At 47.0% G+C, this 123,691-nt stretch overlaps 3 protein-coding genes across 4 annotated transcripts in view; 2 read left to right on the top strand and 1 right to left on the bottom strand.

Annotated features, from left to right (window-relative positions):
* Window positions 1–5,332, top strand: part of LOC144152304 (uncharacterized) — a gene marked incomplete in the record, with an annotated part of 411,486 nt that extends 406,154 nt beyond the window's left edge. Inside the window, 1 exon segment of the mRNA XM_077683551.1 lies at window positions 3,847–5,332. Within this exon segment, the coding sequence (XP_077539677.1) occupies window positions 3,847–4,324 (478 nt within the window).
* Window positions 5,333–20,101: 14,769 nt separating this feature from the next.
* On the top strand, window positions 20,102–42,164 carry LOC144152119 (enoyl-[acyl-carrier-protein] reductase, mitochondrial). The gene is made up of 4 exons (XM_077683331.1): window positions 20,102–20,470; window positions 24,742–24,852; window positions 27,006–27,280; window positions 36,428–42,164. Exons 1-4 carry the CDS (start codon window positions 20,135–20,137, stop codon window positions 36,837–36,839), a joined length of 1,134 nt encoding a protein of 377 aa, XP_077539457.1. The 5' UTR covers window positions 20,102–20,134; the 3' UTR covers window positions 36,840–42,164.
* A 7,164-nt stretch (window positions 42,165–49,328) lies between these two features.
* Window positions 49,329–106,184, bottom strand: LOC144152118 (solute carrier organic anion transporter family member 74D-like). 2 transcript variants are annotated; one of them, XM_077683330.1, is made up of 13 exons: window positions 105,701–106,184; window positions 77,372–77,644; window positions 66,081–66,262; window positions 64,503–64,755; window positions 62,537–62,773; window positions 60,306–60,392; window positions 59,210–59,437; window positions 57,726–57,890; window positions 56,545–56,746; window positions 55,459–55,606; window positions 54,550–54,725; window positions 53,151–53,215; window positions 49,329–51,628 (listed from the first exon to the last, which is right to left on the bottom strand). In XM_077683330.1, the coding sequence occupies exons 2-13, from the start codon at window positions 77,382–77,384 to the stop codon at window positions 51,282–51,284; spliced, it is 2,103 nt and encodes a 700-aa protein (XP_077539456.1). In that variant the 5' UTR covers window positions 77,385–77,644; window positions 105,701–106,184; the 3' UTR covers window positions 49,329–51,281. The 2 variants fall into 2 exon arrangements, with proteins under 2 accessions (XP_077539456.1, XP_077539455.1); XM_077683329.1 differs by lacking the exons at window positions 77,372–77,644; window positions 105,701–106,184 and adding an exon at window positions 70,910–71,072.
* Between the last annotated feature and the right edge of the window lie 17,507 nt (window positions 106,185–123,691).

Below are 123,691 nucleotides of genomic sequence, written 5' to 3'. Positions count from 1 at the left end.
CCCGCACGCCCGAGTATGTTGGTCGATTATGATTAAGTTTTTCAGGTGTTGGTTCTCTTATTTCTTGTTCACGCAGGATTTTTTGTTTTTATGCAACTCCTGTGAGCCGTAGGGTTGTAAATGTGGGCTCATATAAGACGGTACTCAGGATCTAAAATTAGTGTACAATCATGGCCTTTTTCGTTTTGGGCTGGTTAGTGCTCGCGCCCAACAGTATCATCATCGTCATCCAAGAGAAGACAGCCCTACGTTCCGCCCAGCCGGTGGTTAGGGTTACCCCGTTAGCGGATTAAAAAAAACCTCTGTGGCTTCTAAACGAGGTAGCTGTGAGGTTAGAATGTTTTCAAAGCTCTTTGTTTGAAAAGCAAGAGACCGATAGAAGGTGAGTCGCGCTACTTGTTCGTTAATTGATATACCCTTGCAGGTAGTCAGCGCTGAGTGCTAGGTGCACTTGAACTCCAAACAAGGGCTAACAGTACAGACGTGTAGGCCTTGGGCCTAAGAAGTACTCGCGCGGCTTTAGTTATTCAAAGGCAGCCGCTGTAACCGCGACGGCCGCCGTAAAGACTAGGCCTAACTCCACTGGACTCGCTTCAACCGATGCTCGTCTGTACCATTTCTCATCATTACATGGCATCCAATCCAGGAATTCTTTTCACATGACAACCTATGTCCACTTGGGAAGAAACGCGGGTGAAATAGAGCGAACCCCGTTTTCGCTGCCAACTTCGCCGGCAAACCACCCGTCCACGCGTTTCAGCGGGCGGTCCGCGCTGGTGCAGTGCGTGGATACATGGTGCGCACACACTTCGGCGCAACAGGCGCGTAGCGATCCATTCACCGTACGCCGGAATACGCACATTTACGCGCTTTTTACGCCTAGCTACGTCGATGCGCGGGGTACGGCGATATTACGCGCCCATATGCATGGATGGGCTTTACCCATGACGCCACGTGTCTTCCTGCCGTTGTTTAGTGGACCACATTATTTTTAAAAACGATTCTTTCTTGAGCTAACGCGAAAAATTTTGGTCTGTCTATGTCTTGAAAGGATAAATTTATTTTCAAAGAATCCTGGTATCAATGATACAACGTAACAAACAGAAACAATTAAACAAGTGCAGCGCCGGTTGCTACAAAACTAACAGAGCGCGAAGGCTGCAGGTAACAGACACTTACAGAAACATATAAACAGCTTCAAGTTGATTGTAGACAAAAAATTAACATACAAACAATTTAGAGTTGCTTACAACCAAAAGATTAACATGCGAGGTAAACAATGATACAAAAACATTCGCTTCAAGAATGCAGTAATATACAGAACAGGTTTGGTTTTACGTCACAACGGGTACTGTACCGCACTAACACACAATTCTAACACCAAAATCACTTGTTACAACGACAGTCCCTAAGGACACAGGTCTGGAAAACTGGCATGAATAATAACCCTTTTGTTCGAAACGTCTAACTCGATTCAGCCACCCGGCCAAGGTGAAACTGAATCTGCGCATTTCTCTTGTGTGTCCACAGCCAAACCTAAACGACTAAGTCCGGTGGCAATCTTCATAATTGTCAACATTGTTGAACAAGAACAGGACATTACGCTAATCTGACGCAGAAAATCGATTCATAAGTGATATTTGCAGTGTTCCTTTATTAAAAAATTCATGGATGCTTGTTTCTTGCGATATCAAATGAAAAATGGCAGCATCTCCACTCCGTGGATGATGGCGAAGGTGCGGAGTACGGGGACTCGAAATGACATCCGATTTGCGCCCCGACCGTCATTCGATTTGAGCCGTGAGTTGCACCTTGATTATTCCCTAAATGAAACTGCAACTCACGGCTCAAATCAAACTTCGCTTGATTTTCGCTTGATTGTGGCGTGCGCACGGATGGACGCGGACGGATATGCGGTCCTAAGCTACTCCGCACCTAATACTACATCAACTGCAGAAAATCGTCGCCTGCTGTTGCCCGCGCCACTATAGCTCCTGGCGGAAGTTTAAGAAAACAAACGTCAACAGTAACGAAAGGTTCCACTAGATAGGTTCCACGTTCCGCTTGAAATGTACGTGGAGCAGGGCAACGTGGTTCTATAAACGTAGTAGTAGGGTGCCTCGAATCACGCGCGTCTCCGCCGTACGGCAGTGCTGGCATCTGGGCACCCGGCCTGGAGCTGTAGAAAGCGGTAAATTTAAATTGACTTGAGCAAACCTCTAGCGTTTTATCTTGGGAGGAACGAGACAGGAGAGCAATGGCATGAGAGGTGAGCGAGAAAGAGAAGGGAGGCGTTTACATGGCAGGAGCGCCAGTCGGCTATCGTCTTTTGTCGGCATTCGCAAAGAAAGGGGCAGATACGCAGCCAATGTTTTGGTATAACCCATGTACCAACAAGACTAACATGAACATTTTGCAGGAAGAGCACAATTGAGGTTTTCTGAGCCATGGCTGTCGTTTTATTTGACCTTTGCTCAGAATTACCGGCACTGCCTTTGCCTCAAAGTACGTGTGAATTTTCAAGGAGGGTTAACTTTATACGAAAAACTGCATGCTTGTATTTTCCCGCCCAGGCAGGGCAATAGCTTTAGACAAGTGAAACATACAAGAATGTGAAAAAAGACACTCGTCAACCTTTAAGGGGGTCCTCGCACATTGGTTAGCCACACTCAGCTTCCTCCTAATACGTAAGCGGCACCAAAAGAGAGAGAGAAGGGGATAGCGAGGGCGATAGAATAAACATTTGTTACTTAATAGTGGGGAAGGGGAAATGAGGGGTTAGAGGAGAACTGACACGAAATTTTAAAGCTGAGATAACTATAGGTAAAAGGCTCCCTTCGCATGTGAATATATCTCCCAGTAGGTTTACTTCAACCGTAAGGGTTCACTAAAACATATTTTAAATCAATTTTAATATTTACAGGCACTAGAGAGCTAAAAACAAATACCCTTTCAGCATCGGCATCAGCAGGACGCGTTCAACACCTCGCCCCAAACTGCCGACGTCAGGGCTCCGTGACGTAGTTAACGCGGTGGCTGTCGACGCACGCTGCTCCGCCTTGGGCTTCCGTCACAGTTTTGGGATTGACGTCAGGCTGCTTGGGGGCTTGCAACCATTGTCGGTCTGGACGCGCGCGCGCGCGCGTACATACCGGCAGTGTTGTGACAAAAACAATGAGGTTATGAGCATCCTCCTGTCATGGCGGCCACCTCGGGGTCGTAAGATCGAAACCGAAAGTGACACAAATGAACGAGGCTGTAAATAATTACTTGCGCTGCGGCCGACAATCTAATATGCCATTTTATGATTACTGGGCTGATAAGCACCCATAGCTGCGAAACCAACGTAACACGTAAATTTCGAGTCAGTACTCCTTTATAGAAAGAGGGCAAGGGCGGCCATCGTATTCCGGTAGGCCACCTGCCACGGCCGTGGACTTAGCCAAGCCCGTTGGACCGGTGCAGCCTGGCCACTGTGAAGCACACACTCCCACTCTCCGAAGGTTGGAGGGGGTAAGGTGGAGGGGGGGGGGGGGGGGGGGGGTTGGAGGCTAGTTGGGCACTGCCATACCAAACGGAGTGTTTTAATGAGGAGTTGCACTGTTTGCAGGTTAGGGAGTATAGGTGGTCGGAGATATGTATTGTAATGGTTTGTAGGAAGAGTTGGCATTACTGGCTCGTTTTCTTTTCCAGAAATACTTGTTCCTTATTCCCAATACTGGCATTTTACCCCCGCCCCCCTACCACCCATGGAAACCATTGTTTCGCTTTCTACTTGTTTGAGTGACAAAGCTGAACATTTATGATAACTACAGCATGCGCACTTTCTTCGCTTCCCGTGCGCAGCAGTCCCTTCGACGCACTCAAGTGGGATACGCTTGCCAAGCTGGACGAGGGCTTCGACTCGCTGAAGTTCCTCCAGAGGCTGGACCAAGTGCAGATGGGCGAGTCTCATTTCAGCGCGCTCATGCACGTGTGCAACGACTACCTGTGGACGAAGACCCCGATCGAGGGGCCCTTCCACAAGTACCCACGCAGCCGCGCCTTCAACGTGGACAAGAAGGCGTTCCGTAACAAGTACATCACCCGCAGCCTCATGCTGCACACGCAGGTCGGCATCGGCTGTCCCCAGAACGCCGCGTCCGAGCTGGGCGGCGTGCAGGAACTGCTGCTCCGGAGCGTCCAGTGCATAGCGCACCACGACAGCCTGCAGGCGAGCAGGTTCGTCGTCATGAAGGTGCGCCTGCTGCCTACAAGGCCCAAGGAACCGGACGCCGAGTTCGTCACCGTCGTGAAGGTCAAAATGGACGAGCTGGGCGACTAGCGCGAAAACACCATCAAGGCCAGCGCCTGCGCTTTCCGCCCTACTCCTGTCCCACACTGCGTTTTGTGGACTCGCGTATATGCGGCGGGCGGCACGAAATTTTGCATTTTTTTATATACTTACACCTTATCATGTTTTGAACTTCAGCGCCAGCCTTGTGCGTGGCTTGTAATAATAACCAGTCTTCTCCCATATCTCTCCGCACACGTTTGTGCTAAACTAAAGCGTTGGAAACAAGACTTTTCCGACGCAGTGCATTGCAGCGATTATTCCGCCGCCTGGCCGTAAATTATGGTCAGAAGGCCCTCCATCATGTTCCGTACTGGGCAGAAAAATTCTCATCTCAAGGTCCAGCAATTCCCTATTTCTAGCATATTTTCCCCGCAGGTTTCCCAAGAATTCTCTGCAAATTTTCCTGCCTTCTCTTTTTGCAGGTGATAGATCTTTACACGTGGATTCTTGTTCCGTTTTGGGCCAGCGCCACCTATGTCTACTTTACGTAGCCGTATAGTCGCAGATGCCGTTCCGAGGGTCAGAGTTTCAGCGTGAACTAAATTCCACTATATTTGCCGCTCAGCAGCGTTTGACTGCTCATTTTACGTTTTGCACCAAACGGTGTGCTTACTTAGCATGCTAAAGCTTCAAGAACTGCCCGCAAAAAAGAAGAGACTTGTTGGGTAATTGAGGCAATTTTATTTCAGTTCTGGGACTGCTGGTGCCATCTCTTGTTGACCGCTTACGGGCCACGGCGCAACCGAAATACTTTTTTGTGTATTGCGCAGGAACACATGCGAACAGGTGTCAGCGCTTCAGCGGCCACCTCTTCACGCTTTACTAGCTCTTTCTCATGGAGTATTCTTTCCTCTATAGCCACCATATCCTCGTGTTGTATGAAGTAGATAGGAAGTGGTCTAGGATGCTTTTGGCTTGCGGGAACATGTGTGCGGATTTTTGAGCTTAAATCCGACGAAGTGTTAAAGGAACTTTTGAAAAGAAAACAAAGTAATAAATGATGTGAGTCCTGGTTTACTGACATTATTTTTTTTCCTTTTTACTTCATGACTCCTAAAATTTACCGCATCTATTAAAGATACCCTTTTTTTCTTCTGGCCAAAATTACAGCAGAAAATTCCCCGGAAAATGGAGAATTTTTCGGCTGGAACATCGCTGCATGCCTATGAAATTTGGGAAAGGTATAGCGCTATCGTGATTGAATGATTAAATACCTCGCATCAGAAGTTTAGCCCACCTGTTTTTTTACATTTACTCTTCAACCTTGCGTATTACCACGGTCTCGCGCATTTCGTGTATTATAGCCCAACAATACCAGCGAATCTGCAGCACATCACATAGTGTTAGACAAGGGCAAATGCATATTTGACCTATTTGGCTATTTGGTTATTTGGCTGCGTCTATTCTGACGGCAGTTTCCATAGAAGCTGGCTGACCTAAAATTCGCTGAATAATATTACGTCCCAGCGTAACCTAACATAATATAACATCACAGAACCTAACGTAACCTAACCTAACCGAACGCATCATAACCTACCCAAACCCAGCCCAACTGCAACAAACCTAGTCTAACCCAGCCCAGCGACACAAACACATTCTAGAACTCCTGTGCGTCGATCTCTTGATATAGTAAAAACCAGAGTAAAAAAAAGCATTAACAAAATTACGATGATCAAAGACCAAAAAATTCCTTAGAACGGGGAGCAAGTGGGCTGCAGTGGTGCTTGTTTAAAAATGCAAGAAACAGTGCAAAGGACAGGACGTAGAGTGGAAGACAAACAGCGCCGCGTGTTTGTCTTCTACTCTACGTCCCGTCCTTTGCGCTGTTTCTTGCATTTTTAAAAAATTCCGGAATAAAAAAAAAAAAAAAAACCTCGCATTGTTGGGCTCGAACCTGGGCCTTCTCGTTTATAAGCCAGTACTATACAGCGCTACAGGGGCAGCTAGAAACACGGCATTTTAGGCTATGTTTATCCCAGAGAATCTCCAGGTATCGTGCTTAGCCAATAAGATGCGACTGCCGTGAGAAATTTCTGACGGTAATTCTCACGGTTGCCGTGATAATACACATTACTTAATTATTTTTTTATTTGGTAATAGTATTGATGATACCTTTGCATTTATTTTGATATACATTGATTGGCTCAGCTTCAATCCTGGACAGGTTCTTGACCGGAGATAAATATGTACACAGTTGTCTTAGAAGAAAGTGAGCAAACCCTCTCTTGTCTGGTTTCCAAATGTCCACATTGAAGTCTCCTATGATAATCACAGTGGCAAAGTCACGACGTGTAAAGTGCGAGGTCATAAATTAATGTCACAGTTGAGTGTGCCTGGAGATATATACACAAAAAAATTTACATTTCCATCTTTGCTTTTTGCGGCACAGACATATCCACCGTCGATGTCCTCGTCTTTTTTCGAGTCAACTGGTGTATGGGTATTTTGGAAAGTTACGTCAAGATCTATGTGCATAGGTTGCTTGGTCGGAATCAGCAACGTATACATCCAAAGTATTTCAAAATATACTGGACCTAGCAGTTATTGACTGTTTTGGAAACATCAGTATTTCAGCTCGAGAGGGATGATATGTGCGTGGCCTGGAACAGTGGTTGATCGATGGAAATCATTAAGCTATAGTTTAAGCTCTTCTAACTGTAACTGGATGAACCACTTATTGTTTGAAAAAAAAAAGCGCACGAATTACTGGGACAAAATAGGAGACAAACACAGCTCTGCACTCACAACTGTTGTTTTTTTTTAATTGAGAAACACGCATTGAAAAAAAAAAAACCGCCCATGCCAAATGAGTTCAACTCCAGAAGAGAACATTGCGCATGTCGGCATCTCGTCAAGTTACACGCTGTGCAAGAAACTTCACTTTTGCACAACATCCAGGAAGGTTGGGTGACGCAATATATTCACAATATTTTGACGTGTAAAATGCCTCTCACACTTCTCTTCTATGCTTATCAGTATGTTTGAACAAAACAGGCAGGTTTGATTGTGTACAAACTCGCCCAGCCTGCCATTTTGGTGAACCCCTTATTATCTGGCTTGCGGACATCCTCAGTGCAGTCACCGGGTACAATCTCCGGACTGCAAAATATGTTTCTCGATTCTCTGGCCCCATTTTGGAAAGTATCTTGTCGATCACATTGCCTTCCTTGTTTCTTTCGCAGCACACATCTGTTCACTCAGTACCCTGCTACATGTAAGCTCTGCCCTCACCGACGAAGCCTGTAGCCCGTATGATTTTCGAGTGCGCATATGGCCGAGCCCTCCAACCTATATCCACCCCCCTTCCCATCCCTAAGCTCTGGGAGAACCTGATGACCAGAGCGGACGTGAATACCCGAAACCACCTGGTCTGCAGCGAGGAAAAAGCCCAGCATATGTATTCACTTGGTCCTCTGGAATGATGGACCACTCCCACAATACTAGGCTCAAATAACTGAAGTTTTTCAACAACTTCGTAGGTGCTACCTATACGACGACTTCCTAAAGCATCACTAGAATACCAATGCAATGTCCCACGCAGCTTTATTTCTGGGATCTAGGTCAACCTTCCGTGACTCTTTCGTAAGTCGGTATGGGCCAGGATCGAGGGTATTTTGCGTACACAAAAAAATACTGCTATCTATACAGATTTACTATAACATGTAATGTACGCTGTGTATAGCTGTACAATGCAGAACTTTATGCTTACATTGCGTGATTCTACAGCGCCGAGTGAACTTTTGAGTCGCGTCTTATGCTCGACACCGTAATAAATTCAACAACTGCCGGCACCATCCAACATGTGATTCCTGAAATGCACACACAACACAGCCAGTAAAGTTAGGTTCGTTGTTGAGGTTGGGTGGTGTTGTCGTGGAGGGTGGTGAAGGACCCGATGACGAGACGAGGCAAGTAGGTGATGAAGAAAAAGAAGTCTATTTACACTTATTTACACAGACGATGAAGCAAACATAAGACAAAACGAAAACTGGGTTACAATTAAAAGGCGCCGCATCGCCCAAAGGGGGATATCGCGGCACGATCCCTGGTGGGGGCGCGAAGGGCAAAAAGGTGCCAAACCGCGGCACGGTTGGCTTAAAGGTGCGTGGGGTCCTGGCGCCCAGAAACCGCCACGGGAGCGAGTCTTCGTGCGACCGCTCGCAGTCGCAGCTCTCGACAAACTCATTGAGGCATGCGCGAGCAGGGCGCAAGCAAAGCTGCCTCCCCACAGCACCGCACATGCCAGTTAGGGTTTTGACCTCCGCTCCCCGCCTGTCCGTCCCCGAAGGTCAGGAGGACAGGAAAGCATTCCCCGACGCCGCGCGAAAAGCCGCCGGCGAGGCCCATACAAAGGGTTGCGACTCGCTGGCGTCTGCGGAGGCCGCCCATCGCCTCCGCCCAAGGAGGGGGACACAACAAGGCCACAAGAAGGGAGGGGGTTCACCGTCACGACGGGGCTCATCGGCGCTGTTATCATTACACAGCCAGTTCCTTAGCTGTGGGGAGTTTTTTGACTAGCTGTTGATTGGAGGACCAGACCCTTTTGGAGAATCTGGCGAACACGGCTAGGGCGACACATGATTCTCCTACTAGGTTCCACTCCCACCATCTCTCTCTCTCTCTCTCTCTCTCTCTCTCTCTCTCTCTCTCTCTCTCTCTCTCTCTCTCTCTCTCTCTCTCTCTCTCTCTCTCTCTCTCTCTCTCTCTCTCGCATAAATGTAATTGTGGCGACATCGATTTCTCAATCGAGTGCAATGTGGCTGAGCTGAACCACAGGATTATGTTCAAGTGAGCCTTGCATGAGTTGGTTGGTCCATATATCATGACGATGTTTCTTAATGGGCTGGTTGTCTTCTTTCTTGCCCTTGGAGAATTCCTCTTTGTCCGTCCGTGAATCGCTCCTTATAAGTAGATTCTTATATATGATCTTTTTAGACAGATCTAACGATCCATACACTTGTGATTATTGGCACGTATTCAAGAACGTTTGGTGTTTAAAAATGGACAAAATCTATACGATCCACAATATACGTGACCATGGTCATTTCCTATTATACTGATTAGTGCTCGCGGCTATCATGTCATCATCACGTAACCATTAAGTCAAAGTCATTCTTCGTTCTGCCATACGCAGAGGTTAGGATTATCAAGATCAAAATGACCCGCCTTGGTTTCAAGAAGAAAGATCTGTGAGTCGGAGACGTTTTTACGGATAAACATATAAAGGCTGGGTGCAGAAAGGTGAGTCGTAATACTTGTTATTTAGCATCATTGATGTCCCCATTCCTGGTAATAAACAGCGTTACGCTGACGGTTAGCAGCATTTCTCCCAAGGAGGAGGAAGGTGAACTGGAAACGCTAGCGAGCAATCCTGCCTTTGTGTACACGTCTAGCATTTTGTAGATTTGAAGCCTAAAACTCGGTTTATAATCTAAAACTAGCCTAATTTTTCTGCATAATTACGTTTTCTTTCACTCAGTTTTACTGAGAGCTTGCAAGCACCTGGCGATTTTTTAAACGCTCGGTTATAGGCTTACGGAAGGACGGCATTGGAGGGAAACCTGCATTACGCGTTATTTTCAAATTCAGATTGGTTAATGGCTATGGAGAAAAAATACATTAACAAGCAAAGCCCCACGAAAGTGAAAAAAATAAACCATAGTTCCAACGCCATAATCAAGATGTCGCACTAGGCTTCCAACCGGTCTCCTTTTATTATACCTATACTGTCATCAAGCGTTCTTTGTGCCAGTACTTAATGACAGAAGTTCCGCCGTATCTTTTTGACATACTTGTTTATCAATTAACTTTGACATTTTACCTCGGTCCCCTTAATTGTAGTCATGTGGCTTGTAGTCATGTAGTCCTGTCCAGTGTGGTCCAGTGGTTGCTTTAGTGACTTAAATGAGCATTTGTGGTGAGTAAAGCACGCGTCCTTCCTTCGCCCCCGTTTCCTGTAGTTCCTTCGACGCGCTCGCAACAGGAACACTGGCCATACCCCGCGAGGGATTCTACTCCCTCAAGTTCATCCAAAGGCATGGCCTGGCCCAAATGATCGAGTCGCACATCAGCGGGCTCATGCGCGTGTGCAACGAGGACCTGTGGACCAAGGCCACCATCAAGCGCGCCACCCGCGTGTGTTCGCCCAGCACCGCCTCCAACGGGGGCAAGAAGATGTTCCGCGACGTGCTCATTCAACTCTACAACCTCGTGAACTTGTTTGTGAGCATTTTTGTGGTGACTGTAGCACAAGCCTTTTCTTCGCTTCGCGTGCGCAGCAGTTCCTTCGACGCACTCAAGCGGGAGACGCTGGCCAAGCTGGACGAGGGCTTCGACTCACCGAAGTTCCTCCAGCGGCTGGGCCTAGCGCAGATGATCGAGTCTCATTTCAGCGCGCTCATGCACGTGGGCAACGGCTACCTGCGGACGAAGACCGCCATCGAGCGGGCCGTCCGAAAGTACCCTCGCCGCAGCGCCTCCAACGAGGACAAGAAGGCGTTCCGCGACGTGCTAATTCGTCTGTACAACATTGTCGCCAGTTTAGAGCCCCATCACGCTCCTCGCGCAAGTCGGAATTGGGCAACCTGAGAACACCGGAGCAGAGCTGGGCCGCATGCTGGGACTCTTGCTCCAGAGTTGTCCAGGGCATATCGGACACTTTTCCACACTGTTCGCGTTGTGGTACTCGTAAATTAGCAAGGACGCTTAACCGTCAATTGCGCTGTAGTAGTTGCTTGAACAAGTTCTGTTGTTCTATATAATCTTTCATAACGCTGACGCAGTGCCGTCACAGACGTTGGGAAAGGATTCAATACATTTATGACACATTGATCTCCTGTGAGATTTGCTGCGTGGTTTGGCCTAATCACAAATTTGTATGAAGCATTACATCCCACCACTCCAGAGCAATGCAGGAATTTTACAGCGGAGCTGTATGTGATTAATTCCTCGGACTGCTTCCTATCATGGCCGTAAGCAGAATACGCTTTGCGGTAAAGCCAACTTTCTCGCGAGTGCTCTGCAGCTTTCGGCCTGAAGTGTCCAGATATAGCAGTAAAAATCACAGTGCCATTGGCCGTTAATACGGCTCTATAATTTTACGAGTTTCATTCACTTTTCATTAGGTCACCGCGGAGTTGTGAACACTTCAGAACTACCGTCTGCTGTGAATACGTGGGCCTCTACTGGAGGAGTATGGTCCGAGATTAGTGCTGCATACTAGTGTTGTATGGGGAATGTGCCGAAACAAATAATAAAGTGTCGAACTTCCCTAACGGCTGCCCTATGTCATGAGAAGATCTGATGAAAAAGTTACCATTCCTTCATAAAGAAAGTTGAAAGAAGCGGAAAACCTTTCGATATCAATACTGCGTCAAAAGGGCGTAAAACCCTTCGCTAACTGCGTTTAATTAATTAAACCTTCAAAGACCCAAATCGCAATCGAAGAACGAACTCGTGCGAAGATTTTTCGCGCACTAAGCAAATGCACCTACGAACGATCGGAATGTATATCCAAACGTGGTTTATAAGATAAACGTAGACTGTTGTAGTCCTCCTTCATGATCGATGCGTGTATTGCCTTGTGAATGTTGAAGACCAGGAGGCAGACGCGGTTAAAGGAGCACCAATTTATTGGCGACCTTCCAACGGGTGATTCTGTCCAATTCTTAGGATGATGATGATGATGTCACGAGCTTCGCTGCCCGTGCTGCTGCTGCTGGGCTCAATTCTTCTGCTTCGTCTTCTTTTCAACCAGATCACATTTTGTAACAGTGAAGAACCGTTCCTTTTTCACTATTTGCAAGTAACCGTGCTGGCACAATGGAAGCCCTGTTTTAGCGTGCGCCGTGTGCTCAGAAATTGTATCACAACTTTTCGGTCGACCAAAGGGTTTTAAAGGAATGCGGTATCTTTTTGACAGGACGCCATCGGTCCCACTAATAAAGCTTTCGCTTAAAAACTATCAGTCGCCTAAGCATCATACCAGTAACATAAGCAAAATAAACCCACAAACAGCCCAATGCTTGACTGCTGGTATAAAGCTGTAGCCCTCCCTAGTTTCATTGGTTGTATTCAGACGAGGGCTAAATCGTTAATTCGAAGCAATTCCCGGTTTTTGTTTTTGCAACCGTGGCGACTGCACCTGGTTTAGAATGCTCATGAAGTATTGTCAAAGTTTAATTCCAACCGCATTGTCATTCATTTTGTAATAGCATTTTAAATAGTAAATTAACACCTTTACTGTCAAATCATGCGAGCTGAACTGAGTCAGTCATGTTTAGTTAGTCTGTCAAAAAAATTTAAGTTTGTTCTCACGACCCTTCTGGAATGCGAAAGAATGAATAACCGACTATCGTGTAGAAGGACACGGGGAAAAAAAATATTTCGGGGAACTGAGATCTTCATGCGTGCTTTGAAGACGAAAGCCTCGGATACTTATTATTACCTTATTTACTGCTACATCGCTATGGCTTCCCTTTCTTCTTTTTTGTTTGCGCAACGTACTTTGTGGTGTAGGTCAGTGGCGCCCTCCTCCTTAGAGTGTGTGCACTGAGTGCGCCTCTGTGGTGGAAAGTGTTTGATAAATGTCGTTGTCGAACGACACACGTGATTGGAATTAGCCAATCATCTGTGTATGCGTGTCGTCGTGGGTCGTTGGCAATAAACGGCCCCTTGGCACCCTTGGCTCAGTCGTTTGGTTGGGCTCCAGCGGGTCCGGAGTCACACTCCTTGCTCGTTCCGCGGTCTGGTGTGCCGGCGCCCCGGTCGTGCTCCGCCTCGCTGCAGTCGCCGGGCCCTTGTCATCGGCGAGCAGGCTGGCACATTTTATAGCTCCCCTATTGAATCAGTGCTCTCTCCGGCTGGTGTGCACCTGTTCTCTTACGTGCTACCCGCTCATGTTTCACGCGGCACGCACTGTTCTACAACTTTTGCGTTTCGAATTTCTAGTTTTGTGAATTCTGTAAAGCGGACATATCGGCCCGTTAAAGCCGCCGGCTCCTGGCCAATCCCCCAAGTGGGTATGTGTCTAGAAGAAAGGAACAAGAACAGTGGCAATTGCTCATGCACCGTTGTCAGTGTGCCGAGAAAGCTCAGTGGTAGCGCTTTGGGCTGGTAACGTGGACACATGGGTTGAAATCTCATCGGATCACTGATGTGTTTAGGGCCGAAGCACCTTAGGGGTTCGGGCTGTCGGCGTCTCATGTAGTCACGGTACAAAAACACCGGAACACTCGTTTTCCAACGCCTCGCGCTAGAACCTAGCACGTACTAAAAGAACACACCGAGACACTCTTTTTCCCAAGCCTCGCGCTAGACCGTTTCATTTCCGTGGGAAAAAACGCCTAGAGAACACACCGGGACACTCGCTATCCAACGCCTCGCGCTAGAAGGCTTCGTGCTTCAAAGACACGATACTTATACAGCAAAGATGTATGCCTCTACACCTTGACGGTTTCGTCTCCGTGAGCAAAAACACCAAGTCCTAAGGCGTCGAGCGCTCAGAATCGAAACCACATTAAACACTTCATCATAACTTCTAAACCGCATCATCGAAACCACATCATACACTAATGCACTGCATGCTTCGCCCCTGCCCAGGTTCCACGTTAGTGGAGATGGCCCGGTATTTTTTTTTTTATCTACTGTTCACAGTGGTGGCCATTTTCTTAACCAGAACACATACTAATACTACAACGACCGTTTTTTCAGCTTTCAGCTTAATAATGAAACATGCTGGTGCTATCGATTTTTAAAAGAGTATTTATTTATTATTTATTTATTTTCGATACTGCCAGTCTCATCATATGAGATCAAAGCAAAAGGGCATCAGTTCGTGGATACAGAATACACCGTTATGGTTTCACATTTTTACAGCGGCATATTTTTTCAGACAATGTCTAAGATTAAAGTATTAAAGTAAAGTATTAAAACTATTAGTGGGAAATTAAACCTACCGTGAGGCCTTCAACAAAAAAGACAATCGGCCATGTCCTTATTAGGCACCCGTTAAAAAATTCGAGAACACCTAAGCACTCTTTACGACGTAGGGATGGTGTAAGAATTAGTGTCCGAGTTCTCAAAATGACCGTTCATCATTATTATTGTCCTTCTCCTTTCCCGTATTTTTTTTTATTTCTAGTGGTTATTGTGACTCGACACATACCCGTTCTCGTACCGCAAAGCAAATAGGATATTGGCTGGGACGAGGTTTGCTACTCACGTAACAGCTTCTTGCATGGTTAGCCTGCAGCCTCAGCACATGTTTCTAACAAGTGTTTTTATTTCGAGGGCCACAACTCGTTTACTGTAGGTTCACCTTTAGGCTTGAGGTCCATGTTTGGACTAGTCTCGCATTCTGAAGGTCGCCGGTTCGAGTTCAGCCCAGGCTAAATTTTGAACTCTTTAAAAGTTCAGCTGCTTCAAGTAACTTGCGCTACAACGGCACAGAGTTACTCGTTCAGGCTTGCACAAGCGTCAGAGACCGCCTTAGTCTCCACGACCTCGTGGCAATCAGGCAATCATCAGCATCATTTTCAAACCGAAAAGCACCCTTCGTTCCGCCACGGTCGGTCATTGGGGTAATCTTTTTATCACCAGCAAAGGAAACCTCCCTGTTTACAACCATGTTTTCGAAGCTCAACGTCGTAGAGCAACGTTCCAAGAGGTGAGTGGTGATATCTGTAGTTAGGCCTCATTGATATCTCCTTCGTATTTATAAACTCCGCAACACTGGGGGGCTTTCTGCAAAGGCCGAGTGGTACAAGCGCGGAAGCCCACCTGGTAAGGCAGGGTACATCACCGTGTTCCTGCCATGGTGTACCCGTGGGTATGGCTTCATACACACTTAAAAATGCTAGTAAAAAGGTAGTAACGGATTGTATTTCCTAACTCCTTACGAACTGTATCACCCCCAGAACGATACATAGGTCCGGCCACTAAGTATGCAACCTGAATGCTATCGTTACTAATCTAGACCATGCACTTAGTAACTGCTGCTTGTTTGAGACTAACAATTCTATGAATTGTTGAACATAAAAACTACAGCACTTTTCCCACTCTAGATCACGACTAAAACGTTTTCGTAGATCATGCTCACATTAAAATGCGTGATTCTAAAATTATCTCTAAAATATTTTATTTTTGAGGCAAGCCCACTGACTCTATCGGAGGACTTTCCGCTGCTATAGCTATAAAAGCAAGAGCTCTCCTCGTGCATCCCGTTGGTTTTCTTGCTCAATCCATTTGTTGTAAAGTGTGATATGTGCGTGCTGAATGTGTATATACAGTCTATGTCGAACTGCGTGCTCGGCCGATCCACATTCTCATGCGTAGTTTATTTAAAACTAGGTTACGCATGGCCAGTCAGTAAAAGCACTAAGTACCTTGCCTACCACGTCCCCTTTCACAATTTGCTGCGCTCCGAACTCCAGCGCCTCAACACTGCCTTACGGACGGGAATCAAAGCAGCCCTGGGACTTCCCCCCTACACTTGTACACAGCGTCTCCTTCAATTGGGTGTCCACAACACGATAGAGGAAATTATTGAGGCACAACGAGCTGGTCAGCTTATCCGCCTTAGCACCACCCGCACCGGTCGTCACGTGCTCGCCAGCCTGGGATACCCCGAGCCGTCGTCACCTCTCCCACCAAACCCTGTGGCTCTCGCCCCTGTCCTTCGTGCACGTTTACAAGTTGCCCCGCTCCCCAAAAACATGCACATGGAAACCAACCAGGGCCGACGCCGCGCCAGAGTCGAAGCGCTAGCCCGCCGGTGCGGTCAGGACCCACATGTGATTTACACCGACGCAGCCAGTTATCCAGCCAACCCCAACGCTAAAGTGGCAGTGGCCTCTACAGTTGCTGGCAATGCGCAAACAACTTGCTCTCTACGCACCGATTCCATCAGGGTGGCCGAGGAAACAGCCATAGCATTGGCTGTGTCCCACATCACCACCGCTCGACCCGCGGAAGCTGACGACGACGAAACCTGGGCAATTATAACGGACTCGCAAGCCGCCTGCCGGGCATATTCTTCTAGAATCCTCTCCATCCAAGCAAACAACATTCTTCGACACTCCGATCCATCCAAGCTTCCCTTCATTCGTATCGTCTGGACCCCTGGCCATGCCTCCCTTCCTGGAAATGAGCACGCACACGCGCTCGCCCGAGAAATGACCCACCGGGCGTCAGAGGAAGCGGACAGACAGATCCAGGGTGGCTCCAAGACATCAGCTTCCATCATCCCATCCCACGAACCTCTCAACTATACACTCACACTCGCCTACTACCGCACACAAAGAAAAACACTACCTCCACCCCACCACTCCCTGTCCCGCGCCGACGCCACGTCATGGCGGCAGCTCCAGACACACACGTTCCCAAACTTACACCACAAACACCTCTTCTACCCCACCCAATACGCTGGCAACTGCCCGGCTTGCCAGAGCCCCACTCCCACCCTCTACCACTCTGTATGGGAGTGTCCGCGTCCACCAGACGGGCTCACCCCTATACGCATCCCCACCCTCTCCTCTTGGGAGGCTGCTCTGTCCAGCACTGCCCCGCAAGACCAACAACGGCTGATCGAGCGGGCCCGCCGGATAGCGTCCGCCATTGGAGTCCTGGACTGAGGACCCCACTCATAGAGGCTGCTCTTCGGCTAACAAATGATCAATAAATGTTTTCACCACCACCTACCTAGTTTATACTGGGACAAGTAACTGGTTAGTGTTCTGTTAGTAAGTATGCCACGACCCTTTTTTTAAGAGTGTATGTTAACAGCGGAGCTGTTGTAGGCCGAGCCTTTTCCTCCGTCTGCTGAAGTTTGGGCGTCACGCACGGGTCGGAGAAGGTTCTCAGGCTGACAGATAGAGGGTTCAGCGGTCTCGTAGGGGCTGGTTCCTCCCCCTCCCGTCACTGATATTCCTTTCCCCGAACCGTAGGATTTGCACGGTGACGGCGCTGGCGCTCACGGGCGAGTGAGCGCCCGTTTACGTTCGATCAGACACAAGAAGACCACAACTTCGCTAAACCGGAAGACTTCACAGTTGATGGAACTAGGCTTATTTTTTTTGTGCTTACGTCCCGAGCCGAAAACTGGACCACTTTACGATAGGTTTGATGCAATATGAATTTTCGGGCGGGATGCTGGATGCTTTTTGAATGCTTTATTCAATGTTTTCAAGCCGAAGGATTTCTATAAGTCACTATCGAATCCTAACGAATGGCGGGCATTGCATTGAAGCCTTCACGTAGACCGTTGAAACATGCAAGAATTTGTTTAACTCTGACATACTGATAACGTCAGCTAAGAACAAAATCGCAATATGGTGTGCGAAATAAAGTGGCGCCTAAAATGGGAATAGGCACAGGGCTACCCAAAACATTTCACATTTGAAGACGTCTGCTCACTCCGCCAGGCTTGTATGTCACCCAGGATGTCTTCTGTGCCTTGTTTGAATATTAGCTGAACTGAGAAGTTTCCGATTTTAAAAGCTTATTTCTGAAAGTGCAATGGAAAGTGTTGAACAGTGCAGGTATACAAGAGGAGGTCCCGAGATTGGAAACTTCAAGCGGCACCTCCGGACTTTGTAGTGATACGCGTAGTGATGCATGCCGTTTCTTCCTGTGCGTAGCGAGCCCTTTGAGGAGCTCAAGGTGGAAACGCTGGCCAGGCTGGACGAGGGCTTCGACTCGCTCAAGTTCCTCCAGCGGATCGGCAAGGCGCACATGGTCGAGTCGGACTACAGCGCCTTCATGCAGGTCTGCGGCGACTTCGTGTGGGCCAAAACCGCCGTGGAGCGGGCCTTCCGCCTGTACCCGCGCACGAGCGTCTTCAACAGGGACAAGAAGCTGCTCCGTGGCGTGCTCGTCGACCTGTTCCAATACGTCATCAAAAGCGTCACAAGGCTCCTCACTAAGGACTGCATGAAGTGCCCGAAGAACGCCGCGGCCGAACTGAGCGGCGTGCTGAATCTTCTGCTCCTGGGCGCCCAGCGCATAGCCTACCACGAATGCCTGCTGGCGAGCCCGTTCGCCGTGGTCAAGGTCCGTCTGCACCTGGCGGTACGGCCTAAGCAGGCTGACGCGGATTTCGCTATGATCGCGAAGACTATCGAGAACGAGCTAGAGCTGCGCAAGAACATCTACTCTGCCTAATAAAAGTCGCTGTGTTCTTGCGAGCGTCCTCTCTTCTCCCCGCTTAAAGTAGGCTGGATGTAAGGTTAAGTCTAAAAAAATGGGCCTATCTCCCCGCGAGGGGGACTCGAGTAAATGCGTCGCATAGGGGGTGGGTGTATTGCGTTAACGTTTAGTGTTTGGGGGGTTGGTGCTATCACGCGTACACCACGTACGCAGCTATCACGCCGCTAGCACGCCGCTGAGTGGCCAACGCACGCCGCTGACGACGTAGTTTGAATGAGTCAAGGATATAAGGCGCGTTCGTAGCCTTTGATTCTGTGTCGGTTTTGTGGCGCAGTGGGAAGAGCACCATGTACCTCGCGTTCCGCCCACAGGTAGTGAATGCGTTGTATCAGCAGCTTCTTGACGTAGTTTGAATGAGTCAAGGATATAAGGCGCGTTCGTAGCCCTCCATTCTGTGTCGGCTTTGTGGCGCAGTGGGTAGAGCACCTGTACCTTGCGTTCCGCCCGCAGGGTCGTGGGATCGAAACCAGGCGCCGGTAACTGTTATTTCTTTTTATAATGTAGGGGGAGGCTGGCTGCTGCGGACGCCGACGCACGGGTGACATCGTGAGTTATTCAAATGCTCTGCATTTAAAAAATTAGCAGTGGCTTAGTTCGGCTATGCCAGGATATGCGTAGCGTGAGCTAAGGTTCAGCTGGTTATTCTTAGCTTTCCTGGTTGTCTAGGATTAGCTTGATTATCATGCTTACTGCTGCTTCAATGACACACACACACGGTGTACGCATTATGTGATATATGTATATTTATCAAGCGGCTTCGGCACAGCATCACCAATCGACCCAGAGCTAAGCTGGTTCCACAGGCGCACGCCGGTGTTGCTGCGACGCTCCATCTGTTCCACACCCGGCCACCCCTCGCATGATCAAGTGGACCGGGCCACCACTTGCGGAACGGAGGTCGGCGAAGACGCTGGGCGCGTGGGGTGTGTGAGATACGCCGGGCGGCGAGCAACGTTCTGTGCGCCGTGTAACGTCACTGTTCCTCGCGCATTCGCAGCACGGCTCTCCAGGAGCCATGCGAAACTGCTCAACCTCGGCCAGTGTAGCTCGCACTATAAAATGCCTTTCTTTTTCGCATGTAGTGGCCTCCATGCATGTCCTGGCGGTTTTCACAAGTACCATCGTTTCCTGTTGTTACGTAGGCGGGCTATTCAAACACGAGTGTGATTCTCGACATGCTTCCACCGAATTTCAACATGTGCACTCTTGGTTTATTTCGATCACATGATTAACCGGTAAAAAATTCATCGCAAATAAAGCATTAATCTATTATTCCAAGTAAATTTATGAATCGCCCTCCCCTATTTAATCGAATCAATATAGTTGTACAAAACGGATATGAAAAATGGAACGGTGTCTTTTCTTATGGTATGGTGGCGTCATCTAGCAGGCAATGCAAAAACCACTCATAAGCACCATCCTTCAAAAACGCACTAATCACTCTCATTTATGTGTAAAAAGCCTTTGAAAATGTTCAGATTCAAGATAGGAATTATTTGCAGTGATATAGAATAAAGCTTTGTGTTGTTTGTTTTGGCATTTGGCACAGTGCGTTAACCTCGTCTGGCTACAGACTACAGCATCAAAACAATCATGGCAGCCTCGTTGCGGTTCGCTCGTGCTTTCGGAGTCGTATCTAAGTCGCGGACCCTGCTTTGCTCGTCTTCTAATCAGTGTCATGCAGTGAGTGTTACATGGTTAAGAAGAAAAAGCCATGCCGTGCAATTCAAGGAGTTCGGCGATCCGTGCAAAGTTTTGGAGCTTGTCGAGGACCCCGTCCCCGACGCTCTAGGCGCAGAGGAAGTCCTCGTCAAGATTTTGGCGGCGCCGGTAAACCCGTCGGACATAAATACTATCCAGGGCACATACGGAATCAAACCGCAGCTTCCTGCGAAGGCAGGGTTGGAAGGCGTTGGAGAGGTTTTGAAGGTATGCTATGTTTGCCGTGTCATCAGTGTCCAAAAACGTGCGGCTGTGCATTCGGGCGTAACACGTACTGCTTGTTACATGTAATCGTGGCTCCAGCGACGCAGTCACTGCATGCAAGCATTGCTCAGGTGCTTAAGTCTGCCATTGTTTCTTGAAGGCTATAATGATCAGACTGCATCGTGTTGCTGCATCGTGTTGGCGTGACCAACATCGGAAACTTTGTGGCCTGTAATCATCCAGAACTTCTGCAAGGGCTGAAAGCATTTAGTTCTGTGTCTGTTTTAAGGTGGGCAACTGCAATGTGTTTAGAGCAAAATTAATTCCTCTCAGCAATAAATTAGGCGCTGCGATCTTCGTGGAGCATTCCTGGGACTTAACCAGCTCTGAATACGGCATCTTTTACAGCAAAAAGATGATAAACCAGTATGTTGCAATCATTATATGTGTTGCTGGTCGGAGCCTATATCAAACAGAGAACATACTTAGGAAGCAAACTACCAGCAAAGCATACATGGGGCGAATACATATGCAAAAAAAAAATAAAATCATACATTCCTTTAGTTCTGCAGCTTAGAAACACGCTGAGCGGGTGTATGAGAGCAGTCTTAAAACAATAATATTTGAGTTGTTTAAAAATTACAAAACGAGATTCTTTAGAAAAGCTTTTTTACCCCCCTCCCCTGCCCTTGTTTCTGATATTTTAAAGAGTATTGTTATTGGGAGCAAAAGTGGACGCTGGAACATAGCAAACATACATCAAGGGGACCTATGCCGATGACGATAAGGCACCGGGTGGCACAAACTCAGTTTGAGCTGTCATGGCCCCGTTGCGAATACGTTCATTCTTTTTGTGAATAGACTGCTTCACCACCAACCATCAGTCGTCTTATTAGTCCTGTCACCACATAACATCTTTGGTGGAGGATGCGGTCTTCATCCCCATAGTGGTTCCCCAGCTTCACCCCGTCTCGGCTCTTGAAGAGATTGCCTTGAAGCTCTTGGATTGCTTTGGCCGCCCCAGCCCCACTCAGCCATGGGCGCGCCCACTCCTCAGCCAATGACTCTCCAAGTCCAGAGGAGAAGAGATCAGCCGCAACCTGAAGACAATGATGCCGTTTCCCTGCCCCGTTTTCCGGCGTACCTCCGGAAGCTTCGGATGTTCGTTCATTGTGTCGGCAGGCACAGCTGTTCCGGGGCCAATGTTCATGAAGCTCACCATCATCTGTGGCGGCAAGACTTCACTGTATATTCCCATCTCAGCCCATCATCGTTGCACCCATCCAAGTACTGTGATCTCAAATCGGGATGGTCACCTTCGACGAGGGGGAAATGTTTCGGGAAGCAGAAGTGGACACTGGAACATAGCTCAAGGGGACCTACACTGACAACTATAAAGCACTGGGTGGCACAGACTCAGCTCGAGCTGTCATGGCCACATTGTAGATTCATTCTTTTTGTAAATAAATCGCTTCACCATTGGACAACCATAACAGGACTAATAAGACAACCATTGGTTGTCTTATTAGTCCTGTTGCCACGTAACAGTATTAAAAAATTGCAAAATAATCTAGGAGCTGACATAAAGAAGTCACAAATTACTACATCAACAAATTTTCTGATATCCTGTACGATCAACAAAAGCACGGCGTACACTTAAGAATTTATTAGTGAAGTGGCAAACTGTTTTACCGTATGCAGTGGCAGTTTCCGGGCAAACTTTGCGGCAAGGCTCGGGCTGATGAATTTAAAAGGCATTTTCTGCTTTCCGGGGCTCCACCTTTACAGAGCACTGGAAGCTCTAAAAATTGTTTTTTACAACCTTTTTAATTCTTTGTTCCTTTATCCTGCTTCTCCCTAAGAAATAGTGGCGCTAATTAAGAGTACTAAAACAAACTTGTGTGGGTTTGGCAACATTAGTGCAAAGCCGATAAAGCTGTCTCTGACCTTATTGCCAACGGAGTATGTCATATAAGCAATTTATTTCTTTCCACTGCTATCTTCCGTGATAAGGTGAAAATTGCAAAAGTATGTGTTTTGCATCAAGGAGGATCTGTTGACTGCTTCAGAAATTACTGGCTAGTATCCATTCTCTCGCATAGTTTACAGAAATAGTGACAAAAGTAATTAATGACTGAATAACAGAGCATCTAAACAAACATGAATTATTATCTCCACATCAATACAGATTCCAAAAAGGCAAATCTACAGAGACCGGATTACCTAATATTACAGATGAAATGGCTAAAAACCTAAAAAACCACCCCTACACGCTGGGGATCTGAGATTTCAGTAAAGCATTTGATTCTCTTAACGGCATACTTTTGACGAACTTACCGCATTATAGCATACAAGGTATCTCACTTCAGCGGCTACAGAATTACTTATCAACCCATTCTCAATATGTTATTATTAACAATGACCAATCTGATTTTTAAATAAAACATTCTTCAGTGTACTACAAGGTTCAATTTTAGGAATTTTATTTTACCTCTATGCTAATGATATTACAGCTTTTGCTGGCACCCAAGACATTGTTCTGTATGCCGACGGTACAGCTGTATTCTTTTCAGCGGATGATATACCGTCTCTTATATGGACAGCTAACATGTGGCTTCAAAACTTGTCGAATTGGCTTTATCCGAACCAGCTTAAATTGAGTACCAATAAAACGAAATATATACTGTTTTCCTCCATTAACAGTGCAATTTCATGAAAATCCTGAGATGTATATCATGTAAGTAATGTTGGCATAAGATCACATATTCTATAGGTCTATTAAGCACACTTTGTACGCTGCCACCTGCACATCTAAGGCACCAACTTCATTTCACCACCGTTCAATCGTGCATCGACTACTGTCTGTTAGCGCAGGGCAACTCCTTGATATACAACCATAACAGTCTTCACATCATGCAGAAAAAAGGAGTTAGTTTCATCTCAACCCTAACCAGGTATGAACACACGTCTTCTGATGTCAGACAGCCTTGGATCCTCCCAATTCATGACTTGTATAAATTGAAACTCTCGGAAATTGTTTTCACAAATAAAAAGAGACCATGATTCATTCTCAATGTATGCTGACCATGAACGTCACTACAACTTAAGGCACAATAGTGTTGAAAAACCTAGAACGAGAACTAAATATGGTGAACAGATTTCAGCTTGGCAGATTCTTAATGTTCTTAACCAACATAGGAATGTAATTGATGTTATTAATAAATTGCCGTGCATGCATATACTTATGTTTCTGCAGTGCGTATAATATTTCCTCCTCTTGTCTTTAACTGTCTTTGTGTCTGTCAGGTTGTATGGGAGTTACGTATGTACAAGTAAATGGACCCTTTATTTGTGCTGTTTCAGTTGGCTATTTTTGGCCCATTTTGCTCTTTTTTTTTTCCTTTGAAATCATGTACTAGAAATGGTACTGTACCTGCTTTTTGTTGTTTTATACCATGACTACCCTTTTTGCATTGGATGATAGCCCTTTTTTGTAGTATCTGAGTTGTTATATCTGTATATTATTTGTATGACTCTGAACTGCGGTGATATTGCTGTGTGTCTTGTCAGGCAATTTTATGTGTCGCCTTTCACCCGTGAGCCACTGCATAGTACTGCACTGTTAAATAAATAAATAAAATGAACAGTTCTCGCTTGATTAGGCAGTAATCATTGCTTTCATAAATTATCACTTTATTTATGCCCACAGCAGGATGAAGGCCTTTTCCATAGATTTTCAATGGCTCTGCCCTTGAATGTCTTTATTTCTTCCCATGATCGAGTTAATTGTCTCTCCCTCCTTCTAGTCCTCTTGCTTGGCAGTGTTATGACCCATACTACTCAAGATATCATGTTGTGACCTAGGCCTACACAAGCGACATTTTTGGAGTGGCCGATGACCTCGTGTCAGTACGTCCTGGACGCTTTCCAGATATGAGACGGCAGGGTGAAAAGTGCAGCTGGTCTAACAGCACTTTGGCCCCAGCGCGAACATTCCAAGCAATACAGGTTGCTGACACACAATTCAGCGACTTCAAATGCAACGGCTACACGTGGGGGCATCAGGTGTGAAAGTTACCCATAACTAACTTTCACAGCTTCGACAAATGCTGTTGGTGAGCTTCCAGTCCAAGCTTTGTACCACAGTACCACCCTTTAAATACGGGGAGGTTTCGTTGGCCTGAAGGCTAATGAAGGAACTTGTTAATGTGCAGTTTGTAGCCACCGAGTGAGCCTTGGCTGTTGTCCTCTGGTCTGTCCGTCTTTCTTCTCAGGTTGGACAGAATGTCAAGGACCTGGAGCTGGGGAACTGGGTGCTTCTGCCAGGGGACTCGTGGGGCACCTGGAGGAACTTTGGAAAAGGGGACCACAAGAGGTTTCGCAAGGTGAGACAGAGGACCTGCCCACAGGAGGGACGATCTCTGACAAAATCAGCTCATGTGAAACATTTTATGGCAAACAATAACTGTGGAAGTAGACGGCAAAACTTTCGTACAAACTAATAATAAGAAAACATGTCCCAAATGCCAAACTGTATAGCAGAGTGAAGCGGTATGCAGCGTGGAGTGCACTAAAAGTATGAGCTATTTATTATGCTTGAACTGTTAAGTAAGTTCTCACACGATTTAAACGTCAGTGCTGTCAATAGTAGTGCAGTCAACTCTCAACAATTCAAAGTTGCCTAATTGGAATTTTCGGTTAATTGGAAGTGATGTGGCTGGTCCCGGCAATTTCAGATTCAATCCAATGGAATAAATTGCTACATAATTCAAAGCTAAAAGCCTGATTAGTTAATTGTAAGTTCATATAAAAAGCATTGAGGTGACTGTCCTTTCTCGATAGAATTCAAAATTTTCTGGCGCAAGAAAACCGCTGTGTTCTGCACTGATGTCTGTGCCATCGCAACTGAAACAGTGCACAGTTGATAATGTGGCAGGCCAGTTCAGACTCGCACCAGTATATGCATCTCTCTCTTTTAAGATTCTCAACTTTTATTTTTTTTCCTTCTTTGTGCACAGCACTAGTGAACAGTTTCTGGGGTAGACACTTCAGGCTTTTATTTTAGGGATAGGTCTCAACTGTCATGGCAACCCAGGTCACTTGCTCGACTTGGGGACAAAAGTTGCGATTCTAAGCGGAGTCCAGAGGGAGCAGCGTTACGGACCAATAAAAGCAATGCTGTTATTGTGCCTTTTGTTTAATTGGAAGTTTGGTTAATTTTAAAGGAGCACTGACACGAAACTTTTTTGTTACACTTTTATTGCTTTTATCGATGCTTAATGGTCTGGCAAACCTGAAACAGCACTTCAAATACTTCAGCGCGCGATAGTTAATTACATTGAACAGCCTGAAAATTGTTTGTTTCAAATTCCTGCGCTTTCATCCCGAACGGCGCATATGACAGAATCCCGGCCTGACCTCACCGCTTTGTGCGGGCGTCACCGGCGCCCGCTTGAGAGGGTGTTGCGCGGGTGTTGAGAGGGTGCGCGTGAAGTGACGTCACGAGTTTTTGACAAGCGCTTTTGCGTCACTTCTTTTGGCTTCACGGGGTGATGTCACGCTGATGTCCATTTGCTGAGTGCCGCTTCGCGTCGCAGGCCGCTCATATTTCAGCCAGGGTATTCTGTTGAGTGAAGGAAGCGAACTGTGCAATAATATTAACGCCGAAAATTGGTGTCAGTGCTCCTTTAAGCTTTTCACAGTCCCTGTGGACTTCATATTAATGGGAGTGGACTGCAGTTATAACGAAAGCATAATGAATTAACAATGTTTATTGATATGTTTTTTTGGTTGGCATGTGCACGAAGGTCCAAGGATCACCATATTCCTTATGTAGCATGCTACAAAAACGTGTGGCCCAGTTGCTGTGAGGACACAAGGAGCATCGGAATGGCCTGATCTCTATAGCTGACACGAAAAAATTGCACCGATGTGCAGAGTTGCTGTTGTTTTTGTGTTACTCCACAGAATAAAAATATTTATGCCCATAAACGTTTCAGAGTTAGTAGCTTGTGCAGTAGCCACGGTTAGTAGTGTACCATCTGCGGTAAGTGAAGTGCAAACCACACACAAACAGCTGTTCTTGGCATGACACTGAGGTGAGGGCTTTACTAAGACTCATTTTCATAGCATTGTTGTTGCAGCAGAAGAAGGAAATGGCGTAATGGCCAATAATTTCTAATTTGGCGTGCCACAGTTGTCTGGGTGTCTTTCGCTGTTGATAGTGCAGGTTCAAGTTTCAACTTTATTTGACACCACACACTTGCAGAGAAAGAGTGATGCGAGGGTGAAAGTAAAAAGTCTTTTTTTTTTTAACTTGGAAATGGCCTGTACCCCTGGTACATTGGCCGAGCGAAAACAGCGAGTGGCGTCTTCTTACGTCTTATTATAAAAAAAAAGTGGCGTCTTAATATAAAAAAAAAACACTAATTAGAATGTTGGTACGTTCTAATAATTAGATGTGCAGTGTGCTGCTTTGTTGGCTTAGCGAATTGCTTTTCTTTTTGTGTGTTCACGTGGTGCTTGTGAAACGTTACAGATATCCAACAAGCTGGACATAGTGACAGCGGCCACAATGACTGTGAACACACCGACGGCCTTCCGAATGCTTTCGGACTTTGAGACCATGATGCCGGGGGACACGTTCATCCAGAACGGGGCCAACAGTGGGGTCGGCCAGGCGGCCATACAGATTGGCAAGAGCATGGGCCTCAACTCCATCAACATCGTGCGTGACCGGCCCAACCTGCAGGCCCTCAAGGACAAGCTCAAGTCACTGGGAGCAGACTACGTGGTTACCGAGGAGGAGCTCAGGTCTGGAACGCATTGTACTGCCCTGTTTCTCGACACTCGTACGCACCTGTGTTTTGCATGGGGCGATTCAGGCGATGTTTGAGGACGTCTCATAGTGCTCATTGGCTATTCAGAAGGATGGGAAAGCAGTCTGGCTGTGGTAAACACCTTCCTTGTGGTTGGTTTTGCCAGTATTCCGAGGCACTAGTGAATTTGATAATAGGTAGGGGGAGGTTTTCTTTATGACAACTGCTCCTTTAATAGATTTCTCACCAGGCTTAAAGGAGCCATGAAGAGAAAACAAAAGTTTGTTTTATTCGAAAGATTAGGTGTTTCATAGTACCCCAAGTGCTTTCCCGGAAGCAAATGATGCTTTATTCACTGAGAAATAAGGCAATTTAAGCCAAAATTTTAAATCTCCCGCTAAAATTGCACATTTGGTGACGTGAGCAATGGTGTCACACGGGCCGGTCCATGAAACAGATACTTAGTATGTCGACTCCATATAGCACCCACACGCGGGAGTCGACCGAGACGGCGGCCATTTTAAAAATGCTAGTAAAACCTAGTGCACCCGCAGCCCTAGTCATGGAATCGCCTGATCCGGAGAACAAAACTCTCGCCGAGGAGCTCGGGCTTGCATTTAACAACCTCACACCACTTGAACGCTCAACGCTTCTAAGTGCACGAGCGGCAAGAGTTGTGGGATACGCGGTGGACGGGAAAGCGACCATTCCGCGATAGCCACAACAGACGAACGCCCTGCCGTCGGCACCGCTGCCTCGTCAGCGCCGTCGCCACGGACGAATACAGACTGGTACGTATGTGCCGTATTTTTATTACGGTTAATAATAGTTCAACTTCAGTAGCAGTATCGCTTATGCCAGTTGGCCGGTGTCGTGTATGGAAAGCCGTTCGCGCGAGCTCTCTGCTTCGACCAGAAAGATACGAGCGTCAATGCGCGGTGTTTACGGCATTTTTCCTCCAAGGTCAGAGCGCCTCGAACCCGAAAATTCGTCTGCGCGACGGCGAGATGTCGAGCTCGGCCAGGCGGTTGTTTCGTACGCATTGGCGCACACGCTTGCGTGTTCGTTCGGAACTTCAACCGTTTACTCCACCGTTCTTTGTCATAAAAAGAATGTGCAGTATGTTTCACGGGCATTTAGCTCGTTATGCAAACTGTAAGCCCTGCCTAACATGCGTTTGCTTTTGCCGGCCTCCGCCAATCGCAGAGCTTAGCCCATGTGACGGCATAGGTTCTGTTGCGGGAAATGAGCTGGTGGGTCGCATGACCATTCCCGTTTTTCCTAATTATGTAGCTTATTTGAGCGAAGTTTGCGTTATAAGGGGTGTCGTTATGGTTCTAACGAGGCAATCTTTCGAATGAACCAAACTTGTGTTTTCTCTTCATGGCTCCTTTAAAGTTTGGCCTGTTAACTGAAATATGTAGCATCTTCTCTGACCTTTGAATTTAATTTTGGCTGTGTACAAGGACACTTTGGGAAGGATGCCACTAATCAGTGAAGTGATAAAAGCATGCATTGTGCTGCACGGCCATCTTTTAGTTTAGGGTACTGTCCATAGATTTGAAATTATACTGGATCGTGTTCTCCTAAAAAGCACATTTCCAGTAGCTGTAATGCTATGATGTTGTCAGCGGAGATGATGATGTCCCACGAAAAAATGCTCTGCAGCAAGGCAAACCTCGCTGCAGAGCTAGCAGTGCCTGCCAATGCAGATGAATCAGAATCAGCTATTTCTCTTTCCCTCTAGTGTGCTAAGCAGCACCTGTGGGAGAGATGTGCGGGAGGCAAAGCTGAAACAGTTCAAACGTTTCAGAAATCACCTGAACACAGAGTTGCGGCGTTCAAAAATACAATACTATCAACATATCTTTGAAAACATTACTCAGCGACGCCCTGATGTGGCTTGGAAGACGATAAACGATGTTCTCGGTCGGAATAGTAATAGGTCTGCTGTGGAAATGTTAACTGTGGGCAACCGTGAACTTAAAGGAAAAGAACTTGCCAACTACTTAAATAATCACTTTGTTAACACACATGTAACAGATAATTGCCCACCAGATATCAGCAGTCACAATAGCAGTTATATTGATAGTATACTTCTTAAACCAACAGACGAGCATGAAATCCACAATGCGTTTATGACTTTGCGAAATAACAAGTCACTGGATATTGATAACATTCAAATTCGACCTGTTAAATATGTCTTGCCGTTTATCACTTCCCCACTTGCTCACATCTTCAACTTAGCAATTGAGTCTGGCATTTTTCCCGGTGCCATGAAAAGGGCCAGAGTATCAGTTATATACAAAGGGGGAGACAGGAACAATGCCGTCAATTACAGACCAATCTCTGTTCTACCTGTTTTTTCTAAAGGGCTTGAAAAAATTATAGGTTCCCGATTAACAAACTTTTTCGATGCAAAAAAAGTGCTGAGTCTCAATTTGGCTTTTGGGCAGGGAAATCCACAGAGTTGGCTTTATTGACCCTAAAAGAAAACATCATAAGAAACATTGAACAAAACTTGTATACAGTAGGTCTTTTTCTGGACTTCAGTAAGGCTTTCGACTTAAGGGGGGACGTGGCTTTCAAAATCAACTTTTTTATTTCTGAGTGGATTTTGATGAAAATTGGCACAGCAACTGGAAATGCTTCTGTGATAACACCATAAAAATTTCAAGATAATATCTTGATAACCTTTTTATTTATTAAATTTTCTTTCTTTTCCACTTGTACCGAGCTTGAGCGACTTATAAAACACGATAGAAAACTTGTTCGAAGTGCTTTGCATTCCCAAATGAATGGGCGAGGTCGTGACAGTTTTAAAATTTTTTTTTACAAAACAATATTTTTTAGTTTTCCTTTTTTTAGAGGTTAATGTGCAACAGGCATGTCGACTGTGAGCGACTATTTGAATAAAAAAGTCGCAAAAAACAAATCTGGAAAACCAAAAGTGTCACTACCTGAACTGTTCATCAAGGAATGTAATGCAAGAAACGGAATCAAAATAGACCCAGTGGTCACGAAGAAATCCCTGGAACAAGCGACATAGGTGGCAAAAAAAACTGTTTTGAGAGAACGGCTTCCGAAGTTGCAACATAGGTTTCACTTATCAGAAGTCACCCGCCGCGGTGGCTCAGTGGCTAAGGCGTTGCGCTGCTGAGCACGAGGTCGTGGGTTCGATTCCCGGCCGCGGCGGCCGCTTTTCTGATGGAGGCGAAAAGTAAAAACGCCCGTGTGTACGAGATTTCGGCGCACGTTAAAGATCCCCAGGTGGTCAAAATTAATCCGGAGCCCTCCACTACGGCACGCCTCATCGCCTGCGTTGCGTCGGCGCGTTAAACCCTACAATCAATCAATCAACTTATCAGAAGTCGCCACGGTTGCAGCCTTTCATGTCCTTTTGAACATGGGGCTTCTGGAAGGCCTTGCCTTGAAATTTGAGTGCCTTTTACAGCCTTTCTCTTTCCAGAAAACATCATTTTCAGCTCCTCCGTGAAGAGTACATACCCCCTTTGCAAACCAAACGGAGGGAAAGTTGGGTTTCAATGGGCTTTCAATGCAAAGTAGGTTAGCTGGTTGGCTGTATCGCACTGGACAACCTCCTTTTGCAGTGTTGTCACCATGGAAACACGTTAAGCATTTTTTTTACTTAAATTTCAACATTTTTTGCTTTTTTATGTTTTATCTTGCCTGGCACAGCAACTTAGTACTCATACGTGCAGGTGTTCATTTCCAAAAGTTTGCATACCACAAGGATGAAAATGAGCTACTTTGAAGCTTGGTAGAGTATTCTGCATAACTCCCAACTTCAATGCAAGAGCATATTTTTTTACTACTTTTGACATTCAAGGCATCCAATATTTCTCGCAGCACAGCCAGTATGCCCTAAGCAATGGTATCAATAATTTCCCTAAAAAAATCACTGTTAAATGCTGCCACAGTAACGTACATTTTTAACGCAGAGAGCATATTTTTATTCCTATATTACTAATTCAAACCTGTTTGCATGAAAATTAAAAGTGCACGGGAAACATAGCGCAAGAAAGGCGATATGGCTCGCGTGCATCGCAGCGCACGCTTACCGCGACATATCGAACTTTGATTATACCTGATATGGCTGGTAAGGTCGCTTTTAAGATTAAATCTAACGTCGCAGGCATTAATTACAACTACTGGCGTTCAATCGTAACCGGTTGCCCAGTCATGTGATGCTCCAATGCGCGTCGGCTATGCCGTGCGCGCCGCAGCGTTTGACGCGTCGACCGTTTCTTTCTCAAGGCTAGCGAGCCCACAGTCAAAACACAGCAATAACTAAGCGTGTAAACATCGCAAATCCGACTAAAAGTTCACTTCACGAACCGCTATCGCAAGCGCGCACACCGCGTCACCCTCCAAGGTCTGGCGATGGTAGAGTCACGCGCACCACGAAGCGTTCGATGACCTCCGCCTTTCGAGCCACACAACTTCCCGTAATCTGGCTCGTTATCTCTGGCATTCCCATCGCGATAACGTGCGTGTTGAATACCACAGATTGAACAGAAACTCGGCCGAGCGAAGCGGCGAAAATGGACTCAATCTGCTCGCTACGCAGCTCAGGCGGCCGCCATCTTGCGTTGCGCCCGCGACAGCGACATCCAATCAGGAGGGTCGTTGTTCTGCGCCCCGACCGGAGGACCAATAGCGCTTCAGCATCTATTTCTAGCTTCGTTTGTGCGTCGTTTCTTTTCTGCCGTTTGTACGTTTGTGAATGAACGAAGATACAAGAGACGAGCAGAACCGGAAAGACGATCGCTCGGCCGATCTAACCATATCAAAATGGCCGCGCTCGGTGGCACCGTTGCGGAGATAGAGCGCTCCGAAAATTGCCGTTTTTTTCGCCCTTTTGCGCTGATAGTTTGTCACCGCGCCTGACAAAAGTATTTTTTTATGCCACTTTGCGACGCTTTTCAGAGTAAAAACTTTGCAGACGCACAGAATAGGAAACATAGAAGCCGAATATGTGGGTTTCAAAAAAACGATGTTTTGGTCATTTTTCCGAAGTTGAAAGCCGCGTCCCCCCTTAATTGACCATGACGTTCTTACTGCTAAGCTTGCGCAATACGGTATCCGCGGAAAACCTTTGGCCTTGCTTGACTCTTACCTGCACGGCCGACAGCAATGCGTTTTTATTAATAACCACAAGTCATCTCTTTCACCTGTCTTGCAGGGAGTACCTATGGGTAGTGTGTTGGGTCCCCTTTTATTTATTACTTACATAAACGACATTGTCCAGATTGATGGCGAAGTTAAATTTATGATCTACGCTGACGATACCACTTTCACTGTTTCGGGTTCTAATCTAGATAACATAATTGTAAAATGCAATGACGTCCTTAACAAGGTATCTTTATGGTGCAAAATGAATAGGCTCAGAATTAATCCAACGAAAACGAAGGCCATCATCTTCCATGCTAAAAACAAACAACTATCTTTTTCTCATCAGCTAAGTTATGAACACGAGCCTGTTTCCATTGTCAGTGACCACAAAATTCTAGGAGTATATTTTTCTTCAAACTTAAAGTGGGACACTCAAATCGACTTTCTTAGCAAAAAGTTGTCGGCAGTTACAGGACTACTATCGCGTTGCCGTAGTATACTTCCGCTAGAAGCAAAGCTTCAAATCTACTACGCCCTATTTTATTCATACTTAAATTACTGTAGTTTGGTCTGGGCTACAACAACTAAAACTAACATGAATAGGCTTATTACCATACAGAAAAGAATTGTTCGACAAATATCAAATCTAAATCGCACAGACACAGCCCGAGAAGCCTTTGAAGAGCATAATTTGCTACGAGCCGATAAAATGTACGAGTTTCGCCTATTGCAAATGTTCAAGTTTTCATCAACCAAAATTGTTAATTACCTCTCTTTTCTGGCATCGTTACAACCTTACTCACAGGCTGTCAAAACTCGCTGCACCGATATATGGGCGGTACCACACTTCCGTACAAATTACAAGTTTCAATCATTAGCTCATAATATTCCCGTGACTCTAAACAAACACCAAGAAACTACTGGATACAGCAGGAGGCAGCTTAGAAAATATATGGCGCAATTGTAACAAAAAAAAAAGATATCTGGAGTGTTTCAGTCATTATTGTATCTAGCTTCCGTGTCCGACCTGACTGTTATGTACAGTGTGCCTGTACAGTGTGTTCTACATCATGTTCAGGGCCGTACCCAGAAATTTTTTTCGGGGGGGGTTATGAATTTGGGAAGGGGGTAGTTTTGCTCAAAGCAACAGTAAGTATGGTTTACGTGCTGTCTGGAAAAGATTTCGGGAGGGGTTCGAACCCCCAAACCCCCCCCTCTGGGTACGGCCCTGATCATGTTTGTTTTTGATTTCGTAGTTGTTGCATTGTGATTATGTATGGTGTATATGAATTTTCTGCGTGAGAATGAATCTAAATTTTGAATTCTTCTGATCCAGTCAAAAAGTTCGTTTCTTTTCCTTTCTTGCCGAAATATGTTTCTTTATGAAATATTTTTGTGAATCTTGAGCAAAAACGTGTATTATTCCAGCTGTATTTATTTACCTTGTCTGCTGTGCCTTGTAACGGCTTCCTGGCCTTTGTCAAGCTGTTCGAGCAGCTTTTAGCCAGGAAGTCGTCCAGTTGGTTCTGGGAAAAATAAACTTGAATTGAAAAAAAAAATTGAATTGAGCAGCTGAGGAAAGATGCAGCTGGCAAGACGTACCGCCATAACTCTGGTGGTAGCACTTACTCTTCCCAGACTGCAGGGAGCAAGGTTTTACGTCACGCAGCCTTCAGTGCTTGGTCCACCAGCTGACACGTAGAAGGCACTTCAGGCGTGGGGCTTAATGTGTTTACATTTTCCCAACGAATTGGTTCTGCCTAGGAAGTACACCTGAGCAAACTGCCGCTTTGTCACGTTATCTCTGTCACAGAATTGAGAGGTAACTAAGTGGCCGATGCCTCGGACGGGAGGGGCGACAAACAACTCCCCCCAAAGGGCGAATTCAGTGATGGGGTCCGGACCTGCTAACCGGCGATAGGTCCACGCCTGATTGGCTGCTGGCGTGAGGCACGAGGCGGGGCACGGGATAACCGTTTCAAAACAAAGCACATTTACTTTGTCCACATACACTGGAAATCCAGAACAGGCCGACACAGAGGGTTTGACGACTAAACAACACACTGCAGTTGACACCCCGTTTGGGTCAGAGCTGCCAAGAAACCTACACAGAGTACATTGATGACAATGAAAGAAACTGTACTCGCCGTTACGAGCCCAAGAAGGAGGGGACCGTAGATGAAGGGGATAGTAAAGTGTACAATAGGTTGGGTTGTAGGCTTCCCCCAACTGTTAACCGAGGCCCGCGAGGAACGCATACAGCATGGTGCACTGAAGGAGGCGGATATAGAAGCCAGTGCATTTCACTTAGAGAAGTACAACAGATAAGACGAGTAGAAAGAGTCCGAAGAAGGGTGGAGAAGGGGAGAACAGCTTAGCTGGGGACCGGCTGATGGTTTTGCGTGACGGAGGCTGTCGGCCGTCTGTGGTGGGGCGCCGCTCATCAGCGGCACAATTTGGGGAAACTTTGGTTGCGCACTTTCACCTCCTTGAGGCAATCTTCGGGGGCCCGGAATTCACTGCCATCGTCGCTCGGCCTCCCCCAGCACAGCCCTCAAGGCCGACGCTGGCCGGCCGTCCGTCCGGCCACCGCCAGTTCTCACTCCATTCTCCCCGCAAACCCTGCGCTGCATTGTGCACACAGTCCCTCGGGCCGTGCGTCTTCCGAGAATCTCTGCGGTGTAGGCTTCCGTTGGCTGCGGCACTCTTGCTACCTCTCTCCCCGAAACACACGTCCAGCCGACCCGGGTGCGGCAATGGAGGCGGAAACACTCATTTGCTACGCTGTACGCCTCCTCTTGGCCCAAAAATGGCGAGCGGCAAGAAAACCAATCAAGGAGGAACATTAATTTCGCGACAATCGCCTAATTATGATCTATACCTGTGCTACCATTTTATGTCAAGTCATGTGGTTGTCATATATTTCTTATTTTCAGTGCACTAATTTTCTTGCTGAGTGCATGTCCTTGACCTCTGTGGTTAGAATGAAGGGCAGCAAGCAGCCACTGAATACTGAATGTCATACTGAAGAAAAATATGCAAACATGTACCCGCCGCAGTGGCTCAATGGCTAAGGCATTGCACTGCTGAGCACGAGGTTGCGGGTTCGATTCCCGGCCGCGGCGGCTGCTTTTCTGATGGAGGCGAAAAGCAAAAACACCCGTGTGTGCGAGATTTCAGTGCACGATAAAGATCCCCAGATGGTCAAAATTAATCCGGAGCCCTCCACTACGGCGCGCCTCATCGCCTGCGTTGCGTTGGTGCGTTAAACTGTATACACTCAAGAAAAATATGCATTCACTTCACTGATTTGCTTATGTGTTCACAGACCCAAACCAGTTCATGACAATACTGAGTAAGTGCACGCTGTCGTTTCTGCATCCATTAGCACGTTTGTTTATTAGGTGCCCACACACAGCTTTGGTCAACAGTTAAAAAGAAACCTTATGAAAGAAGAATAAGCATACGGAAATAGACTTAGAGTAAATTAGAAAATAAACAAAGGTAATTTGAACTATGCTCCTTAAACATATAGCAAGAGAGTGAGGTTCGAAATCACCAAAGCTTTATGACATATTTCTGCGTTCTGGTTTGCAAAGGGGCCAAGCAATCCTGTCAAAAGCAGTCCGGTCACCAGCTGTGGCTACAGAAGCTCTAATCTAGTATTTCAAGTTATCGTCTCTACCTCCCCGGCTTATTTAGGCACAGGTTATCGTGGATGACTGTCGATGTGGTGCTGTTACCATTCTTCCAGGCGTATGACAGATCTAGATCGAACTGCCCCATCTCGTCGACTACCTCCACCCTCCCTGGTTTGAAGATTGCATTGATGCCATACTGGGGGGAAACAATTACTATACATCGTACAGGACTAATAACTAGGTGAAGCATCCCAAGAATGCGAACAGCATTAAGACAATGAATTGTGAACGCCATATGGGTGCCAGACAAATGATGCCCCTCCTGCCCTTGCACGCTCTGAGTGTCTTCACCCCTTTGGCAACAGGGGCCCCGTGATGAAGGAGATCTTTTCGGTGGTGCCTCCCCCGAAGCTGGCCCTGAACTGCATCGGGGGCAAGAACGCCAGCGACATGATGCGGCACCTGGCCCGGGGGGGCACGGTGGTCACCTACGGCGGCATGTCCAAGCAGCCGCTCATGGTGTCCACGGCCGCGCTCATCTTCCAGAACATCCGGGTGGTCGGCTTCTGGCGCACCCTCTGGACCAAGCAGCACAGCCACTCCAAGGCTGACGACGACATGTACGAGTACCTGTCCAAGATCGCCCTCGAGGGGAAGCTCCAGCCACCCGTGCACAGCCTGGTCCCCTTCGCGGACTACAAGGACGCCGTCCAGATGTCCATGGAGGCCTACGCCGGAGCCAAACAGATCCTGGTCATGGATGAGCGGTTCGCCTGATCCAGGGGAGGTACCTGATGGGCCACAGGCACACGATGGCACAATGTTTGTTAGCTCCAGGCTCAAATGTTATGGTTATGTGCTGCACAGCCGTTAAGTGCGGTGGAGCTGAAGTGTCTGGAAGAACACGGCAGCGCAACGAACAAGAAGTAGACAAACACTTGCGCTTTGTGTTTGTCGCAAGTGTTTGTCGACTTGTCATTCTGTCCCGTCTGTTGTGCTGCTGCTTCCTTTCGAGACTATGCACCAACCAGCCAAAGTTTCCCTCAAGCTGAGGTATTCTTGTCATTGCAAGGTGAGTCCATTAGCTATTTAAAATAACAGTGAACTGGGCATGTCTGTGCTGCCCATAGGACAAGCTGAAGAAAACACAGAACCAGCACTGGTAGTGTTTTTTTCCCGTTATCTGTTTCGCACCTTTGTGAAGATGTTTACTGTTGATTGTATGCAAGCTGGTTAGGGGAAATGAGCTCGCCAGCCACTATATAACCACATTTTTCACTAGTCTGTAAACTTTGTATCTTTATTAGCGTTTCGTTTCATTTGGAAGGTGAGTAGACATTGGCCGTAAAAATGATTTTTGACAGAGAAAGGATCAAGATGTATTTACTGTACTAAACATTTATACATACGAACTGTACACGTCTGTGACGCCTTCACAGCTAATGAGAAATTAAGATGTTGCCAACGAGTTGTCGCTATGATAACCTGGGGAGTCAAGTTCTTACTTAACCTTCTTATTTTTTATGTGGTTATTAAATGCAGGTATGTTATCATATTTTTCTAGAGCATTAAACAATTCTTATGCTGAAAATTTTGGGTGACATGTCTTGACGTTGAGACCTAACACACTAATTGTATTACTGGGGTCATCTTTATAAAAAAAGAAGCACCACCAGGCAATGACTGCACAGAATTGGAGTATTGAGGTATTGCATCACATTAGTTTACTCGATTCCAATGGGAATAGAACATTGCTGAGTGCAAACAGTGATGCCTTAAGGCACACTAATGGATCACTCACTGTGCCACTAGGCCTATTGAGCACAGGTGCTCAAGTCTGCAGTGGTTGACTCTTGTTAACTCTAAGTTGATTTTTAATGCATACTGGAAGCGGACTTCTTTTCTGCACCATCGTTGGAGGCATCGAAGGAGTACATGTCATTAAGATCATGGTGGTTGTACCAGGCTGTAGACAAATGCCATTTTTGTAAACAAAGCAGCTGCCACTGACAGCTGTGATAGAGTGATGTAAGTAAAATGCTGGTATTGAAGATAGGTGTGCACTTTTCATACTTGGAATGATATTTCATGTACTGTGTGTCAGGTTCGCATAAACACAACTGGAAAACACTCCATGCAGCTATGATTTGTGTCTTTAGTGGTCTCTACCGAGTGCAGGCAATGATCGTAGATGCAGTATCACCTCCACTGATGGCAGGCAAAGTGTCCTGCAGCACTTGCATGTGCATGCAGGCTCCACTTACTTAAGGCGATGGCACCAGCCAATAGGAGCTCAGCATCGTGATTGGTCACTCTTTGCCCCTGCTGCCTGGCCTTGTGAGATGGGACATGCAGCTACAGCCTTATTGTTTTTTCTTTCTCACATTTGAAAGCAAAGCTTTACTAGTCTTGTCGAGTGGTTTTGTAGTCGCGGTAAACGACGGCTGTGTTCGCCACTGTCGCTGCCGCTGCCGGCTTGAAACATGCGTTCTTGTCAGCTTGTTTGTACCTGACCACGGGGCTCGCCGCTTGCATGCGAGCTTGGCCATAAATGAGAGCGAGGCTGGGCCATCTTTTCTAAACATTGCGCGGGAGCTGGAGGCTTTGAGCTGTTGTCAGCAAGCAGCGTCTTACCACCTCGTGTTGCTTTACTATCGTAACTCGTGTTGCTTTGGGATTCAGGGACTCATGTTGCTTTGCTATTGTAAGTGACAGTTGTCTTGACACTTGGCCCTTTCTTTATTTATATAGGTACCTAAAAAAAAGAAGGCATATTGAGAAAGCCAGCACGAAAAACAGAACAAGCAAATGGGACAGACAACACAAGTGCCAGTGGGGTGCTGTAGCTTTTACAACGTTACAAGTATCAGTGCTTTTTTGCCCAACTTCTCGTCGTCATGAGCTAAATTTCTTCGACATTTGACAATGTTCCGTAAGTGTGTGTGAAGCAGAGTTCTGGGGCTCTGTTTCTCTCCTAGTCCACCATTGCCTTTCCCGTGGCCATTTCCGGTCAAATAGTTGCGAATAATTTTGTAGTAGCAGCAGACGAACAAGAAGTTAGACAAGCAAAGCTAACAAATGGCCGTGTATCTACTACTTTTATTGCAAATGTCACCAAAAGACTATAGTTCACTGGTGCCCCTGCCATGTAAGGACCTCCCTTCTCTTTCCTGCTCACCTATCACACTGTTCCTTTCCCGTCTCATTCCTCCCAAGTTAACAGACTAGAGGTTTGCTCGAGTCAATTTAACTCTTTCGTTACCACGCCTATTCGAATCGATCACCGGTGATCGATGGTTTATATTGCCTATTTCGATATGTTGTAGTCATTTATCATGCAGCTAATGCGGTCAGTGGTTAGTCTTGGCACTGCCCTTTTAGAATCAGTTTAAATTTTCCCGCTCCGGCGACATTGAGATTTTTGACGGCGTTTTTTGTGAGCTGAGGTGCGTGTGTTTTTGAGGAAGGGGGCGTGGCTGCTGCCCTTGAGAAAAAAGCATGCAGATCGTCGTTAGGCTGCATTACCATAATACTTTTTTGTCAAAAGGCTCCCGGCAAGTCAAATACCAAATAATGCGGTCAGCTTTGTAGTCCGACAGCGTTGAGAGGTGATAATTACTTGAAAATGGCCCCAGCTATTCACTAATGATGTTTGGTTCGGACAAAGAGCAGCTTTATTCTCCCAAAGCTCATTTCTGATGGTCCCCCGCATGTCTAGCAGGTGTGCCTGCCATTTTCAACCAGTTTCCAGAAGTTTCGGTTTCGTTTTTGCATTGCGAAATTCATATTTGGCGCTACTACGCAGTTACCCAACTACAAGCACATTTGCCATGGCGCCTCCGTTGCCCGCTACTGCTCCTCAAACAAGCATGCCGCTCGCGCTTCCACTTTATCGACGCCTTGCTTCTGTGATAAGAGCTTCTGCTGAAAGTCAAACGATAACACCAAGTCGTCGGGTGTCAGTTCAGACGAGGAGAACGCTTCCAATTGGCCTTGAACACCGCCAGCTGTTCACCGGCCAGTTTCGGTTTCATACGAGGGTATTTCCGGAGGTCTAGCTCGCTTCTTAGTAGTACTGTCTATTCTGACAGAGTCTCCAACAGCCTTGTATTTGTTTCTCTTCGAAACTGTTAGGTGGCGCTGCAATGTAGTAGGCTTGGAGTGCTGAACTCGTTTCACAGCCCGATGGCGGCTTGGTGGTGAAATCTTGCTGGGCATGATTCTAGCGCATCGTACCTTATTCCTGCAAGCAAGGCTACCATAGTGAGTCAGAACATGATAACAAACCGCAAATGAAAGTTATGACTGATAAGTGATCATCAGAACGTCAATAAACATCCACCAAAGAGTTTGGTTCTCAACTCCAAGCGGATTTTTTCCCATCGCTTGCTTGCCTTAAATATTGTGCCAGTCATAATCATTGACAAGGTGTTTTTACATTACGTGGAGGCTAATTTGGGCCTTTAATAATGTCAAACCACCAGATTTCTTCTAGAGAACCATCCAAAAGAGCAAAATTTGAAATAGTGGTTGGGCTTCACCACATGGCACGGGCACCACGCGGGTGGTGCCCGTGCTTTTATATCTCACATATTGTACTGCGCAACTCAATTTTTTTTCTAGGACGGGTTTTTGAAATGTCTACCTACAAAATGTATATTCTCAATTTTTTCTACTACTGGTGGTTTATTGTACACAACTTACGTTTTCTTATTTTCTTCGATGCGTGGACAGAAATTTCGAATTCGATAATTTTTTTAGCAATCATTATTTACGAAAACATTATTAAAACTGGTTTCATTGGAAAGCGCGAGGAATAATCTGCATTTTATGTCACTGCACTGTGTGCCTAACCAATATGTACAACGCAAAAAAAATGTTTTGTTAGACCCTTAAAAATTGGCCAATTTCCCGCGGTAACGAAAGAGTTAAATTTACCGTATTCCACTGCTCCAAGTCGAGTGCCTCGATGCCAGCGCTGCCTTACGGCGGAGACACGCGTGAATCGAGGCACCCTACTACAACATTTATAGAACCACGATGCCCTACTGCACGAGCGTTCCAAGCGAAACGTGGATCCAAATTAGTGGAACCTTTCATTGCTATTGCCGGTTGATTTCTTAAGTGCCCGCCAGGAGGTATCATTGGCAACAGCAGGTGAATGTTTCCTGCCATTGATATAGTATTTCATTCGCTATCGCAAAAACCAAGCATCCATGAATTTTTTAATAAAGGAACACTGCAAATATCACTTATGTATTGATTTTCTACCTTATATGCGTGTAATGTCTTGTTCGTGTTCAATAATGTTGACAAGTATGAACACTGACACTAGACTTAGATGTTCAGATTTGGCTGTGAGTATGTAAGACTATTGCACAAATTTTATTTCACGTTGGCCAGGTCGCTGAATCGAGTCACAGGCAGACAGACAGACCAAAATTTCTGCGTTTTAGTAGCCCAAGAAAAACTATCGTCTTAAAAAAAATAACAGATTTGTACAGCTATCCTTCATACGTAGCTAGATTCATTTCTGCTGGTGCTGCACTGATAATGCTGCATACCAGGCTTTACATTTTAACCTCGAGAATGGGGCTATGTTTACTTGGATAATGGGTGCGCTTGTTTGTCCAATAAACACATCTGCGATTTTCATTCAGAAAAAAGCAGGCCAAAGCTACGTACTTGTTATGAAGACAGCTGCTATCTGCTTGAATACCAGACGCTATCTCGCTTGCAGGGTGCCCGTTACCTGATCCCCTTCCATGTGGTTGTGCTCCACCTTTGAACATTACCTGCCGCAGTGGCTCAGTGGCTAAGGCGTTGCACTGCCGAGCACGAGACCGCGGGTTCGATTCCCGGCCGCGGCGGCTGCTTTTCTGATGGAGGTGAAAAGCAAAAACGCCCGTGTGTACAAGATTTCGGCGCACGTTAAAGATCCCCAGGTGGTCAAAATTAATCCGGAGCCCTCCACTACGGCGCGCCTCATCTCCTGCATTGTGTTGGTGTGTTAAGCCCTATCATCAATCAACCACCTTTGAACATTGACGGCACTTGTTCATGAGAGTGAAATGTAGATAAATGTCATATGGGAACCCCAAAGCGTTGTACAAGACTCCTTTCTGGTTTTGAATAGGTTTCTTGTGCACGGTAGGGATCCTAATCTGGTAAATTTCTATGTTCTGGCATGCTTACTGTGATGGCGTGCCTTGTGTAATTATTTTGTTGCAGCATGCTGACAACTTCATTTTGTGCACAGGGACGTCATTCACGATTTTGATGGAAGACTTTAACGCAATGGTCGGTAAGAAGCAAATGGGAGGAAGTTCAGTGGGAAACTTTGGAATAGTCAATCGCAGCAGTCGAGGAGATACACTGGCGGGATTTTAAGGGAGAAATAACTTGGCATTGATGAACACATTCTTTTACAAACGAAAGAATATGAAATGGACATGGAAAAGTCCCGATGGTACAACAAAAAATGAAATTGACTTCATTTTAAGTGACAATGCAGGTATTGTGCAAAACGCAGAGGTTCTAAGTAAGATTCAGAGCAGCGATTACAGGATGGTTAGATGCATGCTAAGGTTGAATATCAAAAGAGAAAGAAACGAAACTCGTGAAAACTAAGTAACCCCGCATGGAGTCAGTTAGAGCCAGATTTCAGCAGTTTAAAATAACTCTTCAAAACAAATTCACACTATTAGATGAGCACAACAAGGTCAGTGAAGACAGGCTAAATGAGACCCTAGCATCGGCAATCAGTGAATCAGCAGCAGCTGTGGGAGAAGCAGCATGTAGGGAACAAAGCGGAAAACTAACTAAAAAAACAAAGGAACTAATTGCCAAAGAACCTGGAAGGGTCAGTACGGTAGATTTGATTGAACTGGCCGAGCTGTCAAAACTGATTAACAGAAGTAAAACAAACGACATCCATGCATACAACATAGCCGTCATTGAGGAAACGCTGCGAATACGGGGAAGCTTTAAAGCAACTCAGAGATAGCTAGCCATCAGCAAAGACAGGGTGTACGCACTTAGAGATGGGCATTGTAACATAACGCACAACTTGGACGAGATAATAAAGGTAGCAGAATGATTCTACACCAGACTGTATGCCAGTGACATTATACCTGGGGAAACTGCTGAGAGTACAGTTAACTTCCGATGTCCTACTAGTAACTAAAGAGGAGGTAGGAAAGGCTCTCAAAGTCATGAAAAAAGGAAAAGCTGCAGGTGACGACAGCATAACCATGAATCTTTTGAAGGAGGGAGGAGATATTGTACTGGAAAAGCTTGCTGTACTATTTTCGGAATGCTTGAAAACTCGAAAAGTGCCCATAGCTTGGAAAAATGCTGACATTATTCATATTCATAAGAAGGGAGATCCCAAGGACCTCAAGAATTACAGACCCATCAGCCTACTCTCTGTTGTGTACAAGCTTTTTACCAAAGTTATAATGAGCCGCATAGGTGACAGTCTTGATTTCCAACAACCCAGAGAGCAGGCTGGGTTTAGGAAAGGGTACTCAACCCTGGATCACATTCCTGTTGTCAATCAAGTGATAGAAAAATTCGCAGAATACACTAAACCCCTTTACATGGCATTTGTAGACTATGAGAAAGCATTTGATTCTGTGCTCACCGCAGTCATGCTAGAAGCACTAAAAGACCAGAGGATACAGGAGACCTATATAATATAAGACTTATAGAAGACATATATAAAGAATGCATGGGTGTGATAACCCTCCACAAGCAAAGCAATAAATTCTCGATCTGGAAGGGAGTAAGGCAGGGAGATACCATCTCACCAGAACTACTTATTCACAGCGTGTCTGGAGGGGGTGTGTAGAAAGCTCTTGACTGGGATAACATAAGATTACGGATACTTACTCTTATGTTAAAGAGGAATACTTGAGCCATTTGAGGTTTGGAGACGACATAGTATCGCTGAGTGAGACTGCAGAACACCTTCAAACAATGCTTGAAGTACTACAATCAGAAAGCATGGCTGTGGGGCTAAAAATAAATATAAATAAATCTAAACTAATGAGTAATGAGGAATAAGCATGCGAGAAACGTCCTCTTCAGCTTAGGAAACGAAGCGCTAGAAGAAGTAAAAGAATACAACTACTTCAGACAGATCGTTAGTGCTGACCCCAACCACGAAAGAGAAATCCGGTGCAGTATAGCTAAGCTGCAGATCATATAAGGATGGGCGCACAGTTAATAAAAAATAGGGAATTCAGTAGCCGACCGTTTTTTCGGACTCCAAAAATTCGAGCTTGCTGGATATTTCGGACTTTCCCGAAGAACCACCAGTTGTCCCGTAGGGGTAATGACTAACGGATTTTTCAGACTGCTCTTGTTTTCGAACTATATTTTGTTTCCCTCCAGGTCCAAAAAATCGGTCGGCTACTGTAAACATACTCTTAAAGGACACTGAAGTCAAATACAAGTTACTCAAGATGGATAGATTATCTCACCGAGAACACGAATGTGCCATTTATGCTTAGGTTTTTTTTTTAAAAATAAGGGAAAAAATAGTGAAAACATGAAAACAGGTGCCACCACCACTGGCTATATGATATCGCTCAACTTGCACTGGAAACGGTTCAAACGTCTGGTGTGTGCAATGTCTTTCCTGGCTGCCACTGCCTGGCACTACTCATCCATACTTGGCGCAGCGATACCACTTTTCGAAGCGTGCAAGCTACACACAAGTATTTGGTTGACGCCAACATTCACGAGGCCTCAAAAGGAGTATGTGTTTTTCTTCAAGTATGCGTCAAGGCTGATCATGGGTACCATGAAGGAACATTTTACTTGGTGGTCCAGAACATCACGGGGAAGCACGTCTGATGTGACCGAAACTGACCAAACCGCTCGGTATGTGGTAGCGCTGTATTCAGTTGCTTTCATACCACTGTACATCACCGCTTCCTCGCTTGCTGCCAGTTTAATGAGTAGAATAGAATCGTTTATTTCGCATCACAGGGGGCATGATGCTGGAGGCCTGTGGAAAAAGCTGAGGAAAATCAGCTTGACGGAGCCGCAGGCCTCCACGTTGGCAGGTGTACAGCACATTGAAAATGTGCAACTCTTATACAATATAACCTCGTTACGAAAGACCATGGTGATGATCGTGATTTCAATCTGCTGTAAAAGAAGCAGGAACAATCCAAATACTGTTACTAGAAACTTTGATAGAATTAAGAACACAGTCTGTTATAACAAGAGTTCGGACTTTTCAACTGTTAAAAACAAAACAATCAAAGTATCCCAGTTCTTTCTAGAAATTCAGTTACAACTGAACCAGGTTGGCCAGCAAACCAGCAAACTTTCAGGATGACGGGGGTTTTTCGGTGGTTTCATCCTTCTGTAATACTATGAAGCACATCACAAAATCACATGCATGCGTCTTCTTACATTTACTGTGCGCCTCTTGTATGGCACCTTCTCCACCTTTACATTCACTCATACTATTATCACTGTGCTTTCACTTCTTCAAACTACTTTTATTTGCATTTGAATTGTCTCCACATGAATATCAGCAAAGTGAAAGTTAAGGTCCTGTTGCTAGCTTGGAGAAAATATAAGCCCCCATCTATATTGTATTGGGTCTTATATATTTTCTTTTCTTTTTTTCAACTATGGCAACTTATTATACACATTAGATCTGTTGCACTAACATTGCTAAGTTTAAAATTATCTTTTGACTGCGAGGACATCACACACACATGCTGCAAGTGCATGACTGTATGCACTTCACAGTGCTAGCTTTTGGCAAGCAAACTGTTTCACTTCTACTAATTCACACTTATTGTTAATTGATTCAAATTGTTTTTGTTTGATCACCATTGTAAATTAGAAGCACAGACACTGCAAACACATGAAAAGCTTGAGAAGTCCACTGTAGAGGTGCAAAAATAGACTTGCTAACCTTCAAACTAGTCTTATATCGAAACGTATGTTGTAACAGAATCTACAGTAAAAGAAGTTTAATCGATGGCACAGATAAGAATGCAGAATAAACATCGTAAAACAGCATGTTGTATCCTAATATCTGTTGTAAGCAGATCTGTTGTAATGAGGTTACATTGTACTATAACTATACACTCATCTACACTGCAATTAGACAAACAATTTCGCAATGGCACGCATCAATCTGCACGAGAAAGATCTCAAAAAGTAACACGAAAATAGAGCGCAGGGTTTACGAAAGGGATTACAGGCAGCAGGGATTGTATTGTAAAAGCTATAGCAAGCATACAAAAGGATCTAGGTAACAATTGATTTACTCAGCATGTGCAGACAAGTGGTTGCGCTATTGTTTTATATACATAATTCTATATTTGGGATTCTTCAAAAGAAGAAAAAAATAAAAAGGAGAGGAGAAAAAATGTCCTACATACATGCAAACGGTACTTTTGGACTTAAGAGAAGCGAATGTTCTTTCTTAGGACTTATTTGGCTGTAAAATTTTCTAATGAAGACATGATAGTCAATCCGATCAGATAGTTTGTTTAGGACTGTAATGGTTTGATATGATAACATTTGTTTTCTATAATTGGTTCTGGTTCTGGGAGTATGCTGATTTCAATGCCTTAAGGAATAGTAAGTTCTGTCGAGTTCATTGTCTACAAGCTGTGTCTTATTTTTATGGATAATTTGCAGTAGTCGGAAGTTATAAATCTGGCCTGCTCGAAGCATGCCGTATTGACGGAGTAGTGGAGCCAATTGGAGGTCACTATTGTAGCCTGTAATTAACGCAAATCCTTAGCATTCTTTTGTAAGGTCATTAATTTTTTGTAATTTTGACCAGTTGTAGTTCCCCATTCAAGTTCAACATAGCATAACTTGGAGTAAAAAGTGGTGTTATACAGCTGTAATTTTAACCACATAAGGAATAACGTGTGCAATTAATATTCCAACAGTTCGGGACAGTTCATTGCTTAATTGTGTAACGTGAGTGTTCCGAGTTAAATTTTCGTTATACTCCTAGAATTTTTTTGCTCCCTTGTTCTGTAGATTGTGGTCCCTTCAAACATTACTGTTGACTCTGTAATCATGGTTTGTTTATTGGTTAAAACATTACATATTTTGTCTTTGCAGGTTTTAGTTGCAGTTCATTTTGACGAAGCCACAAGGAAAGTGCTGAGGGATACTGGATAGGTCAATTACATTTTTTTATGTGAAAAAGGCATTGGTGTCATCTGGGGCCCGATTCTCCAGGAAAGGGCCGTCGTTTTGGAACGACGCGATAGCGCCTTACAAACGCATGTGTTCTGGGACGGGGGCGCCGCTTTGAGGGGGTGGGACGTGTTCAGCCAAGAAAAGCGCTGTACTCAAAAGCACAAAGGGAGAAACAAAACGACAAAGGGCAGTGCCCATTACTTTGTGCCCCTGAATGCAGCGCTTTTCTTGGCTGAACTTGGAACTTGTCCCACCCCCTCAAAGCGGTGCCCCCGCCCCAGAACACATGCATTTGTAAGGCGCTACCATGTCTTTTCAAAACGACGGCCTCTCGTTTTAGAGAATTGAGTCTTTGCATACATTATTGGCTCGCCAGGATGCAGAACGGAAGTGATGTCATTAATAAAAGCCAAAAAGATTATTGGTCCCAATTTTGACCCCTGAGGCACGCCGCGCTGAATCGTTTAAAAACCTGACCTAGCCTCTCCAAGGCGTACAAGCCATCTCGGGTTTTAGGTAACTTCACGCCTCTAATTCCATATTTGCCTAATTTATTTAACAAAATTGTGTGGTTAATTGGATAAAGTTTTTTCCTCAGGTCTAGAAATAACCCCACTGTCAAAATCTTCTCTTCAACATTTTTCATTATTTCATCTTTTATATGAAGGAGCGCCTGCTCTATTGACCGTCCTTTTCGGAAGCCATACTGGACTTTGCTGATAATATTATGATGTGCAAAGAAATTGGATAACCTATCAGGGAGGGCATCTTCAAATATTTTAGAGAGCAGAGGAAGAACCGATATTGGCCTGTAATTTGTAAGCTTGTTTTCTTCTCCTTTCCCACTTTATCATGATGCAAATAGCGGCTGCAGTAGCTGTTTTCGTCATGGTTAATCAGCGCTTGATTGGCGATTTCTCAGCATCTTTCGGCACCAAATCAATGCTAAAATGGCTATATGGGAAGGTCAGACTCTTTTTTAAAACCAGCTTGCTCTAAATGTGCTCTAAATATCAGTTAATTTTGGGGGGGGGGAAATGTGCACTGGAAGTTTGAGCAAAGGTGGTATTATTTTCACACTGTGTGTCTAGCAAAACAGTGTCTGTTTTCTAAATCACCTTGCATTCACTGAGAAATCATTTCCAATAGAAGAGAATCATTGGATATGTGCAGTTAGAAGCTGTCATAGTGGGACTGGTGTATATGTGTTTAAGCTAGCATTCTCATTATTAACATTTGACTTCTCAAGCCCACCTCGACCCACAGCAATGTGAAAATTTGCAACCAAATTTGTTTTTGAGGATTCACACAAATTTTTACTCTTGTCATGTTGCATCACTGCAAAACAACCGTTCGTTTTTCTTATTATCAGTGTCGTGAAACAGTAAGTTTGAAGGATAATGCTAGTTTCATTCAGGGCACGTCACTGATGTTTGTTCTATGGGCTGAAGGCGAGTCTTCTAAGCTCTAAAGGGCTACTCTTCATGCCCAAATTTGCTATTTGACGTATTATTATGCAGCCGTAACACATGTTCTGTTGCAAACAGATTTTTATGTGATCCAGGAAACATGCATTTCTGTTCCTGTGGGTCGAATTGCTATGCTCACGCCAGTTTTACAGCTCCAGAGGATACCTCTCACTGCTCCAGGATCCCATTTTGCTGCACCAAAGCTCACTTTCCCTGGTTCAAAGTGACTCGGGCCAATCATATCACAAAACACGTGGAGGAACTTGAATTCTTGTATTTCTTCATAGTTTTTGTTGCTTCGAAATTCTATTTAGCTGAACCAAAACTTTTTTGCTGGCACAAAATGACTTGCATCACCAAACTCGCATCATCAGTCGTATCTCCAAACATGGGGGAAAAATTATCATTCTTGTATTTATTCATGGCAACAATGGCCAATTTTATTGCCCTGCATTTTGTCGCACACAGTTATTTTAAAATGCGTACATGTAACAATTTTCCCAGCAAGGTTTACCAAGAAAGCAAGTCTATTTCCTAGCACTCCTTTCTCTGGGTAACCTTTAGCACACAGTGGAACATCACAATAGAAGCATAATCTTGGGGAGCATAATTTATTTTTAGATGTGTATTCAATGTGCTGCCAGTTATTATCATTTTCATGTAAAGTGCTCAAGCTGATTTGCAGTCAATTTTTATTGGCAATCAATTTACTGTAAAAGAGTAACTCTGACGTACCGTAAATACCCGCGTATAATGCGAGGTTTTTTTTCTAAATATTAGCGTCCTAGATATCAGCCTCGTACTATATGCGGATCCAAACTAAAATTACAACAAAAATTCCAACGTTCCGCTTCATGTTATGGTTTCGGTATTGCTCGGGGCTGCGGCTTGGCTTCGTTGCTACGTGGCTATCCAATTCTAGCCCTAGCCAGTGCTAGCCACCCATTTCTTTGTTTATGGATAAGCGTTTGGTTCGGCAACACGCATGCGCTCTTGTGAATCACGCTTTGGGAAGTTCTCAGCAGTGGAGTACGAGTATGTCGGGGCCACGTAAACAGTGATTGACAGGCCACGCATGACAGTGATTGAACTGCGGGGACTTATCCTCACTTGTGTGATACGAGCGTGAACACCGCGCGGGTAAACTAACACCGCGCCGCGAGGATATGAACCAATAAATTTTTTTTTCCAATTTTGCATCCCTAAAATATTACCTCATATTATATTCGGGTTCGTATTATACGTGGGTTTTTACGGTAACTAGCACAAGTATTTTGACTGACAGCAGTAATAGGTCTTTATTAAAGCATATGCCTCTTTTTAATTGGTATTTACTGCATCCTATCTAGTTGAGATTCGTACATTTGTACTGTATGTTGGAAGCAGCATCAAGAAAAATCAGCAATTCATAAAAATGAGGGCTGTTTATATACACTAGCAACTAGGTTCAACCGTGGTACATTAAAAGCATAAAAGCCCTTCTGCTGTGCATCCAGCAGTCTGTTGAGTTTCAGCAACTTGTAAATAGAAATATATATAAAAATATTCCTCTTAGTTTACATTATTACATGTGTAAGGCGCAATAGGAAGACCATCTTCCCAATGTCGCAGAGTTCTTTTTCCTTCAAAGTGTTCATCACGTACAATCTTTTTATCACAGCTACGCACGGTTTCTCTGAGTCTTCGATTGCACTTCACAACATGCAGCTCGGAGTTGTTGAATCCACACATAGGGTTCCTTAGCGGACGAGAGGGGGTCGCCAAAGGCACTTGGTGGGGTTCAACAAGACATGACAAGTCACCGAGCATGCTGACTCTTGGGAGTCATTCCCAAAAGCATGAGTTGTAGGAATCCTGTGTTGTTGGCTGCTGGATGCGCAAGTCCTCGGTGTCTGTGCACTGCACCTCCGAACGGTCTTCCGCATTACCGGCAAAATTGAAAGCGAGAGCTCTAAAACCAACGCGAGCTAGTTGAAATGAAAAATACAGTCATTTCACTTCTTTGACTCTGAGTGCTGTATTGTAGCGTTCAATTCAAAGCAGATGTTCTTCAAGCTGTCACATGGCTTATAGTGTTCACATTAGGCACATATTCTGCTGACTCTTTTGCGGTTTCTCATTCCACTGGAAAATAGATCCGTGTCGCAGAACTTTCTTGTTTGCGTTTTCTTCTGGTAGCCAAAGCGACTTCCTTCCGAGTGTTGTGTCCTGGCTGGTCTTGCACGGTTTAACCAGGAATGTACGACGCACCATCAAGAGCTGTGCCACAACTTATCTAGAGAGCATGTAGTGTAGCCAAAGCCAACTGGTGTCGCCTCACGTGGCTAAATCTTGCTTTTTTGGCATTCATAAAGGTGTATCGTGCTGAGTAGAGTGGATCACACTTCTTGGATTCATTTGGGAATGTTCTCCTCTTTCACAGCCCCGCACCTCACGCACATTTAGAACAGTCCACTTCTGAGTCTCTGCATCATAACATTCACAAACATGCCAAGTAATATGAAACTTTGAAGTCGCGGCTTTGGCATCGTCCTTGCCTCCTTCATCTCTAGACTCAGAACCTGGTTGACTCTGGATGCTCGGCGATCTTCTGTATGCTCTCGATGGAGAGCGCCTCTGCGATGGTGGTCTTGCTCTCGTACTGGTCCCCTCCCTGATCATCCTTCTCTTCCTCGGCGAGGTCGTCCTCGTAGAAGCGGGTGATGCGCCCGCTGATGAAGGCGATGCCGATGTAGCAGAGGCCGGCCACGGCCAGGAACGCGACCGTGGTGAGGTGCAGCGAGTACCGCAGCTTGTCAGCATCGTACACCCAGCAGTTTCCCTGCCGGCCGCACTTCTCCTCCCACACGAGGCACGAGTGGTCCAGGATGGCACCATAGATCAGAGGGTACGGGATGAAGGCTGCCGGGGAGTGAGAGAAAAGGTACTTGGTTAGGGTCAAGCTACGATGAAAACTGGGATACTGGGAATGCAGGAAGACTTGGCTGTATTCCGAAACGTTTTGTCAATTAGTTAGTGGTCTTGTAAGTTATAAAATTTCATTAAACAGTTGTGTTTTATTCGACCTGTGTATTACCATTCTTGCTGTGTTTTGTGCTTGATGCCAGTTTATGTGTTTGAACTTTGCAGACTCTTTATTTTGAAATTGTTGATTCTAGGACTGGTATGTACATCAGCCTTACGCAAAATTTCACCAAAGTAAACCAAGCTTAAAATATATGCAGTTGTTAATTTAATCTGAGCTTTAATAAAATGACAGGACGGCAAATGACTCAACGTAATTGTTTTAGCTGCAGTTCAAGACAGCGTGGAGACTGAATAGGTTTGCTTAAGTGAAACTATTGGCCAGTTCATAACTCACTACGATTTTGCTTTAGTGTGTTTCGATGGTGGACTTTGCATTTGATAGGATGCATTTCAAACTACTGCTTTCTAAATAGTCTAATGATATACTAAAGATTTTGTACTACATAGTTGGTGGAGCTGACAGAACACAGCAGTGAGCACACCAGTTACGTACAAATGAATGCTGTCCTGTAGGAAGGGACCTATCATATTTTCACCTTTTAAACCTAGTGGAATGTTTCACCTGCATATTAGCAAGGACATAGGTTCGGAGCATGCTTCAAGCAATAAACTTCAAGCTGAGGTTCATATTTGACTAGACATCATTGTCAGCCTATTTATGTCCATTGCAAGGCGAAAGGCCTCTCTCATAGGCCTCCAGAACCTAATTCGCGATGTTCAAATCCATTCTTTACCCCCGAGTTTTCTCGCTTAGTCCCTCAAATGATTTAGTTGTCTTCCCTACTTTAGTCCTGCCGTTTTGTAGCCACCATCTCCCAAATGGTCCATTGTGGTCAGTTCTGCACACTACATGCACTGCTTTTAAGTCTCCTTCTTTCTGTTAATACAAACTGTGATTGTCTTCCATCCAAGTTTGCGACCTAATCCAAGACACTCTGTCTCCTAAGTATTAATCTTATACGTAATCCCTCCCATGGTTCATTGGGCTGACTCAAAAGTATTATGTATTATTATTCGTAATCCTTCCCTTGGTACATTGGGCTGACAAGTTTTTTTTTTCAAGTTGTTTAGTAAAGTGCCAAGGCAGTGTGAATCATTTGTATACCATTCTCTTCGATGCCAGAGATAGCCTATTGTTCATTATTTAAGAGTGCTTGCTGAATTCCCCCAGCCAATGCATAGATTGCACAAAATGAAATTGTTTAGGAGTTTGCCTGATCGCACACCAGTTCTGAACTGGTATCCGCAAACTAGTTGCGAACACAACAGCAAATGTAATCTGCAGGGAACACTGTTCAACACATGAAGATTTGATGCCGCCCTGTTGTATTACTGTATTACTGAGAATCGATGCCATCTTTACAGTTGTTGAAAAATGTGAGACTTCGTTACGTACCAAGCAGATTCAAGATTGAACTCGTGGTTCCCAGTGCCATGCTCTTGTCAACAGGGTCAACGCTCCTGCATTGTAAAAAACGCACCATGTTATTTTGGATATGTGATGATCCTCTAACATCCTATGAGCATCTTCTGTCAGACATCACGACCGTGCTTTCTTAATCTGGTCCCAGGATTGTCCTTGGCTTGTTCACCAAACTGTGCTCAGCCTAATGCGCAGAGACAGCTTGGATTAAGTAGGAGTAGCTCATTCTTTATAGCATGACACACACACACACGCATTATGGTTCCTGAAGTTGGTATAGCATTCACTCCTCCTTTGTAAATGCCCATCTTTGCATATGCACTGCTCCATGTGTATATGCATGTATGGATAGATAGACTGATCATTTATAAAACAATTGCTGGTTAATTAAGCTGCTTTACCATGGTAAGAGCTTCATATTTTAATTATACTCGTTTGTGGGCAATACAGGTGAAAGCAGCACCTTCTTTACTTTACGGTGACTGAACCTGGAAATAGCCAATTCCCATCTGCACAATTAATATGAGAATCATGAACAGTCCTGTAGTACACATGCACAGAACCAACATAAAGGCAGTGTGATAAGCCTGGTACTTGTAAGAATTTAACCATATTGCTGTCAATCTTGTAGAGCAATTGACAATGCAACCAAATATTACGGAGTCAGAACAGGTCTCTCTCAAAAAAAGGAGGGGGGGAAGTCAGCTGCTGGGAAAAATAAAGAAAAGTCAGCAGCTGCAGAGAAGAACAAGTACTTGCACCGTCTGCTGTGCGGAAAATGTAAATGAGGCTGCAAGGGGGTCCGAAACAAATTCCATCCCTTGACTTGTTCCACCGAGATTTGCCTTGTCTGTCATGCTACCTGACCAGGCAAAATTTTATCTAACTGCTTGCTTTGTGTCATTGTAGCAGCTATCCATGCCATCTCATGATTGCATCAGGTTATTTTGAGTGAGAACATATTATATCACTGCACCCAATGGCAACACAATGCAAAAGAAGGGAGCTACTCCAGTGGCGTGAAGGAGGTTTCCTTGCAGCTGATGGGAGAACTTATGTGGGGAAAGGGTTAGCAGGTGGGCAGCATTCCTCTAACTCTCTCATGCATCAACTTTAAGGTTCTGCAAGCAGGCAGCAGTTGGTGCATTGGTTGTTGGTTGGCCGTACATGATCTTTCATGCTCAAAAACAACAAAACAAAAGCAGTGGCTATACCACTATGGGCATTCAGGTGTCGCCAGCCTTACTTTCTGCTTCAAAGCTAAGTCCTCACTAGTACCTAGAGAAAAAAATGTGCTCCGTGCACTTGATTGACCTTGAAAAGGAAATGTGCCACAAACATTTCAGCAAACTTTCTTGCTGTACGAACACACCTGAGGAAGATGAGCAGGCTTCCCACCCGTCCAGTGGACCCAAGGACCTGGCCTGCAGTGACAATGGCGAGAAAGATGCCCAGCTGCTGGCAAGTGGAGCCACACAGTCCCTGGGTTACGTAGGAGTCGTCCGCCATGCCGGCCTGTCCCGCAAGGCAGCTGCAGTTCTGGTATATCTGCCAAACAAATGCATCGTCGAGGAAGCAATTTGTTACTGGCGAGAACAGAAACTGTCCCTCATTCGTTTTTGTCGAATGATTTTTTGTTTGTACATGAAAACCAGACTTCCCCAGCATAGAAAAAGAGACGGTAGGTAGCATCCTGGATTTAAAAGTTTGTGATGGGTTGTTTGTAGTGCATCTAAGTGGCTTTTGTCAGTAAAGAGGCCATGAATACAAAATACAAGTTCGGTTCATTAGGGAGAACGCTTTGTACCAATTACAATAATACAAATTTCATTGCAAACTTTAAATAAGCGAGATTCTAATGAAAACAGATGAAGCAGTGGTGACTCCATAATCACATTCCGGCAATTTCTTTGTTACATCACAGAATCTCGTTTGTGCGATCGGCAGCCACCGACCTAAGCCACCGCTAAGAAACAGGTAGCAAGGCCTCTTGTTACATTTAATTGTAGTACTTGACTGCTAACGTGCAGTTAACACACTGATGGTTTTTGGAGCTGGCCTCCATTGCGTCACTGTTGCCCATATTGCACCACTGTAGCACAAAACTTAAAGTTTTCTTAAAATTTCGTGCATTTCTTAGGTTGCAAGAATTTCTTTCATGGCTGAACTAGAGCTGAGTGAGTTGCCAAAGGCTAGTTCTTTCCAATTGAACCAAGTTATCCTTCCACTTCGTGGCCCCTTTAACGAAAGGGTAGTTCTCTCGTAGGCAGCAGGCGCTCACCGTCATATTGAGTGGAGTGGTTCCCACACTCTTGCAGCCAGCGTGGCAGGGCGAGAAGTAGCTGATGACCTTGTTGCTTGCGCACACTGGCTCGTAGATCTGCGTGTTGCAGTTGCAGTCCACATTGCAAGTGTCCAGCAGCGAGCTCCTGCAGGGATGAACCTGTTAGTACTACGCCGCAGTCATGGCCATTCTTTGAAGGGGACCTCGTTTGTTCCTCGCTCTCCAAGCCCCCGTAAGCCCCGAAGGGGGTTCACCTCTTTGGCCGCTGTGAAAGTTCCTGCCCATTCGCGCAATGTTTGGTGCAGTGATTGCTGCAATCTGGGAAAGACCGTTCCTGTACGTGCACTGACTCGCCCGCAAAACAGAAATGGGAAAAATGGCGAAATGGCAGTTGGTACAGCAACTGAATGCTGGTGTAGTGAACATGAGAAAGAAGTAAGAAGTAACCTCAAGATAGTGGAATTGGGGCTCTTATTGTGGGCTAAGGTGAACTTGGCATTACCCTACCATACTGTGGCGAAGAATAGACATTGTACTTGGCATCACAGTGCCATACTGGGGTGACGGCCACATCCTGCAAACAGTGCTAAGTTGAAGAATAGACATTGTTTTATAACCTAATCAGCTCAAAGTCTGTGTTTTAAGTTTCAAAGACTGATTAGCATGCATATCTTCTTTTACTAAGAAGGTGCCACTCCCCTTGCACCAAGCGCATCACCAGTCTTGGTCATGTAGACACACTAGCACTTTGACAGGAAGGAATTTAGGGAAGTGCAAGCATGCTTAACCTATACAAAGGAGTTCAGTGAATTAAGTTTGGGAATTTTTTGTTTCACAGCGGCCTTTTATGCTCTCGGAAAACATTCTGTATTTACTGGGAATGAAAAGAATGGGGGGCATAGGTACAGACCGTTTCTCTAATATAGGTGAGAAGCAAGTGCACACATGTATGTAAGATTTCAATGCTTGTTTCATGTATAAGAGGTCTAAGTTCGCTGCAGTAAGCCTTGAAGCCAGGGTCTAATACTTGATGTATAAAACATTGATTGATAAAGTGTGTCCACATTTATTGCGGTCACTCACGCGCTGAGGTTTCCTCCTGGAGAGACGCCCGCAATGAGTGGGTTCTCGCAGCCAATGAACATCATGGCTATGAAGCCCGACATCATGGCTATCTCAACGAACGCTGAGTAGCCGGCTACAACTTGTGGCCGTGGCCGGAACCGGTGCACCACGATGCCACCAGCCATGATGCCAATCATGTTGGTCACCACCTTGGCAGCACCTGTAGAACACAGAAACAAACAGACACGTCTTTTAGAATGTAGTATACTACCATCTAGTGGGGCACTTCTAGAGTGGTTGAAGCAATGATTGAGCCGACCTATGGGATGTGCTGGCATTGAGTTGTTTTCATGCGCAATAATGGACCAATAACCTTGCCACATGGTTTATCTTGCAGCCAGGTGTTAATCGCATTTTGTGATAAAGGAGAAGCCTTCAAAGTCGATCTCACTGCAAAATGTTTCTGCATCTATCTACTGTCGAACAATCTTGTCGAACACATTACCTTTGTAGCTCCTTTCAGGCATTCTTTTCACGTCAACCATGAAAATACTCTGACAGTTTCATGGACCAGCATATGTACTGGTTCAGACCACCATCTCACTTGAAAAACTTGGCTGATGCCATTTGTGCAGGCTATACTGAAAGGTTACCTACTTTTGAAACTTGCTGGGAGATATCTCCATATACACAGGAAGCCTTTTACATACCGTAGTTATCCCAGCTTTGAAATATCGTGTCAGTACTCCCATAAACATACCTACATTGGCTCTCTTCACAGCTCACTGGGTGAGTCACATTTCAAGACCAAAACGCAGATAAATTCCACAGGCGGTTTCTGGCAACGAACAGGATTTGAATTCCTGTTGCCGGTATTCGATAATTTGACCTTCCAATCAATCTTACTTAACTTTGCAGTTCCACATGGGTTGGCATAACGAGAGTCGACTGTACCCCGAAACACATGGCTCTTCGCTCATGTGCCACATGCTGTGCAGTAAGTGCACATGATCACTGCTCACTCTAACTGCCGTCTCTTAGTAGAAAAGACGCAAACAAATCCAGCCTGTGAGTGTGCCAATTTTATTTTCGCGACCGACCAGTTTTCTGCAGGGTGTAGTCACTACGGCTGTAGCTGTAAAAACTGTTTTGGGCCACTGGTCAGCTCTCGCCACTGCTCACTGGATAAGTTCACTTACCTGTGTAGTAGTTGGCCTTGGAAGCTGACTGCCTGAACTGGAATTCGACGTACTTGCTGAAAGAGGTGCCGTAGCCACCCATGGCGAGGAGGACAAACACGATGCCCACTGAGTGCAACACGACGATGGGGTTGTGGGCCAGCCGTTTCATGATCACCATGATATCTGGGATAAGGACAGGAAGCCAGTGAAGTTCAGGATTCATCCTTCCTCCAATGGGATGACAGCTTTTACGCGCAAACATGTGTTCACGTATGTCCCACAAAAGTCCCACATTGTTTACCGTGGGACACTTGTTTACTGTGGGACACTTAGCGTGTGGGCCTCTAAGCTTCCCCGCGTGCTCTCACAGTCCCTTCACTGCTGAAACAAAAGAACGTCAGCCAACCAACCGTCTGTCATGTTATCAGACGCTGAGCTTGCTTTTTTGGAAACAGCTCCACTAGCAAGAAACCTGGGTAAGGGCGAAGCATGCAGTGTAAAAGTGTATTCTTGGCGCCTTGGCCTTTTTTTCCGCGGAGATGAAACCACTGGGGGGTTTCATCTCCATGTCTGGTGTCTTTGAAGCGCAAAGTTTTGTAGCGAGAGGACTTGGAAAACGAGTGTCACGGTGTGCTCTTTTAGTGGGCGTTTTTGCCCACGGAGATGAACCATTCTAGCGCGAGGCATTGGAGAACAAGTGTCCCGGTGTGTTCTTTTAGTACGCATTACGTTCTAGTGCAAGGCGTTGGAAAACGAGTGTCTCGGTGTTTTAGTACCGTGACTACATGAAACGACGATGACGACAGGAGACGGCGACAGCCCGGATGCTTAAGGCGCTTTGCCCCTAAAAAACAAGGTCGTTTTATATTTGAAGTATTTGTTTTATAGTACCCTTAGCGCTTGTTCGGCAGTATTAGAAATTACGTATTTTGAGCCAAATTTTCAACTCTCCCGCCGAATCATATGTTTTGTGACGTTGCGTGACGTCGTAACGTAACAGGGCACGTACCGAAAACAAAAGATAGTATGTTGACTGGAGCTGCCGCCTAGAGTTTCTACTCACTCCTGTGTACACTCATTTGTACTCAAACTGTCAAGTGAGTACGATGATGGGTGAGTACTCAAACTGTCAAGTGAGTACGATGATGGGTGATTACAGACCCAGACAAAAAAAAAGTGAGTACGATGATGAGCGAATACAGGCCCAGACGAAAAATGTGACTACGATGACGAATGAGTGCAGATGTGAGTACGTGTACTCGCGAGTACTGCACTCGATATACATGCACTCATCAGTAGTACGTTTCGTGGTGGAAACAGAACCTCAATTGATAAATGTCATTAATTGACCAATAGGTAAGCCACCCTTCGCCGTAACCTGCACCTGCTCTGGATGGCTGGCCAGCAGACGCGACAGGCCCCGGCATTTCTTCCCAGCCGTGTGTTTTTGCTAATAAAAGTATCATCGTCGTCATCATTAGGCCTAGGCACGGTGTTCGCACCTTTGATGACGGCGACGCTGACGACGCTTTTGGCTTTGCCACTCTCGCCCTTGGCCCCCTTGGTCCACTTCTGCTGGCGGTTGACCTTGTAGTTCTTTCCCGAGGGCAGGATGCGGGGGAAGAGCATCATGACGACCGCCACCGGTGTCAGGGCGACCGCGAACAGTATGTAGCCCATCCACCAGGCCCCCACCCAGCGCGGGTCCCTAGGCGTGATGCCGGGGTCGTCTGCAAGAGTGGCCAAGACAAAAAAACTGACATTTTGTGCTCTACGTTGCACCACGTTAATTCCATAAATTCGATACATGACAGGACGCTAGAGAGTTTTAGTATAGCGGAAAGCACCACTTTAGCGCGGCCATAGCGTTAACGGGCACGCTAACCGTCGCGTAAAACGAGGCGCTATCCGTTTGCGATTGCGGCCCGCAAACGTTAACGCCAAAGCTAAAACGCGCCGTAGTGGAGGGCTCCGGATTAATTTTGACCACGTGATGATCTTTAACGTGCGCCGAAATCTTGTGCACGCGGGCGTTTTTGCTTTTTACCTCCATCAGAAAAGCGGCCGCCGCGGCCGGGAATCGAACCCGCATCCTCGTGCTCAGCGCGCAACGCCTTAGCCGCTGAGCCACCGCGGCGGGTGTATTTTATACGTGTGGCAACACTATGTATGCGCACAAGTGGCTCTCACTCTCTAATTTCTCTCTTTTTTCCTGACCGCGTAATAATACGTCTCTGTTGCTTCAAGCAACAGAGACGTGAGTCACATCTCTCACATTTTTCTTGTGCGAATATTTTCACTTTCTTTCTGCTCAGTTCGGTAAAATCAGCGTCTCCCGCGTTTTCATGATGTAGGGAATTATCCAGAATTCGTGGAGGGTTGTAGCGCTAGTCATTGATAAGCTTGGGGTGAACTTTAGTGCAGCGCTGATGAGAGTGTGTGGGAGAGAAAATAACGTTTACCACAGCGCACGGTTGTTCGAAATTGAGAGCCTAAGTGGGGTTTGTACATTTAAATACGGAGGACAGACCTCCATTCTTGCGCAATGAATAATATCAAACAATTATTTACAAGATATATCGCAAGTAGCATACTCACGGAAAGGGTCCTCATAAAAACGTAGGCATATCCCGCCAGTCAAGAACCCCAGAACAGGACCTAGAAGGCGGAAGGCGAACCCCATGCCTGCGGATAACGATGCCAAGTCAAGCACAGTGTGTATACCATCTAAAAACAACGAGTCATTACAGGACGCAAATGAATTACAAAATTAATCGCAGAATTACGATTGAGTTTCCAGTGAAGCTGCATACACTTACCCACTTTCGAGCGATAGGTATAGCGGCCACTAATTAAGGTACAAACTACAAATTACGCCATCCTATACCATGATGGAAAGTAGCCCAAAAATTTCGAAGTACAGCTCTTCGGGCTGGACGTTGATACAACATCTTAGCCATTTTTACTTCCTTGTGAGTGTAATTTCAACACTCTTAATCACCCATTGCGGGTCTGTTAGGACCAAAATCCAGAAATTGGTTTCTGGGAATTATTTATGTGGGTTGCATTTGTAAGCTAAAAGGCGTATTTTATTCGCAAGTCTAGATTCGCCCCTGTAGGGGGCTGGTTAGGGGAAAACCCTGAAAAACGGCTTTTGGATACCCGTATGTAGGTTAGCTATATCAGCGAAGGTCTGTGCGAAATGTGGTATAAGTAATTGATGAAAAAGAAAAAAAAAATTTTGCATTTTTTTCTTCTCGCGTCATTAAAAAACTAATAAAGCCGTATTTAGCTCATACAATAGGAATGTACTTTCTGAATTTTAACTCTCATAGGGCCAGTGTAGAGTGAACTAGAATTATTCTAGTTCACTCTAGGCCAGTGGTTTGGCTGGAAGTTGATATTACCTGTTAGGACTTTTATACCACTAGAAGTGTAATTGTAAAAAAAAAAAGTCCAATTCTTCCTAGCCCTTACAGGTTTCTTAAGTAACAACCTAAACATTGTTTTTGTGAACCTGTATGGCTAACAATTGTCAGCGAAAACATATCCGATGTAGCAACGGGGCGAACGCATATTGCAAAATCCGTGAAAATACGCAGTTTATCTCCAAATCCAGGTTCACCTGATAGGTTCAAATCCAGGTTCACCTGATAGGTTCTGGTTAGGGCGAAACCAAACTGCTTTTTAGACATTTTTATGGTTCGCGTATATCACTAAAAGCCAGCTGAAAATCTTGGCGGGCCTGCGAGATAATCACGAAGTTGCGAAAACACACCCAAAAGAAAATGTGAAATGGGGCCAGCTGGTCCCCGCTCACACTTGGCTGGTCCCAGCAAAATATTTTTCTTACACCGTGTCCCGGTTTACTTTTACTCCTGCGCGATTTAAACCCCTTTTTGAAATTCGAGGCTTAGTGAGCCCCTACGCCACGGTAGCAATTTACTCCCGAAATTTCGTATCTCTGGGTTTAGCAGGTTCGGCTGGGCATTGATGAATCAGTCAGTTTGTCGGTCGGGCACTTCTCTGCATAAAGACAACGTGCCGCCGAAACCTAGTCACTGTGCTTGTTAGAAAGGGCGGCAAAACAAGGCGTTCTATCGGTGGGGCGAAGGCGCCCTGACTTGAAAAGTTAATCTCAGTTAGTACAGCACATACTAATGTCGAGTAAATCTTGTTAGGAAGGGAGGGGGAGGGGGGGGGGGGGCATTTAGATGCGCTACAAACTGGCAAAATGTAGGTTGTGTTAACATGGGATAAACTGAATTGTTGCGAGTTCCGCATATACTTCGATTTTTACAGCTGCGCTTCTTTGGTAACGGAAGAAAGTAGGGTGGTTTGAACCGCGCTATAGCAAAATGCCAGTTGCTACTAACGCCAAACTGGACGCCCCCTATCCCCTGCAGCATCCTAGGTCCGCTATCCGCAGGACAGCTTTTTTTGGCGGTGACATTTCTCAATATGCTCCAGTCAGGACGTTCATCTTATACACGAATGAATAGATAATGAATCAGTGAATCATCAGATGAACGACACAGCAGTTTCGTCAGGTGACACAACCTTCCAGCTCGTGGAAAAGGTCTAAGAATCTGGAGGGGCGATTAGAGCTTGCCTTGCACCGGTCTGCTAACGGAAGCGAACCCGGCTGGTTAACGCTGGCCTTCAGCCAATTCCACCGGTGCAGTGCGTGGTTATTAGCGGAACCCCTACCACGACCGTAATAAATCGTCCTCCGTAGCCCGCAAGCCTATAGGTGCGCAATCCGTGCCTCAACTAAGCGCGATGCGTGGTGCCACGGAGGTGCGACGAACAGACAGCGCTGTACCCACCGAAGTAGAGCGGCGAGTTCTTCTTGCGGATGTTGTCGTCCATGTAGGTGCTGCCGACGATGAAGAAGGTGGAGCCGCCGAAGCCGTTGAGGAAGTTTGCCGCGAAGAAGAGCGCGAAGGGCGTGTAGCTGTCAGCCAGCGAGGCGCTCCCGCACTCGTGGTGGCCCGTCGTCCCCGAGTTGCACAGCAGGCCCTCCGGGCTCTTACGACGGGAGACCAGTCCGTGCGCCGGCTTGGCTGCGTCAGGAGTAGTACGCGCATTGCCGAGCTGGACCTGGGCCATATGCCGCCCCTGAAGGAGGAGCCGAGCCGGCTTCGAAACGTCGGCTCTTCATTTTCTGTACTATTGGTTGCAGTGTAATTATATTTATCTCTTGGACGTGGAATGCATTATTTTCCATTGACTGTATACGCGGAGATGTTCGACCATTACCGACAAGCTCGCTGCAGCCTCCCACCGCCACACTGGCGCTTCTCCCGGAAGGACGCTACAATTTGGCGGTGGTTCCTGACGAACACCTACCCCCATCCCACCCGCCTCCACCTCATCTTCCCTACCCCTTCCCTCTGCGCTTACTGTCTCCAGCCTGGCTCGTTATACCGCATTGTATACGGGCATGCCAGTGCACCCTAGTTTTGTCCCCACCTCGCCCTCGAGCAGTGGAGCTCTTCCTTAGCCAGCCCAAACCCGGGTACCAAGTTTCAAGAGTAGAAAAAAAAATTGCGTATCCAAGACAAGACCAGTACAAAGGGGATAGTCTGCGCCCGTCTGCGCCCATCCTGTCCCCTTTGTACTAGTCTTGTATTTGATGCGCAGTTTTTTCTACTCTTAAAATGCAGTACCAACTCGCCCAACAACATGGTGTACGGGATACCAAGTTCAACCTGGTGACCCGAGCATGTACAGCGAGTCGAAACCAAGAAATCCCGGACTAATGCCTTTCACGGTGCGTAGCCATAACATCGCCCTCTGCTCTACGCATAAACAATTCTCTCTCTCTCTCTCTCTCTCTCTCTCTCTCTCTCTCTCTCTCTCTCTCTCTCTCTCTCTCTCTCTCTCTCTCTCTCTCTCTCTCTCTCTCTCTCTCTCTCTCTCTCTCTCCTTCCCCCTTCCCCGAGACTGTCCGCCTGAGTTCTAGCCTAATTGAAGCGTGCTAGCTTGAATTCAACAAAAACTTCAACTTTTACAAAGTTGAACTTTTTACCTAGATGCCGTTGTCTTCATTATCTCCGCCCCAATTCACGTATTTTGTTTCTCTGAGCGCGTTATTACGATCTGTGACGGGACACCGCAACCTTGATTTATTTTGACGTTTTCTATCTTCCCTAAGATGGTTTCTAAAATTAGCGGCTAAAAACCGTTGTTGGCACTGGCGGCATACGCAGATGCAATATGTCTACCCCAATTGTGACCTCTCACAGATCGCTGTGTACCCGCGAGGCCTTTCTTCAACTTTTTGACATCGGTGATTTTAACAGACGATACTTTTATTACCCTCCGTAGTTTGTTTCTTTTGTTTCTTTGCCATCTGCTTTATTTTTTATTTAGCTGCGCCGTGCCTGTGTATGAACGTAAAGAAGGGACAGCCATCTCAACTTACACCAGTACCGTAATATGCGTGCACGATCAAAACTAAAAGAATTGCAGAAGCTCCCAATACACTCTGTCATACACGCAGCATCTTCAAAGTCGGCTTCACTGTTGCACACATAAGCACTAGTGGGAAGACTTTTTTCAGGGTCAATGAAAGCAATGTAAAGGCCGCATGGCGTCATGATACATCCACAAAATCCCGTGTACCGAGCTCCAGTAAAGTTGGCTTCACAAGTGTGCACAGACGCACTGCTAAAAAGTCACCTTATCAGGGCTATATAAGTGATGTATGAAACTTTGAAAGGCCATTTCTCGACAGACTGGTCGTCTGTGGAACGAAGCGTTGACGGGGAGGCGAGAGCAAGTGCCCACCGAGGATGTGCAGTCCTGGCCCGTACACCAGGTAGGGCATCATGCTGAGGAAGCAGCTGAGCACCACGATGAGCGCGCCCACGCCCATGATCTTGGGCCGGCTGATGCGGTTCGCGTAGTAGCCGGCCAGCAGGTTGATCACGATGGGGCTCAGGTTGTCCGCGATCAGGATTATGCCCGTCGTCTGGCTCGACATGGCGAAGCGCCGCTCGATCGTCGACAGCGTCCCCACGAAGTACGACTTGTACGCGCCCTGCGTGCAGTCACGGGGGTTACAGGGGGCAAAATAACCGAAAGGAAACTTAATATGTACCCCTCCGAGTCTCTTGTTATTGGGTTTGTTTTCCCACTCCTACAGCCTCACCTTTACCCTGAAATACGAAACTATGAAAGAACTCGAGAAAATAAAAAGCTGGGAAACCAGAACCACCACCACTACCGCCAAGTCACTTTTGTGCTGGGTATGACGAAAAACAAGCACAATAAACCGCAAGGTATCAGATCCAGTACACCTTAAAAAAAAGTTTTGCTGCGAAGCTGTTAGCCTCTAGTTGGTCGGAAAATTTCGTGTCGTAAACAAAAAACCCAGGCCGGCTGGGTTCACACCTAAGACGCCGAGCGCATGAGTCAGGCTAACCAGGCATACAGGATAGAGCTCAGTATACGTTTAAAAAATTCCCCCGCATTTCCCCGAGGGGGAGAATGTGAAAGTGCGAATGCACGGTTGTCGGCCCGCTTGCGGCGCTTGCGCTCGGCCCCCGCAGCCCACCGCCTCGCCGCCTTCTCTTCCATCTCTTCCATCGGGTTTGTAGTATCACGTGTACACCACGCAGTTATCAAGCCGCTATAACGCCGCTGAGTCGCCAACGCACGCCGCTGACGACGTAGTTTGAATGCGTTAAAGATATAAGGCGCGTCACTAACACTGATATCAGCGTCGCGTCCGTGGCTTGGTCGGTAGAGCGTCGCGCTGCGGCCGCAAAGTCCTCGGATCGAAACCTGGCGCCAGATGCTGTTTCTTTTTTAAATATAGAGGAGCACTGCGGACGCCGCCGCCGCCGCCGCCGGCGGTGGATGGTTTGGGGTCGCTTATAAAGTGCATTCGCACTTAAAAACCACAAAACAAGCATCGAAACTGCACTATCGACAAAAAGGCGCCTGTGAACAATGGCCGTTGGAGACCACCACCACCATGTGTTACTGGTAAAGACTATGTTTGCAGATTGCGTTTTGAAGGCTAAGGCAGAACTAGTGTCACTGTATAGAGCAGTTCTTGCCCGAGACGCCGAGCGCAGGCGTCAGACTAGGCAGGACCCAGCATTTGCCGCCCGAGAAGCCGAATGCAAGCGAGAAGCCCGCCGAGACGACGGGGAGCATTTCATAACCCTCCCCCATCAGCATTGTAGTGGTTTACAACAGCTTCGCTGGACATCCACTTTTGCAGGGCGGGATGGCGACCTTCTTTTTTTTTTTCTTTAGTGTATTACTTAGACGTGTAGACGCCCTCGCCCCCTCGCGCGCGAAACGCCGTGATCTTTGAGTGGGCGGGGCTCTTGTCGGCGGCTGCAACTTGCGTACCTGCAAGATGCCCATGAGGCTGTAGACGACGAAGAAGACCCTGGGGTTTGCGAAGCGTTGCAGGAACCTCGGGTAGCAGCTGCCCAGGCCGCACATGTAGTCGCGCTCGTGCTCCTCGGCGCCCTTCTCGGCCTGGTCGGCCACCGGCCGCTCGACCGCCCATGGCTGCTTCTGCGTGCTGCCTGTTGGGGCGTGGAAGGGGCCACGAAGACCAAACACAGCCTCGTTTAATTCGAAAGAAATAACTTCCTGTAGCCACTCAGCTCCATATCAGCCACGCAAGACGCTTCTTGCCAGAAAAATTGCAAGAAATGTTAAAGAGAAAGTTTCAAGTTTTGCGCTAAAGGACGTCAGAAGTGACGCAATAAAGGGAACACTAAAAACACAGCTATTAGTGTGTTAACTGCGCGATAGAATTCAAGGGATGCGGTCAAATTGAGCTAGATATTTCATTGCAATCGCACTGCCATCGAGTTCATGTTTCACACCGCGCCTTAATACGTTTTGTCAATTTATAAGAGTTATTCCTATCTCTCTCTCTCTCTCACCCGCCGCGGTGGCTCAGTGGCTAAGGCGTTGCGCTGCTGAGCACGAGGTCGCGGGCTCGATTCCCGGCCGCGGCGGCCGCTTTTCTGATGGAGGCGAAAAGCAAGAACGCCCGTGTGTACGAGATTTCGGCGCACGTTAAAGATCCCCAGGTGGTCAAAATTAATCCGGAGCCCTCCACTACGGCGCGCCTCATCGCCTGCGTCGCGTTGGCGCGTTAAACCCTACAATCAATCAAATCTCTCTCCCCCCCCCTCTCTCTCTCTCTCTCTCTCTCTCTCTCTCTCTCTCTCTCTCTCTCTCTTGATACGCAGGTTAATTGTTTGAAGTTTGCGTTAAAATTGACATCAGTATTATTGGGACGAAGCAGAACCACACTTGTATTTTGTCTTCATTGCCCCTTTAACTTGCCACGTCCTTTTTACCGGCAGCAGGTTGATAAGTGCAGGTTACGATCAACGCCCCTTAGTATCGTCGCTTTTTTTCTAATTCTGTAATGTCGCATCAATACGCTTTTACTAGTCTTTCTATGCCACTCAGTTGAAGAGGAATACAACCTATACCTCGCCACGGTATCTATAGTTTGAGGTTGTTATATGGCAAAAACAATATTTAATGCTGCAGGCAATACTACTTATCAAGGATCTCGGGTCTCGGTTCCGACAGTCTGATGTAGTCTCTATGCTTATGGAACGCGTGAGGTACACAGAATCACACAGAAAAATGTAGCACAAGGCGCCAGCGGGGGATCGCGCGCCAGAAAAAAAATAAATAAATTAAAAAAAAAACGAAATAAAAAAAAGAACAGCAGCGCCAAAAAGATAGCCGCTGCCGCATTTGCAATACGTGCAGCCTTGGGAATGGAATGCATTGACGAGGGTGAGCATATGGTGCTTCTGGCGGTGGCTACTCGGCGGAACGAGCTTCGGAGGGCGCTGTCCAGGGAGCTGATCAAGTAGGGAAGAGCGTGGCCGCAACGTTGAAAGTTTATTGCGACAACATGTACAGGAATAACTATAAAGTTGTCGAGGGCAAGGGTAAAAAAAAATATTCCCCCGCACCTCCCCGAAGGGAATCGTGCAGAACTGCGAATGCATTGGGTGCACCGATGAGTGTGTTGCGAGTAATGGCGTAATTAATGACGAGAATGTGAACGTAATCATTTATTCATCAGCACCTGTTTGTGTTATCGTTGTACCTGACGGCCACAATCACTGCCTTGTGATCGCTAAAGTGCACGGTCAAAGGGTCTTTGAGAAGCATACGCGCGTCACAGTTTCGCGTAAAGACCAGATCAATGCAACTCCCGTGAATGGTAGTGGGGCACGTGTCGAAGCCGGCAGAGAGACAATGCATAGAGTGCCTGGTCTGCATGTACTCGACCAGCCACTCGCCACTCTTCTTGCGCACGTCAACGTTGAAGTCGCCAACCAAGACTATGGGGTCAGAGGGTTTGGAGCGCACGCGCACACTTTCCATAGCCGCGTCCAGCTGCGCGGCAACGGCGTCTCGAGCGAGGTTGGGCGCGAGGTACACGGTCACCACAAAGACTCCGTCTCCGGTGTAGGCAAGGGTGTGCAAGTCCTTGTACGGAGACGTGTCTCGAACGGGAGACGTGGCAACGGCGTGCGATATCAAGTTCCCATACACGTTAGACACGAGACTAACACCGCAGTACTCGCCGTCCTTGCCGCTTCGAGCAAACTAGTACAGCTCGCTTCAAGCGCATGCGTTCGGCATTGAGCGCGGAGAGATAACACCTGCGGGCGCACGCCGACGGAGCACGACAACCCCCGACTAAGAAATGCATTCGCATTTACGACGACGACGACGACGAAGGCAGAACTACGAGGCGCGCGCTCACGTGCGCTCGCGCTGGAGGAATGCAGGCGCACGCCGCTCGATGGACGCAAGACAACCCCCGACTAATAAATGCATTCGCATTTAAAATGGCTGCGGCTTAGCTCAGCTAACCTTGGATAACAAAGCAAAAGCTTGGCTTATAATCTGGTCGAGCCTTGGTTTTGCTTGGCTAACCTTTGATGTAGCTGTATTGCCTACCACGGCTCAAAGCCGTTCGGTCCCGTGCAACGCTCACAGAAGGAGGCCCGGCGAACGCGGCGTTGTTCCTCTTTTCCGGGCGCCGCCGATCAGCTGATCGGCCGCAGCGGCGGCGGCTCGTGCTGAGCAGAAGGACTAAAAATGGGGCTTTGCGCGCAGCGCCGAAAGCGGGCCCGGCGAATCACGCGATGCGCTTCGAGGGGTGTGTAGCCGGGGGTGTGTCTCCGGTCAAAATGTGAAATTGCGCATCCGCCGCGAAACTGCTGGACGAAAGTAGTAAAGCTTTGCTTTAAAAGGCTACACAAGCCTGACAAGGTGAAGTCCCTGCCCCCGTTTTGGCACGACTCTGCGGGAATCGGCACGTCCTATCTGTCCATAAAAAAACATAAATGTACGCAATTATATACATAGAAAATAAGCTTTCAGATTTCAGAAAGAAACAATAATTACAATAAAAACTTCACAAGGAAGCAAAACACATCAGCTCTAAGTTTTCAGAAAACAATAAGTAGAATTCAAGCTCTCACAGTAAGACAAAAAAAAAACAGTTCTCAATTTTCATAAAAAAACAATAATTGCAATACAAGATTTCACAGAGAGAAAAAAAAACGCCTCCAAGTTTTCAGAAGGAAACAAACAATTGCAATACAAGTCTTTTACTGCAGTTCTAAACACTACTTGCCTATTTTCTTTTTGAATGCTTGTTCGGATTTAGCATCTTTCGTCATGGTTAGAATTGCGGGGTGATTGTTTAAAAAGTCGGGATACTGGTAGCTCTATTTCTGGTGACCGTAGTTTGTGAGAGTTTTTTGGTTGTGTGTATATTATCTGCCTAAACTCGTATTCGTGTCTTCCTAATGTGTATTTTTTGGATTTTGAATTTTTTTGTTAAACAGAAAGCTCGACAGCGGATCAACAGAACGTCCAACTAGGCTTTCACCTTCACGTTCTTAGAAAGTTCTAGGCATCCGTGGTAATTTTATATTTTACGTGCGGAGTATGTAGAAGCGAGAATAAAACAAACGCCCGCCTGGCCGCCCGCACTCACGCCCACACGGCCGCCCGCGCACACACTCCTGACTCACTGCGAATTTCCGTAATTTCACTCTTACGTGCGTAAATAAATCTTTATATCTTTAGAAAATTCGCCATGATGTTAGGCCCGTTAAGTTGTGGAATTGGCTTTTGTGCCTAAAGACTATGCTAGAGTTAACTAAAAATGAATTTAGGGCTTTTTCGAGATGACATTTGAAGTGAGACTAAGAGGGTTGAACGCGTTTTCACAAACCTTTTGTATTTCTTTCAGCCCTGTAAAATTACTGAGCTGGTTCTTGCGCGTAAGGTTAATTTATAAAGATGCATGAAAACGAATGTCACTGTTTTGAGAGCTACTCTTAAGAAGTTACCGTAAAAAACACGAAACATATGCTTATCTAAAGATTTATCACACAGAAATGCCGGCAATGTAAAATGAAAATGTTATTGTTTGCATATACAAACTACATAGAGATTATTTTTGTCGCTGAATGGGTAACTGAGTTTGAGATTAAATTCCAGCTGGCACTTCGACACATTGTAAACGCGAAAGTTGACAGCTACTTCGGGCTCAAACCGACGGAAATGGAGACGTGGGCGCTCACAGGGAATAATTAAGTGGGCCATGTCCTACTGATTACAGCAGAAAAAAAAGCGTCAGAAATAAGAAAACAAAATAGAAACAAGCGTCAAAGTGACAAGGTCACGAACAAAACATGTGTTTCTCTATCTCACCATTTTCACCTTTGTACAATACCTGAGCTCTGCAGCTGCGTTCTCTAGTTACAAATTGCTATTTTTGGACTAAAAGACCCCCCTGGGCCGTGTGGATCTGATTTAAAGGTTTTATTGAGCCCAAATACACCTCACTATTTATGCCGTTATAAGCGCTGTTATTATACCGGGTGAACAGCTCTGTTATCAATCAGACAAACGCGAAAAGAAAATTTATTTAAAGGAGTCTGAAACACTAGTTGTCAGTCGACAAATTACCTGATTTACCGCCAGTCGATTCAGCCAACTACCAATCACTATACCTACAGATTTCCATGCCTCCCCCGAGCCTTGTCCTGAAGCTGCATATTGAAACACGCGAAAGAGCTTTCGAGGCTGATACACCGATGCTTATCTTACTTTGTGGATAACGTTAAGGAGGCTTCACCCTTTTCCTCGCCGCTACGACTCACCGTAGTGGGCGCTCTGCTTATGATCGGCAACGAGCGCCTGTGTTGTGACCGTCATCTTGAAAAGTGCTTCTCGACAGCAGCGCAGGATCCGCGTGCGCGAGTCAAGCGCTGCATGCCAGGCGGCCTCCTTGCCGTCGCCTACGCAGCTGTAGAACCCTCTGAAGCAGCTGTGAGCGCGTGTTGCCGACATACGTGCGCACATCGCTCCATCCTTGTTAAAACACAAGTAACAATCGATACGAGGGGGGAACGCAGCAAAAGACGACACTCAAGAACAAGGGGCCACACAGACAGAGCGTCGACTGGAAGCAAGCTTTGTTCGCTGCGGAGGAGCTATTTATATCAACTGTATGAGGGACGAAAATGATCGAAGACCCTTTCTTATTAAGAGGAAGATGGTTAAAACACGAAGGTTTCCCCCATGCAACCTGCGTCTGAGTCCGAAAATCCATTTCGATCGTCTCGGAATCGCGCAATCGGATAGATGTCGGCTTCATAACGCGAGGGACCGCCCAGGTTCGATTCCTTCCACGGGAAGCGTTTTTTTAAATGCAGAGCATTTCTTAGCCTCGCCTCTTCCTGCGTCGGACGGCGTCAACAGCTCCGCGTCCGCAGCAGGTGGGCCGCTCCTCCTTCCCTCCTCTCTCTCAACAGCAGCTTGCGCGCGCATGCGTCGTAGTCAGCCCGTTCGCTCCGTCGCGGTCTCGGCGTAACAGGTGCGTGATAGCAGCGCGGTGGGGCGTGGAAGGGCGCGCGCTGCTTGCGCACGCGCGCTCTCCCCCACGTACTGCTCTCCCTCTACTGCGCGCGCTGCAAAAATAAAGCGGCTAGCGGTCGCTCGTGCTTCAGTCACTGCGTTGCTCCTTCCTTTCTTGGTTGACGCTCGCTCCCACGTTTACTTGTGCCTGCTACTCCAGCATCACGGAAGAAGCGATGGAAGCAACACTGCCTTCAATCAGTACTGAGGCCCCAATGCTCTGCATTTACTCGTGTTCCCCTCGCGGGAAGGCGCGGGAATTTTTTTTTTCTTGTGGCGCTTGTTTTGCTATCGTTTATCATCGACATCGCTTTGTGAAACCCAGTATTTAAAGTTGGCTTTCCTGTAGCGCGTTACGTAGCGAGATTGAACGCCATCAGCGAGGCATTGAAAGCTTCGCTTTTAAAAAATGAAAGAATTTGAAGCGAACACGCTCAAGATGCCTTATTTCCTCTTTCCGCAGTGACCATCAAACAGTTGCCTAATCCAGCACTGCTGATCAGTGATCACCATCACCTTCTTCGGGCTATATTTATGTCGACTTCAGGACGAAGGTTTCTCCCATAGACTTCAAATGGCTCTTATATACTGTGATTTCTTAATCCTCGGTGATATAAACCCACTCTTTGCCCCCTAATTCTCTTATTTCAACCCTCCAACGAGTTATTTGTTTTCGTCTACTTCTAGTACGGCCTCTCGGTAGCTACTACCGGGTGGTACACCTGTTGTCAGTGCGCTGCAGTACTTACCCATCCCAAGCCTGCACTGTTCTCTCCTAATTTGAACTACGGTGTTTGCTTACGCCTTGTCCTGAACTTTTCACAGTGGAGCTTTTCTAGCGCTGGCCTTTACGATAGTCCCTGCTGGTATCGTGTCGCGCTCTCTCTGGAGTACGTTTCTCCACCACGCAAATATCGGTACCCAGTATAGAGAAAGATTGTAAAATATTAAAAAAAAAAATTAGCAGTGGCTAAGCTCGGCTATGCCAGGATATACGTAGCGTGAGCTAAGGTTCAGCTGGTTATTCTTAGCTTTTCTGGTTGTCTAGGGTTCGCTTGATTATCATGCTTACTGCTGCTTCAATGACACACGCACGATGTACGCATTATGTGATAGATGCATATTTATCAAGCGGCCCCGGCGCAGCGTGACCAGTCGCCCCAGAGCTAAGCTGGTTCCACAGGTGCACGCCGGTGTTGCTGCGACACACGAGCCAACGGTTGCACACCCGGCCACCCCTTGCATGATCATCAAGTGGTCCGGGCCGCCACGTGCGGAACGGAGATCGGCGAAGACGATGAGCGCGTGGGGTGTACGTGTGAGAGACGCCTGGCAGCGAGCAACGTTCTGTGCGCTGTGCGACGTCACTGCTCCTCTCGCATGCGCAGCACGGCTCTCCAGGAGCCACGCGAAACTGCTCAACCTCGGCCAGTGTCGCTCACGCTACAAAACTCCTGGAGTCTTCATATTTTGGTGTTAGACGGCTCATATTGCCTTAGAAAAGTGTCTTCTCAACAATGCATCTGTCATTAGAGGTGAAGCCAGCTTTCAAGATATCGGTGTGAGCTTCTTTTACAGTGTTCTAGAAGTTGTAAGCTGGCTTTCTCACATTACCTTTTACGCAGTGAAGCTTGGTTACCTACGGAGGGAGTACGATTACAGAAAACGGCTCTAACTTTTGTGTTAGCAAAAGTGGCCCGAAACAAATTATATGGAAATTATTCGCTAAGATGACTATACCATTACGCCGAGTTTCATTTACTTGTCATTATCAGTTAGTTCACTGTGTAAGTTGTAAACCTTACAGAATTAGTCTACTGTCAATACAGTGTCATCTACGGGGGGAGTATGGTTACAGGAAACGGCTGTAACTTATTCTACCGGAACTAGCCGGAGAGAAATTGTATGACAATTAGCTTTAGCATTACGCAGAAGAAAGAAGCCGAAGCTAAACGGATGCTTCGTGAAGACCACACAGCTTACTTTTTGAAGGACACAAAACTTTGTGACTTCTGTAGATTGGCCGCGAATAGTTCTAAAATGTGTCACTCGGGCGGATCAATTGCCGGGATGCCTCGAAAGGCTAGTTCCGCCCGTTTGCCAAGAACTCACTCACTCACTCACTCACTCACTCACTCACTCACTCACTCACTCACTCACTCACTCACTCACTCACTCACTCACTCACTCACTCACTCACTCACTCACTCACTCACTCACTCACTCACTCACTCACTCACTCACTCACTCACTCACTCACTCACTCACTCACTCACTCACTCACTCACTCACTCACTCACTCACTCACCCACTCATTTTCCCCCTAATTCAAGGCGCTCGTGTTTTGTATCCCCAAGCGTTACTTTTATCATCCTTCTTTCTGACCTAAGTTTTTCTTCAAGGAGTTTAGTAAGGTTTGCTAAGGCAGTAAGCATTGGCTGTACACCATTCTTTTTAGTGACAGAGGTAGCCTACTGTTCAGTACTTGAAATTGCTTGCTGAAAATCCCCCTTCAGCTCGTAATAATTGTACGCAGCATGTATTTGTCGTACTTTGAATCAGCACTGACAATTGTTGAAGATAGTTATATACATCCACCCCTTCAACCATTTCGTTACCTAGGTTAAAGGGGCCATGAAGGCATACAGTGACGCAAATTTTATCGCCAACTTCAAAGCTCTCACTAACGCGTAAGAGTTGAACGTAGCGAAGCTGTACGCAATCTTCCCGACCATAACGAACGTTTAGTTCACGATTGCAGCCGATTTGCTGCTGCTTCGCTGAAGCAACGACCTTTACGCCATCACTGTTGCTATCAGTGTGAGCTTCCTTCACTTTCTGGAAGGGACAATCATTGGACATCACCTTGGAGGGGCGTACGCTATGACGTGTCTTTCTCGTTCCCAGAAACTGTTGCCACGATCACGGCGAACGCTGGAGTTTTTTTTTTTTTTTTTGTCAATCTCGGCCAATCTTCCTAAGTGGGTGTGCTTAGCTTGACAAACGTGCGCAGGGGACGCTGGGCGGTCGCCACGAGGCACGCGCACACGAACACTCAGCATTTTCTTGATTCTGTTAAATGCCGGGGTGTCGCCACGAGGCCCGTGCTCACGCGCGTGCGCGCTCGGCAATTTCTTGGTATTTCTAACTGCGGACACGAAAAATTACGATTTTTAAACAGCTTCGCTGTTAATAATGGAGGTATTAGGGAAAACAGATGCAGCAGTGGCGATTCTCCAGCCACTTTTCGGCAACTTATCTATGACGTCACAGAATGGTGTTTGTGCTACTGGCTGCCGCCTACCTATGCCACCATCAAAAAACATTACAGAGCGAATGTACTTGGACCTCTAAATTAGTTTTATCTAATTACTAGAATACCAACTTGCGGTTAGCACGCTGATAACTAAGTTTTGGTGATGGACCATATTACGTCACTGTAGCGCGAAATTTAAAAAAAAAAACGTTTCAACATTTTTTTCGTTTTCTCAATTAAAAAATGTCTTTCGTGGCTGGGATGGAGTTGAGTGAGCAACCAAAAGCTAGTTTTTTTTTTTCAATTGGACAATGTTGTATTTTGTCTTCATGGCCCTTTTAAAGGCGAGGCTTTCTGCATATCTGTTAAATGTTACTTACGAATTTCTCAGATTTGTTTTTAACCCTACGATGGAGCTTTCCGAGTCCAGTTCCCTGCACTGTTTGCAGGTATTCTCCGAGCTCACTAAATGAGATCATATCGCCCGCAGTTCTCAAGTGGCCGAAATGTTCTTCCTTTACTCGTATTCCTTCTCTCTGCCAAGCTTCCTAAACACCCCTTTACACAGACTGTAAAAAATCTGGAAAGATAGCGTCTCTTTGTCTCATTTTCTAATCGGAATCTGATAACTTTTTTTTGGAAATGATTAAACGTCCTATCTAAGTCTACTCTCTTTCGTGATCTCTCAATGCTTCCATGAGTGCAGCTGTGTCCACTGAATCAAACACCTTTTATAAACTATAAATGCCATGGCAGGAGGTTTATGTACTCAGCGGATTTTTCTATGACCTCATTGATGGCTGTGAGAAAAAAGACGCGTACACAAAGTATACAGATGCACAACAGTGACAACACACACGCTGGGGTACGTTTTATGTTCTGGCATCTCCCTCCTTTGTGCACGCGTCTTCGGAGGCTAGGTTTCGTCATTTTTATTTCACAAGTACCAACAAGCCCAACGCCAAGCTCTTCTATGATTTATGGCATGGATAGGATCCTCTATAGATCCAGCCTGTTATCTCGGCTACGCGACGGAGTGGTCTAATCCTTAAGCTCTTCGGCATCCCGCTGGTGAATTAAAATTATGTAGGCGTTTTTCTAGGACAATGGAGCCTTTACCGTCCTGAGACAGCTTAGAATAATTTGGTAGCTTTTCTAGTACAATGTCTCTTCCGTGCTGTAGGTGACCCACACTTATTCCGTCGTCTCACGCAGCTTTCCGTTGTCTGACAAACTGCTGCACCGACCTCAGGCGGCTCTGCAATGTAGCTTGATGACGCCTCGTTATTGTCAACCTTTCTTTAATCGTTCTTAACGAATATCTTGTTGGGGCGCAATATTTGTAAGTGGTCTATGCCTGTAATACGTTAATTGCTGCCCCGCGGACTTGAGTTCCGTTGTAGCAAGGGTGAGAGGGGAGCGGCACTGCTAAGCAGAACCGCTGAGTCGCGAAAAACGCACGTCGGCCGGGAATTCCAAGGACATTTACAACTCACTGTAAACATTGATAATAGAACGTCTATTCAGTGCCCCCAGCTTAGTTCACCCATATCAGCGGCTGCGTTAAGTGGAGCTTTGTATGGCTAGGCGAAATGAAAATCCGGTGGTCCCGTGTACGCCCCAAACTCCTCCGGCGCAACCCCATGCGCATGCGCGAGAAAACCAGGTTGGAGAGGAGTTAGAAGTAATGTAGAGAGGGATGACGTAGCTGCGCTCTCTCATCTACCGACATAGGTAAGTGGGAACGGCGCCTCCGAGCGAGCGAAATAGAGTCATCCTCACTGCAGAGCGCGAACAGCAAGCAAACACATCTCAAGCGACAACGGCGCATGGGCTCATTTTTAAAACAAAGCCTTACTACTTTCGCCCAGCGGTTTCACCGCGGATGCGCAAATTCACCTTTTGACCTCAAACACACCACCTGCGACACGCCCCTCGAAGCGCATCGCATAATTCGCGGCGCCGCTTTCGGCGCTGGCACAAGGCCCCGTTTTCAGTCGTTCTGCACAACTCATCAGCTGAGCGTCGCGCGGTTCCTCAGCTGATCAGCAGCCGACCAACCCCGCCGCTTCCCGCGCATGCGCCGCTGGGTCGTCTCGGGCTACGTGACTCATGTTGCTTCCGGCGAAGAGGAACACCGTGTTCGCCGCGAATTGAATCGAGGCGGGCCTCCTTCTGTGAGCGTTGCACGGGACCAAACGGCGTTGAGCCGTGGTCGGCAACACAGCTACATGAAAGGTTAAACACGCGAAAGCAAGGCTCAACCAGACTACGCCAAGCTTTTGCTTTGCATATCCAAGGTTGGCTGAGCTAAGCCGCAGCCATTTTTTATAGGACATAGCCCTGCGGCCTTATCTCTAGTCTGGTGGCATGACTTCTCCACTCCCTCCCTCTCTTCCTCCCTTGTACCTTCCCCTCCTCGCATGCAGCGGCCACTGCGTCAACTTACCATTTTGGTTCATCTTGTCACGCAGCTGGTTCGAACAGGACTGCTTTCCGTAGTTGGGATGCGAGTGTTGTTAGAGCGCACAGCACAAGACCCGTCTGGACAAGGAATCCGCCGAAGTCGAGGCTAGCCGCAGACGAGTGGCGGAAGTGAGGCCCGCGTGCGTCCGTCAATTTTCCGTTCCATGGCTGCGCACACACAGCTGCTGCGGCCTCGTGTCCTTCATTGCGTCACAGCGGCGGAGTCTCATCTCGTGCGGATCGACCTCCGTGGTTGCTGCGCCAACAGATAGAACATCACACAAAAAGGGGCTGAGGATGGAAACTCGGTGTCAAACCACTCCCCGCCACCCCTCCCTCTCCCCACAATTTGCGATGCCTTCTGCAGAACCCTTCTGGATCAGTGGTGTTCTTACACTGCTGGCAAGCCTTCGGGGGCCCTTTGTTCAGCAACGCCGGCTTTTATGCTCGCTGGGCGTTGTTTTTCTTCTTTTCCTTTATTCGTTCTCGCATGGCCTTCAGAATTCAATCGGTTCAGCTGCGCACTCAATCGCTTGCGTAAAGGAAGGTCTTCAGGGTAAATGCAAGCAAGGACAGTAGCACGCATTCAACGCAAAAAACAACCCCCGGCGTGCCATCTTGGACGCTTTTATTGTGCGCAGACGGCGTTGTTCTATACCAGACCACGACGCCGCATTGTATTGCGGAGCTTGTATACGTAAACTTACACGCTCGAATAAAGGAGCGTTCGGTACGCTACTCTATAAGACGAAATAGGTTGATGATGAAGTTGAGGTTTAATGGCGCGGCTCATAGTTCGTGTTCGTAGGCCCTCGTAACTGTGTGTGTGCGCGTGCGTGTGTGCATGTGTATGCGTATACCGTAAAATCCCGAGAGACGCCCCACCCCTGAAAGATAACCCACCCCTGACAACAGCATCATCCCAGCCGGGGATGACGCCCGGGGAAACGAGGTTAGCTAGCGTGGGTAGGGTGAGATAACAGGTCACAGGTCACAGGAACCTGAAAAGGTGCGGTATATCCACAGCCCTCGATGGATAAGAAGACTCAGAGCTTCATGAGCGGATCGTTTCGGCGATCCCTCCTTCTGCTGTCTGCCAACCGCGTCGAACTCCGTGCGTGAGGAGGTGGTCGACTTTTTGTTTGACAGTGAGAGCGACTTTTCGTTCGACGGTTTTGAAGACGAATGAATACAGTGCTAATAAATGCGTGTTCGTTCTTTGGCGCTTGATACATTTCTCAACTTTTTTTACTGCACACCGAAAGTTAGCCCACGTCATATTTTCACTCGATTTGCTCTCGATCTTAGGAGGGCTATCTCTCGGGATTTTACGGTATGCACGTTCAGCCGTGAGCAAAAGTTTACGGACCACGAAAATGGCAATTTTTGGTTATTTCTCCTCCGGTAGCAGCCCACAAACTTTGGCATGCATGTGGTATGTGGCATAATTACTAAAGTATTGCAGAAATACCGCAAATAATACCATGGCCTGCCGTGCGGCAGAGAAATAACCCCAAATTGCTGCTTTCGGGGTCCGTAGACTTTTGCTCTTGGGGGTATGTATGCACGTATGTAATAATCTCAACGTTGCTTGGAATGTAGCCCCTAATATTAGCAATCGCGCAGGGTTTATAGCTTTTCAAAATGCTATTTTCTGTAGCGCAGGTGTCCTTTAGGATACCTATTCGATTTAGTTTTTACATGCAAAACACTCTTGTACTGCCCACAAAGCGATCCCTGGATTCTGGGAGTTCTAACCCCTAAAAAACAGAGATAAGCTCAGCAGTGTCACAAAGCGTGCCTCTCAACTGACAGATCGAATTGGTATTTTTTATAGAAAGGTTACCCATTAAAGGGACCCTGCAACACTCTTTGAGCAGTGCAAGTAAACCTGCGCGACGTTTAGATTACACTGCCAGGAATACCTGAGCCAAATATTACACGTGCACGTGAAGCGGTGAACGCGCAAATCGATGTGAAAGACGCGGAAAAACCAAACGCTCTCTCTTCAGTTGTCCTCATTATGCAACCCCTGCCATGGCCTAAGGGACGTCACATAGGCCATGGCTGCCCGATCGGCTGTCACTGGCCCGGCTAGATTCTCCCATTTCCGTCGTCGTCATCGCTGTGTACGAACCTCTTCTACGCCTGAACCTGTAGGCACAGTTTTGCCGTTTCTTTTGTGTTTTGAGTGCGCGCGAAGTTTGAGTGATGAGCTCAATACTTCCCTTTCAACGGGACCGCTCGACTAAAACTGTTTATTGCTTCAAAAACGCCCTACTAGCCCGAGCGCGCACTTGCGAGCAGGTACCCATGCCTGCTTTTTTGTGGCACCGGAAATAGGCCCCTCCGCGTTGCGGAGAAAGGGAGAAAACTACCCGGCATGTGATATATCGAAGGCCGCCCCCCTCTCCGGGAGAGAGCGCGCAGCTTTCGTCGTGTTGCCGCGGTCGAGTTGAGAGGGAACGATTATGCGCGATTTCTCATCGCGCGTAGCTTCGTTAATTGTGAACGGATTTTCATAATTCTTGCGGGAGGAGATTTCTGTGACAATAATAGACTTTATCCCGAAATACATTACTAGTAGTCGATGGCAAGTGTTGCAGGGTCCCTTTAAATGCGCACGTAAATTTCGTGGCATTTCTTCTCTTAAAAATTGTGCGAGCACTTTCATAACGAGTGAAGCAGCATGGTTTTTGATTGTGTAGTTGATTAGGAGATGGTAACGGTTCCAGTGACAGCTACACCACTTCGTTCCGTGTCTGTTCGCCCGCAGCATGCACTAGGTTCATCGCCATGACTTCACTGAAATACCTGTAACTTTATAGCGGCAATATGACTTCGAGCCAGGATATCACTCATGACGCATCTTTCTGGGTGACGTCCCGTTTGTCACTAAAGATTTATCAGCACGGTCGAACATAAAATATTTTTTTGGATATTGTCTTTGACGTGGTTCCTTGCCTGCGCTACGCCATGATTTCGGCTGACGGCAAAATCACGTTGGATGCACGGACAGGGACCTCTTATGTATTAGTTGAAACAGACAACATTATTGTGAGGCTACTTTATCTGGGCCCTGCAAGCATTACATGGTTTTTCTGCAGGAAGAGACTTTCGTGGGCGTCATCAAGCCCAAATCGCCCCTCGCCCTACATCACGTTCTTTTAGGAGGTACAGCCACTGCTGTAACGTACGACGTCGGCGCAGTTGATGCACTGAAATTAGTTTAAAACTATAAATTAAAAGGCGAGTTTTAGCGGTAAGTGCTCTTAAGGCGACTGAAGTCGTTTGGCTGAAGTTGCTTGCTGAAGCGACGTGCACCTGTCGCGTAGACAGAGTAAAATTCAAGCAACCGTTGCTAGGTGCTTGAATACTGTACTCTGTTTAATTTGCTAGACTTGGCGAAATGTTTATCCAAATGATCCTGAGACAGCTTCGCCGCAAACACAAGGGGGAAAAAAATTCCCTCGCACTTCCCCGAGGGGGAGAGTGTGTAAGTGCGAATGCCCTCCCGCTCTCCCGCCCAAAGTGGAGAGGAGGCGCCCAACACCCGCAGTCACTGAGCGGAGAGAGGAGGAGGAGAGTAGCGCCCACCGTTACGGCGAGGGCTACACGAGCGCCCTCACGCGTCGGAATGCGGAGCGCCCGCTACGCGAGCGAGAGCTCTCCCGCCCGAAGTGGAGAGGAGGCGCCCAACACCCGCAGTCACTGAGCGGAGAGAGGAGGAGGAGAGTAGCGCGCGCCCATCTCCCCCCGTTGCTATAGGGAAGACGAGGAGCGCGCGCACCCGCAGCTGTTGCTATGCGGACGACGGCGGCGGACGATTCAGGCTCGCTTAAGAAGTGCATTCGCACTTAAAAAGTCAATGCCTACATTGTTCTTGGCGTATTTACACGGACCTAATGACTGGAAGTTGCTCATTTCGGGTCTTCACCACTATGTTTGTTTTGCTCCCATGTGGACCCATCTAAAGTAAATTCTGCTCTCGTATTTCCTAACAAGAAAGCTCCCGACTTCACAATTTGCACGGGTTCGAATGACATTCGCTGATAATTGTCGATATTTTGTCTTTGGATTGTCTGTGGTCGGCGTGAGTGAACAAATACGTTCGGACTGTATGAAATCCTATCTATACAGACTTATCACACATTCGAACTCTATTCGCAATACAATGCTCTCTAAGTTTATTCAATGCCACCTGCAGAATGCTGGCTCACCAGCCTGGTGGCATACACGCTTCAAAAACGAAATAACTGTTCACAAAAAAAAAAGTTGTAAACTCTGTCGCCGCCGCATTTTTGGCCCCAATAATTTTCTTTCCGTTGTACCTCTTGTGAGGGGGTCAAGGCTATACGCCCACTTATTTCCCATGATGCCCATCGCGAGATCGTCGCATGTCGCTTTAATTATCTTTTTAAGGAGAGGGACCGATGGCGTCCTGTCAAAAGCAAATTCACGTCCCCATAGACCGGTTGTTCGACCGAAACGCTCTGATAAGATGTACGGACAAATATTAGCGACGCGTGCTTGAAACCGGGCATCCATTGTGTCAAAACGGTTACTTGAAAATCGCGAAAAAGGAAGGGCTCTCGATAAGACAATACACGCCTCGATCACGAAGGAGGAGTACAATGATATACCTTTATCTCAAACCGCGTATCGGTATGCATATAGATTGTTCGTATATATGACGTGTTTACTTGGTGCACGAAAAATCGTCTTAGCGGTTCGTTCTTCGTTTGCGATTTGGTTCTTTGAAGGCTTGCTGATTGATTGGGCGCACTTTTAGCCTTCGCGCTCCTCTCAACTTTCTTCAGGAAGGGGTGGTAAATTTTCATCGGCGCGCGACATTTCGTATTCAGACAAGCCCGACACGCACCCATCGCCGTCTACTGGTTTGCTTGAAATACTCGTTCTATTCCTTCGAACAACCGCTAAGACAGCTCCGCTGTTCTGCTGCAGTAGCGTTTTATACAGCCCCCGAGTTTTTGGCCCCAACAGCCTGGGTTCGAGCCTCAGCAGTGCTAAATTTTTATTCAGAAGTGTGCGTTTGATTCTTTTCGACTGTAAAATGTTCCCTTAGCTTAATTCTATGAACTATTTTTGCAAACGAAGGGGCTTTGTAATCCTTTAGGTCGGTCTATAACCCAGCCGCGGTGGAGGTGGCTAAGGCGCTGTGCTACTGAGCACGAGGACGCGGGTTCGATTCCCGGCCGCGGCGGCCGCTTTTCTGACGGAGGCAAAAAGCAAAAACGTCTGTGTGTTCGAGATTTCGCCGCACGTTAAAGATCCCCAGGTATTCAAAATTAATCCGTAGCTCTCCACTACGGCGCGCCTCATCGCCTGCGTTGCGTCGGCGCGTTAAAGCCTACAATCAGTCATTCGGTCTACAGGGGCGAGCGCGGCATAACACGTTTAATTAACGTTCTGCATGACACCGGAAGTCCCGGGCTTGCACCTATCTCGGAGCGGAATATCGTCATCAGCGCTGCTAGACATGCTGCGACCTTTCTTAGCGCGGCGCGCAGCGATACGCGGAATAGCCGCGACTATGCCCGCCTCTCTCGGCTGCCCTGCAGCGCGGCCGCCATGATCAAGTAGTGGCCGGCCGGCCTTGGTGCGCGCCCGCAACCTTGATTTCGCGCGCAGCTCTTTTTTGTTTTGCGTCCGGTGAAAGCGGCGGCAAGTCGGCGACGAGATAAATAACCGGCATAGCAGCAAACATTCACACAGCCTTCCGGAAGGGGAACCGAGGCTGCCGAGGTCCTTCGCTGGAAATGCGCTCGCTCACTGAGAGAACGCTGGTGCCAAAACTCGCGAACCGGACCAAGAGCTTCTGCTGGTCATAGGGCAGCCGCTTGGGTTGGCAGCCAGGAGTAACGAAGGGGTAAACCGTGGATCATCCATCAGAGCCTATTCCTTCGAGGTGGATACCAATCTACCGCCGAAAGCTGTGTGAAGGCGCCCACGTCAATTCCGTAGACAGTGTAAGGTAGCGGTGTTGCCTCAAAATTGGGAGCACTCATTACACCTTTCCAATCATATCTATTTATTTATTTATTTATTTATTTATTTAATGACCCTCAAGGCCCGAGGTCATTACAGAGGAGAGTGGGTACACACATGTGCTGCATACAAAGCAAAATACAACAGAAAAATCGCAATCAAGTAACATCGCTTGATACAGGGCAGAACTAAAGGCTACATACAAATAAAATTAGTGACAGCAACTTTAAATAAAACAGCATCTTGTATACCAAAAAAATGTCATAAGGAAGACGATTCCGAAATACAGAAGTATTTGGCACAAATGAGTCCTGAAAACACTTGGTGTGCGCTGACGGATTTCCTACTTTGTGGCGATGATCAATGCGAGTGGAAACGTAAGTTGGTGGGGACAGTAATCTATTTCTCAGCAACGCATTGTTGTGGTAAATTTTATGAAATTGACACAGCCGAAACACTTTCCTGCGAAGAGACAATAAGGGTAATGATAGTGTTGTTTTCATTGATGAGACGCTCGAGGTGCGATGGTAATTAGGAACGATGAAGCGCGCTGCCCGATTCTGCACTCGTTCTAATTCGTAGATATGTCTGATAAGCGTGCGTCGAAACTATATTCTTACTAAATCATGATCTATTCCTACGTTTTGTTTTGTTTTATTTAAGCAAGAAATAAAATAAGTGAAGGGGTAGTCATTTAAAGCATAAACTGGAACCTGCAGGCTGAACCGCGATTCGGCAATCAGCTGACAACAGAACTTATTCAAGTTTGAACAGGAAATGTCTCGGCCAGTGAGAGTAATAACAAACGAGGGTAACTTTAAAGGACGCGGGTTACATTTATATGTCGGTTTAAAAAGTGCACGTCGACCAGTTCACCTTTGCGAGTACTGAGCATGGGCATGGGTTGTCATAGACATTGACTGATCTTGACCATATGAGTGCAAGCGGAAATTGCTGCCGAACGAGAACACCTTCGCCGTTGCTCGAAAAATAAATTCGTACCCCCAAAATGCCAGGTTACAAGGTGCTACGCGTATAAAAAATAAAACCTGCATGCTCGCAGCGTAGGTTCGAACGAATAAAAAATAACACACTGCGTCTTGAAATAGATTACGTGTTCCCCGAGATATGCCTCGGAACCTTTTCTGTGAGTCAAGAACAAATGTCGTCACCCTGCTCGCATAATTATACTTAGAATGCGCACCCGCATTTTGTTTATTCATTGATTGCTTTCACTGTTCCTGGTGAACCCTCTTACACATTCGCTTTTTGTGAAAACAGGCGAGTAGGCGTTGCACCTAGTTCACCGTGAGCATTCCTTCGGCGTGCAAAGCACGAGCTATTATAACTTCGTCCCTGGACGACACCGCTTCGAGCGAAGCAATGCCGCGCTGCGTCCTTGCATAACGTTCGCATCACTGAACGGTGCTCAGGCATGTGCGCTGCGCTATGGCGTTGCAAGCACGCCCAGATAATCCGAGCCGCTTTTACCCCCTTCTCCTTCGCAGGCCTGCATAAATTGAAAATGGCGGCGCGGATATCGCGAATATGCCAAGCGTTAACAGAGGTGATTTATGGGGCAGAGACTTGGCGCCTTATTACGCGCCTTGAAGGGAAACTTAGGTCAGCCCAACGAGCGAGTGAAAGAAGGAGGGTAGGAGTAACGCTTAGGGGTGGGAGACGAGCTTTGCATATCAGAAAACAAAGTGCAGTAGTGGACGACATCGTAGCCCAAATTAAGAGAAAGAAGTGATATTGGTTTGGGCGTGCACTGAGAATTGGTTGATTGATTGTAGGGTTTAACGCGCGGACGCAGCGCATGTGATGAAACGTGCTGTAGTGGAGGGCTCCGGATTAATTTCGACCACTTGGGGATCTTCAAACGTGCCCCGAAATCTCGCCCACGCGGGTGTTTTTGCTTTTCGCCTCCATCAGAAAAGCGGTCGCGGCTGAGAATTGACAACCGGTGGACCATCGGGGTAGCAGTGTGGCTACCGAGAGATGCTACCGTAGAGGTAGAGGAAGGCAGTTAACTCGATGGGGGGTGGGTTAAGAAAATTTGGAAGCAAAGCCAGGATTAGGACATCGCGAGAGTTGGTCGGTTCGAGGAACAAAATGGAGACCTTCCTCTTGCAGTGATGATAATGACGGCACGACGACGGTGATTATGGTGATGATGATGGTGATAGAGGCGCGAGACCTATTATTATTGCTCGTTTTATATTCCGTCTTCGCTGAATGAAATTCTGCGTACGCCACTGGTCCTCGGGTCTTGTGTTCAAAAGGTCTCGCGTCAGAAAGAAGTCGGAGTTAAAAAGGACCGCTTTCAGAGAACGCTGCTTGAAGACACCTGGCCCGCTACGACCGGCAGACTAGGAACTTTGGGCCAGTCCACTTAGAGCTCCACCTCAGAGGAATTATCTGCTCGATACTCTGCTGATCTTCGCCTGCAGAGAAGCAGGCTTTGAGGGACTGCTCTTGGTTGGGCTTTCTTTCCCACCCTGTTCTCCCACATTTCCCATTACCGGCTCTTGACCGAGGCCTCGATCGGGTCATATCAAGGAGGCTTCTCTTTTTCCGATAAACGTGTGTTCATGCATTCATTCATTTTTTATTATTGAAAGTACCCTTAAGGGCCCCCGAATAGGGTAATACACAAGGGGAGGGGGGACAACTTAACACAAAACAAAAGTAAGAAATATACTGATACACACGGTAAAAGTGGTACAAAATATTCTCAGCGGATGTACATATGCAGGGAAAGCACATCAACGAAATTAACCTTATATAAACAAAAACAATCCAACATTGAGGAGGAAGAGAGTCTAGGTGACACTTAATGGAACAGACAATTCTTTTCATAAGCCTATATACTCGCCCGATGTGCATGGTTACGTCAGAAGCAAAAGTAGAGGGTTTAGTCGACAGGCTCGTTAGCCGTATTCAGAACATGTGTATTCTGTACAAAATTTTGCTTGAACAACAAAAAACGAGCTTACCGATAACCATGAATAACATTATCTCTCCCGATCTTTACGAATAAACTCAATCTCGAGACTTTCACTGCGTAGATTCCGTTGGTCAGTCACAAATTGAGATTCGGGGAACTGCCCTCAGCCTGTATTCACCGCGGCGAGCAGGATATGATTTTCGCGGCCTTGTTTGAAAACGTCCTTCAGAACCTTTTGCGTCAGTCTTGGTTACGTCACCGGTGGCGAGCTTGTTCTTTCTGGTTAGAAGCGTTCCTAAGTGCATGAATAAACGCACGAAGATGTATAGCTAGAAAGTGGTTGGGATACCGTAGAACACATCGAACGAAACGCTTCGAGAACAACGCAGTTTAGGTAATGACGCTCTGACAGGTGGTCACTTGAACGAAGATCGCGCCAGTGATTTTGCGCAAGGCACTTGTCGGCATAATAGCACCCCGCCGGCTCGAGGGCGACGAAGGTCTGCTCGAGGCGCTATCTGAGTCATCTCGCCTTTCGTTATTCTGATCGATGGAGGCGGAACTTTTTCCGGCAGCGATTTTGATAAGTAATGGTAGACGCACATTTGCAGATTATTATCGACAGAGCCCAGCTGTTTTGGAAACTGCGGAGAAGCCACAGAAGAAGTGTCTCACCACACCGCTTAGTAATTTCTACGCGTTTGAGGAAATCTTATGCGCAAAAAAAAATTGTGCTGTCCTGTTCTGCGCTCATGAATTTCTACTAAGGACGACAGGAGGGCGACAGCTGGCCATTTGCTGTAGCTTTCGAAAAAGAAAGGCAATTGTTGTTGTGCACATTATGCATGAGTTCAGCGACAGCTGCAGACCAACACTAGGTGTGTTAAATGTTGATAGTTAAAGGCCTCTTGTGCCGGTTTCTGCCGGTCTTCCGCAACACCTGCTGGTTCAGTGTGTGCGGGGGAGAAAGGGTTGTGACGTCAGCGGAAATGTAGCCACTTTCTGAGTTGTCTTTTCACGCCTTCCGGGAAAAGACAGCTCCGGCCTATTATCGATTTCCAGTCCTGGACAAAAATTGTATATGTTCTTCCTCGTAATCTTGTTCACCACACAAAATAGCACAATATGTAATTTTTGTGTGTGTTTCTGCGACCGAATGTTGAAGTTGGGCGCCCATCCAGCTGCAATGCATTGCATGCGAGGCTATTTGTACTAGCCGCCATGTTGTTTCCTGTCGCTCCACGTTGTTACGTCACAGCATGCACCGCATGTTAGACTGTGCCAGCTGAACGCTAACGGCTGTTCGTTTAGTGTTGTTCTGTCAAAATGGTCTGAAACGTCGTTTACATGGATGTGAGAGTATGGCATCGCATTTGCTAGCGCACCTGGCTAACACGATGCAAAGCGTTAACATGTAGTGCATCAACTGCTGCTCCCTGGCAGCTAAACACCTGCGTGCTCCCCTCCGAGGCAGTTTCCGCGTGCCTCCCGCACGGTGCGTCTACCGTGACGAATCATTAATACGATGCAGCGGCCGTCCCAAGCTAACCCCGTCAGAGCATTAGCGGGATGCTCTTTCCCAACGCACTGGTATACTCTACATGAATGCGATGCGCTACTGTCGCATTCATGTGAACGCGCTGTGCGATCACTCTTGCGTTGGTCGCTGTGTGATGAGTGGGAGGTGCTGTTCTGCTGTGGGCTGCGTGAACTTTTCTTCAGATGTGATGGGTGCATGCAGTCATGTGTTTCCGGCAGACGGCAAGCGTCGGTCCAGATGTACGAACGCCCTCTGGCGCGGTTCTGAACAAGGTGAGCTTGGTTTGTTCAGAACGGTACCGTAATATGAATCAAACCACATGTGTGGTCGGGCACTATTTCGTAGAATAACTTATGAGCCTCGACCAACAGCTTCCCTCTTAAAACGACTTTATAACCTTGTGCGAGTCTTGTCTGGTTCAAAACCTGGTCATTGTTCGCACCACCTTTTCACTTCGACAACAGCGTGTGACCAGTGCACAGAAGTCTTATAACAGCGTGCAAACCCCATCTTACTGTTTGTTTGTTTTTTTGTTGTTGTTGTTGTTGTTCACTCGCATTTAGCGCCTGCGTTGGGTATGGGGCATGCCTAACACGCGCAGAATGAAAATTGAAAGCCTTTTTTCACCTGGAGTTGCCAGCTTACAGACCCTCATGCAGCGATACGAGCAATTAGCCGACCATGTAAACCATCTACTTGGAAAGTGAGTCAGCAAAATAAATACTTTAAAGCAATCCCGTAAAAGCTTAACCAATCTCTCTATGGCGTAGCTGTCAACCTCATGCCCACAAGCCCAATATAAGGAATGTACAAAACTGCTGTTTTCTTCGAGTCCATCCAAAGACACCCACATCACGAACGGGTGGCTTAATTTCGGTTCACTTTCTGGTTAAAAAAAAAAAATCTTCCACAGCGGGAATGTCCCGCCAACATATTCTCCCGTTACATCTAACCGGCTAGTACTCTCCGCATTGGCAGCTGTTAACGGTAGCGGGGCGATAATGATCATGTTTAGTGTTATAAACCTGCCGCAGATTAAATGAATGGACCGCTTACATATATCACCGTCGGAAGTGTGTGTAAGGCGCGCGGTGCTTGCTCGCGGCGTAGGATCGTGCGCGAACGCAGATTTCTCGGGGCAAAAATAGTGCCTCAAATTCCCCGGTCGCCATCTGAGAGCTTCGATGAGCCGTCCAGGGGCTTTAGTCATGAAGCCGCATAGTTTAGCATGCGCAAACAACGCAAACGATAATAACTTGCTGGCTTAGGTTACCGGCGGTGATAGACTTGCTGCGTGAACTGTAAGCATATGCGCGAGCTGCTAGTATATCAACTTGCGTGCGTACATGCCTGGCTATGAAATAAATACCGCCTAAGCCTGGAAGGAGGTTACTTTTTACTGAAACGTGCCTTTTTACGGATGTCAAGCAATGTTTACAACAGGAACTCAAGCTCAAGCCGGTCTTAATACAGCGGCGCTGCAGCCTTTACGGGCACTGTATCGACAACACCACCAATATGATCCAACGTGTTGTTGATGTTTACGTTCCCCACATAAGGACTACTTAGTTGGCAGATTTTTCATTTTTTCTTAATCTACGATTCCTTTTAATCAGTCCCAGAAACTTTTGCAGTTACGTGTTTTCTTCAAGTTCTTCAGCTGTAATACAAGCAGTTTTCAATTTTATGTAGGTTGAACAGTACTGTGAGAGGTCCACTGAAAATTTGACAGTGTTTAACGATTTTTGGGGAAAGAAAGGTGCGCTATGGGAAAAAGGAATATTATATTGACGCTTTTCACTCTCGGTTTACTATGCGAGTAAAAAGTGCAGACTGAGCGCGCTATAATTCTTTGCCATGTTGTTTCCTCTTTGGTGCAGTAAAAATGACACATGCCTGCTCGCCTATAGCTTGCTGGCGTACTATAGGTTGTAGTAGATAGAAATATTGATTACTTTAAAAACAACTTAACTCTCGCAGGGATCTAACTACTGCGGAATTCGCTAATCTCCTTCAATTCGCGACAAATGTCAGAAAAATATCGCCACCTCTGAAACAAAATATTGGTTGGCTCTTCTTTGTTGAGAATCTGTAAATGAATAAAACGGGATTGTCAAACCCAGATTATCATCCAGACAACTTGGAAGTGCGAAAATGCCAGACGTAGAAAATCACACTTTTGGAGGTGACATAGATATCGCGTCTTTACAATTAAGACCGCGCGCGTGTTCAATCAAGCCCACCCGTCTTCACCGAGAACGGTTCCCCTTCATTCATATATCGAACTCGCAGTGATCCATAGATGATACGTTGTCTTATAGCCAACACCGGCTTTTAAGAAAGCACGTGCCAAAATACTGCGAACGTTTACCCAGCAACACGACGGAGCTTAATTTGACGTTTTAATTTTTCGCGCAATCTACCTTGCGACATTTGCACAACGTGAAGTATTTTGAAATTTCAGTTTCGGCTCGATTTCTCGAAACACTGGGTGGGTAAATAAAAATTTGTTTCATTAACTCCAGAAGTGCAGACTATTAAAGTAAAAGATAATTATATTTACAAATACAATTTCTTTATGTCGTATAAGAGAACTTATTTTTAGAATTGCTTTATAACGAGCATCTATCGAAAGACGGGCGTAGCTATGCGTACACCGTCAAGCGCTATAGTACATCTTTGACCACCGGCGGAAAGAGCGTTTTCAAGGCTTTCGCGGAACCGGCTAACCAGCCTGGCTAGGCGGCCGCCAGCGCCAAGAGGATGTAATCGGATCAGGGGTGCAATAAGGACTCTTTTCTCTTTCTCTTTTATTGTTCCTTTTTTTTTTTTTGCTTTTTGCGGATGGAGCGTTTTGACCGCTTCGTGATTGCTGATAGGAAACCGCGAACCAGTTTTTATATGAAAATAAATTCTTGTTTGTCTTTCTATCCAGTAGATCCCATGGCTGGAGGGTCGTGAACAAGGCGGCGGTTTGTGTGCGCTTGCCAGATTACGCAATGCTAAGTTGTAGCGGCAACACGAAAAAAATAAAGAAGGAAATGAGGGAGGGAAGAAAAAGAAGGAAGGAAGGGAGGAAAGAAAGAGAGAAAGACGGAAGGAAGGAAGGTATGAAAGAAAGAAAGGAAGAAAGAAAGATGGAAGGAACGAAGGAAGGAAGGAAGAAAAGAAAGACGAATGAGAAATTAAGTTGATAAATTAATAAAGACATGGGGCAAAGAAACCAAAAGGAGAAAGAAAGAAAGAAAGAAAGAAAGAAAGGAAGGAAGGAAGGAAGGAAGGAAGGTTATCATTTCTGGCGCCCAGTGTTTTCCCATATTTGATTCTACCTTCAAAGACAATTTTTTTTACTTGACAGCGTAATCACTTAAAAATACTCTTAGATTTAGAACTGCTGCAAGTATCTGGAAAGGCTCAAAGAGAGATGTGCTATTCGATTCATGTATGGATTGTAAGAATATCTCGTGAGTTGTTTGGCGATACGGCGGGAATTTGATCTGGACTAGGTCAGTGAGGTGTCCCTGGGATGGGACGAGGACGACGGAGCTGGCCTGCACCGCTTGATTATGTGGGCCACACAGGCGGTGGTCATCGGACGGAGATTTGGAGGCGGAGTACGGATGACCGAGCTGTCCACGGAATAAGGGACGTCCGCGTACGAGAGGGGAGGGGTACTGAACGCTTGAGCTGAGGGGGGTGATTGAGCGGCCCCAAGAAACTACTCTCCGTACTACTTTCGCCCCCTGATCAGGTAGGCGTGAAGTGGGAACGCCCTTTGAACAAGGCGGGGGCAGAGAGACGACATGCGCTTCTCCTGCGGTGCCACAGCTGGTTATATATGCTCTGTGTATACACTTCCGCAGCGTTGCTGTCTGTGATTTACACCGAGGCCGCATAACTCTAGCCGCTGTCTCCCGAGACTGCGAGTATACTCCGAACAAGCGTTCGCCTCTGTTATACGGATGGCTGATGGTAACGTGTGTGCGTAGTCCCGTGATGTCATCGGAACCATCGAACACCACCGGCGTGCTGCGCTCGGTGCACCCCAGAATGACCGGTGAGTGTTAACCAACCCAACCCAGTTGAACGACCTGTCATCCATAGCAAACCAAAGTTTTTCTGTACACGCGTCCCACCCACCGTTGTCACGAAAAAAACAAAAAACTATACTGCCCATTCTCATTCTTTCGCTCCCACTGGATGGAGTGAACGTTTGTAGGTATAGGTATACCTCTTTCCACCCTGGCCTTTTCACTCCGCAGGCAACCAGGCTCATATCCCGCAGCAAATATGCTCACATTTTTTTTTTACCCTAGAATGTGATGCATGCGCCTGGCTCGAGCTAGACATTTGTCCGTACTTTAGAGTCTCTCCACTCAACATTTTTTACCCTGTGTAGACCCTCAGCGGTAGCGCACGCCACGACAGAGTACTTGACAATTTGCGACGGTGCATTGCTCTAATTTTTTATATGTCCCACATTCGGCTAGTGTGAGCTTTCTTGAGGAGAAGTGTTTTATCGTAGTAATAACATTCCGTGTTCTGACTGATTCCCTACGGAGAGGAATTAACCGTGAATTTTTTTATTCGTGTTTCACCCTCTCCACTTCAGTCAGCTGAATGTACTTAGCTGGCACGCTCTTTCTTAAGGTGACCCTTAACCTTCTTGTACTTGCAATTTGTACGAAGCTTTCCCCAGGTCGGGTCAGTATAGGGCATTTTGGTGGCAATTTTCGGTGCAGTACATTTCGATACGGACATTTCGGTGCACGGATATTACAGTGGGCGGACTTTTAGGGGCGCAAACTTTTCTGTGAACGAGTTGGTGCGCTTGATTATTTGAAACTATCGCTATATTTTGATTTTTGCGGATCGTAGTTTGTGGATGGGTGCACTGGTTGATTTCTGTGGAAAACTGTTCAGTTTTTTTTTTCTATGAAAGACATGTTTGGAGAGTTTACATTGGTGCATTTTTTTTTTACATAGCATATAAATCATATTCGCCTGGGCGCGTTGATTGATTTTCAAATGTCGGAGAAGAACTACATGGGACAAATAGTTGCAATTTTCAAAAAAAAAAAAAAAAATGGTGGCCGCTAGCTAGAGATTGGCAGTGACTTGTCATAGTAATAGCTGCGCTGGAAATCGGGTTGAGACTCTGGAAGGTCGAACGAGTGTAGTAGTGTTGTTCTTTTTTATGCAAGAGCATGAACTCAGGCTGAAACCACATGTAGACTTATTGGTTGCAGTATCAGAACTTCGCCTTGATTAATGCATCTGCAGCGGATCTCCGCAGCATAAACCTTCCCCTGTTGTGGTCCCACGCTTACTAGTCGTCCGTGAAAGAAGCTTTACAAACTTTTCGCTACGTTAGGGATGCGATATATAAAGTAAGAGTCAATTATGGTTGGTCAAGATCCATAGCTTAAGAAGAAAACGAGAACACAAATAGTCTGAACTGAAACCCAGAGATTTATTGCCCGGCGACTTCTAATTCTTTCCGTCATGGGATCCCTTTTCTGTTTGTATAGTGGTACAATTGTGCTTTTCTTCAGAATATGTCTGTGCCCCGTGCAGAATATGTCTGTGCCCCGTGTCCTTCACTCGCGTTTGCGATTAGGTGTGGCTCTTACCTTGTTAAAAAAAAAACGTTGTCAAAACTATCTTAAACGCCGTTCCAAAGTGCAGTTATATATTTTCCCGCTTTTCATTCTTCGTCATATATTTGCAGCGTTCGTGTATTGCCTCGCTTCCTTCATTCCCGCTCGAAGGACCTCCGGTGATTGCTCTTCCTTCACCATCCAGATTTCTCGGCATTTCATCCAGCTGCTGTTCAGAAAGCAGTTCATATGAGCAGGTGCAGGGATGAAGAAGATATAGCCACGTCTAAAAATGTAACTAAAGGAAAAAAAGATTTCGAAAAAGAAACTATAGCTTTGACTCTTCAAATATGCTCTTCGAACCTATAAAAATATTCTTAGAGCGATCCACCTAAAATGCTGACCACCTATCATTCAGTCATTCTCAGTGCAGTTGATTTAACGGCGGCACTTCGAATTTGTCGCGATGGAATAATGTCAACCCCATTTATCCTATTCGCGTTCGCACCACTGCGGGAAATACTGTACTTGCGTCATAGTCCTCCCGACTATCGCACCTGCTACTTAGTTTCTTGCACATAAAGAATATAACATTCATCTTGTTCATCTGGCCTGCGACCTTTCTTTTTTGTCCTCGTATGCTTCTAATGTTAATTGAGGCGTTGGCTTCATCAGTAGCACCGTTGTCGCGTTTCCATCCCGAGCCTCCCTTGATGCAGCAACATTCGCATACTTCTCATCACCCGCGGTTAACTGTGGGGGCTGCGCGTTGCTCGCAGCGGGGAGCTTTTTAACCTGGTCCCTGACACTGGAAGGGCCATTCATCGTAGTCTTGGAAGAAGGCCGGGCATCAGTCCGGCTCCTTTACCCCTTCACCCCGGGAAGCGACGCAGGCCAAGTTAATAGCCGCTCCTGTCGATCTACGTCATCAATTTATGGCGATGAAAAATAGGTCATACGTGCCAGCACTGCAGGGCCTGTGCACACACCTGGCTACGTCGGCACGCGTGTGTGCGCATGCGTAGATGAGGGCTGAGGTGCAATGGAGCGCTGTGGCATAGCAGCACGCGACAACTTTCGCGGTTGCGTCTCCTTCCGCGAAAGCGAAGGGAGAGAGCTCCGGCCAAGGTGCGTGTCCGACAACGCGAAGAGCGTCCGCAAACAACAAACCCGTTTGCGTGCCCTCATGCGTGCAAACGTGCGCGAACTATGAAGATGCCTCTTGTCTCCACTTGGCACCGTCGGCGTCCGTCAGGAAAGTCCACGCCTCGGGGACTTTAAAGGCAGCGCGTGCCGACGCGCGCGTGCTTCGGGTGGACGCCGATTACGTAAGGCTCGCTGAAAACATGTCGAAAACGTGTCAGCGCATGACGGTGCACGCTATTGGCAACGTTGAAAACGTGCTTGCCACAAGCTTCAACACGCTGGGTGTAATATTTTTGTCGTGCCGTGGACGTATTCAACAAAACGGTCTTCAAACCACCTACCTTAGTAGCCTTAGTAACCTACCTTAGTAACCTACCTTCAGCGTTAGACGGAAAAATTCAATTTGCTTTCGGGAGACCCGTAGATAGCCTTTTATAGTCATTGAGAGTGTCGGGCAGTATCTTTGCGCTTTATTACGGAAGTGACGCCTGGGGTCGTATTTTCGACTCGAAACGGGTTTGGGACAGAGAATCTGTTTTAAATTAAGATTTGTTTGTAAAAAGCGTTCGAGAAATTTCCAACATGTACTGTTCTCGTTTAATAAAAAAATCGGTAGCGTTTTTAAAGCTCGGCGAAAAAGGTTGAAGACTGTTAATTTAAAAATAAACTTAAATGCGCTACAACGGGCATTATACACAATATTAAAACGTGTGCAAACAACGAAGAAAAATATATGATATACAGGTCAATGCATGTGCAGCATATAACCAACCCCACAAAGTAATAACACTCTATGCAAGGCTATATACAAATAATTTAAAACGCCTTTGAACAAGAAAACCTTGCGCTGAAACAAAGGAAATAAGAAAAACGCAGAAAAATGCTAAATAAAAAGAAAACGAAACCCGCTATGCACGTCGGTTAAAAAGCGTCGACCCGAGAGGATTAAGCGATGCGGCGTTATCACGAGAAATGCAACAAAGAGACGAGGCTAGGTTAGCAAAATGCTGTATCAGAAGATCGTTTCGCAAGCGGATTCATTGGAGGCAATGCGGATTTGTAGAACGATTTTTTTTAACCTTGGATGCGCGAGAAACCAAAGCGATCATGTAACCCTTGTGATATGCAGAATGAGCGCTCAAGGAGTGAAGAAACTAGCTCAGGGCTGTTGTACTTACGGAACACCGTAAAGAGACGTTGCAGCGAGTTTCTGTTGATTGAAGCGAAAGATCACGCTAAAGGCTGAGGACCGGTTATAATTATAAGAAATGACCCGCCGTGGCGGCTCAGTGGCTAAGGCGTTGCGCTGCTGAGCACGAGGTCGCGGGTTCGAATCCCGGTCGCGGCGGCGGCTTTTCTGATGGAGGCGAAAAGCAAAAACGCCCGTGTGTACGAGATTTCGGCGCACGTTAAAGATCCCTAGGTGGTCGAAATTAATCCGGAGACCTCCACTACGGCGCGCCTCATCGCCTTCGTTGCGTCGGCTCGTTAAACCCAACAATCAATCAGTTATAAGAAATGAATCAGGTAGCTTCTCGTTGCATTGATTAAAGCGTGCTGATTAAATATTTAGCGTGAGGAGATCGTATATTGGTAAGAGAGTGTCCCCGATTTGCGGGCGGACAAACTCGTCGTAAACCTGTGTGCAGACGTTAAATGGAGATTTAAGTAACCGCATTAGCATCCTAGTCATTTAAGCTCCATGCAGTAACGTGGCAGTACCAGGAAAAGCTTAGTGTGGTGTGGATGTCTGGATATTACGACGTTGAAGCGTGTCAGATCTCATAGCTCGTATGGTAACAAATAAGATCGGTTTCACGATACGATTGAAACAAATTAAACTATATTTAGTTGTTTTCGGAGTCATTCGCAATGTGTTGTTACAGCGGTTTAGAATTAATGCAACATCATCTCGCAGCGCCTGCTGGTCAACGGGGTTAGGTATTGGGTGGTAGATGATGCAATATATTTGCATACAAATTAATATTCCATCAGCGAATTCTTAAATACAGATGATAAAAATTAAGGTTGTACTGTTTTACCTCGTAGCATTCCAGAAGTCTCGTAGGAGATAAAAGAAGCAATTTTAACAGCCGTAAAGTGTCTACGGAGCGAAAGAAATTTTCCTAAGCGTTATATAACTTGCGATTATAATCGGGAGCAGATACTTTTGAAGGCAGTCGGTAGTGGCCTCGGTAGTCAAAAGCTTTAAAACAAAAGCTCTGGATTGATTTATCTGAAAGAATTGGTCAGAACACATGATGTGACGGCTATATGATAAAATTCTCGTCCTTTTCAGCGAGGTTTTTAACAGGATGGAAAGTTGGGCGAGTTGGTGTTGATTCATCTTGAAAACAGGCGCGGAAGGACGTTGACTAAGAAAAGGTATACACAGGACGACGCGCTTTCTGTGCGTCGTCCTGTGTATACCTTTTCTTAGTCAACGTCCTTCCGTGCCTGTTTTCATGAGGTTTTTAAGACACGGCAGCACCTTGTCTCATCTTACTTTTTGTTTCGTCTACAGCATCGTATTCCACGTTTGTAATGTATTAAGCAACCGGCACCAAATCACTTTTATTTTAATTCTTGAGGAACTTGTATGCCTCTGAAATGAATTTATAACAGTATAACATTGTATTCACACACAAAAGCAAAAAAAAAAGTCATTGGTACGAATACGCTCCCTGTTGTCTGAGGAACAATTTTGTTTCTGATTAAGTTTATATAAGCACCGAAATTTATTTTAAAACGCCCAGAAACTGGAGGTTTCTAAGCGAAAAAAATATAATACCTCAACATGCCTAAGAAATATTGGAAGACAGTGAAAAAATGTTTCAAGTGAATTTCAAGATTGTTCATGCTCTTAGGACCTGAAAAATTAAATGAATTCTTGAAAACTGTCTTTTCGAGAATTTCTACTGGCACGTGTTTTAAGCGGAACAGCCTTAACAGCTTTGGAGAAGTGCGGCGCATTGCAGGAGCACCCAGAAGTGCAACTTATGATGCTTGTGCAACTTACGGATATTATGCGATCGTTCCTTGTACTGTGTCTACGCTGCAAAAGCAATGCATAAGACGTTTATTATTTCGTCGATTGAACAGAACGCCCAGTTTCGGAACATTTCGCAGGTGCTAAATATTGCGAGATAAATGGCGCCAGCAGCAAAAAAATGACCAAGGAAACCCATTTTATTCCGCCCTTGTTTTGCTTCATTCAATGGTTCTGTTGAGCAAGAAGCTCGCAAAATTTGTCCTCTTATCGCAGCGATATTTTAATGAAATTTTTCACGGCACCAATTTTTTGCGAATTAAAAGTAGTTAGGGCAACACGCGGAATTGAGGTTGGGAGTTAATTTATTCATATATTCCCTTTCGCTTAAAACGGATCTTTATACGTCGAGAGAAACATTTCTCTGTCTACTTTTTCCTATAGTGCCATAACACACGAGTTCGAGCTAGGCGAAAAGAGCGAGAGGGGAAAATTAAGAAGTGCGGGGCATACATTCAGAGACATCACGAGGTCGTTTGGCGTCTCATCGACTTTCCAGTTCAGAATATATGTACTGAGCAGTTCATGGGTAGTCCACGATTTCTCTCGAACAGTAATTGTACCATGGGAACACAAGTAAAAGAAATACTACAAAGCTGCTCTGCAGCAGCTCTGGGCGGTTCAAAATTGCGAAATTGAGGGAGCCCAGTGTCACCTATTCGTGAACCTTTTCTCAGCCTCGCAGCAGGCAGCTTCGCGTCACGTCAGCTGCCTACAATGTTCTCGAGGTCCTCGTGTTCAGTCACGACTTACCTTGTTTGCACACTCCACAAACGCTCCCCAGTGTTGCTTTCACTGAAAACGTACGTCTACACGTTCGCCGTTTGCGTGACTGGGTATTAAAACTTGAAAACAAAACTGGAAAACTCATTGACTAGTACAATAACAGCGCAAGGACGCTGGAAGGCATAGACGATAACGTTGTCGTTTTGCGCCCATCATCGTCTTTGCGCTGTTTTCATAATATAATGTTGTGACACCAACTCGGCAAGCTTCGAACGGTCGCGATAAACCTCTCTTTCCCGCCGTTGCGTAAACGCTGGCCAGGCGGCGTACATAGCGCTTGGTCTGCAGGACTTTCACAGTCCTCATGTACGCGCGTCGGTTCGTGTGTATGCTTATGCGGGTTGCAGGGAGGAACGAATGCAATTTGCGCTTTGTAGCCACGTGGTCCTTTTTCTATTGAATGTTGCGAGACAAGTTTATGTGAACCTCGCATGCACAACATCTCATTCAGGCCGCCATGCGCAAATCCCCGCGTTCCGCCTTCTTCAGGGCGTTGCCACATCGCTGGCAAGGGTCATCAGAAGCCAGAAAGTAGCACGCGGGACAGAGCGGGCCACAGAGCACACGTAACGACAGCACGAGGCTGCGCCTTTCACCGAATGAATGGAGGGATGAAAACATCGCTCGTTTCGGTGCGGAAACGTGGCGCATGCATGCACGGCGCAGTTATGAGGGGGTCACGAGGGGAGGGCTCTGAACGGCCCACGAGGAAATCAGCGGCGCTTGGAAGTTAGGCAATGTTGGCCGGAAAAGGGGTCTAAAACAATAAACGGTTAAGGAAACACCGGCGATACGAGGGAGACGTGAATCGGTGAAGCACTGGCATTCCAAGGTTTGTAACTGTTTTATTCTGTTTCTTCGCTGTCGAGCGCGGGGTATTTTAAGTTGCACACATTCGAAGAAAAGCGAGACAGCGCTTCCTGGAAGCCCCGTGCGTCGTCGTTCGACGGGTTCCCCCGGAGCGTTGTATATGCCTAACACGTCTAAGAAAGCTCCTTGGTTCATGGAGTCTCGAGCGGTATTGCCACGCGAGGCTGAATGTCTTGATGAGAAAAAAAAAAGCTTGGAAAAAGCAGAAAAAAGAAACACACATAGAAATAGATGCTAAAAAGTCAGGGTCAGTACTGCCTGAGAAGCAATTGATAAGATCAGAGGGCATTAAGACAAGCAATCGGTGGGAACCTTATCAATGCGAGGCTCGTCGTGGGATATGGAAAGAACCTTTCTATACTTAGCCATTCCTTTTAAGATGAACTGGGTGCAGAACAGAGGTGTTTTAACTGAAAGAATTGCTAGAGTATCCGTAAAAAAATAGCATTTATATGTTGCTTCTTCGTGAGTGCGCGCACTTTGCCTCTCGTGAGGAGCGATATTGGAATCTTCGTTTCGCTCCTTACGTGGCGGATAACCCGGCGCTGTTTTTCGTCACAATCGGGATCACATTTGGAGGAGAGGAATATGCTGGCGCTGACGACGACGATGGTTGATGACGTGCGCACGTACATCACGACCCATAGCCATAGTCCTCAAGAGCGTCAGCGGTTTTTTTTTTCAACGATAATGTTGATAATGATGCGATTTAACCAGTCGCGCTCACTATGTACAGTCGCACTCACTATAATCTGCAACACTTATTTGTAATAACAGAACCTTCGATTGGTACCTCGAACTCAAAATTGAGTACAGTTCAGGTGCATGATGTCTTAAGACTTTTATCGCAGGAGTCATTGTTTTAACAATATTATCTCTTGAATGCTTATGGGTGTTCCAGATCATACTGAGCGCTACTGTACGAGCGTACAAATTTTGTTTAGGTTAGGCGTACGTGATATTTTGCGGTAAAACTTGTACGCAGAACTGTGAGGATTTTCGGGAACGGGAAACTCGGATGGCAGCGGCTCTACGCGTGCCTAAATAGCACGCCAGTTTGTCGCAGTTATGTACAAGGTTATGCCGGTGGGGCTATTGAATGTTCTGTATGTAGTTTTCGTCTTAAGGACGAAGCAGCTGATGAATATTCCACTCTGGCGCAACAGGCCGACCAAGCGAACAGGAACAACCCGCTACATGGAAGTCCAGACACATGGTCACTAATAGTGCTAGAACGGTCATGCTGGCCTAATGTGTCTTGTAAAATACTAACGAACTGATCGAGGCTATATTGCAAGCGGCAAGGACAACCGGTAAGTGTCTACGCCTGCCGCGTAACGTTCACGCCAGTTTTATTTCTTTATTCTTACCTCAGAAGCACCGCTCGTTGGGTCTGTTTAAAGGAAGTTCTGTGGTTGGTTCGTTCAACATTTCCAGTTCAGAAATTAAAATATCAGTCGCTATCACTCTGACAACTCGGCACACGGAACAAGCGAGTTGCCGAGCCTGACGCAATCTTCGCGGTGCGTCGTTTTTTTTTTTTTTTTTAGTGTCCTTGTTGGTACCACTCCCTATTAGCGCGCGTTTTTTCGCTCTGTGTTTCATTCCACTTAAAATGCAGGAATGTTACCTTGTAGCAAAAAGCGAGCAAAGAACGGAGGGAGACAGGAACTAGATAACTTCAGCGGACGAAGAGGTCGGTGAAGGGCCGTAATCGCGAAGGAAACCTAAATGCTCTGAGAACTGTCCATTTTACGGCTCTCTGAAAGCCGTTGCCACATACATTAAACGATACTCCTTGTATTACCCTCTCCTCCAACCTGACCCTTTAAAATTTGGAACATCAATCTGCCCTGTACATCTATATACGCCATTTTTTTCATGTTTCTTTCTACTCTTCCCCCTCCCCACCCATTTATTTGACCTCATTTAGAATTCGTAAAACAACGGTTTCTTGGGTAGTTCGCTTTCCTTTTACTTTTTTTCTTTCGGCTTTCTCTTGCGGTACACACTAAAATTTCTACACCCTTTTTGGACAAAAAAGGTGTAGCAAAAGTGTAAAAAAAGTTGTTGGGAGGTCATTACACCCCTTTTCTTGAATCTCAACACTCTTTTTCATGGATCTACACCCTTCTTGTGAGGAAAGAAGGGTGTTGACCAACTTCAACACCCTTGGTTTTTGGTAGGGTGCTGAAAGGGTGTCGAAAAGGTGTTCAGCTGTTGATTGATTAAGGCCATGCGTGTGCCTACAACTGTACTGCTATGTACGAGACCGCTAAGAAGAGAGCGGGGTGTGTCAGGGAACAGGGAAACGAGTAAAACTCACTGCAGGAAAGCCAACTTACGCAATGCGTTTCACGAAACGGGGATGACGATAACCGTAGGCACATCAAGCGCCTCAATGAAAGAAAAACGTTCACCGTGGTCGGAATGAAACCTGTGTCCCTCGCGTTATCTGGGTCCCTCGCGTCTACCCGATTGTGCCATTCCGGCAGGGTGGAGGCAGCTTGGATTTTGGACTTTGACTTTCACTCAAGTTGCTTGGGAGAAAGCTTCGAGTTGTCACCGTCTTCAATTCTTAAGAAAGGGGTTTTGATTTATTAATTCATTGTTGTCATGAGGCTCTTCCGGTTAAATAATGGACAGAAAGACGGTAGGCGCTATGCCGCTGGCGCAAAAAGACGAGAATGAGAACGCTCGGCTCCGGGCTCGTACTGCTGCTTGCAATTATACGCTTCCGAGTTTATTACGGCTTGTATATGCGTGTAAATAAACGTATACCTGTCACGTGACGATAGATTCGGGAAATAATTTTAGAAGCAAGCACAACCTACTTCCGTCACGTTGCCTTTAGCGTGGCCTCGATTCCAGACCGTGGCGACTGCATTTATAAACTGCAAAACAGTATACAAATGCATGAAGGTTTCATTCCTTGTTGGAATAACTCCAAGAGGTCTACACTGACTTGTAGGGGCCATGCCAAAGGCCTTACACCCTGTGTGAGTCTTCGGTGCATCAAAAAGCCAAAACTTTTTATCTTTTCCGACTAGTGCCATATCTAAGCTAATTCATGCCGTACTCCTGGCGCACTGTTGCGAGAGCAGAGCTGCTCTGCTTTGCACAAGACTGGAGTCGCATTCCCCAGCGTTGCCCAGAGTAAAGCACGTAGATTGCATGTACTTCAGCCTGTGCTTCTTCAGTGGCACGTACTCATCAGAATTCAATAGAGCAAACGCGCCGCCACTGCCACGGCACGGTGGATTTTAATGGTTGGAGCAGAAACGCTAACGACTGCAAACAGAGACGTTTATGAATGACCAGGGGTTTCGTGATGCGTTGCTTCCTGATTTACGTCCATTACACTTGTGCGCACGGGACCTTTCGTTCGTTTCGTTTGCTCGATTCGCAGCACCAAGGGCGAAAAGAAGTGCGTTACTGCGTAGAGGCGCGACTTATCTAACATGTTTCTCGCAATAATTGCTGTTTTTAAAGGAGTGTGACGTATAAACCATACAATAGGGTACGCATTGTTATAAATTAGTGACGCGCTTTTCAAGAGCTAACGGCTTCTCGGCCGAAAAAAACTTCTCACCGTAAATTACGGTAAATTTTCGAGATTATACTTCAGCGAGTTCAATGGAGATAAATTGCTATGAATTTTGCTTTGCATAAACTTTTACCCGTATCACAGGGCATTGTGTATAGCGCTTGTGGTCCCAAAATTTCTGCGTTTTAAGTGAAATGAGGTGTTAAAACACTGAGCAAGAAAACGCACGCGAAAATGGAGGGGGCCAACAAGGAAATGAAGGCAACGGCGCACCGCGAAGATTGCGTGAGCGTAGATACATTGCCGCGAGGATATACTGCCGCGAAAAAACTTACTTTTCCTTCAAGACAGCTGCGTTGTCTTTGGATACATGACAATATGTTCGACAACTGGCTTGTTCCGTGGGCCGAGTTGTCAGAGTTATCCAGGCTTAGAGCCCGGATTGCTACTCGGCACTGGGGGAGGGGTGTTCAGGGGATGAAAGAGAGGGCTGGCGAAAAAGAGGGGATAGGAGCGGGGTCGCGCACACACTTCAGTCCCTCCTTTCATCCAAGCGTGTGTCCTTCATGAAAGCAGAAGGGCTTTTGCTGCCTTCTGCGAAGCTGATTGTAAATGCTCTTGGGTGCTTTATGTGTGCGTACAGGGTCTGCGGACCGGTGGCTGGTCGCTGACGACTGAAGAATACGCCGCCATGTAAATTCCTTCGCCAACATGCATGCTGCATGCACCCTGCACGTTGCTGCGGATGCGCTAACGCCAGCCACGCTCCAACATCTGTTTGCGTCGGTAGCCGGTGAAGCAACGAGTGTCGCTCGCGAAATCGCTCCTGTCATGGGGATCGACCTCCGCGAACTCAGACGAAATTGTACACTGCCCGTTGGTACACCCGAATAACTTTTGTTTTCGAGCCAACTACCATAACGTATTTTCAAACGAATAATCATCCATTTTCCCGACGCGTGGGACGGTTGTCTTACTCGTTCAACCTGTCAAGGACGTACAGAAGAGGACGGAAGGGTAAATTCCGAGTAACCGATGGGTTGCGGTGAAAATAGCATTTATTCTTTGACTGCCTGCGAAATAGCGAAATGCACGAGAGGTCGCCGTTTGGGGTTCAAGGCGGCGGTTACGTTACGGGTGGATGGCTATAATTAATTAGGATGAGATTGGAGAACGCTGGCAGCACGCCTGACCGGAATCTGAATAGAGATTGATTGCTAGAGGCCAGACAAGAATCCTGTCACGCACGCTCTAGGTGAAAAAAGACGAACTCTGGCGATTACCGGATCCGGCGGGTGTAGAATGCGGAATTGCTCACTGTACCCTGGCGGCAATTATCCGCCACGCTATACAAGATATATATACTGCCGAAGGCACAGCGTCGATTGACTGTATCCTCGAACGTCTTGGCTTTTGAAGTGTTTGCAGTGACTGAGAAGGGGGTAAGAAAAGTGTTTCCCATTCTCGATTTCTATATTAGGCAACAGAGCTAGCCTGGTCTACATGACATTTCTTCTTGTGCAGCAGATTTATACAGGATTGCTTGTACACTTGGAAGGCTGATTATAGTTTGAGCAATTACTCTTGATCAATAAAAATATTAGTTTTGCTTTTGAATTCAGTTTCCCCTAATCAACCTTTAACCGTTGTTTTGTTAGTGGTGCCTCATCGGACCCAAAATACTATACTATCGCAGCTCGGCAAGTACTTGTGTTCAATTTAAAAGTATGCAGGAAAGGAGCCTCCCCGCAATCGAACTGGGAATAGTGCTGAAACCTGAGCTCTCCATATGCGTAGGTAAATAAAGAGGCCCTAAAGATTATCAGAAGTGATTCGTCTATATATTTAATTGATAAAAGCATAACACCACTTACTTTTTGTTTTTGCGTATACACGCTTTCAAGTACTTGCAGGCCGCCAGTTCAGGCTACTCGTACGAGCGCACGGTGGCAGTTGCATTGCTGTAGTAATCGTGCATAATATCAGCGTTTTCTGGAAGTGTAGGCTGCAAAACATAATGCGCGCCCGACGGACTTTATCTTACATCATTTTGGCGTCTCGGCGCCCTTGGCGGCACACTTGCACTGTGCATAAATACGCCGCAATTTCTAATGGAGTCCCTATAGCGTGTTTAAAAGCCTTATCAAAATGGGGTCTCTCTCGTGGAAGCACTTATGCTAATTTGTGAATATTAACTCACAAGTGCAATGTTCTCCCAGCTGTGCGCACCCTGCTTTGGTGGCTTTATTTCGCCCACCGAAAATAATATTCCTATCTTTTACGTCGGACTCAAAAGAACGACATCAAAACAATACCCAGAATTAGGTCGGTTCTCAATAACTGGACGTCTGTTAGTTCTATTCTCTTTCGGGAACCCTGTCGCAGTGGCTCAGTGGTTAGGGCGTTGCGCTGCTGAATCCAAGGACGCAATTTAGATTCCGGTTGAGGTGGCCACTTTTTAGGTGAAGAAGAAAAACAAAAACGCCCATGTGTCGAAATTTCGGCCCACATTAAAGAAACCCAGGAGGTCAAAATTAATCCGGAGCCCTCCACTACGGCGCTCCTCATAGCCCAGTTTCGACGCGTTCGACCCGCGAAATCAGCTTCATTAATTCTTTTTCGCGAAATTCGGCCATACTTAGTGACGCCCTCAGGATATGATGTTACACGTACGATAACACAATTTTCTTGTTTAATTCGGCCACTTCTTAGCGTTCCGCAGGTGTAGAATTAACGAAGGTCGACGGCACATGCTTTCGGCCGAAGAAATGTCGCGAAAGAAAAACAAGACGCAGATGACTCGCTGTATGCTCACCTGTTCCTACGAACAACCCTTGCAGAGCCGGCGCTGCTCGACGAATGGTTCCCCCACCGGTGTCAGTTGAAACTCCTCCGATGGACCTTGGCACAGCTTCGCAGGCGACACGCTCGATAGCGGTGTCGTGTATGCAGCGCAGCAGTGCAACGCTGTCGTCCCGCTTTCCGAGATCCACGATCTTCGCTGTTACCCACTCGCAGAGAAGTGTCGTCTTCCGGTGTCGACCACGTTCCCGCTCGCTGCAAAGGCGGGCACGCACGGAGTAGTGTATACTCTTCCTAACGGGGCCGTCCACCACTTTGGGCGACAAGTCACCGCATCTCCGATCTCACGCACGCACGATGCCGAAGCCAGACGCGTCTTCCGACGGTACAGCCGCCAGCCACCTCTCTACTCGCGTCTCGCCTCACTTGCCGTGGAACTTTCGAGGGGAGGAAAACGAAAAGGATTGAATGAGAGGGGAGAGATGTTCGCGGCCGCCCTCCCTCTGTCCTTCTCAATCGCCGCCTGAAGGATGCGAGAGGAGGACTGAATGCTAAATGCGCGCTGCGAAGGATACTCGCCGAGGGGAAGTGAGAGGACGGAACGAGGCAGAGGGGCAAAAGAGCACAACGCAGAGAAAACCCGAGACCGTGTGTTTTATTTGTCTGTCGCCTGCCCTCGATACGTCATTTACCGTTTTCCATGCGCTCGCGCGGTTCCGACGATCTAATCCAGTCGGCAGGTAGTCGACCGAGCGGTTTCCTCTTTATCAATTTAATCCCATCTAGTCTGTGCGGCTGGGAGACGTAACCGCACTACGTATTATAGCCTTGGATGTGTCGTGAATTGCGCTGGGACGCGTTGCCGATGGTAACGACCTGTGTGCGCGGTTAAAAGGAATAAACGCTGGTGCGAGGAGAGTAGTTGTTCGGAAAGAGGAGGCGTCATGACCGGACGCCAAATTATCAAACATGACAAAATTCACACTTCTGGGATTTCGCTCAGTCCTGCCGCGTTGCTGGATGAGAAGCGCTAAAAGACGTGCCCTCCTCGGCTCCGGTTTTTTCGGTACAGTACGTTTCGATATAGGGTGTGTCGGTGCTCTTTTCATTACACGGCCCTTTCGTACATGGTCGTTTCAGTGCCTAGAGAGATTCAGGCATGCGAATGATTGGTGGTGGTGGTGGTGGTGGTGGTGGTGGACGGCCAGCCAGCTCCAAGGCACCTTGGAATAAGGAGGCCTCTCACTGGGTGGGGGACCTAAGAACATCCTCCAGCTCACCAGTACAATAAATGTTTGTCTCTCTCTCTCTCTCTTCCTGTCCGCAGTTGAAAATGCCCTCTTAGGGGGATTGGCCAAGATTGGCAAAAAGAAACTCCAGAGTTCACCGTAATCATGTGTGTGTATGTGCGTGCGTGCGTGTGTGTGTGCGCGCGCGTGTGTGTGTGTGTGTGTGTGTGTGAGAGAGAGAGAGAGAGAGAGAGAGAGAGAGAGAGAGAGAGAGAGAGAGAGAGAGAGAGAGAGAGAGAGAGAGAGAGAGAGAGAGAGAGAGAGAGAGAGAGAGAGAGCTTTTTAATGCGGGCTGGGGAGGTCAGCTCTGCTAGCGGCAGTGCTTGCTACGCCAGATGGGGACAATTCCCGTAATCGTGGCAACAATTGCTCGGAACGAGAAAGGCACGTCATAGCGTACGCCCCTCCAAGGTGATGTCCAATGATTATCACTTCAACAAAAAAAAAATGAAGGAAACTCGCACTTAAAGAAACAATGATGGAGGAGGAGCAAAGGAGCAAATCGGCTGCAATCGTGGATTTAAACCGTCGTGACGGTCGCGAAGGATGCGTACAGCTTCGCTAACATCAAGCCTTACGCGTTTGTGTGAGCTTCCTTGCAATTTTTCTTAAATTTTGCGGAGAACATTTTTGTAGAAAAAGGTAAAAGCTTTTTGTTTTTCTGTGCGTATGTGGGAGAGGTCCTCCGCCGAGTGGTCGTCGCCTCAGAATTGTTGGAATACGCACATGGCGCCATTAGTTGATTCTCGGGGATTTTCAAAACTAGGGAAACAATTTTTCTGCCGGTGGTCTTTCGGTGCGTTCGCGGGGCTTCTGGTCTCGGTGTCCTCGCAAGGTAGGAGGGTTCCGATAACCGAACGTGCGCGCGGCCACGAAGGAATCGCGCTCACTATAGCTTCCTGCCCGAAGGGGAAGTGGAGCAACGGGGGTGTGCAGGGCACGGCACCGTACGGGAATGGACACACGTGGAACAGGAGTGGATTTTCATGCCGTCTTTCTTCTTTCTGTGGGACAATAGGTTCGACCCTGAGAAGCATGGGTTTCTTTCTTTCCACATCCGCATCGCCCGTACGCCCTCACATTGCATAGGGCGCTGCCCGTTATTAATTTTTCTGTGCTTGCTATTTTAAGCCGTGTATTCCGAGGATTGTCTGTGAGTGACCGCTTTGGAACGACGGTGAACAAAGAAAGAGGAGAGAGTGTATCGCATGAGGCAGGCTATGCTCGAACTCGGTTCTTCGTGGTGTGTTTTGCCCTTAATTTAGAAACACCTCTTTACAAGTTATAGAGCTTGGACGATACCGTCGTCTTGGAAGTGTCAGTGGTCAGTGATCCATCTAAGCGACGAACGATCTCTCGCTTACATCGTAACTTCATTTAATGTTTCCCGAAATGTTTATTTTTTTATTATTTAATAATTCCTAGACCACGTTTCATTCAGTTATGTTTCTCGAAGATTGTAGACGTCATACTTTTTTTTTTTTCATTTTATGAAGCAAAACTAGTTTTTTACACAAGTGCAGACTGTAGGCCTCACGATTGGACACTATAGTATACGGTGCCAGCGCTGGCACCTTCGGGACTTAAAACGCGTACTCACCCCGTGCCGAGCGCCATTAGAGTTTTCCGAATGCTCACCGATTTGCTGGAAGAGAGCGGAAACTTGTCGAGTCGCCGAGCGAGAGGCCTGTAGCTGGTACGACGTCTCTGGCATCAGCATAAGCCACAGCCTGGCAATTGCACTATCATTAGCAGCTGCCTGCCCCACAGACGCGGGGTGGGGTTCGTTTTTTTCTCCCGCTTCCATGGAAAAAAATCTATAAAATCTATAAAATCATAAAACCTGTTGCGGTAATTCAAGCATGTCGACAGCTGCACGGTGCCGCCCTAGTTCGTTCCTTTCCGGTAGTTTGCGTTGGCCGTTGCGGTAACCTATGGGGCATATATGTTACCACGAAAGAAAAATAGACGCAGAAATTGATTAATCAATTAATTCCTACATGAGTTTCCCTGTGGGTCTCTCACTAGGAATTCTTTCGTGGGCCGTTGCCTTGTCCTACAGCGTTTTGTCGTGACTTATTTCGACCCTGTTGCGGATCATAGAGAAATTTTAAAAAATCCCCCGGCGACGCTACCTCGCCGGCAAACGAGGGGGCCCGCCCGAAAAAAAAAAAAAAAAAAAAGCCTCCGCTGATTTTTCCCGAAGCGGTGAATTCGGTAGCATTTCGGCTGGCGTACCCGCAAATTTTCCCGCCATTTTTTCGCGGGGCTGCCGTGGTTGCCGGACCAGGAGTGCCCTCTGTTGATTATCTCGCATCATACATTCGCGGGCACTACAAACTTACTGGGGCCCGTAAAGGCCGCGGATCTGTCAGCCCGCTCTGGTTACAATCCCCTGCGTGCTCGCCCCGCGGGTTCGTTCTTTTTTTTGTTTGTTTGTTTTGCTTCGTCCCTAGGGGAGGTACTACAAACGTATGAGCCTGCCCTCCCCTTTACGGACTGCCTTTACGGGCCCCATACGTTTGTAGTTTTATACGCTGTTCCACTGCGCACCGCCAGTCACTACTTCGCGTGCAGTTTCGGTTCGCTGCCAACATTCGCGGCACCAGTGGCGGAAACGGATGCAGGAAGCCGGCATACCAATTTTTAGAGTAAGCGAGGCCGGTGTGGAGAAAAGTTGGGTTGTTTAACTCATCAGGAAACGTTCGTTTTGATTTTGACTTCAGGTGGCCACTCGAAGCTAAATAGCGTGACTGAATAGAGGCCGAACAGCCTCTGTGGTCACTACAGGTCACAAAAAAGACGTGTGGATTGGTGCTTTGCGCTGCCTGGTCCCATACCTAGACCTTAGGGGTCCAGTCTGATTGAAGATTTTACTACATTGCTAAGCCTAGACCGCAAAGACAAAAATAAGCATTGAAACTGCAGATTGCAATGCAACTGCCCGTCTTCGACACAACTCATTTCCCTTCGCATATCCACTCGTATCTTTACACTACAAAATCTTCCGCAATTCGGAGTTTTTTTTAATAAACCCAGATTCCCCTTCGGAATTTTCGGGAATTACAGGAAAACGCAGTGTTCTATTCATATTGATTGATTGTACTATAGGGTTTAACGCGCCGACGCAACGCAGGCGATGGGGCGCGTCGTAGTGGAGAGCTCCGGATTAATTTCGACCACCTAGGGATCTTTAACGTGCGCCGAAACCTTGATAATACGGGTGTTTTTGCTTTCCGCCTCCATCAGAAAAGCGGCCGCCGCGGCCGGGAATCGAACCCGCGACCTTGTGCTCAGCAGCGCAACGCCTTAGCCACTGAGCCACCGCGGCGGGTAGTGCCCTACTCATAACGCCTCGAGGTGCTTCACGTCAAGGACAAGCAGTTTTTGAACCAGTCAGACGGTGTCTGGTCCGTTTTTGCCGACTCTTGGTCGGCATGCTCCTGTGATTGACACCGTAAGAAAGCTGGCTTAGTAAATACACGTTTTACACCTCCAGGCATATAATGATGCGTGACATCGTGGAACTGCAGTTACTTCCACCACGCCGGGGGCATCGCCGGCCTTGCCGCAGCAGACAGAGCGGCTCCATCTGCGTGAAAACCTCCAGTTTCCTGCGGTCTCAGTTCTATTGGTGAGAAAAGACAAGGAAGCGCCGCCATGTGTGATTGCCTGGAAAATACAGCTGTCTACCTGGGCTGCCGCAGGACAGCAAACCTCCCAACTGTACGCCACTGACCCCTCTTGCACATTGAGGATACCATCTGCGTTTAGAAAACAGAACGCAGGCCGAGGGCCTTGACAAGGCACTACGTAGTTAAAATCCAGCGGGCCGTTTCAACACTGTGCTTATACTCGCGGCCACACCACCACTTCATATAAGCACGTCTGCAGTTCGTGTTGTCCCGGGAAAGCAGTCGTTGCCTCTGGATAGGCCGCTTGACGCGGGACACCACGAGTGCTGGAGGTGCCGACGTCTGTGGTGTCACTTCACTTCATGTGCCTCTCTAAAAGAAGTTTGTTTAGAAGCTCTATTACCACAGTTTGAACCTGCACAATGTTTGTTTGTTTGTTGATTGCCGTGGGATTTTTTGGTTTAAATCTGCGCTTGTCGTGTAACTACTTTTCCTTCGTTCCGGTAGCTCTGGTTCGGAAAATGGCTCACCTCCTACTTTCCCGCATGAAAATTCCGAGGTACACGCAGATTTTCCCCTTTGCCACGCCTCCTAGCATTTTGCGGATCCGCCAACAGTTTATCCTTTGTTTTTTATGCTTATAGGCGTCGAGCGGCCGCAAAGAGACCGTGAACCACGACTACATTATCTGGTAATGCGCCGTAAGGCCATTTGCGTTGACCTAAGATCTCGTCTTGAATGTTGAATAAAGACCAGCCTGTCGAAATGTGTGTATAGATTGTATAAAGGCGCTAAGCACGGTAAGCACAGATCACATTACGTCTACTCCATTCTGATGGATGCATGATGACGACGTAGGCTGTTGAAAAGGCTATCTGTTTCACTCTTTTCTGAATAGCGGATCCTTCCAATGTGACGGAGCGTGCCGTGAACGCCACGACGTTTCCGCCACGCGCGTGATGGCCAAAGAGCGCGAAAGAGTGTCGCGTGTTGTACAGAGGATGGGACTACGTCTTTTGTGCCTCGCGCTTTGACGCAGTGGTCGCGTGTCCCGCACCCTCGGATTCCCCTGCACGCTATTTGTCGCGCCCAGGGCCGCGGGCTCCGGAGACCTGCCCGCATGGATCGCCAAGGCCGGCTGGCCACGCAAGGCCGGCATTCTGTCGCAAGGATGTCGAGCGCGCAATGAATTTATCCGCTCAGCACAGCCCGCAGCCACGGGCGTCGCGTCAAGTGACAATGGCGCCGACAAAGCGTCCTTTACACTGAAAGACGCTTGTCAAACGGCATTCACAAGCGGAGAATTCGACTGGCTCCACTGCTGCTGGCTCTTTGTTAGTCTTGCCTCAAAGACCGAATTGGAAATTCTTACGCTGTGTTTTCACGCACCATCGAATAAAGCTGAGATTTCGGGTAGAAATTGCGTGGTTACTTCGCACCCCTGCTGTGTCCGACAAATCGTTTTCTGTTGAAAAAGCATGATGTCTGGGAAGATAATCCATATACAAATGGGGACATCGCTCTATTTTCACTCGACAACGACGTCGCAGAAATATCTTTTTTTATCAGTATTATACCCCGGCTACACTAGGGTCGGAATGTCATTTGAACCAAATGTTATTTGACTCAAATGGGGTGCTTCGAATGCCATTCAGAACCCGCCATGCTCCACTACAATTTCGATGGCATTTGAAAGCTTTAACAATCACTTGCTGTGCTGCATGGCGCTGCTGCTGTCGAGTTCTGTTTTTACACAATAATGCAACATTGAAATTTAGCGGCAGACTTTGGCATTAAAATGATATCAAATTATCAATAACCTAAGCTTTGACACGGTTTTTGCTTAATTCTGAATCGCAATCGAGGTTTTTTTGTGCTGTATGACCGCACTGGTTTGTCGCTTGCTCACACTGGTGCCGAGAGTACGGCATTATTACATCTTGATATCACGATTTAAGTGAACGAGAAGTAAACAAAGTCCCACAATTAAGAATATTTTGTTTGTTTTAAGCACGCCAGTAATGTATTTGTTTATTCTGACTTGGAATGCTGTGTGCTAGAGTGCTATACTCGGGTACAACTTAAGAAAGGCAACGGAAGTGGCCGCTGTACCTCATCACCGCAGCCGGATGTTAGTCCGCGCGACGCAAGTAGTGCGTTAGTGGGAATATTTTGAACATGGCACGAGTCATTTTCATGATTTTTTTAGACTCAATATGCTCGTAAACTACTGCAGCGACGACAAACAAACTACGCGAGAAAACGCAGGCGATATCACGCAGCAATGTCCGTTCAAAACGCGCGCGCCCGTTGACATCCGGGTCCGCCGCCTAGGCGGAGTGATAACGCACATGAGCTATTGCCGTTCTTAAGTTGTTCCCGAGTATAGACATGACATTTGAGAGCCCGAATGTCTCTCTGGGTGCTCATTTGGCTCGGATGTCATTTGAACCGAATGGCATTTCAAAGCCCAGTGGGGCAGCACAACTTCGCATTTGAGTCAAATGACATTTGGTTTAAATGACATTCGGACGCTAGTGTAGCAGGGGTATTACACTGATTGACCATTTCATAGTCGTATGAATTTTTTGCAGTCCTTGAGCAGAGGCTTAGTTAAATTAATCTGTTTTGATGCCGCTGAAAGAAATATGGTGCGCCTGAGATGAGGGAAAAAGGGCGGAGAGGGGGGAGGGGGGTACACTATTTTCTCAGAGGCACTCAGCTGACGCCTGCCGCTTTCAACATTTCATTTTTCATCTTGGTTTGCACGCTTAACATCAGACCTTTCTTCCACAACACTCAGGTGAGATTTAAGCTTCCCTTTGTTTTATCTTTCTTTCTTTTAGGCAGATTTTTCACATTCATCAACGCCGGAGACTTGCATAAAGGTGGCCCTTATGCATGTTATTCGAATGGACGGCGCTTCTGCACGAGCGTTTGAAATGTGAGCGACTAAAGATGCCAGGGGAAAACATAAAATATCACGGGAACGAAAACAGAAACGCGCATTCTTTTCTCCCGCACTTGAAGTTTTGGCTAAACAGAGCATTTTTGCTTGCAGGAGAAAGGAATCCTTTTCCTGCAATAAATTGCCAAATGAGGTATTACGTACACCTCTGGCGAAACGGTTGATGAAACGGCCGTGTCTAGCACTTGACCGACAGCATAACAAATAGGTAGCGTTCTCAGCACGTGACAGCACTTGTTGAAGCGTCCGGTCACGCTGCGAAACGTGACCTCGCCGGGTCACGCGCCGAGAGGATTCCGACGTGTCGACAGGCTGGGACCGTGCACAATAACTTTGTCCGAGGGCTCTCTTTGTTAAAGCCAACACGAACTTGCGAAAAAGTGGACGTCAGGCAGTTGTCGGCGTTGCTTCTCGAGTCGAACATTGAAGAGAGATCGTGCATTGCGGTGTTTTCCTGTGACTGCTCGCAGCGGCTAGGTAAACAAGACGGAGCGCGTGAGAGGCCGGACGCTATATTTTGGGGCTCTCTGTCGGCTGGAAGATTTTAGATGCATGCCTTAAAAATTTCTTCTTGCAAGAAGAAAAAAACTACTGCTCTTTGCTACAAATCTTATTCACCCCGTCTGACATCCTGCCAGTGTTGCCGGAAACTCGTTACAATACGGCGCCACTGGTAACGAGCTACTTTTTCAGTAATTTTGTAACTTTTAAATAGTGAAGTAATAGTAACTTCGTTATTTCGAAGTAAATGTAAAGTTATAGTAACTTCAGTAACTTCTAAATAGCGAAATAGTGAAGGGTAATCTCTTTAAATTAATACTCTCAAAGTAACGTTTAAGGTCACGCACGTTAATTGTTCATTTGTTTACAGAAAGAATACACACACAGATGCGCACACGGATTCGCGCGCGCACACACACACGCGCGCACACACACACACACACACACGTACGCACACGCACGCACGCACGCACACGCACACACACACACACACACACACACACACACACACACACACACACACACACACACACACACACACACACACACACACACACACACACACACACACATGAAGTGAAAAAGAATGTTTCCAACTTGAATTTATTCTTCTTCATGGGTGATGGAAGGCTCTTAAAACAATTTCATACGCATTGGATTTTTAATGGTAACTGTTCATCACGTATAATTTCTCTTTCTTCTTTTGACTGTGCAATTCATGTACGTCGTAACGGTTACAGTTTTGGAACTTTTACTCCGCGGAAAAAAGAATTGACAAATTAAAGTTACCTGTTTTTTCACGGCCGGTAACGCGTTAATTTCATTTGGAGGTAGCGTAGGGCTGTAACTCGTTCATTTTGTTATGTTCTGTATAGATTATTTTAGAACGCGCACAACACTCCGTCCTGCTAAAATGTGTGCAGGGAATGAATCTTGTCACTCCAAGGTTCCGCAGGGCTACGCAGTATCTTTCCCCTGGTTTTGTCTCCCTAGCCAGCTTTTCGAGAAACGACGGAGTCTTGTCAGTACATTCAAACATACGCGTGCCCAACCGCTTCCTCCGCAGAACTTTCCTTTCTCTTGTTACAACACGCCTTACAGCGCGGAACATAAAGGCTTATATTGCGCGACACCTGTTTTCCGCAGAATGCCTTTTTTCTTCTTAGCCTCTTAGTACAAGCAGGGCACATCCCTCACCAACGCTCAGGAGTTCCTCTGGCGACTCCGCCATGGCCTATTGGCCTCGAGGACATACCGTGGCGCCACCTACGAGTGACGTCACTTGTAGGACGCCGAATCGTGTTATCGTCTGCTACAACACATTTCCCGTGCGTATGCGGAAGCGTGTTTTTTTGCTGTGGCCACCGTCTCGCCCGCTCCTTGTGGATTTGATGCAAATTACCAAAAATTTGTCTGTAAACCAAACAATTCGGGCAAGCAATCAGCGACTCGCTTGTTCCCGGCGACACCGCCGCGTTTAGGTAGTTGCTACCATCGCGACCCACAGCTCTTACATACGCAGCCAGCTAACGCCAAGGACGATGCAACTGATGCCGAGAAAAGTACGCTGTCAATTCATTATGAAATACTGGTGACGGGACATGTGTGTGCAAGCAAACACATTGTAACAGCGACGAAAACGCGTCGCTCACTTATCTCACCGCGCGAACTGCTCGTATTGCCTGGTAAATGAATGACGCGAGAACGGTGACCAGATTGCTTCGCCGCACATGCTTAAAAGTATTGTTATGGTCTGCAGTTTGGCTTAATCAGTGCCTATTTCCCCTACGATGTTTTTATAGTCATGCCGGTATTTGTTTAACGATCACTGCCATAGCCTGTACTCTGCACGGCTGATGCTTACTTTTCGCGACTTGACCGCAATGTATGAACGGTATGAAAGCGAGTTTTTAACACCTTCGAGCGCGTTCGGACAAGGCTATATTTAGTTTTCATTAGGTGTTCGGCGTGGTAATTTATAATTGCAGCGTGTTTTGTATGTTTACAGTAAGCCGCCATTTCTCAAGCATCAGTTTCGAAACTCACGACTTCTCACAGAAGGCGAGGCTGCGCACGAGGCGAAACACGTCGTTAATGATTTCGGGTAATGGGGATATTTAGAATAGAAGAACCGAGCGTTTGGGGCCCCCAAGAAGTTAGAGGAACCCAAACGCAACACGCGAGTGCGCGACGGGAGGGCCTTCACCAACAGCTCGCAGCCGGCTTCGGATGCACGTAATCGTATGTTGGGAACTTCAGGCTTGGCGTCGCAGCAGATATTTCATCGCCGTTAGAGTTGCGAGTGACAGTCCCTAACAAAACGTTTCACCGCGCTGGGAACTCTGTAAGCGCGGTGATTTCCGTTAAAGCGATCGACGATCAAGATACCTGCACGGCCTCGGTCGATTCTTGCGCGCATGCATAACCATCCTTCGGCCGCTCGCCGCACCGTGCGTTGGCCGGGACCGACCTCCGCGGCCGGTCGGCTTAAATCGCGGCAGATATTTGAGCATCGCTTTGAAAACCACAGCTGATGACACTACCTATCAGAATTTTTCATCACACTAACATCCACTTGAACCAATCTGGGACTTCTTTTCCACGACTTGTGTGATTTTAAAAAGCGGCGACAAGTTGTTGCTGCCGCGACCTCGGTTCGAGCCGCACCGTCGGCTGTGCGGGCAGGCACGGCGGGTGCGTGTGCTTCTGCGAGCAGTTAACGCTTCACGATTTCCTGTTTTATACATTTCTTGCAAACAAGGCAAATCTAGAAACTTCACTGGGCGATCGTCGTAGTCCACATTGTTGATCGGGGAAACAAGGCGCTGTTTACGCTTCGGTCGCATGCGTAATACACCACCACGCTGATGGTGTTTGCGGATAATCTACCGCAGTTGATACGGTTATACAGTCACCATTAGGTCGAACTGCGCTTGACGCACTGAGAATTAACTTCAAACGAAGGAAATTAACACGAAAATACTTTTAGAACGCGCTTCCTAAGCGAAGCGTCACGCGCTGCAAGCCAACTACGCAGCAAGGTAGGAACGGTGATCCTACAAGTGACGTCAAAACGATCGCAGCGCCGGCCTCTCCAGTGGTGGGCCTCGCGGCCAATTCCCTCGGTAATCATTCCCTCCTCTGCAAGATCCATCTCTCTCAGTTCCCTTCCCCCAACTTTCCCCTCTGACACGCTCACTGATCACTTCATGTGGCCCTGTCTCCCCCTCAACTCATTCTCCCATCTACAGCATCGTGCAGTGGGAGGACGCGCTGGGCAGCTTGCAACCGGGGGCTAACGACTACTGATTTACCGGGCCGCCACCATCGCCGCCAGCCATCAGCCAGCGGCCACCACACGTTCCTAATCCAACCTGAGGTGGTATTCTCGTAACTGTCCCTTTTGAAAACGTCCCTTTTGCGTTTCTTTCACCCGTGACGTACTTCCGGTTAAGCAGTGGGCCTTTGATAATGCCGTAACTGTTCTTGCAAACGCATTTTAAATAACTAAAACCATCTCAGACAATCTTTTATGTGTTTATTGGAATGTATTTCGAAAATCTAAACGCGATGAGATTTTTTTATACGACGTTGAAAATTTTCACCGCAAGGGGAGCAACTTCCAAAAATGCCAGCTGCAGCCAACTGTTTCCTGTGACAGGCTCCCGGAGGGCTGTGACAGCGATATCGTTCCTTCGTTACCGACCGCTGACCGAAAGCCACCGGTAGCGAAGAAACGAAGGGCGCATAACACTTGCTCCTCGACGCTGAGCCCGCGCGTCCGCCGACCAAGTTCGTCCCGGAGCTCGTCGCACAGCCACCGCACGGTCCTCTTTGACAGGAGGAAATGCTGGCGGAATGCTACTCGGGGCATATCGAATGTGTCTACATTGCTTCTCGACCGCTTGTTCCGCCGCCGAGCCAACAACAAGGCGGTAATCAGTGCATTCATGACTGCTTCCAAAAACCGTCTGTTTGAAATTCAATCGCCTTTCGAAGAAGCCGCGGTCAAACGCAGTAGGTCCGCCGCGCTTGCGTTACGTCACATCTGGTTGTTTGCTTTCAGCCAATCAGGGCTCGCTCAAAAGGGACAAAACACGAGAATACCGCCCCCTGCTTTGAAAATAAAGTGATTCTCTCTCTCTCTCTCTCTCTCTCTCTCTCTCTCTCTCTCTCTCTCTCTCTCTCTCTCTCTCTCTCTCTCTCTCTCTCTCTCTCTCTCTCTGTGTGTGCACGCGCTGGGCAGGCATAAACGGTAGCAGCGGCCGAAGTTGAGGCTGTAGCATGCGCGTGCCCGGAAGGGAAGACATCGGTGAAAGTGTCACTCCAGGGGCCCAATTCTCCAAAACGACGGGCCGTCGCTTTGAAACGACGGGGTAGCGCCATTGAAATGTATGTGTTCTTGGGTTGGGGCCGTCGCTTTGAGGTGCTTAGCGGGGAGTAGAAGCTGCAAGAAAAGCACTGTGGCAAGGACGCGAAGCGACACCCACTGCCCTCCGTCATTTCACTTGTCGCTTCGCGTCGTTGCCACAGTGCTTTTCTTGCAGCTTCTACTCCCCGCTAAGCACCTCAACGACGGCCCCGACCCAAGAACACATACATTTCAATGGCGCTACCCCGTCGTTTCAAAGCGACGCCCGTTTTTTAGAGAATTCGGCCCCAGGAGTCCTTCAAGGGGAAGAGGCCACCGGTCGTTCAATCGGCCTGGCACCGGCGCCTGGGGTCCAACGCTCCATTGGCTGGGGGGAGATGTACACAGCAAACGTCGTCCCCCACCGGCACCGATGCACTGCCTCCCATGCCCCTTCCTACACCGTAACCCCCCCCCCCCCTTTTTACAGTAATTGCAACGAAATCGAATGATTCTATACTCTCTCGCTTCTCGGCTCCTTCGCCGATTTCGTTTTTTTTTTTTTTGTCTTTTGGGGCGAGTTGCTTCGACCGTCATCTTTTCTGTTACACCCTGTTTGCGCCTCTTACAAAGAGGACAGTCTTTCTTGGTCTGTCCGTCCGTCCGTCCATCCGTCCGTCCTTCGGTCAGTCAGTCAGGTCAAGACAAGTCGCCAGTCAATCGAAGTCAGTCAGTTGAGGTTAGTCGGTCGGTCAGGTCGAATACTTACCGCCTGGTGAAAAAAGTTTGTTACAGGGTCCCTTTAAGTTTGGGCTGTTTCATCACAATGAAAAAAAAAATCCCGGGCCATCTTCACTAACGTGAAACCTGGGGAGGGGCGAATTATGCAGTGTATAAGTGTATTCTTGGCGCCTTGGCATATTTGCCCACGGAGATGAAACCATTGGGGGGAAGAGGTATACAGCTTTGCTGTAAAAGTCACAGGTCTTCGAAGCACGAAGCGTTATAGCGCGAGGCGTAAACGAGTGTCCCGGTGTTTTATTACCGCGGCTACCAATGACGACGGTTACGACGACGACATGAGACGCCAACAGCCCGAGCCTCTAAGGGGCTTCGCCCCTAAAATCCGAGCTTTACCTCCTGTCAGCATCGTACCAGCGCACTCACGTCGCCCTCATCTCCCTTCATATTTCTCTGCACCACGCCGTCGCGACCCGCCGGTAACACACCTGCTATGGCGTGAGGTCACTCGGCAATCGGGTCTCTATGAAGTTGATGCTTGCCGGGTTGGCCACGCTCTCGCCCTCAAAAAGTTCTTGTACTTTATCCCTCACATCGCGTTTACCAGTATCCAACTCAACACCCTCGAAACTTCCCTTTTGTGACTCTACAAAAGAGCTCTACACTTTCCTGTCACCACCTCTATACTGCTAAGCTCTTTGCCAGGGTTTCTTTGCGTTCCCTCCGCTCTCTCCTCAATATCCACCGTTATTTCCAGCAACACCAGCTTTCTCGGATCTCCCTTGCCCTTCAGGACCAGTAATTACTGGCTCAGGCGACCATATCTCCGATTACCGTCCCAACTACTATTACTCCCGATGAAATTTCGGCTCCCATCCTTCGTATCTTCCCCTCCCATCCAACATGTCCCCTGTCCTTCGTGCAGGTCGTCGTCATGCCACCTCGCAGTCCTTCCTCTCTTCTTGAAATGCAGGAAGTGGACCTTTTTCCAGTAGCGCTCTGCGCATACGCTACTCTCACTCCCAGCGACCGATACGCCATTCTTGGGGGGCAAAATGTAAACAAAACGACGGCATACTGTATTTAGCCAGTTGCGAACGCCGAGCCAGCAAAGTGCTGCTCCGTTTTCTGAGGCCTGAAAGCGGCCGACAGGTAGGCGCTACGGCTTCCACCGAGAAATGGCTCTAACGCTACTGGAAAAAGGTCCATTGCCTACATAGACGCCTCCTTTGTGGCTCCTAGAGATTCCTGCGGCTACGTCCTGTACCACCCCCACATTCCCGAACCCGAAACCCGTACTAGAGGCCCGTACCTGCACCCTCTGGAAGCCATGTCCCTCGAGGTTCTCGCTATAGCACATGCTCTTCATTCGTTGTACTCTTTCCCCCCATCCTCGATTACACAGTTTCATTCTGACACGCATGCCGCTATTCTACACATGCAGAACCGCGCCCTACTCTCAACACTTCAACAAGAGGTTGAGCGAGCAGCCTCCGCTCTGCAGCCATCCACCGTTTTCCTCCGTTGGGTCCCTGGACATTCCGGGATTGACGGCAGCGAGTCGGCGCATCAACTCGCCCGCGACACTTTTTACCGGGCAGCCTTGATCCCCGGGCCCTCGGAGGGAGGCTCTTCCTGCGTCGCACCATCAAGAATGTCTACCTTGTAGGGACGTAGCCGGGCGCCTGCGCATGGGTTCGCAGTGCAGTGAGCGCCGTCGAACACATATAGTGACGTCATCCCCGATCAGTCATGGTTCCCATGCGTGCGTGTGCGAGGAACAGTGAGCCGCAACAAACATGTGTACTCCGCATGAAACCGAAACATGCGCACAACCATGAAGTGGCTTAAAAGCGGCGCGTGCAGCGGGGGGATTGGCCAGAACAGCCCGGCCGCAGCGGATCGCTGGTATTGGAGCGGAAAGAGGCTGTCAACCGCAACCACGACCTTTGGCCAGCCCGGAATAACTAGCGCATGTGTTGGGCGTTGATGGTGCGGCTTGACACAATTGACACGGACATCTTTGTGAGTGTCGGGGGAGCGGCTTCCTATTTTCCGCACTACCGGGGCGGTTTGCTTTCCAATGTCGCGTCGCAGGACAGTTCTGTTGAAAGAGGATATTTTTGTCCATGTCGTTTCTAATTTTGTCCCGGAATAAACGGGTGATATCTGTTTCTTGCGTGCCGGCGTCGCTTCGTCGGGCGCGGTAAGGCTCGCGATTCTCAAAGGAAGGCGGTTCCTTCAACCTCCAGCTCCGTCTGGGTACAGTGCTCTGTAAGAACCTTCTAGGGCACTGTAGTCTGGACAAACGTCTCTGCCCGGCCCCTCATCCATCGCCCACCGTGTAGGAGGCTCGACTCTTCCGACACATCCAAATTAACGCTCTCATTACTCCCTCCCGCCTATATCTCTATCTCTATCGATCCGACCCCTCCTGTCTAACTGTTCCGCTACCTCTGTTGATTTACCCAAATTACGCAACACTACAAGCTCTCCCGACGCACTTACTCGCCAGAAGCTGACCCGCTGTCAAAAGAACAAGCAGTAGCCCTCCGTCAACTCCAAACACGTTCCCACACCCCACGAGACTACATGCCACGCACCCTACACTTATAACCTTCTGTGCAACACTGCGACCAACGTGATCCTCTCTATCCCATTGTCTGGGAGTGCGAGAAGACTTCATTCCAGTTTCCAGTCCTGTACGAGCAGTAGCAGAGTGAGCTTGCCAGCTCTGACCCGAATAGCCAGCTATGGCTAATCGAAAGGGAGAAGACGGCGAGTAGAACCAACGGAGTCCAGGACTAATGACTCCGTTGGTTATACCAGCTCTTCAGTCAAAGATTTTCCTCCTCCTCTATTGCCTCTTCTGCTACCCGGTGGCTCAGCGATCGAGCTTCTATCCCTCTCCTCCTGTTTCCAACACCACGTGGCTCGACTGGCTCGGCTCTAAAGGGGAAGAAGAGCGCCGACCCATCGCCCAGGTGGTCGACATGCTCGGCCTGTTATTTTGGCCGAATAAAATCTTTACTACTACTACTACTACTACTACTACTACTACTACTACTACTACTACTACTACTACTACTACACATTTTCGCAACTCCCGTTTGGGCAGTTTTCTCCCCTGACACATGCTCACGATCCCTTATTTACCAGCCACCCAGTTCCGATTAAACATTCCAGTGTCGGTCTAACGTCCCTTTCTGGAAGAAAGATTGCTGAAGCGCGAAACTTTCTCCGATACCAATGCAGACAATCCAATCAGCCAAAGTCCGAATCTACGTCAACGCTCAGGTAACCGAATGGGATTTTATGACTTTGTATCTATTGATTTGTGATTGGGTCATCTGAATGTTCTGATTCAGTTAGCTCAGCGTTGTCGTTGATTTATTTAAGCGTTTTAATGTGCCATCTGTTCGCGTGATAGAGGATGCTTTCATCACCAACGTCGCTCAATTGTATGACGCTAAACTGTATTCTTCTACCACAACGGAACCCGTTATGCGTCTAAAGACATCCCTTTGTTTGTGCGGTTTGTGAATATCGAGTTTTAGCTGACCGTTTTTCACGGTCCGTTCCGCTCCGATAGCAAGCGGGAGCGCCATCGCGTATGCGTGGTGCGCTTGGCCGCGACCGGCATTGGCTCCGGTTGCGCTGAGCGTGCCGCCGATACCGGAGCGAACCGTCGACAATGGTTAGTTAAATATCTCTAATGTGCCCTTTGTGGAAACATATTCTGTATAGTTGGCTTGCCTGCAGTACGGTATTTGCGAAACTGCCACAAGTGCGACATACAGGGTGGTGCGTCGATTACTGGAACACTTCAAAAAATTTTCCTGAGCGAACCGCCGCTCTGTTCGCGCTCAAACTTCACACGAAGGTCGAATTTTGTGGTATATTTTGTTTGAAACCGGGAACAACGACGGTACTTACCTGGTTATTCTGAAAATAAATAAAAACGATTTTCGCCTATGGGAAAATGGCGGCCGATTTGGCCGCGCGAGCCAGCGCACGTTGATCTTTGAACGACGGCGCCTGCTGGGGTATGTAGAGCGAAACGCACGTTTGGGATTCACGGTGGGAAGGAGCCAAATAAATGGTGCAGCAGACGATCAGAAAATGCCCCTAGGAAGAAGACAAATGAGCCAGCAGACGATCGGAAAACTCGCTTTCACATTTTCTGATCGTCTGCTACACCATTTGGCTCCACCCTGTAGATAGCTTCGTTTTAGTAATACGTGCGCGAGCGTCTTCACGTCGTCGAGCAGAAAATTGCACACCGCGGAAGACTGGACTGAGCACCGCGATAGCGGGTTCGAAGCGTGCGAACGTAGCAGACGCCACCGGTGCAACGTCAGCAAATCTGCCCGGTCATCGTTCGACCGCGACTTGGCTTTGCCCACTGCTCCGTTGATTAGGTGGCCCCTCGTGCCGACTTTGTCATTCTTTGTTTTGTTTTTTTTTTCGCTGAAGTTTGGTTCTCGAAGCAGATGACGCGACAAAGACTGAGTGAAAG

This window comes from Haemaphysalis longicornis, unplaced genomic scaffold (genome assembly GCF_048455015.1).
Source record: "Haemaphysalis longicornis isolate Haplotype H1 unplaced genomic scaffold, Haemaphysalis longicornis Haplotype H1 scaffold_9, whole genome shotgun sequence".
Classification (NCBI taxonomy): Eukaryota; Metazoa; Arthropoda; class Arachnida; order Ixodida; family Ixodidae; genus Haemaphysalis; species Haemaphysalis longicornis.
Note: the sequence above shows the minus strand (reverse complement) of the source record. Positions and strands in the feature narration are given on the sequence as shown.

Bases quoted from the DNA above. Each gene is read 5' to 3' on its own strand.
- LOC144152119 (XM_077683331.1), top strand. From the start codon at position 20,135: ATGGCAGCCTCGTTGCGGTTCGCTCGTGCTTTCGGAGTCGTATCTAAG. The intron at 24,853-27,005 runs GTGAGACAGAGG...GAAACGTTACAG, and splicing joins ACCACAAGAGGTTTCGCAAG to ATATCCAACAAGCTGGACAT. The intron at 27,281-36,427 runs GTCTGGAACGCA...CTTTGGCAACAG, and splicing joins GTTACCGAGGAGGAGCTCAG to GGGCCCCGTGATGAAGGAGA.
- LOC144152118 (XM_077683329.1), bottom strand. From the start codon at position 70,964: ATGACGGTCACAACACAGGCGCTCGTTGCCGATCATAAGCAGAGCGCC. The intron at 59,438-60,305 runs GTGAGTATGCTA...CCACTCTTGCAG, and splicing joins TTTTTATGAGGACCCTTTCC to ACGACCCCGGCATCACGCCT. The intron at 55,607-56,544 runs GTGAGTGACCGC...TCATCCCTGCAG, and splicing joins CCAGGAGGAAACCTCAGCGC to GAGCTCGCTGCTGGACACTT.